Raw genomic sequence first — 144,179 nt, 5'->3', positions numbered from 1 at the left:
TGACTGACCCTGACTGGTGCTGACTGACACTGCCTGGTGCTGACTGACACTGACTGGTGCTGACTGACACTGCCTGGTGCTGACTGACACTGCCTGGTGCTGACTGACACTGCCTGATGCTGACTGACACTGCCTGGTGCTGACTGACACTGCCTGGTGCTGGCTGACACTAACTGGTCTGACTGACACTGCCTGGTGCTGACTGACACTGCCTGGTGCTGACTGACACTACCTGTTGCTGACTGACGCTGACTAGTGCTGACTGACACTGCCTGGTGCTGACTGACACTGCTTGGTGCTGACTGACACTGCCTGGTGCTGGCTGACACTGCCTGGTGCTGACTGACACTGTCTGGTGCTGACTGACACTGACTGGCGCTGAATGACACTGCCTGGTGCTGACTGACACTGCCTGGTCCTTGCTGACACTGTCTGGTGTCACTCCACTGAGTGACCACATTTAAGTCTACGCTCCAAGGATAAGGAATGGAATGGCTGGAACAATTAAAAAAAACTCTCGTTGTGGAGGTCTGTAAAAGAATTACCGATTTATTTTCCATGGCAAGTTGACGAGAAGAATGTTCATGATTACCGAGTGTGACTGTGTGAGTTAGTGATTAAAACTGACAGGTGGCGATCTTGTAGAGGGAGAGAGAGAGAGAGAGAGAGAGAGAGAGAGAGAGAGAGAGAGAGAGAGAGAGAGAGAGAGAGAGAGAGAGAGAGAGAGAGAGAGAGAGAGAGAGAGAGAGAGAGAGAGAGAGAGAGAGAGAGAGAGAGAGAGAGAGAGAGAGAGAGAGAGAGAGAGAGAGAGAGAGAGAGACAGAGAGACAGACAGACAGACAGACAGAGTAGAGCAGTGAACTAAGCTAATTGAGATTTATCGATTGATGAATTAATTTAGACAGTCAAAGGATGGACGTGGGATGGGCAGACTGAATATTTTTAGACTATCAGAAGGCATCTGACATAGTTTCCAAGAGGAACTGTCAGAAAAGTGAAAAAAAAAAATCATGGAATGACTAAAGTGGAATACTTGTCAAACTTGCATGAATTATCCAGCAAGTGGCTTCTAGAATTCACTTCCAGAAAATGCAAGATGTTGAGACTGGTGACACTTGTGTGTGTGTGTGTGTGTGTGTGTGTGTGTGTGTGTGTGTGTGTGTGTGTGTGTGTGTGTGTGTGTGTGTGTGTGTGTGTGTGTTTGTGTGTGTGTGTGTGTACTCACCTAGTTGAGGTTGCGGGGGTCGAGTCCGAGCTCCTGGCCCCGCCACACAGGCAGTGATTAAGTGGAATATACAAGGAAGAAATGTGGATACCAATTCTTCATGTGGATACATAGGTACAGATCAAGTCTGTAAAATTTTATATCAGCTTCATCAGTTTGTTCTTGTTCAAAGTAGAGGACTGCTATTAAGCTTTTCGACCTGAGCGACCTGGGTGAGTAAAACACGGTAAATATACACGAACTTTCCCATTCTTGCCTATTCCTTATTCCCATCATACCGCTTCCCTCTTCCCCCGACGAAGAACATACCAGTGCCTCTGCTTACCCGTTTCCTCCAACCTGGAGGCGGTCAAGGTAGGGACAGTAGCTTTAGAGTGGCTCTCGAGGTAATCCCTCCTCAAGGGCCTCCCGCACACACAACAACCAATTCGCATGTTGATTCTGATCAAAACTCTGGCGCACTGCGGGAGCCACCACAGATAAACGAAGATTGTTCTTGTTGTTTTAAGGGGAACTTCATCTTATTCCTGGACTCTATATACCTTCATCGTTTGTTTACTTGGCCTGATTTGAGTGAGATGCGCTGGTAGGTTATTTGTGTTATGAAGCGTGCTGGAAGTGGGAGGGGGGATGGAGAGAGAGATGATAGTTGTGAGAGGCGTGCTGGAAGTGGGAGGGGGGGATGGAGAGAGAGAGGATAGTTGTGAGAGGCGTGCTGGAAAAATGGAGCAACACAATAAGTGAGGGGAAGAGAGGGGTAAATATAATGTCTGTCAGAGAGAGACGTAGGCAGCATCATCCAATGTTTAGCGTTTTAACAGAATTTCCTCGACCATTCTGTTCACACATCCACACAGACACTCTTGAAGACGATCATTAACCTGGTTACAAAGTGTGACTAACACTGGAGGATTTAACACGCAGATAACCCAAGAAAGCCTTGCAAGGTGCCTCAATTCCATTGGAGATCTTGTATCCTTTTCCAGGATGCCACTCACAATTGTTGGTGCCTGTTGACTGCTAGGTGAACATGTGCACCAAGTGTATGCAGCCTTTGCTAGTATGAATCGACTTGCTCAACGACTGAACCCAGATCCCTTCATTTGTGATCTAACTGCTACATAAATTGGCTTTAAGTCATTGGACAGATAATCGGAAAAGCCACCAAACAGATCACGGGACAGGTTACCCAACAGGCCATCGGGGAGGTCATCGAACAGGTCACCGGAGAGGTCAGCAGAAGGTTCTAAAAAGGATAAGCAAAAGAGGGGTCTTCTTTTGGACCGATCTCTGCCCACACCTGCTCCTCTACCCACACCTGCTGATCTGCCTACACCTGCTGCTCTACCCACACTTGCTTTCTAGCCTCACTTGTTCTCTATCCACAGATACTCTTTTTTTTAACAAGTCGGCCGTATCCCACCAAGGCAGGGTGACCCAAAAAGAAAGAAAATCCCCAAAAAGAAAATACTTTCATCATCATTCAACACTTTCACCTCACTCGCACATAATCACTGTTTTTGCAGAGGTGCCCAGAATACAACAGTTTAGAAGTATATACGTATAAAGATACACAACATATCCCTTCAAACTGCCAATATCCCGAACCCCTTCTTTAAAGTGCAGGCATTGTACTTCCCATTTCCAGGACTCAAGTCCGGCTATATAAAAATAACCGGTTTCCCTGAATCCCTTCACTAAATATTACCCTGCTTACACTCCAACAGATCGTCAGGTCCCAAATGCCATTTGTCTCAACTCCTATTGAATACGCTAACGCATGCTTGCTGTAAGTCCAAGCCACTCGCCCACAAAACCTCCTTTATCCCTTCCAACCTTTTCGAGGACGACCTCTACCCCACCATCCTTCCCATAAGAACATAAGAACATAAGAAAGGAGGAACACTGCAGCAGGCCTGTTGGCCCATACTAGGCAGGTCCTTTACAATTCATCCCACTAACAAACATTTGACCTACCCAATTTTCAATGCTACCCAAGAAATAAGCTCTGATGTGCAAGTCCCACTCAAATCCAACCCATCCCACTCATGTATTTATCCAACCTAAATTTGAAACTACCCAAAGTCCTAGCCTCAATAACCCAACTAGGTAGACTGTTCCACTCATCTACTACCCTATTTCCAAACCAATACTTTCCTATGTCCTTTCTAAATCTAAACTTATCTAATTTAAATCCATTACTGCGGGTTCTCTCTTGGAGAGATATTCTCAAGACCTTGTTAATATCCCCTTTATTAATACCTATCTTCCACTTATACACTTCGATCAGGTCTCCCCTCATTCTTCGTCTAACAAGTGAATGTAACTTAAGAGTCTTCAATCTTTCTTCATAAGGAAGATTTCTAATGCTATGTATTAATTTAGTCATCCTACGCTGAATGTTTTCTAACGAATTTATGTCCATTCTGTAATATGGAGACCAGAATTGAACTGCATAATCTAGGTGAGGCCTTACTAATGATGTATAAAGCTGCAGTATGACCTCTGGACTTCTGTTGCTTACACTTCTTGATATAAATCCCAGTAATCTATTTGCCTTATTACGTACGCTTAGGCATTGCTGCCTTGGTTTAAGGTTGCTGCTTACCATAACCCCCAAGTCCTTTTCGCAATCTGTATGGTTAAGTTCTACATTATTTAACTTATAAGTGCTAGGGTTATGGACACTCCCGAGCTTCAGAACCTTGCATTTATCTACATTGAACTGCATCTGCCACTTTTCTGACCAAGAGTAGAGTTTGTCTAAATCCTCCTGAAGTTCCCTAACATCTACGTTTGAATCAATTATCCTACCTATCTTCGTGTCATCGGCGAATTTGCTCATATCACTAGTAATTCCTTCATCAAGATCATTGATATATATTATAAACAACAACGGGCCCAAGACTGATCCCTGTGGAACGCCACTTGTTACTGATCCCCACTCGGATTTAACCCCATTTATGGACACTCTTTGCTTCCTGTCTGTTAGCCATGATTCGATCCACGAGAGCACCCTTCCCCCAATGCCATGAGCTGCTACTTTCTTCAACAGTCTTTGGTGCGGAACTCTATCAAATGCCTTACTAAAATCTAAGTACGCTCTGCATGTCATTCTACTTTGATCCATTCTCTCTAAATGACCAAACCACCTCAACAACCCCTCTTCAGCCCTCTGACTAATAGTTTTATTAGCTCCACACCTTCTCCTAATTTCCACACTCCGTATTTTCTGCATAATATTCACACCACACATTGCCATTAGACAGGACATCTCCACTGCCTCCAACCGCCTCCTCGCTGCAGCATTTACAACCCAAGCTTCACACCCATTTAGAGTGTTGGTACTACTATACTTTCATAAATTCCCTTCTTTGCCTCCATAGATAACGTTTTTTGTCTCCACATATACCTCAATGCACAACTCACCTTTTTTTCCTCATCAATTCTATGATTAACCTCATCCTTCATAAATCCATCAGCCGACACGTCAACTCCCAAATACCCGAATTTGATAACCAATATTTCTTTATCTAAATCATTTGATACCCTCATCACCTTACTCTTTTCTATGTTCACTTTCAAAGTTCGACCTTTACACATACTCGCAAATTCGTCCACTAACCTTTGTAATTTTTCTTTAGAATCTCCCTTAAGCACAGTATCATCAGCAAAAAGTAACTGTGTCACTTCCCATTTTGTATTTGGTTCCCCATAACTTAATCCTACCCCTCTCTCGAATACCCTAGCATTTACTTCTTTTACAGCCCCATCTATAAATATATTATACAACCATGGTGATATTACACATCCCTGTCTAAGACCTACTTTTACCGGGAAGTAGTCTCCCTCTCTTCTACACACCCTAACCTGAGCCTCACTATCCTCATAAAAACTCTTTACAGCATTTAGTAACTTACCACCTATTCCATACCCTTGCAACATCTGCCACATTGCTCCCCTATCCACTCTATCATATGCCTTTTCTAAATCCATAAATGCAATAAAAACTTCCCTACATTTATCTGAATACTGTTCACACATATGCTTCAATGTAAACACTTGATCTACACATCCCCTACCCACTCTAAAACCTACTTGCTCATCAGCAATTCTACATTCTGTCTTACCTCTAATTCTTACAATAATAACCCTACCGGACACTTTTCCTGGTATACTCAGTAAACTTATTCCTCTATAATTTTTACAGTCTCTTTTGCCCCACTTCCCTTTATGTAAAGGGACTATACATGCTCTCCACCAATCCCTAGGTACCTTCCCCTCTTTCATACATTTATTAAACAAACATACCAACCACTCCGACACTATATTTCTCCCTGCTTTTAACATTTCTGTCATGATCCCGTCAGTTCCAGCTGCTTTGCCCCCTTTCATTCTACGTAATGCCTCACGCACCTCCCCCCACACTCACATTCTGCTCTTCTTCACTCCTACAAGATGGTATACCTCCCTGGCCAGTGTATGAAATTACCGCCTCTCTTTCTTCGACGACATTCAAAAGTTCCTCAAAATATTCTCGCCATCTACCCAATACCTCCATCTCCCCATCTACTAACTCCCCTACTCTGTGTTTAACTGACAAATCTATTTGTTCCCTAGGCTTTCTTAACTTGTTCAACTCACTCCAAATTTTTTTCTTATTTTCATTAAAATTTCTTGACAGTGCCTCTCAAACTCTATCATCTGTTCTCCTTTTGCACTCTCTCACCACTCTCTTCACCTTTCTCTTACTCTCCATATATTCTACTCTTCTTATAACACTTCTGCTTTGTAAACACCTCTCATAAGCTACCTTTTCCTCTTTTACCACACCCTTTTACTTCATCATTCCACCAATCACTCCTCTTTCCTCCTGCACCCACCCTCCTATAACCACAAACTTCTGCCCCACATTCTAATACTGCATTTTTAAAACTATTCCAACCCTCTTCAACCCCCCCACTACTCATACCTGCACCAGCCCACCTTTCTGCCAATAGTTACTTATATCTCACTCGAACTTCCTCCTCCCTTAGTTTATACACTTTCACCTCCCTCTTACTTATTGTTGCTATTTTCCTCTTTTCCCATCTACGTCTTACTCTAACTGTAGCTACAACTAAGTAATGATCCGATATATAAGTTGTCCCTCTATAAATGTGTACATCCTGGAGCCTACCCATCAACCTTTTATCCACCAATACATAATCTAACAAACTACTTTCATTGCATGCTATATCATACTTTGTATATTTATTTATGCTCTTCGTCATAAAATATGTATTACTTATTACCAAACCTCTTTCTACACATAGCTCAATTAAAGGCTCCCCATTTACATTTACCCCAGGCACCCTAAATTTACCTACTACTCCCTCCACAACATTTTTACCCACTTTAGCATTGAAATCCCCAACCACCATTACTCTCACACTTGGTTCAAAACTCCCCACGCATCCACTCAACATTCCCCAAAATCTATCTCTCTCCTCTACACTTATCTCTTCTCCAGGTACATACACGCTTACTATAACCTACTTTTCACATCCAACCTTTATTTTACTCCACATAATCCTTGAATTAAAGCATTTATAGTTCCTCTTTTCCTACCATATCTTATCCTTCAACATTATTGCTAGTCCTACTTTAGCTCTAACTCTATTTGAAACCCCTGACCTAATCCGATTTATTCCTTTCCACTGAAACTCACTCACCCCCTTCAGCTTTGTTTCACTTAAAGCCAGGACATACAGCTTCTTCTCATTCATAACATCCACAATCATCTCTTTCTGATCATTTGTACAACATCCACGCACATTCAGACTTCCACTTTCACAATTTTCTTCTTCCTATTCTTTTTAGTAATCTTTACAGGAAAAGGGGTTACTAGCCCATTGTTCCCGGCATTTTAGTTGACTTTTACAACACGCATGGCTTACGGAGGAAAGATTCTTATTCCACTTCCCCATGGATATAAAAGGAAAAGTAATAAGACCAAGAACTATTAAGATAAAATCAAGGAAAACACAGATGATTATGTAAATAGCCATGAACATATATGTGTAGTGTGACCTAAGTGTAAGTAGAAGTAGCAAGACGTACCTGTAATCTTGCATGTTTATGAAACAGACAAAACACACCAGCAATCCTACCATCATGTAAAACAATTACAGGCTTTCTTTTTACACTCACTTGGCAGGACGGTAGTACCTCCCTGGGTGGTTGCTGTCTACCAACCTACCCACACTAATTCTCTATTCATATCTGTTCCCATCCCACACCTGTTCTCTTCTCACGCTTGTCCTGTCCTACACCTGCCTGGAAATTTCACGAAAGAACTGAAATAGTTTATGATTCCCTATCTCGTGCTGGGCTGTATAAGACTGTACCCTCAAATGCCATCTTAGATTTTTAAACAACACTATTTGCATGAGGATTTATAAACAACACTGATTGCATGAGGATTTGTAAACAACACTGGTTGCATGAGGATTTGTAAATACTGGTTGCATGAGGATTTGTAAACAACAGTAGTTGCATGATAATCTAGCCTCTACCACTTGGCACTGCATGACCCAAGCTTGTTCATCGCTTTATGAAGAATCCTCAATTTAATGATTATATTAGGTCCGAATATAGGACCATGGAGAAAATTATTAAATAAATCCCGTGCCGGATTCAAGACCTGTCATACATGGTGCTGAGAAAATTTGACAGACTTAACACTGAACACTAGACGTCAAAATATATATTTTATTAATTCATTCTTTAATTTTTAATATAATGAAACATGACCATTATATTTTGAGATATGTCAAAGCCCCTCTAATTTTTTCATGAAATATTTTGGGTTTATTGGGCTTATTATTGAGGCCTGGTGATGGACCGGGCCGAGGGGGTGTTGATCCCCAGAATTCCCTCCAGGTATTGTGGTGATGGACCAAGAGCTTCGGCTCCCTCAGTTCCCTCCTTAATAGTATTGTGATAATGATCCTGAAGCTTCAGGTCTTTTTGTTCCCACTGCAACAGTAGCCTGAAAGAGCAAGCTTGTTAATGATCCCGAAGCTTCAGCTCCATCAGTATCCTTAATAGTGCTTCAGTTTCCTGAAGATTGAAAATCGGTAGCCTCGTCTCTAGTGTGAGTGGTCCTCTTGTTCTTTATTGATGATCCAGGGCTGAGATGATTTAGTACCCGCCTTAATAGAACCCTAGTGATTGTCCCGAGGCTTCGCCTTCCTCAGTAACCACCTTAATAAAAATACTCTGATGATGGTACTGGAGCCTCAGCACCCTCCTTCCCCACCGGTTCATAGTCCTTGAGTCTCAGCTCTTTCAGTGCTCTTCTGAATAGTGCCCTGGTGATGGTCCTGTAGCTTAGGGTCTCTCAGTCCCTTACTTAGTTGTGCCCTGGTGGGGGTCCTAAAGATTCAAATTCCCCATTTCCTTCCTTAATAGCGTCCTCAATAGAGCTATATCTTACGTTAATGAGTCGGCCATATGCCATGTGAATTTTAGTACGATTTTTTATTAATGTTGTTTTTCCTGGTGCTGTTGTTGTTGCTGTTGTTCATTTGTTAGTCTTATTATTATCACTACTACTACATTTACCGTTGTCGGTCACTGGGTACAATGAGTAGTGAAGGCTCTATCTCTTATGCATCAATAAGAACGTGCCAGAGAGGGTACTCACTCCAGCAGTTTTCATGCAGGATGTTTTCTTGTTGTCTGTTGTGCACCACAGAAGAACACCAATCAGAATGCTGGCCAAAGTGAAATATTGAGGGAGACACTGTGACTCAGTCCGATTGAAACAAGGCTACAGTGGACCACAATCTCTTCATCCATGAGCCACAATCCCTTCACCGTGCGCTACAATTCCTCCAGCGTGGTCATTGGTAGGAAATTATATGGCTTTGAAACCCAGACAACAAAATTAAAAAATATCAACAACACTTTGGTCTCTATCATGATAAAATAGACACATGTGCAACATTTAGGTATCTTTAATGAGGAAACGTTTCGCCACACATTGGCTTCATCAGTCTCCATACAAAGAAGAATGGTAAAGAACAGGAAGAGTTTGAGGTAATCAGTCCCTCAGCCTTGAATCGATGTAATCAGTCCATCAATCTTGAAAAGAATACAGCATTAGTACGAGGAAGTGATTAATATACTGTAGGCAGGAGAGGTGCAGCAGTCGTAGGTGGTATCACATTTGATGAATGTGGAAGTAGGTCGTGCCCAAGGGTTAGGCAAATGAAGAATTCATTGTATTAAGATCCCAAGATGTTGCTGTGTCAGACAGGAATGTAGAAGAATGGTTCAGAGAACCGACAAGTTGATAAATATTAGACACAGCAACATCTTGGGAACTTAATACAGTGAATTCTTCAACTTGCCTAACTCTTGAGCACGACCTACTTGACACCACCTACGACTGCTGCACCTCTCCTGCCTACAGTATATTAGTCACTTCCTCGTACTAATGCTGAATTCTTTTCAAGATTGATGGACTGATCACATCGACTCAAGGCTGAGTGACTGATTACCTCAAACTCCTCCTGTTCTTTACCCATGCGAAGCAGGTCCATGTTCCCCCCCAATTAGCCCAATGATCCACTTAGTCAGGTCACTTCCACTTAAGGAAGGAGCAAGGCATCAGACCTCGTAGCACAAGCTAGTCGGGTCCAATTCACACCCACCCACACCCACTCATGTATTTATCTAACCTATTTTTAAAACTACACAACGTTTTAGCTTCTATTACTGTACTCGGGAGTTTGTTCCACTCATCTACAACTCTATTACCAAACCAGTGCTTTCCTATATCCTTCCTGAATCTGATTTTTTCCAATTTAAAGCCATAGCTGCGAGTCCTGTCTATGTTAGATATTTTTAGCACGCTATTTACATCCCCTTTATTAATTCCTGTTTTCCATTTATACACCTCGATCATATCCCTCCTAATTCTATGCCTTTCTAGAGAGTGCCGATTCAGGGCCCTCAGTCTATCCTCATAGGGAAGATTTCTGATACATGGGATCAACTTTGTCATTCTCCTCTGTACGTTTCCAGTCCATTTAAATCCATTCTGTAATACGGTGACCAAAACTGTGCAGCAAAATTTAAATGAGGCCTAACCAAGGATATATAGAGTTGAAGAACAACCTGAGGATAGCAATGAAAGAGATGATAGCAAGTGTTGCACATGTGTATTAATTATCTATGGTGGGAAAGACGATTTGATGTGGAAGGAATTGGAACTGGAGGACATTTGAATACAAGGTGCTCAAAGAAGCCAAAGAAATCTAAGAAATATTAACAAAACAACTCCAGCGCCGAGAAGCTAAACTGAACCTTCCCTGAGTAGAGGAATAAGACACATGTGCAACTCCTGGGTTTCTTTATTCTGAAGAGGTTTTACTAACCACTAAGCGGCTTCATCAGTTCTTATTTGACATAATAAAGAAGAAGCACTTCGGAAGGTCTACTGGCCCAAGCTAGACAGATGCAAATCACACCCGCTTAAGAAGGAAAAACACTGCTACAGGCCTGTTGGCTCAAGTTAGGCAAGTCCAATATGTCATATCCGCTCACGTACTTATCTAACCTATTTTCAATGCTACTCAAGGTTTTAACTTCAATGATGCTACTCAAGAGTTTGTTCCCCTCATCCACAACTCTATTACCAAACCATTGTTTTCCTATATTCCTTTTAAATCTATTTTTTTCCACTTTGAACCTATTGCTGCGAGTCCTGTAATGGTTAGAAATTTTCAGCACGTTATTTATTTTCCCTTTATTTATTTCTGTTTTCTATTATTACACCTCAGTCATATTCCCCTAACTTCTATGCCTTTTTAAAGAGGGCAGATTCAGTGCCTTCAGTTCATCCTCGTATGAAAGATTTCTGATGCATGGGATCAACTTTTCTGTAAGTTTTCCAGCTTAGAACATAAGAACATAAGAAAGGAGGAACACTGCAGCAGGCCTGTTGGCCCATACTAGGCAGGTCCTTTACAATTCATCCCACTAACAAAACATTTGACCAACCCAATTTTCAATATTGTAATACGGTAACGAGAACTGTGCAGCGTAATCTAAAATTTTAAGGTGTTGAAAATGGAGATTAATAATCCCTCTGCGTAGATGATGGTGTTCGCCACCGTAGTCTTGATGAATCTGAAGCCAATGCACATGTGCCTTATTCATCACCTTGTCATCATTGCCAACCAACCACGAATACCACGATGCCTCTCTTACCAGCACAAAAGTCCTGTCGCCACCTGATGGAATGCATTTCGGGGCATAAGCAATGTCCTCATCGGCTGTAAAGATGATCGACTTTCATTTCTCACTTCATATGGATAGTTAAGGCTCCAGGTTAATACAACGGGGAGTGAATATACACATTCGTATTTCCAATATAAAAATCACAGCATGAGAGGAAGCGGAGGATGTTTGGTGAGAGAAGTTGTATAACTGGTGAGAGAGAGATAATAGAGGAGAAGAAATAGGAATAAGAGAGATATGAGAAGGAGGAAGAAAATGCAGAAGACGCGAAGCACGAGAAACAGTAAGAAGAGAAAGAGGGGAGACGAAATTGGAAAAGGAAGCAGGCAAGGAGGAGAATTAAGAGGGAGGGAAAAGAAGGAGGAGGAGAAGAGAGAAGCATGAAAATAGGAAAAACAGCAGGAGGCCTTGATCACCATCATAATATTGAACTTTTTTAGACACCAGGATGAACTTCCGTCACCAGACACAAGACATCATCAAGACACCAGCCATCATCCAGACACCAGCCATCATCCAGACACCAGCCATCATCCAGACACCAGCCATCATCCAGACACCAGCCATCATCCAGACACCAGCCATCATCCAGACACCAGCCATCAAGACACCAGATATCACCCAGACACCAACCGTCACCCAGACACCAGCCATCATCCAGATACCAGCCATCATCCAGACACCAGCCATCATCCAGACACCAGCCATCATCAAGACATCAGATATCGCCCAGACACCAGCCATCATCCAGAAACCAGGCATCATCCAGACACCAGCCATCACCCAGACACCAGCCATCATCCAGACACCAGCCATCACCCAAACACAAGCCATCATCCAGACACTAGCCATCATCCAGACACCAGCCATCACCCAGACACAAGCCATCATCCAGACACCAGCCATCACCCGGACAATAACCATCATCCAGACATCAGCCATCACACAGACACCAGCCATCATCCAGACACCAGCCATCATCCAGACACCAGCTATAACCAGGACACCAGATATCATCAAGACACCAGCCATCACCCAGACACCAGCAATCATCCAGACACCAGCCATCATCCAGACACCAGCTATAACCAGGACACCAGATATCATCAAGACAACAGCCATCACCCAGACACCAGCAATCATCCAGACATCAGCCATCATCCAGACACCAGCAATAACCAGGGCACCAGATGTCATCCAGACACCAGCCATCATCCAGATACCAGCCATCACCCGGACACCAGCCATCATCCAGACACCAGCCGTCATCCAGACACTATCCATCATTAAATAACAAAAAAAGGCACAATACCGTGAGAGTGTGACTTTGTAAATGGTCCAAGTCGGACCGAAACGTCGTCGTAAGCTCCTCTCTTCTATGTGCGGGTTATTTGTGTAACTAGCCATCATCCAGACACCAGCCATCATCCAGACACCAGCCATCACCCAGACACCAGCCATCACCCGGACACCAACCATCATCCAGACACCAGCCATCATCCAGATATTAGCCATCACCCAGACACTAGCCATAACCCAAACACTAGCAATCATCCAGACACCAGCCATCACCTGGACACCAGCCATCATCCAGACACCAGCCATCAACTAGACACCAGCCATCATCCACACACCACCCATCATCTAAACACCAGCCATCACTCAAACACCAGCCATCACCCAGACACCAACCATCATCCAGACAAGAGCCATCATCTAAACACCAGCCATCACTCGGACACCAGCCATCACTCAAACACCAGCCATCACTCAAACACCAGCCGTCACTCAAACACTAGCCATCACTCAAACACCAGCCATCACTCTAACACCAGCTATCACTCAAACACCAGCCATCACCCAAACACAAGCTATCACTCAAACACCAGCCATCATTCAAACATCAGCCATCACTCAAACACCACCCATCACTCAAACACCACCCATCACTCAAACACCAGCCATCACCCAAACACCAGCCATTACCCAAACACCAGCCATCATCAAAACACCAGCCATCACTCAAACACCAGCCATCACTCAAACACCAGCCATTACTCAAACACCAGCGATCACCCAAACACCAGCCATCACTCAAACACCAGCCATCACCCAGACACAGCCATCACCCAGATACCAACCATCAACCAGACACCAGCCATCACTCAGACACCAACCATCACTCAGACACCAACCATCACTCAGACACCAACCATCACTCAGACACCAGCCATCACTCAGACACCAACCATCACTCAGACACCAGCCATCACTCAGACACCAACCATCACTAAGACACCAGCCATCACTCAGACACCAGCCATCGCTCAGACACCAGCCATCACCCAGACGCCAGCCATCACCAAGACACCAGCCATCTCTTAGACACCAGCCATCACCCAGACACCAGCCATCACCCAGATACCAACCATTACTCATACACCAACCATCACTCAGAAACCAGCCATCGCTCAGACACCAGCCATCACTCAGACACCAACCACCACTAAGACACCAGCCATCACTCAGACACCAACCATCACTCAGACACCAGCCATCCCTCAGACACCAGCCATCATTCAGACACCAGCCATCACCCAGACGCTAGCCATCACCAAGACACCAGCCATCTCTTAGACGCCAGCCATCACCCAGACACCAGCCATCACCCAGACACCAACCATTACTCAGACACCAACCATCACTCAGACACCAACCATCACTCAGACACCAGCCATCACCCAGACACCAGCCATCACCCAGACACCAGCCATCACCCGGACACCAGCCATCATCCAGGCACCAACCATCACTCAGACACCAGCCATCACCCAGACACCAAGCATTACTCAGGCACAAACCATCACTCAGACACCAGCCATCACTCAGACACCAACCATCACTCAGACACCAGCCATCACCCAGACACCAGCCATCACCCGGACACCAGCCATCATCCAGGCACCAACCATCACTCAGACACCAGCCATCACTCAGACACCAACCATTACCCGGACACCAGCCATCACTCAGACACCAACCATCACTCAGACACGAACCATCACCAGGACACCAGCCGTCACCCGGACACCAGCCATCACTCAGACACTAGCCATCATCCAGACACCAACCATCACTCAGACACCAGCCATCACTCAAACACCACCCGTCACTCAAACACCAGCCGTCACTCAAACACCAGCTGTCACTTAAACACCAGCCATCACTCAGACAGCAGCCATCACTCAAACACCAGCAGTCATCCGGACACCAACCATCATTCAGAAACCAGCCATCACCCAGACATCAGCCATCACTCAGACATCGGCCATTCCTCAGACACCAGCCATCATCCAGACACCAGCCATCACTCAGACACCAGCCATCACCCAGACACCAGCCATCACCCAGACATCAGCCATCACAAAGACATCGGCTATCCCTCAGACACCAGCCGTCATCCAGACACCAGCCATCACCCAGACACCAGCTATCACCCAGACACCAGCCATCACTCAGACACTAGCCATCACCCAGATACCAGCCATCATCCAGTCACCAGGCATCACTCAAATACCAGCCATTACTCAGACACCAGCTATCACCCAGACAGCAGCTATAACCCGAACACCAGACATAACCCAGACACCAGCCATCATCCAGACACCAGCCATCATCCAGACACCAGCCATCATCCAGACACCAGCCATCATCCAGACACAAGCCATCATCCAGACACCAGCTATCACTCAGACACCAAGCCACAACCAGGCACCACTAATCATTCAGACACGAGTCATCACTCAAACAGCAGTCATCACTCAGAAACCAGCCATCACCCAGATACCAGCCATCAATCAGACACCAGCCATCACCCAGACACCAAATATCACCCAGACACCAGCCATCACACTGACGCCAGCAATCACCCAGACACCAGCTGTCACTCAGACACCAGCCATCATCCAAACAACAGCCATCACTCAAACACAAGCCATCACCCTGACACCAGCAATCACCCAGACACCAGCCGTCACCCAGACACCAGCCATCATCCAGACACCAGCCATCACCCAGGCACCAGCCATTCACCCAGACACCAGCCATTACAAAGACACCAGGCATCATCCAGACACCAGCCATCACCCAGGTTCCAGCTATTAACTAGACACCAGCTATCACCCAGACACCAGCCATCACTCAGACACCAGCTATCACAACGACACCACCTATCATCAAGACACCAGCTATCACCCAAACACCAGCTCTCACCCAGACACCAGTTATCATCCAGACACCAGCTATCACCCAAACACCAGCCATCAACCAGACATCAGATATCACCCAGACACCAGCCATCACCCAGACACCAGCCATTACCAAGGTTCCAGCTATCATCCAGTCATAAGCTATCACCCAGACACCAGCCATCACCCAGACACCAGCTATCACCCAGACACCAGCTATCACCAAGACACCAGGCAACACTAAAACACCAGCTATCACTCAAACACCAGCCATCACTCAAACACCGGCCATCACTCAAACACCAGCCATCACTCAAACACCAGCAATCACTCAAACACCGGCCATCACTCAAACACCAGCCATCACTCAAACACCAGCCATCAGTCAAACACCAGCCACCACTCGAACACCAATATAACTCACACACCAGCCATCACCCAGACATCACCTATCACTCAAACACCAGCCATCACTCAAACACCAGCCATCACTCAAACACCAGTCATCACTCAGAAACCAGCCATTACCCAGACACCAGCCATCACTCAGACATCAGCCATCACCCAGACACCAGCCATCATTTAAACACCTGACATCACTCAGGCACCAGCCAGAACTCAAACACGAGCCATCACTCACACATCAGTTATCACCCAGACACCAGACATAACCCAGACACCAGCCATCACCCAGACACCAGCCATCACCCAGACAGCAGCTATTACCCAGACACCAGCCATCACTCAGACACCAGCTATTACCCAGACAGCAGCCATCACCCAGACACCAGCCATCACTCAAACACCAGCTATCACTCAAACACCAGCCATCACTCAAACACCAGCCATCACTCAAACACCAGCTATCACTCAAACACCAGCCATCACTCAAACACCAGCCATCACTCAAACACCAGCCATCACTCAAACACCAGCTATCACTCAAACACCAGCCATCACTGAAGCACCAGCTGTCACTCAAACACCAGCCATCACTCAAACTCCAGCCACCATTCAAACACCAGCTATCACTCAAACACCAGCCATCACTCAAACACCAGCCATCACTCAAACACCAGCTATCACTCAAACACCAGCCATCACTCAAACACCAGCCATCACTCAAACACCAGCCATCACTGAAGCACCAGCTGTCACTCAAACACCAGCCATCACTCAAACACCAGCCATCACTCAAACACCAGCTATCACTCAAACACCAGTCATCACTCAAACACCAGCCATCACTCAAACACCAGCTATCACTCATACACAAGCCATCACTCAAACACTAGTCATCACTCAAACACCAGCTATCACTCAAACACCAGCCATCACTCAAACACCAGCCATCACTCAAATACCAGCTATCACTCAAACACCAGCCATCACTCAAACACCAGCCATCACTCAAACACCAGTCATCAGCCAAACACCAGCCATCACTCTCACACCATCCATCACTAAAACACCAGCCATAACTCAAACACCAGCAATCACTCAAACACCCGAAATTTCTCAAACACCAATATCACCTAGACACCAGCCATTACTCAAACACTCGCTGTCACTCAAACACCAGCCATATCCCAAACACCAGCCATATCCCAAACACCAGCCATATCCCAAACACCAGCCATATCCCAAACACCAGCCATCACTCAAACACCAGCCATCACCCAAACACCAGCTATCACTCAAACACCAGCCATCACCCAAACACCAGCTATCACTCAAACACCATCTATCACCCAAACACCAGTCATCCCTCAAACACCAGCTATCACTCAAACACCAGCCATATCGCAAACACCAACCATATCCCAAACACCAGCCATATCCCAAACACCAGCCATATCCCAAACACCAGCCATATCCCAAACACCAGCCATATCCCAAACACCAGCCATATCCCAAACACCAGCCATATCCCAAACACCAGCCATATCCCAAACACCAGCCATATCCCAAACACCAGCCATATCCCAAACACCAGCCATATCCCAAACACCAGCCATATCCCAAACACCAGCCATCACTCAAACACCAGCCATATCGCAAACACCAGCCATATCCCAAACACCAGCCATATCCCAAACACCAGCCATATCCCAAACACCAGCTATATCCCAAACACCAGCCATATCCCAAGCACCAGCCATATCCCAAACACCAGCCATATCCCAAACACCAGCCATATCCCAAACACCAGCCATATCCCAAACACCAGCCATATCCCAAACACCAGCCATATCCCAAACACCAGCCATATCCCAAACACCAGCCATATCCCAAACACCAGCCATATCCCAAACACCAGCCATATCCCAAACACCAGCCATATCCCAAACACCAGCCATATCCCAAACACCAGCCATATCCCAAACACCAGCAATATCCCAAACACCAGCCGTCATTCAAATACCAGCCATCACTCAAACACCAACTATCACTTAAACACCAGCCATTACTCAAACACCAACTATCACTCAAACACCAGCCATCGCTCAGACACCAGCCATCACTCAGACACCGGCCATCTCCTTGACACCAGCCATCACTCAGACACCAGCCATCACCCTGACACCAGGCATCACCCTGATAACAGCCATCATCTTGACACCAGTCATCTCTCACTCACCAGCCATCACTCACACACCTACCAGTATTCACACACCTCCCATCACTCACACCTACTAGTACTCACACATACCTGTACTCACACACCTACCATCACACACACCTACCAGTACTCACACACCTACCATCACACTCACCTACAATCACTCACATACCTACAATCACTCACACACCTACAATCACTCACACACCTACAATCACTCACCTTCCATCATTCTCACGTAGCATTACTCTTACACCCTCCGTCACTCACACGCTTACAATTACTCACACACCTACCATGACACACATTCGACCCTTGCAACAACATATAGATGAGCACACCTTCCATTACTCACACACCTACCACACACACACACACACACACACACACACACACACACACACACACACACACACACACACACACACACACACACACACACACACACACACACAGGGATATGCAGTGGGAGAATGAAAGGGTGAGGTCAGTCTTTGTGTATGGGCTCCAGGAAGTCGAAGGGGAAACATATGAAGCAAGAAAACAAGGGGAAAAAAAAGCAATTGAGAGCATCATGAAAGCAATAGGAGAAGACGATATGACCCAGCTGGAAAATTTTCGAAGAATAGGGGGGTTTGTAAAAAAAAGAACCCGGCCAGTGAGAGTGACCTTCAAGGCAGAAGCGACTCGGACCAGGATACTGCAGGAGAAAGCACGATTAAGGGACATGACGGCATACAGGAGGGTGTATCTCGACCGCGACAGAACACAAGAAGAAAGGAAGAAACTGAGAGAGATGGTACAAAGGCGAAAGGAGGAAAGAGAGGGGATGGAGAAGACAGACAGGAGATCCCAGACCCAGGAAGAAGATCTAATACAGCCTCCCTCAAAACTTTCTATAGAAGCCTCCCAACCAGGTCAACCCCAGTGCAACCAAACACTCTAAATCAAAACACCCATGCCACATCCAATGCCCCCACCCACTACATTACAAACTTCACCCCCACAGCAACAACCCATAGTTCCTTACCAGGTCTCCCACTTCCCCAACCCCAATATACTTCCCAGACCACAGTCTTAGAAAAGAAGTTGAAGGTGTGGTATACAAATGCAGATGGAATAACAAACAAGTATGAGGAGTGGCACGAAAGAATCAAAGAGACATCCCCAGACATAATAGCACTCACAGAAACAAAACTCACCAGAATAATAACAGATTCAATCTTTCCATCCGGATATCAAATCTTCAGGAAAGACAGAGGGAGGAGAGGGGGAGGAGGAGTTGCACTGCTCATTAAAAACCAGTGGGGTTTTGAGAAAATGGAAGGAATGGATGGCATGGGCGAAAGGGACTACTTAGTAGGAACAATCCAGTCTGAGGGACATAAGGTGATAATTGCAGTAATGTACAACCCACCACAGAACTGCAGGAGGCCAAGAGAAGAATACGATGAGAGCAACAGAGCAATGATCAACACACTAGCCGAGGTGGCCAGGAGAGCACACATGGGGGGAGCAAAGTTACTAGTTATGGGTGATTTCAATCACAAGGAGATTGACTGGGAAAACCTGGAGCCCCATGGGGGTCCCGAAACATGGAGAGCCAAGATGATGGATGTGGTACTGGAGAACCTCATGCATCAACATGTTAGAGACACTACCAGAGAGAGAGGAGAGGATGAACCAGCAAGGTTGGACCTTGTATTCACCATGAGTAGTTCGGACATCGAGGGTATCATGTATGAAAGGCCCCTGGGAGCTAGTGATCATGTGGTTCTGTGCTTCGACTACATAGTTGAGCTCCAAGTGGAGAGAGTAGCAGGAATAGGCTGGGAAAAACCAAACTACAAAAGGGGGAACTACTCAGGCATGAGGAACTTCCTTCAAGACATTCAGTGGGAGAGGGAACTGACAGGAAAACCAGTACAAGAAATGATGGACTATGTAGCAACAAAATGCAAGGAGGCAGAGGAGAGGTTTGTTCCCAAGGGAAACAGAAATAATGGGAAGAACAGAACGAGTCCTTGGTTCACCCAAAGGTGTAGGGAGGCAAAAACTAGGTGTACTAGAGAATGGAAAAGGTACAGAAGACAGAGAACTCAGGAAAATAAAGAAATCAGCCGAAGAGCCAGAAACGAATATGCACAGATAAGAAGGGAGGCTCAGAGACAATATGAAAATGACATAGCATCAAAAGTAAAGACTGACCCGAAGCTGTTGTACAGCCACATCAGGAGGAAAACAACAGTCAAGGACCAGGTAATCAGACTGAGGAAGGGTGATGGGGAATTCACAAGAAACGACCGAGAGGTATGTCAGGAGCTCAACACAAGATTTAAAGAGGTAGTTACAGTGGAAACCAGTAGGACTCCAAGAAATCAGAACAGGGGGGCACACCAGCAAGTGCTGGATGAGGTACATATAACCAAGGAGGAGGTGAAGAAGCTGCTATGCGAACTTGACACCTCAAAGGCGGTGGGACCAGACAACATCTCTCCATGGGTCCTTAAAGAGGGAGCAGAGATATTGTGTGAGCCATTAACAAAGATCTTCAACACATCATTTGAAACTGGGCAACTCCCTGAGGTATGGAAAATGGCAAATGTAGTCCCAATTTTTAAAAAGGGAGACAGACATGAGGCACTAAACTACAGACCTGTATCTCTAACGTGTATAGTATGCAAGGTCATGGAGAAGATCATCAGGAGGAGAGTGGTGGGGCACCTGGAAAGAAACAAGTGTATAATTGACAACCAGCACGGTTTCAGGGAAGGAAAATCCTGTGTCACAAACCTACTAGAGTTTTATGACAAGGTGACAGAAGTAAGACAAGAGAGAGAGGGGTGGATCGACTGCGTATTTTTGGACTGCAAGAAGGCTTCCTCACAAGAGGTTACTGCAAAAGCTAGAGGACCAGGCACACATAACAGGAAAGGCACTGCAATGGATCAGAGAATATCTGACAGGGAGGAAACAACGAGTCATGGTACGCGACGAGGTATCAGAGTGGACGCCTGTGACAAGCGGGGTTCCACAGGGGTCAGTCCTAGGACCTGTGCTGTTCTTGGTATACGTGAACGACATAACGGAAGGGATAGACTCAGAAGTGTCCTTGTTTGCAGACGATGTGAAGTTAATGAGAAGAATCGAATCGGACGAGGATCAGGCAGGACTACAAAGAGATCTGGACAGGCTACAAGCCTGGTCCAGCAACTGGCTCCTTGAATTTAACCCTGCCAAATGCAAAGTCATGAAGATTGGGGAAGGGCAAAGAAGACCGCAGACACAATATAGTTTAGATGGCCAAAGACTGCAAACCTCACTCAAGGAAAAAGATCTGGCGGTGAGTATAACACCGAGCATATCTCCTGAGGCGCACATCAATCAGATAACTGCTGCAGCATACGGGCGCCTGGCAAACCTACGGATAGCGTTCCGATACCTCAGTAAGGATTCGTTTAAGACTCTGTACACCATCTACGTCAGGCCCATACTGGAGTATGCAGCACCAGTTTGGAATCCACACCTAGTCAAGCACGTCAAGAAATTAGAGAAAGTGCAAAGGTTTGCAACAAGACTAGTCCCAGAGCTACGGGGATTGTCCTATGAAGAAAGGTTGAGGGAAATCGGCCTGACGACACTGGAGGCCAGGAGGGTCAGGGGAGACATGATAACGACATATAAAATACTGCGCGGAATAGACGAGGTGGACAAAGACGGGATGTTCCAGAGATGGGACACAGACACAAGAGGTCACAATTGGAAGTTGAAGACTCAGATGAATCAAAGGGATGTTAGGAAGTATTTCTTCAGTCATAGAGTAGTCAGGCCATGGAATAGCCTAGAAAGTGATGTGGTGGAGGCAGGAACCATACATAGTTTTAAGGCGAGGTATGATAGAGCTCATGGGGCAGGGAGAGAGAGGACCTAGTAGCAATCAGCGAAGAGGCGGGGCCAGGAGCTGTGACTCGACCCCTGCAACCACAAATAGGTGAGTACAAATAGGTGAGTACACACACAGGACTCGACCCCTGCAACCACAAATAGGTGAGTACAAATAGGTGAGTACACACACAAGCACACACACACAGACACACGCACACACAGACACACACACATACCATCACACACACACATACACACCTACCGTCACTCACACGCCTCCCCACCACTTCCCACACCTTCTTTCACTCACACCTACCATCAATCACACCTTCTTTCACTCACACCTTCCATCACTCAGACGAGGCTTAGGCAACAATACAGTCAGCTACAATCCCCACAAACGTCAGTCGTAATGACCACAATGATCTATAGTCAAACAAACAGTCAGCTGCCATCATTTGAATGATCATCAATCAACCAAACTGCGACAATCACTCAAATGCGCCTCAATCAACGAAACAGCAATAATCAATATGCTTCAGTTAACCATACTGCTACCATCAATAACCCAAAGGGGAATCAGTCAAGTAACTACCAAAAGTCACCCAAATAAACCCAAGTTAGTTAAAAAACAACAGCCCAAATATTTTTTAGTTAAGCAAACTACCAGCAGCAATCACCCAAAATGGCTTAAGTCAACCCAACAGCTTCAGTCTCCCAAATGAACTTCTGTGCAACAACCAGCAACATCAACTTCTCGCGCCTCAGTCAGTTAAGTAGCCAGCAATGATCACCCACAGTGTCTTCAGTCGGCCAAACAACCAGCAACAATCAACTTCACGAGCCTCGGTCAACCAAATAGCCATCATCCTTCACCCACATGAGCCTCAGTCAACCAAACAGCCAGCACCAATCAACCAAATGAGCCTCAGTCCACCAAACACCCAACATCAATCATCCACATGAGGCTCAGTCAACCACACAGCCGAAAACAGTCACTAACACGATCTTCATTCAACCAGTCAGCCAGCAATAACCATCCTCATGAGCTTAAGTCAACTGAACAGCCCACAACAATCACCCACATGAGATACAGTCAACCAAACAGTAAGCTACTATCACCAAGGTGAGCGTTAGTCACCCAGACAATCAGACGAGCTACAATCACCCACATATCCTCTCTCCCGTCATTCAGTCACTCGGAGATGATAGAGTAAATTCCTTGTAAAATTTCTCTGGAGGTGATCTCTCGGCAACAAGGAACGACCTGGGATGCAAGGGGATGATGGAAAATGAATTAATGGAGTGAAATCAAATGCGTTTTTCTCTATAAAATTTGTGCTAAAGCCCTGGATCAGTTATAGAGTCGTCGACGAGTGTAACAATCTGAAAAAGAAGGTCATTGAAGCTGCAAGTTAGACATATACATGAGCAAGAAGAGATAGATTGGAATGGGACTTGTATAGTATTGGAGAGTTGGGTAGCTGAATCTTAGACTTTGATAGGAATTGAGAAGGGATGTTAGATTTGTGAAGGACCTAACTAGTTTGGAACAGCAGACCTCTCGCAGTGTTCCTCCATTCTAATGTTATCATATCCTGTACCAGGAAAGCTGTTGAGAGATGGAACAAGGAATGGGGAAGATAGGAAAGGAAAAAGAAATAATGCGAAGAAATGAAGGATGGTGGGATGAAGGGAAGGATATAAATGAGAAATTATTTCCATTTCTTCTTGTATATTATAAAAGATAGTATTGGCCTCTCCTCTGTTTGGTAAGCTCTGAAGTGGTTCACTGTGATATGAAACTCACCATATGACGAAGAGGACTACAGAGGTCCACTGTGGAATGAACCTGGTACAGCAGTGATTAGCTGCGTAATGATCACTACTCCAAGATGCATGGTGCAGTATGCGTTCACTGGTGATGTAATCATGGACTGTGGTATGAACTTTAAGCTATGATGTCTGGTAGAGTAACTGTTCACTCTGGTATGTACCCTGCTCTGTGATGCCTGGCACTGGTATGGTCCACTGTGGTGTGAGTCCTACCCCAATGATTATTGATTGGCACTGTTATGATCAACTATCGTAAAGTCCCCGTGCTGAGATGGCTGGTACTGTTAATGCCTGGTACAGAAGTGGTCCATTGTGTTATTAACCATACCCACGTGATGCCTTGCACAGTAATGGTGCACTGTGGGATATATCTGACTCTTCCAATAAAGCCTGGGACTGTACAGGTTCACTGTGAAGTGAGACCAACCCCCGTGATGGTTCTTACTGTAGTGTTCATTGATGTATGAATATTACTGCATTATGCCTTGGACTGGTGCATTCCCTGTGGTGTGAACAATAACTCCGTGAACAGTTTTGTCCACTGAGATATGAACACTAACACCCTCGGAGATGTTCTGTACAGAACACTGAAGTGGGCCACTCTTGTATGAACCCTTTCCGTGATGCCTGTAGTGGTCCATTACTGAATGAACACTTTCCTCATGATAGTTGATACTGTAATAGTCCACAGAGGTACGAGCCCTACCTAATGATGCCTGGTATGGAAGTGGTCCTCTCTGGTATGAACCCTTCCCTGGGATACCTAGTACTGTAGTAGTCTACTTTGGTATGAATCCTAACCGTGTAAATTCTAGAATGTGGTTGTCCACAGTGATAAGAGTCCAGCCAATAAAGTCTGGAACTGTAGCGTGTAAAAACATGCGATTTCTGGCTTGTTATTGGTTTTGTAACAGTTAGTTAATGGAGGACTACAAACAGCCAAGTAAAATTAAGAACTTTAATAATGGTGTTTAGGAGGAGATATGCTCCTACACAACTTTTAGTGTAAAGCTTTGTACTTTTATACTTAATACTTATTATGTACCTATTGGTACTTATGAAATCTACAAGAGTATTATAGATGTACAAGTATATATGTGTGTATGTGCTCGGTAGACCTGACTCAACAAGTGAAGAACTAACAAGTCCCTAGATCACACGAACATCAGAGAATAACATTCTTCCAGGCAGAGCAGAGAGGAGTTGTTGCCTCAGTGGGTAGGTGTGTGAGCCCTACACATTGATGCTTGATATTATAATGGTCCACTGTTTAAAGCACCCTACCCTGTCATACCTGTAACTGTAATGGTTGTCTGTGGGATGAATCCTACCTTGTGATACCTGGCACGGCAGTGAAATGCTGTAAAACGAAGTCTACCCTGTGAAGCCTTGTACAGTATTGTCCATCGTGGTATTAGCCGTATCTTGTGATGGCTGGTACTGTAATGTTCCACTGTAGAACGACCATTACCCTGTGATTCATGGTACTGTAGAGGCCCACTGTGGTATGAGCCCTACTATTTCGCTTGGTTTTGTTATCATCCACTGTTGTATGAATCAAACACCGTCTTAACTGGTACTGTAATGGTCCGCCGAGGTATGTATGAACTTGACCTTGTAATCTCTGGTACTGTGGAAATAAATGGTATAAAATGCCGACACAGTGGAAAAATAAACACAGAAGCAATATAATGTGATCCTTTATTGACAACGTTTCGCCCACAGAGTGGGTTTTATCAAGTCACAAACAGATCTGTTTGTGTGAGCGAAACGTTGTCAATAGAGGATCACATTACACTGCTTCTGTGTTTATTTTTCCAATCTCTGGTACTGTAAAGGTTCACTGTGGTATGAACTTTACACTGAGATGTCTGGTATTGTAGTGGCTCACTGAGGAAGGAATCCTACCCTCAGATGCCTGTACTGCAATGGGTCACTGTTGTTTGAAACCTTCCACGTGATGCCAGTTACTGTAGGGATCAACAATGGAAGGAACAGCACTCCATGAAGCCTTGTACGGTAATAGTTCAATGAGGTACGTACGTTACATGCCATGTATGTACTGTTGTGATCCAGTGTGGTATGATCCCCAAACCCGTGATGCTTTGGTAAAATTTTGGTCCTGTATGAAATGAATGCTTCTTCCCCTTGGTTATGTTTGGTACTGTGGATTTCCATTGTGATATGAACCTACCATAGTGATGCTTGGTACTGTACTGGTCCATTGTGGCACGAACCCTATCCTTGTGATGCTTGGTACTGTAATGGTCCCCTGTGATAAGTTCCCTTCCCCGTGATGCCCGAGATTGAAGTTGCACACTGTGGAATGAACAATACCCTGTAATGTCTTATACTATAATGATCCAAAATGGCATGAACCCTACCTCGTAATGCCTGACGCTTAAATGGTCCAATTTAGCATGTAACTGCGTTGTGATACTTGGAACTATATTTGTCTTCTGTTATACGATCCCTATTATGTGATGCCTTATGCCCTCAAAGTTCACTATGATACGAGTCTACTCCCAGTAATGTCTAGAATTGTAGTGGTCTATTGAGGAAAGAATCTTAACAGGAAAGAACCCTTCTCTGCATTCCTTGGAACGGTAATGGTCCACTGTTGTATGATCACAACCCTGTGATCCCTGGTACTGTAATGGTCCACTGTAGTATGAACCCTGTCCTATGAATGTCTGTTATGTTAATGGTCCAGTACCATTAACATAACACCATGATGCCTTGAACTCTAAAGTTCTATTGTGGTATGAGCTTGGTTGTGCCGCCTGAGCTGCTAATTTATTGTGCGCGCCCAGCTCATCCTGTGAGGGACAGCGCAAAAAAAAGAAAACAGGATTACGAAGGTCACAATGGGACTTTGTCAAGCCCCAGTGAGCATTGTTACATTGCTAGAAATGAATATTGGTCATTTCGTATTTTACAATTACTTCATTTAGTTGTTGTACACAGTACAGTAAGGAATGCAATCTCAAAAAATTATTTCTTATTACCACTACAAGAATATTAAAAACATTGGTTATAGCTGTGTTACAGTGTCTATAAAGACTGTTTATCTAGTTGACGCAAAATGTGGATACAATCTCAAGATTTCAAATATCTTATCATTAATGAGGTGTTTTGCCATATCCTGTAAGGTTTACATGGAGGCATCTCTGAAAGGTTGGACGACTGGACACTAAGATATAATGCTGCAGTATATGGCCCGTCTCTGCCCACACGCTTTATATTTTGTCTTTGACATCTCATACAAACAGTACTGCCAGAGATACGGCATAGCCTTAGTCCAGCAGTAACATCTTGCAATCTACTAACTTTGTTATTGTATTCATAGATATGGTTTGACTTGACACATTTCATTACGACGGAGAATGGATCTGTTAGTTTTCTATCTGTACTGTTCTACTTTCTTTGAGTCACTTCATCACCCCATCTAGGTATCAGACTGCCAGCGTGTTATATAGTTGTCGCATCTGCAAATCACAGCGTTGAAACTTGGTTATATTCAGGACTTATGTCCATACACGCATAATTTGCATGAGAAATCTTCGAGATGTCATTTGAGTCCTCCCACTGTGTATTGTACTCACGTGTTCAACGTCATCTGATACTTACCCAGCATCGTATTCAACGTCATCTGATATTTGTTCAGCATCGTGTTCAGAGTAATCTGGTATGTGCTTAACATCGTCACTACTTACAGACACAGCGTTATCCAGCTTCATCCCGGCCAATTATAGCACGCCAAAGGTGATTTTAAAGGTTTTTCGTCCATGGAGGGTGCACTGTGGTCAGGTCCGCCCTGGTCACATGTGCAAGGAGTGAAGGTGCAGCATCTCGCTTAGCCACACCAGCTCGCACAGCCTCCCACACCATTCACACTCTGTCTCTGTGATGTCTCCATGAATTCCTTATAAATTTCTGGTATAAGCCGTTTATTCATTATTGTCCTGTAATCTTCGCTTGTGGTGTAGTTTTTCTGAGTCCCTAAGCCACGGAAAGCCATAAAGCAAGCCGTGGACAATCAAGCCTCGAACGCACCTTGCCAAGGCACGTGTATCATCCTACAACAGCTTAAATTCTACAAGCTACAGCAGCCAGAGATGAAGTTTTAGTGTGATTTCTACGTGTTCCTATATCTCACATGTTCTGTTATTAGGCACAGACCGAAATCCCCAGACACATACTTTTTAGCGCAGTCTACCCGCTCCTAGCTCCACACCCACACCCACACTCCACACACAATATCTGCATCCTCACTCTCCTAAGCTCTGTTCAGGTATTTTTGTGGTTAATTTCTCTTTGTCAGTGTTTTTAGTTGTGTCCTGGGAGTGGGTAGATTATTGTACACCCCATGTTCATCCTTTGAGTGGTAGCGCAAAAAACAGTATTACAGAAGCCACAATGGGTCTTTGTTAGACCCCACTGGACATTGTTTTACTGCTAGAAAGAAATATTAGCCATTTCACACTTTACAATTGCTTCATATAGTGCAGTAAAGAATACCATCTCTACCATGACATACCTGGTATTATAATGCATGGCATTATAATGGTCCACACGTATGAACCTTGCCCAATTATGACTTATAAAGTTACTCTGTGATCTGAAAACCACGCCGTGATGCTGTTACTATAGTAGTCAACTATGGTATGATGTTTAGTACTGTAGTAAACTGTGGAATGAACTCTAACCCACGGTACCTACTACTGTAGTGGTACACTGAAGTAGGTACATTACCTGCTATTCCTTGTACTGTTGTGATCCCGTGTGGTATAATGCTTGAAGCAATTGTGGTCCACTGTAGTATTAACCTTAGCCCTTCCTTTCCCCGGTAATGCTTGGTACTGTGCAGCTTCATTGTGATATAATCCTACCCCCTTGCGATACCTGGTACTATACTGGTCGATGGCAGCATGAACCTTATCCTGTGATGCCTGGAATTGTAATGGTTCATTGGGGAAAGAACCCTACCTTGTTATTCTTGGTTTTGTAATGAGCCACTGTGGTATGCTTGGTACAGTAATGCTACACTAGGGAGCACTGAAATTTTGGTAAAAGCTGCACCCTTCAGGCATTGTTCCTTATATACATCTTAGATTCAGTGCCAAATATGAAGTTGATTGGTTGAGATTTAGCACACTGTTTTTTGTACTATATCTATGTACTCTGTAGTAATTATAAACATTAATTAACTTCCTCAGTGATTATGCTGGAGCTGCCATTGCTACCGTCACATTAATGGACTATGGCATTATCATCAAGGAAGACAAAAGTCAAGTTATTGGTTCACAGAAGTTACGAGATGCCAGACATAAATACCGAATGGAGAGGCAAGAAAATGAGCTAGCAAACTTGGAAAATATCACATCACTGTATTTTGATGGTAAAAAGACCACCACTTGTGTAATGACAAAGAATGAGAAGACCAAGAAATAGAATCCAAAGATAGTGACTCCAAAGCCAGTCCATGGAAAGGAGATTGCCAAGACTATCTATACATTTCTGGTGGAACAGAAACTAACTCGGCAGCCTGTTGTATGTGTTAGTAGTGACGGAACCAACGCAAAAGTCAGAGCTGACAATGGAGCCATTCATCATCTTGAAATGTTGCTTGGTCATCCACTCCATTATTTCATGTCAGCTTCATGGAAATGAGCTGCCATTCCGTGCTATTTTCTACTACTATGACGGTAAGCCAAGTGATCCTGAGCATTGGAGAGGTCCAAGTGGCAAGCAAATCAAGAATCCTCTGTCCGAGTTGCCAGTTGTTGCTTTCCAGCCAGCTGATTTCCCTGCTCTGAATGACAAGGTGGTAGAGGATCTGTCCTGAGACCAGAAATACTTGTATAGGATTTGCAAAGGAGTTATCACAGGTGTGGTTGATGATGACTTGGCTGCTCTTGAACCAGGTCCACCGTGTGTGTCAAGGTGGAATGCTTTATGGAGTAGGATCCGTAGGCTGTATGTGGCAACATCAACACCCAGTTAGAAGCTGAAAAGAGTCGTCATTAAAAATTTAAAGTTCAGTGCTCCAATGTGGTTACACATGAAGCTGCTCCCTTATGTTAGACACGGTCCAAAGAACGTCTTCCAGTCACTGCAATTTATGAGACATCTAAACTGTGAAGAAAAGTAGACAGTAAAGAAGACTGTTTAAAGAAATTTCTACTTTGCTCACACAGATCAGCTGCTTCTTGGTATGTGCGATGATGAAGACATGACTGAGAGAGACAAAGTTGTCTCAATGATAAGAGAAATTAGAGAAGAGAATCAGCAAACAGAAGAATGTACTGAGAGCTCTGATGAGGATGGAGAAGATTCCGCTGATGCTGTTGACGAGGACTTGTTAAACTACACTGATGATGAAGATGACAGTGATGATGAAGAGAATAACAATGTGGCTCCTATTGTCAACTAAAGTGGCAAGCAAAGAACTATCATTCCATGATTGACTGGAAGACTGATCTCACAACTGAGCCTCCTTCCATTGCTTCTCTATCAGCTCAACAGGTTCCGAAAATTATTGAGACTCCACCGGAGGTGCCCAAGTGGCAGAACAACACTCAAGCTGTTGATAGAGGGATAAAACTGATGTCTGAAGCTTGCACTAAAGTGACTGGACAGAAGGCAAGAGATGGATATTTTCCAGGAAAGTGATGCCCAAGTTCCGCACCAAGAAAGACTTCACTTATAACTTGTAAGAGTTTAAAATTAAATAGTTGATGATTGATATAACCCACGTACATTTGATTATACAATCTTCACAACCAAAAATGATAGAAACCATGTTCACTTGATTATTATCCTGGCAACCAATAATTTATAACTAATTGTTTTCACTGGTGTATAATTTGACGAAAAGTTGATCTTGATGGTGCAGGGTAAATGGCCATGAAATTGTCTGAACTTTTGCACATAAGTTTGTTGTGACCATACAAATAATGTCTGAAAAGTGCAGCTTGTATCTCTAAAATTTGCATTTTTTTAATGCTCCCTATGATACACTGTATTATAAACTCTGCCCAATGATCCCTGGTACTGTAATGGTCCGCCGAGGTTTAAGACTTACCCTGTGGTTTCTATTACTGCAGTAGTCAGTCATGGTACGAACCGTAGTACACTGTGGTATGAATCCTAGCTTATGATACCTTACAGTGTAATGAACGAATGTGGATAGAATCCTTCCATGTGATTCCTGGGACAGTTACTATTCACTGTGGCATGAACTCTATCCTGACATTCTTGGTACTATTGTCGTCCATTTTGCCAGGAATCCTACCCCGTGATCCTTTTAAAAAAAGGTCCACAGCTTGTTTCCTATGATTGTAGTCTCATTGTTAAAGTCTAAAGTTCTCATTGAGAGAGAGGAGCCGTATGTGGCGTCATGTACTGAGGGAATTCTTTTTTTTTCTGTTGCATAATCTGCTGTCTTTCCTCTTTACTCTTAGGGTATTTTCTTTTGTTCTTATCATCCATTCTTTCATCAGGGAAGGCGACGTTTCTCTCTTCACGTCATCCACTCCATGTCAGTAGTCCACGTTAGCATTAGTGTTCTTTGGTGCTGGGATTAACTTATATTTTCAAGGCTCCAAATAGAGTTCTTTACTTATGTAAGCATGGTCTAAAACCTTAGCCTTCAAAACTATTATTTTTAATGTTTAGCTTTCTGGCAGTCCTTAGTTCATTTCTTTGTCGTTCATGGAGACTGCTGGATGATAACAGGATTATTTGCAACTTGACGTCGGCACATGATTGGTCTTAGAAAATTTTGTACGGACTTCGTACGTAGTTGCGTGATCTAGGCCGATGTTTACGAAGCTGCCTGAGGCGACCAAGTAGTGTCAACCTTTTTGCTGTCTTCTCTTGGTCATCCTTGACTTAACTCATCATTCTCCCTACATGTAACATCGTGGCACTCCTGGCACTCCAGCTACATGTATAGTCCACAAACTCATCACAGTGTAGAAAACTTTAAATATTTTCAGGTTTAACAGGATTAATTGTGTTATTTTATACTTAAGTTTGCTTACTCCGTACACTTGTTTAATCTAGGTTAATTTTATTTAACTAAGATGCTGAAAATAGAGAAAAAATTATGACCCTTCTTCCTTTTTTTTCCTTGACAAATGACGATCTTATATTTATTAAGTAACGAATTCCTTGGAGTCAAAAATCTGATGACGATAGACAGACTTTATCAGGCAATCATTCATGCTGGTGTGTAGACTGTACTTAACAATTATTGACGGGAAGTCTACTGGAGTCTTTCTTCAGTATATTTGCTTAATGTATCATTAAGTTTAGAGGATTACTCTTTATATTGAGGACCAGAGGAGGATAACTCAAGTCATCATGAGCTTTGGATGACTACGGGGAAGGAGATAAGACTTTCAGAAGGTGATTGAACTAGTTTCATAGGAAAAGAAACAAAGAGAGTAGAGCGCGAAGAGCACATAAAAGGGAGAAATTAAAGCGTGAAGAGAAGATAAAAAGAGGAAATTTTTTGACTGAAGAGAAGAGAAAAAAGAAGAAATTAACTCTGGAAGAAACAAGAGAATGGGTAAAATGGGGTGGTTATGAAACAGCCGGAAAGCGGAAACACTTCATTAAATTGAAAGAATTATGATTCAGGTGTTGAGGGGCAGCATGAACAACCATGGTTATGGTTGTCTAACAAAAGATGGATTAAGGGATTATTGATCATTCGTTAACTACAAATAATATGCGTCTACAGCAAAGTCCACCATACACTGATGAACATATAGCGTGAAAAAAGTACCACAGTGAAAACAGGAAATAAAACCTGAAAGTTTACGCGTCCTTACACACACATCTTTCTTTGAAGACATGTGTGTAAACACATGACAGCAGTCAGGTTTAATTTCATATTTTCACTGTGATATTTTTTTCATATTTGTAATCACACACTTTATCGCGATTTCTTAAATATTACAGCATATGTCATGCGGATGGAGACAAGTGTTACTTTGTGAGTCGCCTGGGGAGTCCTGCTTAACTCGCTTACCTTCATTACTTTATTGTTCATTAAAAATTTATTCAACTTTATTAGCAGAAACTGTTGCAGATTATGGAATGTTAAAGAAGCCTGTTCTAGATGCATTTATGAAAACTTTATTATAGCACTTTATTTATATTCACTATAATTTATCTAAAGGAGAACTTAACTCATTTCTTAATTTTTTCAATATGTTTGATTACTGAACTCACTAACTGGGCACTGAAAAACAAATTCCTTATATGACTTCAAGACTCGACCAGTTTGACACATCAATTTATAATGATATCCACATCTTTATTAAGGAGGATAACCTTACAACAGATGCAGAGATGGTGGGGGAAGTGTTTCTAAGTTCCCTAAATTTGAGAGCAGTAAAGCACTGGTCTTTTTTTTATACTGTGGTGACTCGGGTCACAGGTGGCCTTTGTTGTCTCAAGAAACACTGTGACAATGTAGGTAGATGTTTTGCTAACATTAATTCGGAAAGTCTATTCAGTAACTGGTATCCACTTTTCTAAGAGGCTCAATATGTTTGTGTGGTTCTATTATATTATTTTCTAATTTAAACTTGAATCCAGTTTACATCGGATCGAACTGATGAAGTATATTACCTCAGAGTGTAGGTGTTAAGCCAGTGTTTCCAACGCTGTACCATCCTAGTGGTAATGAAAGAATTTACCGATAACATTCTGTCCTCAGATCTATCCTTCAGAAACTGTGTTAACCAAAACCATCTGTATAGTCTTCATTCTGAGCGATTTTTTAGGATTTTCACCATTTGAGCTCCAGTACGAACGTCAGGCTAGAGGTCCAGTACGGACGTCAGGCTAGAGGTCCAGTACGAACGTCAGGCTAGAGGTCCAGTAAGAACGTCAGGCTACAGATCCAGTACGGACGTCAGGCTAGAGGTCCAGTACGAACGTCAGGCAAGAGATCCAGTACGAACGTCAGGCTAGAGGTCCAGTACGGACGTCAGGCTAGAGGTCCAGTACGAAAGTCAGGTTAGAGGTCCAGTACGGACGCCAGGCTAGAGGTCCAGTACGGACTTCAGGTTAGAGGTTCAGTACGGACGTCAGGTTAGAGGTCCAGTACGGACGCCAGGCTAGAGGTCCAGTACGGACACCAGGCTAGAGGTCCAGTACGGACGTCAGGCTAGACGTCCAGTACGGACGTCAGGCTAGAGGTTCAGTACGCACGCCAGGCTAGAGGTCCAGTACGGACGCCAGGCTAGACGTCCCTTATATATCCTTAACCAACTTTGGATTAATGCAAACCACTTATCAATTTCTTTCATATTTGATGAAAGGTAAAAAGGCATTGCTGAACTTGTAACACAAAATTTAAATGTCTTTATGAACATTTACAAAACTTAATTGATATGAAGAGTCAGAAACGTAACTTTAAGACAGTAAAGTGCTAGTGTTGTTACCCGACAAAGTTAGTAAGTTATTAGTTTCTTGGGCGAAGACCTTATGGACAAGGTATGTAAAAGTGTGGATTATATAATTGCTGTAAATAGTACATGTAAAACCTACCATATCAATATACTTAAGAAATATCACTGTGATCTTAATATTTTTGTCGAACACTTATGACGAAGATTTTATTTTGTTTCAGTAGTATATCAATGGGGTTATATCTATGTAGTATATCCATGAGGTTAATACAAGTGTATAAAACTCAATGACCAGCAATAGATGATATTTTTTTATATAATCGCCTTAGATCCAACCGATAAGACGTCAGAGGTGAAAACTAATCCAGAGTTATCTGAAGACGAGAAGGTCCAGGTGATGCAGTTTGTCTCGGAGCTTTCTAAGGCATTTCTAGAAATCCAGGTAAAACTAGTTCTGCTGGACTAATGATCGAACCGACCACTAGAGATCATTAAATGGAAACAGTAGCCAGTACCTGACCACGTTAAGGTCGGTCTTTGATAAAGAAGTTGACAATCTTCTGAAACTGCCGTAACCCCCTGGAATTAAAAGTCCTGGCAGTGACGCAGTTTAAAAAAGAAAAATCTTGAAAAAAGAACTTATTTTGGTGGTTGTAATGAGACTAACACAAGAATATTCTCAGCAGTATTTACCAATATATTAATGACTACAATTTGAAAGTCGTTGACCCGTTGATTGCAGCACCAGCGATTGTCGCACACTTCGTAAATTTATTTATTTACTTTTTTTTTAGTTTCCTATTTTTTGTTACCTTTTCCAGTAACTGTTGTGGCTTATAACACCAAAATCATGTTTGATATACCTTGGCTAGTCATTGTATGCAGCACAATACCCACACTAACAATATCAATAATATATTGTTGGCAAAACAATGATTCAGAACAAGGTAAATACATACACGTCCGACTGCTGCATTTTTCACCCATTCTAACATTATGTACAATTATATACAATCACTGGTCATGTTCCTGGAACTGTTGCAGTCTGTGGTAGTTCCTGAAACACGGCTCCATACATAGTTGTGTTTTACACTTCCTCTACATAGAATGCGTGTCCATGAACTTTACTGGACGCCATTTCTACTGGACGCATTTCTACTGGACGCATTTCTACTGGTCGCATTTCTACTGGTCGCATTTCTACTGGTCGCATTTCTACTGGTCGCATTTCTACTGGTCGCATTTCTACATGCCTGCAGCAGGAATTATAGCTAGAAAGTGATCATACTTCAGCGAGAGGGTGTTTGCTGATCACTACGGTGGCACATGTGATATGGAGGTGTTGTGACCTAATATTTCTGTATTATATGGGTATATGTCGGTTTGTTGCCAGTCTTGATCAGGTACATGTTGTTTGCACTGAGCATTGCAATGTTACAACGGAATGTTTCATATAGCACTTGTAGTTCTTTTGGAATATAATCGACAAACCCAATATGCATGAAACATTTGCCCACTAAATGTATGTTTATCGAGTAATCAGTGACATCAGCTGGTATCATAGTCGATTCACTGGTGTCGCTATTGACCTTTCTTGTGTCTTTTTTTTTTCATTTCGTGCTGGTGAGTCGATGTCAACAGTGTCACATTACGTTTGTCACGTCACCGAAATGCCATGATGTGACACGTGAAACACATGCAACTCAACTGTACCAATGCCTGTATTGAACTTGAACATTTGTTTACGTGTTCCACGCACAGTATCACACACACATCTGTCATTTTCACTCTCAGTTTGCAATGATATGTTTCCATCATTTTTCTCACCACATCACCAGATATTCCCAATTACTTCCTGGTATCCTTTAATGTTTTATTTCCTATGTACACAGTGAGATCCAACACCAGGCAGCTCTCACAATCACACAAAACAAACAGCTTAATACAAAGCGTATTCTCGTATATACTGCTTGAACGACAGTCTACGTTTGAGCAGGATCAAAGGCTCGTCGGTGACAAACTTCTGCATTGGGTAAAAATATTCTTTGATCTTCTGTTTGAGATTCATCCCTGATCTTGTAAAACATATCACTTCTGTCGTACCTCGTCTTGTCTGAAAAGACTAGCATACGTAGCAACAACATAGACTGCAATCCCATAAGTTAACTGCGAAGCAGCACATGTGGTTTTTAGGATGATGATAAATAAGAAACCTAATTTTCATTATTTCTAACACCAATTTATCATCATTGCCTGATTAAAATAAAGCTCTGGTTTAGTGTATGTTTGCTGAAATCAGGAAGTTTATGAAAAGTTTTGAAGGAACTGCCAACCATTATTGTAAGTCAGTATCCAACTTCTCGACGGTACTGAAACATTTTGTTGCTGAGTGAACTCTGCCCTGGGAGGCCTGGTAGTGTGGTAGTCCACAGTGGCATGAGCTCTACCTCCCTTTGTGATGCCTGGTAGTGTGGTAGTCCACAGTGGCATGAGCTCTACCTCTCTTTGTGAAGCCTGGTAGTGTGGTAGTTCACTGTGGTATGAGCTCTACCTCCCTTTGTGATGCCTTGTAGTGTGGCAGTCCACAGTGGCATGAGCTCTACCTCCTTTTGTGATGCCTAGTTTTATAGTGATTACTATTTGGCACTCTACCCTGTGATGCCTGGTACTGTGATTATCCACTGTGGCATGGACCCTGTCCTGTGACACCTGGTAGTGTAATGGTCCACAGAGGAATGAAACCTGACTCGTGATGCCTGGTATTGTAATGGTCCCTTGGGGTATGACTCTTCCCAGTGATGCCTGGTAGTGTAGTGGTCCACAGAAGAATGAAACCTACCTCGTGATGCCTGGTATTACAATGGTCCACTGGGGTATGACTCTTCCTGTGATGCTGAGCACTATAGTGTCTTGTATTGTAGTGGTCCACTGTGGTATAAACCATGCTCTACGTTCCGTGGTATTGTAGTGGTCCACTGTGGTATAAACCATGTTCTACTTTCCGTGGTATTGTAGTGGTCCACTGTGGTATAAACCATGCTCTGTTCCGTGGTATTGTAGTGGTCCACTGTGGTATAAACCATGTTCTATCTTCAGTGGTATTGCAGTGGTCCACTGTGGTATAAACCGTGTTCTATCTTCAGTGGTATTGTAGTGGTCCACTGTGGTATAAACCGTGCACTATGTTCCGTGGTATTGTAGTGGTCCACTGTGGTATAAACCGTGTTCTATCTTCAGTGGTATTGCAGTGGTCCACTGTGGTATAAACCATGTTCTATCTTCCGTGGTATTGTAGTGGTCCATTGTGGTATAAACCGTGCACTATGTTCCGTGGTATTGTAGTGGTCCATTGTGGTATAAACCGTGCACTATATTCCGTGGTATTGTAGTTGTCCACTGTGGTATAAACCATGTTCTATGTTCCGTGGTATTGTAGTGGTCCACTGTGGTATAAACCATGTTCTATCTTCCGTGGTATTGTAGTGGTCCACTGTGGTATAAACCATGTTCTATCTTCCGTGGTATTGTAGTGGTCCACTGTGGTATAAACCATGTTCTATCTTCCGTGGTATTGTAGTGGTCCATTGTGGTATAAACCATGTTCTATCTTCCGTGGTATTGTAGTGGCCCACTGTGGTATAAACCATGTTCTATCTTCCGTGGTATTGTAGTGGTCCACTGTGGTATAAACCATGTTCTATCTTCCGTGGTATTGTAGTGGTCCACTGTGGTATAAACCATGTTCTATCTTCCGTGGTATTGTAGTGGTCCACTGTGGTATAAACCATGTTCTATCTTCCGTGGTATTGTAGTGGTCCACTGTGGTATAAACCGTGCACTATGTTTCGTGGTATTGTAGTGGTTCACTGTGGTATAAACCATGCTCTACGTTTCGTGGAATTGTAGTGGTCCACTGTGGTATAAACCGTGCACTACGTTTCGTGGTATTGTAGTGGTTCACTGTGGTATAAACCGTGCACTACGTTTCGTGGTATTGTAGTGGTTCACTGTGGTATAAACCGTGCACTACGTTTCGTGGTATTGTAGTGGTCCACTGTGGTATAAACCGTGCACTACGTTTCGTGGTATTGTAGTGGTCTACTGTGACATAAACTCTTCTCTTCCCATCTTTTCAGAATGTTTGGTAGTGAATTGGTCCACTTTGATATAAACCGTATTCCCGCTATTCCTGGTAAAGTGGTGGTCCACACTCTTTGGAAACCTACTCTGTTTTACCTAGTATTTTAATAGTCCACTGTGGTATTATCCCAACCCCGTCATGCTTGGTACTCTGTTACGAACGCTGCCCCATGATACGTGGCACATTAGTGGTGGAATGAGTCCTACCCCCCTTTCGTTTGTGTCTCATAGTGTAGTGGTCTAGTGAGGTACTAACCGTACCACTGTGACACCAGGTACTCTTGTTCACTCAGTAAAGAACCTTAGATCATGATTCCTGGTAATGTAGTGGTTCACTGTTATGAACCCTACCGCGTGTTGTCTGGTTCTACAACAATCCATTATACTTGGAACCCTACCTAGTGATGCATGTTACTTTAATAAGTTTATTTAGGTGTAGTTGCACATAAATACTGTTAACGTAAATTGTCCTACATAGTGACATATATGTAAATTGTCTAGGAGAAACCAAAAAATGTCAAAGTGGTTTATTTCTGCTGGGATCCTTCAGTGGAAATACCACTACAGTACCACGATGCGGTAAGGGTCTTTTGAACAGTACGTCTCACTGTGATGCCTGGCACTGTTGTGAATTAACCCCTAACCTGTGATGTTTGGTACTGTAAGGGTCCATTTTGGCATGACCCTTTCCTGTGATGACTGGTACTGTAATGATTCACAGTGGCATGATCCCTACCAGTGATGCCTTGTGCTGTAGTTATTTAATGTGTTATCAACCTTATCCTATTCTTTCTGTTGTAGTGGTTCACTGTTTTATAAAATCCTGTTTCATCATGACTGGTATTGTAGTGGTATTGTTTGGTACTGAATTAGTCTACTGTGGCATGATCATCTTTCCCCGCTATTGCTGTCAGAGCAGCGGTTCACGGTGTTTTGAAACCTGTTTTATGATGCCTGGTACGGTAGTAATGGCTAACTGAAATCAACCCTCCACTTCTGGTTCACTAAGGTATGTAGCTTACGTCGTGATGGCTCGTTCTCGGGTGTTCCACTGTTGTAAAAGCCTTAACCCACTCCGTGAGGTATATTGTTTTAGAGATCCACTTTGATATGAACCCTCCCTCCCTCCAGGGTGCCTGTTACTTCAGTGTTCCACCCGGTAAGAACCCTACCCCGTGACGCCTGGTAATGTTCTAATCTATTGTGTTATGAGTCCTGTCCTCGTAATGCCTGTTGCTGTAGCGGTCCTCTGTGATATTAACTCTACCTCCCTTAATGATGCCTGGTGCTGTAGTGGTCCTCTGTGATATTAACTCTACCTCCCTTAATGATGCCTGGTGCTGTAGTGGTCCTCTGTGATATTAACTCTACCTCCCTTAATAATGCCTGGTGCTGTAGTGGTCCTCTGTGATATTAACTCTACCTCCCTTAATGATGCCTGGTGCTGTAGTGGTCCACTGTGGTATGAACCCTACCTCCCTTTGTGATGCCTGTTGTAGTGGTCCGCTGTGGTATGAACCCTACCTCCCTTCATGATGCCTGGTGCTGTAGTGGTCCACTGTGGTATGAACCCTACCTCCCTTCATGATGCCTGGTGCTGTAGTGGTTCACTGTGGTATGAACCCTACCTCCCTTCATGATGCCTGGTGCTGTAGTGGTTCACTGTGGTATGAACCCTACCTCCCTTCATGATGCCTGGTGCTGTAGTGGTCCACTGTGGTATGAACCCTACCTCCCTTCATGATGCCTGGTGCTGTAGTGGTCCACTGTGGTATGAACCCTACCTCCCTTCATGATGCCTGGTGCTGTAGTGGTCCACTGTGGTATGAACCCTACCTCCCTTCATGATGCCTGGTGCTGTAGTGGTTCACTGTGGTATGAACCCTACCTCCCTTCATGATGCCTGGTGTTGTAGTGGTCCACTGTGGTATGAACCCTACCTCCCTTCATGATGCCTGGTGTTGTAGTGGTCCACGGTGGTATGAACCCTACCTCCCTTCATGATGCCTGGTGCTGTAGTGGTCCACTGTGGTATGAACCCTACCTCCCTTCATGATGCCTGGTGCTGTAGTGGTACACTTAGACATCTGCGAGTACTTGCAGTAGTTACTCCTAAGATTCAGTCAGCATTCGTGGTAGTAAGGGTATTTGCGTCCTAGACGAATGTGTCCCGATCAAATGCGTCCCAGTCTTTGGCCTCCCTGGACATTTGCGGCCCGGTCTTTGGCGTCCTATTATATGTAACTCCATGTTAAATATGACAAGCCTCTTATCTCAGGTCAAAAATCAACCGTTTAATTATTTAGGATAAGTGTAAGCAAATGAGGGTTGCCTCGTTTACGACTGATTCACCGGAGTAGTTCAGTGTTATCTTCTGGTTGTCCACATCATGCATACTTTTTAAGTTTGGACTTATAAACTAATTATTTTAATCAATAAAATCCTTGCTACAATCTCTTGTTTAATAAAAATATTTTTGATAAAATCACATGAATATTTAAAATTATATTTTTTATGAAATATACATATAATGGTATGAAAATAATCAGGACACAAAGATGTAATATAACAAATTAAATCTGTATGAAGTATACATATATTGGGACACCAATGTCCGGGGCGCAAAAAAAAAAAAAAAAAAAAAAAAAAAAAAAAAAAAAAAAAAGCTGACACAAATTTCTTGGGACGGCAATGACCGGGACGCAGTTGTCCAATTGCTCTATCACCAGCCCCCTCAAGGAAGGTTCCTTGATGTTGGTGAGGGGCTCTTGATTTAGGGAATTGGATCTGTGCTCCAGTTCCCCGAATTAAGCCTGAATGCCTTCCACATCCCCCCCCCCAGGCGCTGTATAATCCTCCGGGTTTAGCGCTTCCCCTTGATTATAATAATAATAATAATCTATCACCAGCACTCGTTATTAGCATCTATACACCAGTAGTTTGCAGGGAAGCATCTATACACCAGCTGTAATTAACTGAGTGCGTCTATACATAAGCATTCGTTGTCTAGGAGTAATTATTCACCAACTGTCGTTATCTGTGGGTATCTAAGTACAAGCAATCGTTTCTTAAGAGTCTCTGTACTGGAGCAGTTGTTACTTGGGAGAATTTATACGTTTATAATCGTTACTTGAGTGTAACTTTGCATTATTAATTATTTCCAGCAATTGTTATGTGGGAGCATCTATATAGCAGCACTCTCGTTACTTTGGAGCATCTATATAGCAGCAGTCCTTACCTTGGAGCATCTATGTAGCAGCAGTCGTTAACTTGGAGCATCTCTATAGCAGCAATCCTTACCTTGGAGCATCAACATAGCAGGAGTCGTTACCTTGGAGCATCTATATAGCAGCAGTCGTTACCTTGGAGCATCTACATAGCAGCAGTCGTTACCTTGGAGCATCTATATAGCAGCAGTCGTTACCTAGGAGCATCTATATAGCAGCCGTCGTTATCTTGGAGCATCTATATAGCAGCTGTCGTTGCATTGGAGCATCTATATAGCAGCAGTCGTTAACTTGGAGCATCTATACACCAGCAGTCGTTACCTTGGAGCATCTATATAGCAGTCGTTACCTTGGAGCGTCTATATAGCAGCAGTCGTCGCCTTGGAGCATCTATATAGCAGGAGCCGTTACCTTGGAGCATCTATATAGCAGCAGTCGTTACATTGGAGCATCTATATAGCAGGAGTCGTTACCTTGGAGCATCTATATAGCAGCAGTCGATACCTTGGAGCATCTACATAGCAGCAGTTGTTGCCTTGGAGGATCTATTTAGCAGGAGTCGTTACCTTGGAGCATCTATATAGTAGCAGTTGTTACCTTCTAGCATCTATACAGCAGCAGTCGTTGCCTTGGAGCATCTATACAGCAGCAGTCGTTACCTCGCAGCATCTATATAGCAGCAGTCGTTATCTTGGAGCATCTGTATAGCAGCAGTCGTTACCTTGGAGCATCTATATAGCAGCAGTCGTTACCTTGGAGCATCTACATAGCAGCAGTCGTTACCTCGGAGCATCTGTATAGCAGCAGTCATTACCTTGGAACATCTATATAGCAGCAGTCGTTACCTTGGAGCATCTATATAGCAGCAGTCGTTAACTTGGAGCATCTATATAGCAGCAGTCGTTACCTTGGAACATCTATATAGCAGCAGTCGTTACCTTGGAGCTTCTATACAGCAGCAGTCGTTACCTTGAAGCATCTATATAGCAGCAGTCGTTACCTTGGAGCATCTATATAGCAGCAGTCGTTACCCTGGAGCATCTATACAGCAGCAGTCGTTACTTGGAGATATCTACATATAAGGAGGTATTACCTCGGAGTATCTATGCAACAGCAGATGTTACCTGGGAGTATCTATACTCTAACAGTCGTTAGTTGGGAGTATCTATTCTCAAACTGTCTTTACCTGGGAGTATCCATATATCAGATACCGTTAACTGGGAGTAACGCTAAAGCAACAGTCGTTTCCTGGGAGTAATTGTACAACGCAGGCAATACCACTAACATTCGTTGCCTGGGATTATCTGTATACCAGTAGTCGTTGCCTGGAAGTGTCTATTAATCGTTACTTTGGAGTATGTAAACACCTTCAGTCACTGTCTTGTAGTAATCTAAATACCAGAAGTCATGCTGTCTTACACTCACCTGTTTGTTGGTGAAGTTAATATTAGTCCGTATGGTGCGGTGGTGGGCAGTTTGCACGGGTCTGAAGTTGTTGGAGAGTGGTGCGTTGGCCAGTGTGGAATTACCTTGTCTTAGGGCACGCAGCTGTCGCATCTGTACACACGAAGGAAAATAATATTCAGGTGGGTAGAATGAGACTTGGGGAGGGTAGAAGGTTGGGTTGTGAGAAGGTAGGATAGCTGGAAAAGTATAAAGGTTGGAAAGGGGGCAAAAAAATAGGCTAACCCTAAATGGGTAATAACAGATCTGTGAAAAATTTGGAAAATGGCTATTTATGAAATGCTTAATACTTTCTCCACAGTATACCTGATGCTGTAGGGATAAATATATATATATATATATATATATATATATATATATATACATATATATATATATAAATATATATATATATATATATATATATATATATATATATATATATATAAATATATATATATATATATAAATATATATATATATATGAACATGCAAGATTTCAGGTACGTCTTGCTACTTCTACTTACACTTAGGTCACACTACACATACATGTACAAGCACATATATACGCACCCCTCTGGGTTTTCTTCTATTTTCTTTCTAGTTCTTATTCTTGTTTATTTCCTCTTATCTCCATGGGGAAGTGGAACAGAATTCTTCCTCCGTAAGCCATGCGTGTTGTAAGAGGCGACTAAAATGCCGGGAGCAAGGGGCTAGTAACCTCTTCTCCTGTATATATTACTAAATGTAAAAGGAGAAACTTTTGTTTTTCCTTTTGGGCCACCCCACCTCGGTGGGATCCGGCCGGGGTGTTGAACGAAAAGATATATATATATATATATATATATATATATATATATATATATATATATATATATATAATGCCGTGCCGAATAGGTAAAACTGTGGCCACTTACCAAGAACTCATTTAAAATTAAGTTCTTTCAAAAAATGTTCTCTTATACGTTTGAAGGTATATTTTTTTTATATTTATGTTAATGTAAAAACTAATAATTTTGTACCAAAAGAACCTTAGAAGACTTACCTAACCTTATTATAACAAGCTCAATTTAATTTAGCCTAATCCAACTAAATATATTTCAGATAAGTTTACAGTTTTTTAATAATAAACAAATACAATGAAATATATTTTTCTCGTTAGGTTCAGAATGATTTTTGCGATATTACTGTATACACAAATTTTCGCTTGTCGTATTCAGCAAGAAGAGCGTTGCTATTACGTCAGGTATATCTGAGATAATCATCCTTAAGGAGGGAGTAGCAATAACATTATATGAATAATTAGGGATAGAAGAGAGGGAACACAAGTGTAAAGATTCAAGAATTATATGGATTAAAATAAGGATGGTATGTCAGAAGTGGGTAGTGGTGTTTATCCTTTAAACTATATCCAACGTACTAATATACGAGTGATGTCTGTGTTCAACGTGTTACTAAGCACAATTTTTCTAGCTCCCAGTTATTTTTAACCTCAGCTATGTTGTTTGGATCACTAGCTACCTCCTGCATGCTGGGGAAAAAATCCAGGTCGCATGAGTATGCGTGGTGCATTTTAATTATTTTTAGGTAATATCACCCCGTAAACATGACTCACAACTGCTGACCGTCACTCAAGCCATTATATAACGCAGTGAAATCTGGATGATGATAATAGAGAATCATTTTCTAATTTTTAAGGTAACAGAAATGGACGTACTACCAGGAATGAAGGAAGTGTCATTTCAACGTGTAATACATGAGTGACTTCCACCTCTGGTCTTCCCACACACAGCTAACCTGGACGGTTTTTTTACCCCTGAAATTGAGGACTATATGATGTTAGAAACTAACACCATTGTGGAGTCGCAGTATTTCTGGCTCTCACCTGTGGTGTTTCATTTTGTATGGTAAAGTATTTTGGATGAATGATACTGTTGCTGGAGATAGGGATTGTGACAGTGATAGTGCTTTCGTTGGTATCAGAAAACGATATGCAGCACCAAGACCAGCCGTGACAACAGCCTTGACAGCACCAAACCAGAATTGACAGCACCAAAACCAGCCGTGAGAGCACCAAGACCAGCCGTGACAACAGCCGTGACAGCACCAACACCAGTGACAGCAACATAACACGGGCACCAATATGAAGTTATTTTTTCCATCAGCTGGATGTTCCAAATAAAAACAGGACTCAAACCCAAATAAGCTGATTTCCATCTATCATTAGATGGATAATAGAAAAATGCGAGATGAAGGTTCAGGCAATACGTCGCCACCATGGCAGTGTAAGTGATCTTTGGTGTAAGTGAACCTGGTGCACACTTCCCTGATACTATTCCTGCTACAGAAAATCAGAGCACAGAAACAATATTATGTATGTGAGCACACAGTCAGGAAATCTCTCAAGCCAGCAGATACACGATATATCTGTAAGTTGAGTGACATTCTATTGTGCCTCGAGACATGTTTGAGGAATATAGTAACTGGAAACCGATATAATATAATAAAGCACGCATTTAGTGTTACGTGACAGAAACAATCATTATATATAAGATTAACCATGTGCAACACAGGTATGCAATACCGACAACATGAAAGTTAAGACACATGTGCAATATCTGGTTACCTTTATTGTAGACGTTTCGCCATCCAGTGGCTTTATCAATACAGATTCTAGGACATAACTAGAAGACAGTAGAACTATATACAAAAGTTGAGGTAATCAGTCCCTCAGCCTTGGAGTTGGTGTGGAGAGCACCGTGATCGTAGAGATTCTGGAGCGCAGGCAAGGAGACTGGCGCTTATATAGGCGTCAGCGGATAAGGACGTGTCTTCTAGTTATGTCCTAGAATTTGTATTGATAAAGCCACTGGATGGCGAAACGTTTACAATACAGATATCCAGATGTTGCACATGTGTCTTAAGATAAATCATGTTTTTGTACAAATATTTGATGAATATTATTCTTATGGTACATTGTGCTTGCTGAGCTATTTATAGTAATAGAGTTTGCTTGAAATCAGGATATTTTCACTGCAAAATGTGGTAATTAACGTTAACCAGTGCATACTAAAAAATTCTAAATAGCATTTAGTTCGGCTTAGAAAAATCAGAAACCTGAAAATCTAATTGACGTTTTAGCGCCGATGTTGACAAGAGCGCCGCAATTTTGGTCAGTTTCAATACAACATAAAAAGGTAATTTTTTTTCAGATTTCACTCATTTAAGTCTTATTCGAGTCAAAAAATGTTTGCTTCCAAACTGTAAGTTTTTTTTTTTAATTCGCCCCAAACACACATAAATTTTATTTTCTGGGTACACCTGGGAGGAGGTGAGTGTACAGGAGAGAGATTTGGGGAGATATTAAGAGTGTTAGTGGAATTATATATCACGCAAAAAAAATAATTTTTGTTGGGTTTAAATACTAAAGTAGGAGAAGCTTTTGTAGTGGATATAGTAGGCAAGTTTGGGTGCCAGGAGTACCCATGGCAGGCGAGTCATGAAACTAGCCAGTCAGTGTGCTTAAATCTTGGGTATGCCGTCCTAAAAGATTCAGCCAGATCAGTGTACTTCTAAACATTATAGCAATGTTAGTATGAGCCTCACTATGGTATATAGAAAAATACATAGCTGGATGAATGTTGTAAGGCCGCCATGGACCAGTGGTGAAGCACCGACCTCTGAATTTTAAGACTCGCCTTCCATGGGTTCGAGGGGATCTCTTTCTGTGATTTGTTTCCAATCGTGTTATTACGATTTCGTGAGTCAGGTAATGCACATAAATAAGCACTCGAGAAATGATATAGGGTGTATTGATAACAGTTTATTGAACTATGTATTGGAAGAGATTGATGGGAAGTGATGTTTATACACGGACGACACATGTATCGGATGATTTTTTTATGGTAGTTACAATGAGAGTAAGAGGTAAAAGTGGTACAAGAAGAATGTCATCAGTGAGTAAGAGAAAAGTGAAAAAGTTATAAAGTAAATGAGATATTTAGGGTAATATATAAGTAACTATTAGGAGAAAAGTGGTCTAGAGAGAGTACAGATAATGAAAGAGGGAGATCTATAGGAGGTTCTAGGCGGATTAAAGTATGTAATATTATACTACGAAGAAATCTGAGGGTATAGGATAATGGGTGCAGAAGGGAAGAGGAGCGATTGGTGGAATGATGAGAAAAAGAGGATGGTAAGGGAGAAAAACGTGGCAAATGAGTATACGGAGAATAAAAGAGATATGTAAAAAAAGGAAAGTTATCGCAAGAGAACAGCTGTGAGAGTATAGGTGAGAGTATAAATTTTAGTGAGAATAAAAAAAAAGTTTTGAAGTGAGATCAATTACCTGAGAAAGTCTAGGAAACTGTGGCGTACAATGAGAATGTTACAATTTATTTGAGATTCATCACACACACATTGACATGCCCTCTTGACCAACAAACTGGCAGTTCAATATACAGCAGTTCTGGGGCCCCACTGGTATATTAAATGTACAATTCAACCAGTAGCATGAGAGCCAGCTCGTCAGCCAACGTGATGATGTGTCTGTGTGCCTGGCTGTGAATCACATTCAGTTAAACTGGTCTAGACCACTCATCCTCTCGTATTCTGAAGCGTAACCTGCTATTATGAAGAGTTGTTTGCTCTCTGTCTTATTGTTATACTGCTGATTTAACTTTGTAAAACCTGTACATAGTGGTGAAGGAATATACGGGTAAGGAAAAAACTACTAATCTTTAAATTGTTGGCATTATTTATGGACAGGTGCAGCAGGCCTTGAATTTGCTGCCTCTGTAAGTAATAGGAACAAACGACTTTAAAAGCTGAAAGCAGAAGAGGGGAGTCATCAGAGGGGAAAGTGAAGGTACTGGGTAGATGGAAAGTTTGTTTTGATGAGTTACTTAATGTTAATGAATTTTCTGCATTGGACAGCGAGGAATAACATATTTTAGGAATGAGAAAGAGTCCGATTTGAGTGTGAGAAAGATGTATGAGGTAATGTGTAGAATGAAAAGTGGTAAATCAGTATGGTGCGAATTTTATTCAAAGAATTCAGAGTATAAATTAGGAGGAGGTGGGGGGGAAGGCTACTATATTATTCATAGGGCTCAGAAGGGGTCGTTCAGAAGGTTTTGACATTTACAGAGGATGAAGGAAAATAGGATTACTTGGATAGCTTATAAATCTGGGATGAAGGGAAGGAAGGTTGTAAGTCTTCAAGGAAAGGTTAAAGAGAGATGATAATGGAGGTTTTTAGTGCTTCTGTGAGCGTCTTAGGGGTGAGTAGAGGAAAGTTCATTTCAAGATTTGATCTGCTATTGGGATATGAGTATGGAATTCAAGGAAATCAGTTGGCTGGACTTAAGTTGTGCAGGAGGAAAGTACAATACCTGTATGAAACATTGAATGATGATAATAATAGGTATCATATAGCGACTGGAGAATGAGTAATAATCATGATATACATAAAGAATAAAGAGACACAATACCGCGACTGGAACAATACGCAGATAACCCGCATTCAGGAGGTTGAACCTTATGACGATATTTCGTTTCGAAACCTAAAACACTACAATAATAATGGTTTTTCGATACATCCCAGACCTGAATTACACTAAATCCAAAATTTCTTTGAAGGCTGAATGTGCATTCTTCTTTCTAGACTGAAAAACACTAAAAAAAAATCCTTGGTAAGAATCTACTGCTCTTTTTCTCTCTGTTTCTCCATCTCTTTTTCTTCCCTCTCCCCTCTCTGTCCCTTCCTTCCCTGTATGCAAGACTCACCATAGCCACATTGATGTAAAGAGGCTTGTTAGGTATGATCCAGGTGACTGTCTCATGACAGGCAGGCTCAGTCAGGGAACCTTCATAGGTAAGGTAATGTTCTGTTGTTGGCAGCAGCCCATTCACCACCAACGACGCTGCCGTCACTGAGGAACCTGCAACACACACACACACACAACACGATGAAAAAGAACATCGAAGTAGAACTACTGGATTATAAGCAAGAAATCATCGGCAAATGTAAAAAAAAACTCGAATTGAGAGCACTGCAGCAGGCCTACGGGCGCTAAGAAATGAAAAGCGCATTACAGTAGACCTACTGCGGTATATAAAAAAAATATGAAAGTAACACGATAAGGAAACAGTGCAGTAGGCATTCCTTATGGCTTACTGGATTAGAAAGAAAATCTCTCAAGAAATAAGAAAATATCACGGAAAGGAACTAGTCCTACTGGTCTGGGACGATTTAAGAATGAGTGAAGACTGACTAAGAATGAAGAATGACTTAGGATGACTGGGAACTGGCCTGGTAATGGTTGAGGAAAGACTAACATTTATTGAAAAATGAAACTGGAATGACTGAGATCTTGCCTAAGAATGACTGAGGAACGACCTAAGAATGACTAAAGGCTTTCATAGAAACATTTTAAGCCTGGCGTAGAAATGACTGGTGAATATAACAAAGGAGAGCTGCAAGTGAGTTTGGGTAGACATTTCTCCCCCTCTCCCTTTCCTCTCCCTCTCCTCTACGACTCCTCGCTACCTCTATTCTCTCTCTTTCCCCCTCCCTTTTCCTCCCATTTGTGCTGCCACTCACACTAATGAGCTCACGACTGCCATTTGTGGTGGTTCTCACGATATCTGACTGAACGTTCACGGCATAGGAAGGAGGTGACATTCAAGGCAGAGGGAAGAGAAGGGGACGAGGGGAAAGTTTGGATGGGCTTATTACCCCAGGACTCACTACCCCAGGACTCACTACCCCAGAACTCACTACTCCAGGACTCACTACTCCAGGACTCACTACCCCAGGATCCTCCACCCCAGGATCCTTCACCCTAGGAGTCACTACCCCAGGATTCTCCATCCCAGGACTCACTACCCCAGGATCCTCTACCTCAGGAACCTCCGTCCCAGGACTCACCACCCCAAGATCCTCCTACATGGCTAACCCAGGATCCACCACCACAGGACTCACTACTCCAGGATCCTCCTCCATGACTACCCCAAGACTCACTTCCCCAGGATCCTCTACCCCAGGACTCACTGCCCAAATAACCTCCACCCAAGGATTCACTTCCCCAGGAACCTCTACCCCAGGGCTCACTACCCCACGGGCCTCTACTCCAGAACTCACTACTCCAGGATCTTCTACCCCAGGACTTACTACCCCAGGATCCTTTACCCCTGGACTCACTACCCCAGGATCCTCCACCCCAGGACTAGTTATCCCAGGACTCACTGTCCCTGGACTCACTACCCCAGGATCCTCTACCTTAGGACTCACTACCCCAGTACTTACTTCCCCAAGACCAGCTACCCCAACACTCACTGCTCCAGAATCCCCTACCTCAGAACTCGTCCTCCCCTTATCCAGAACCAACTACTTCAGACATACTGATAAAGGAGCCTCAGAACTTCCCAGAACTTACAAAGTTTCATAGGTTTGCTTACTGTCCCACAGTACTCTGCACAACTCTTCAGAAACCACGTAGAACGCCAGAGTCTCTGGATTCTTATAGTCTCCAGGACAGTGCAAGAGCCCCTTCAGGATCCCCTCCTGAGGCTCATTAGAACTTGCAAATTATTCCATGAATCCAAAGGAGTCCTACTGTTCCTCAGGATTCCCCAAAGCACTCAGGGCCTTCCAGAATTTGCCAGGACCCTCATGATCCTTAAAGCCACAGGGACTTTTCACGACTTTCTAGAACTCTCCAAGGCTGAGAGGATCACCTAAGACTCCTACGGCCATCCAGATCCTCCAGAAATTCCCGGAACTTACTTAACACCACCCAGAACTTTCCAAGTATCCCTGAACACTGCTGGAAACCCCAGTACTATCCGGGACCGTATTGTATTCTTTCAGGACTCTCCAGAACCCCTTCTCTATCCTGGAACAACAAGGATTTTCCAGGACCCCAGGACAACCTAGGACTTACCTCCATATGTGATGATGTCAATTCCTTCCAGCAACACCCGAAGTTCTGGTGTCATCCGCTCACCCACCTGCAGGGAGAAAACTGTAAATACTGTACTCATCCAACAGAGAGAGACAGAGAGAGACAGACAGAGACAGGGACAGACAGACAGACAGAAACAGACAGAGAGGGAGAGAGAGAGACAGAGAGTAATTAATTAATTCTGGGGATGCGTTTGATGCTCAAGTTCAAGACATTTCAGGGGTTCTGCGGCTGGGTCCTTCATCCCTGTAATATCCATCTTTCTTCCTTGTCTCCTTCTATTTCTCCCTCCCTCCCTCCCACCCTCCCAACCTTCTTTCATGTAATCCTCCCCAACCCCCCTCCTTCCCTCCTCTCCTCGGACCTTCCCTCCCCCATCCTCGCCTCTCTTTCAGCCCCTCTATTTATTGAAGAATGTAATTTTTCGAATAAACGTAGAACTTTCCCATATATTAATCTCATTCCCTCGATCAATATCCGGTAATCACTACCCTAACAACTTATTTCTCTCCCCTGTTTCTCTTTATACTCTAAATTACCCCGACTGGTTCAGTACTTCCTTAAATTAATAATAATAATAATAATAATAATAATAATAATAATAATAATAATAATAATATAATTAATTTACTAGTAATATTACAATAATAGTGGAGCGTGGGTAGGTAATAACAAAGTTCTCTCTCTCTGTTTATTTCATATTAAACTGTTAAAGCAGAAATTTGCAATAATTTTAACTGACAGACCAGTCAAAATTATTGATAAGCTAAATATCCCTTTGTTGATGTAATATTGTATATGGTTAAATATAGCTCAAATTCATATCTTCCATTTTTACAATAGAAAAGTTGATGAAAAAGTGAGGTGTATCTGCGTTGATGAGTAAGAAACATGTGCAACGGTGAGGCATCTTTATTCCGTAACGTTTTGCCTACACTCTTCAAGGGTGATGGACTGATAACATCATCTTTACATATCTACTGCTACTGCTCACTCTTCTGTACTCGACTGAAGAAGCCTACTGTGTAGGCGAAACATTTCGGAATAAAGATGCCTAAGTGTTGCACATGTGTCTTATTTATCAACTTGTCGGTATTGTGCAGCATTTTAATATTCATTGTATCAGTGTTGAAATCCAGCTTTGTCTTCGTTGTTGCTAAGCACCTTCCTAAGGTGGTTGTCTTCGTTGTTGCTAAGTACCTTCCTAAGGTGGTTGTCTTCGTTGTTGCTAAGTACCTTCCTAAGGTGGTTGTCTTCGTTGTTGCTAAGTACCTTCTTAAGGTGGTTGTCTTCGTTGTTGCTAAGTACCTTCCTAAGGTGGTTGTCTTCGTTGTTGCTAACTACCTTCCCAAGGTGGTTGTCTTCGTTGTTGCTAAGTACCTTCCTAAGGTGGTTGTCTTCGTTGTTGCTAAGTACCTTCCTAAGGTGGTTGTCTTCGTTGTTGCTAAGTACCTTCCTAAGGTGGTTGTCTTCGTTGTTGCTAAGTACCTTCCCAAGGTGGTTGTCTTCGTTGTTGCTAAGTACCTTCCTAAGGTGGTTGTCTTCGTTGTTGCTAAGTACCTTCCTAAGGTGGTTGTCTTCGTTGTTGCTAAGTACCTTCCTAAGGTGGTTGTCTTCGTTGTTGCTAAGTACCTTCCTAAGGTGGTTGTCTTCGTTGTTGCTAACTACCTTCCCAAGGTGGTTGTCTTCGTTGTTGCTAAGTACCTTCCCAAGGTGGTTGTCTTCGTTGTTGCTAAGTACCTTCCTAAGGTGGTTGTCTTCATTGTTGCTAAGTACCTTCCTAAGGTGGTTGTCTTCGTTGTTGCTAAGTACCTTCCTAAGGTGGTTGTCTTCGTTGTTGCTAAGTATCTTCCTAAGGTGGTTGTCTTCGTTGTTGCTAAGTACCTTCCTAAGGTGGTTGTCTTCGTTGTTGCTAAGTACCTTCCTAAGGTGGTTGTCTTCGTTTTTGCTAAGTACCTTCCTACGGTGGTTGTCTTCGTTGTTGCTAAGTACCTTCCTAAGGTGGTTGTCTTCGTTGTTGCTAAGTACCTTCCTAAGGTGGTTGTCTTCGTTGTTGCTAAGTACCTTCCTAAGGTGGTTGTCTTCGTTGTTGCTAAGTACCTTCCTAAGGTGGTTGTCTTCGTTGTTGCTAAGTACCTTCCTAAGGTGGTTGTCTTCGTTGTTGCTAAGTACCTTCCTAAGGTGGTTGTCTTCGTTGTTGCTAAGTACCTTCCCAAGGTGGTTGTCTTCGTTGTTGCTAAGTACCTTCCTAAGGTGGTTGTCTTCGTTGTTGCTAAGTACCTTCCTAAGGTGGTTGTCTTCGTTGTTGCTAAGTACCTTCCTAAGGTGGTTGTCTTCGTTGTTGCTAAGTACCTTCCTAAGGTGGTTGTCTTCGTTGTTGCTAAGTACCTTCCTAAGGTGGTTGTCTTCGTTGTTGCTAAGTACCTTCCTAAGGTGGTTGTCTTCGTTGTTGCTAAGTACCTTCCCAAGGTGGTTGTCTTCATTGTTGCTAAGTACCTTCCTAAGGTGGTTGTCTTCGTTGTTGCTAAGTACCTTCCTAAGGTGGTTGTCTTCGTTGTTGCTAAGTACCTTCCTAAGGTGGTTGTCTTCGTTGTTGCTAAGTACCTTCCTAAGGTGGTTGTCTTCGTTGTTGCTAAGTACCTTCCTAAGGTGGTTATTACAAAAACACCAAATGGTGTTTTACATTAGGTGTTAGTAATATAAATGTTCGGGATATATACATACACATTAAAATAAATTAATCTTTAATATAATATAAAAATCAATCTTTGGTCTAGAGGTATTTAAAATATATATATACATGTTACAATAATAAATTATAATTAGCATTTTACTAAAATAATAAATAATAATTCGTGACCTTACACAGGGTACAACTCTCTTGACACTACTGTGTCACTATATATATATATATATATATATATATATATATATATATATATATATATATATATATATATATATATATATATATATATATATATATATATATATATATATATATATATATATATATATATATATATATGCTAAAATAATAAATTATACGTAACATACGTAGATTTTACGAAAGTCAAGTAGAAACAAAAAAAAAACATTTTTAAATTTCGTTACAAACAGTAAAGTCGAAAAGAGAGCTAAATGTTTTTTTGTTTTACCTGGTCAGATAAACGATTTTGTAATATTATTGTTATATAAATCATGGACAAGGAATCTTCTTCCTTGCAGTTGCAGAGTTCATTCATGTGGTCAACACGACGGATACAAAATCACATCCACATCACATCATTCAGCTGTGAATATCCAGCTAAACTGCATGTTTAAATTTAAATGGCAATATTAAGTGCGTTAAGCGTTGCCTAGTCTTGCAATTTTTACCATCAAATTAGAGACATTATGAGAGTTATGACACTGACTGACAGTGGCAGGCGCAGTGGTAGGCACAGTGGCAGGCATAGTGGCAGGCACAGTGGCAGCCACAGTGGCAGGCACAGTGGCGGGCACAGTGGCAGGCACAGTGGCAGGCACAGTGGCAGGCACAGTGGTAGGCACAGTGGCAGGCACAGTGGCAGGCACAGTGGCGGGCACAGTGGCAGGCACAGTGGCAGGCACAGTGGCAGGCACAGTGGCAGGCACAGTGGTAGGCACAATGGCAGGCACAGTGGCAGGCACAGTGGCAGGCACAGTGGCAGGCACAGCGGCAAGCACAGTGGCAGGCACAGTGGCAGGCACAGTGGCAGGCACAGTGGTAGGCACAGTGGCAGGCACAGTGGTAGGCTCAGTGGCAGGCACAGTGGCAGGCACAGTGGCAGGCACAGTGGCAGGCACAGTGGCAAGCACAGTGGCAGGCACAGTGGCAGGCACAGTGGCAAGCACAGTGGCAGGCACAGTGGCAGGCACAGTGGCAGGCACAGTGGCAGGCACAGTGGCAAGCATAGTGGCAGGCACAGTGGCAGGCACAGTGGCAGGCACAGTGGCAGGCACAGTGGCAGGCACAGTGGCAAGCATAGTGGCAGGCACAGTGGCAGCCACAGTGGCAGGCACAGTGGCAGGCACAGTGGCAGGCACAGTGGCAAGCATAGTGGCAGGCACAGTGGCAGGCACAGTGGCAGGCACAGTGGCAGGCACAGTGGCAGGCACAGTGGCAGGCACAGTGGCAGGCACAGTGGCAGGCACAGTGGCAGCCACAGTGGCAGGCACAGTGGCAGCCACAGTGGCAGGCACAATGGCAGGCCAGATACAGTTACTTGGTTATAAAGAGAATTACTTATCAGGAAGAATATCGCATGCTGGCAATATTTTTTCTTACCTCAGCATTAATGGGTTGACGTTAATATTTTATTCATAAAAAACATTCAAGACATATAGGTCCTTTAGCGCCTTTAAAAACTGTCATCGTCGCAATAGTGACAACCATCAGTGAATATTCCGATATTTTGTTCACTCAGATATATGCTTCAGATCCTAATGAATAAATAAGCCTCCCTATTAGGAATTAAATAAATATTTTTAACAATATTATATCCGGACAGAATGAATGACATATCTGGAAATGTTATAAATGTTATTTATATCTGTCAAGTGATGTTCAGACAGATAATTCCTTCCTATTTATTATTTTTAGTTACATACTCCGTTTCCCACGAAGGTACGGTGCTCCGAAGAAGGAAACATGACCTTAACATCTCCATTTCTATACTCGTGTTGATGCTTTTACCGCATAGTCACGCGTAGAACACAGCAATGTTGCTGGGGTCGTATTGATGTTCTTACCGCATAGTCACGCGTAGAACAGTAATGTTGTTGCTGGGGTCGTATTGATGTTCTTACCGCATAGTCACGCGTAGAACAGTAATGTTGCTGGGGTCGTATTGATGTTCTTACAGTGTAGTCACGCGTCGAACACTGTAATGTTTCTGGGGTCGTATTGATGTTCTTACCGCGTAGTCACGTTAAAACACAGTAATGTTGCTGTGGTGGTGGTGAGAGAGAATGTAGAGTGAACCATCGTTAGAGAGTATTTGTGATCTGGGTAAAACGTAGTGTAGGATGGCAATACCTGCCATCCTACACTACGATACTTATCAGCAATACCTGCCATCCAACACTACGATACTTGTCAGCAATACCAGTCATCCTACACTACAATACTTATCAACAATACCTGCCATCCAACACTACAATATTTGTCAGCAATACCTGCCATCCTACACTACGATATTTGTCAGCAATACCAGTCATCCTACAGTACGATACTTGTCAGCAATACCAATTATCTTACACTACGATACTTGTCAGCAATACCAGTTATCTTACACTACGATACTTGTCAGCAATACCAGTCATTCTACACTATGATACTTGTCAGCAATACCAGTCATCTTACACTACGATACTTGTCAGCAATACCACTCATTCTGCACTACGATGCTTGTCAGCAATACCAGTCATCCTACACTACGATACTTGTCAAAAATATCTGCCATCCTACAGTGCCATATTTGCATGCAATATCTCTCATCCTACACTACTAAACTTGTCAGCAATACCTCCAATACTACGCTACCATACTTGTGGGAAATACTACACTACCTTTCTTGTCAGCCTGTCAGCCTACACGTCCACAGTAATGGGCAATATCTGCCATCCTAAACTCCTATATTTATGACTAATATCTGCCATCCTACATTACTATATTTGTCAGCAATTACTGCCATCTTACACTTCCATGCTAGTGGGTAATATATGCCATCCTAAACTTTTTACTTATGAGTAATATCTTCCGTCCTATTCTACCATACTTGTAGGCAATACTTGCCGTGAAACACTACCATACTTATGCCAATGCGTGTTAACCTACACTGCCATATTTGTCAGCAAATACCTGCCATCCTACTCTACCATATTTTTGAAGCAATATTTGCCATCATGCACTACGATACTTATGATCAGTGCCTGCCATCCTAAACTATCAAACTTGTCAGCAATGCCTGCCATCCTTTAATGAATATGCAGTACACACCTTACGGGGTGTACCATGGACACTGCCTTCATTCAAACCATTGATACCATAGAACAGTTCCAGGGCGCTTTCACTCTGGCTAAACAACTCCCTCATAGTCTCTACGTCACCAGCCCTCCGAGCCCATGGTACGTCAATCACCGTTTTTTATAAACACCGCAGGAACCAATCACTTCACGTAACCAGCCGGCCAATGAGAATTCTTATGATGACGTCAATCAAGGAGGGAACCTATTGCTGTCTTACACATGCCATTCCCAGCCTGGTATCAGTATGATATTCACTCTTATTAATAGGGAGTTTGCGTGTCTGAACTGCCGTTTCTCATCCCCACAGACACATTATCTCACAATCAAACATAAACATGGTGATGGTCTTTATTGTGATGCAACTACCGTGAACAACTACGTTGTACTGGTGCCCTTACTGGGAGATTACCAGTCGTAGAGGAAATATAAACACATATGCAGTATAAGGTGATCCTTTATTGACAACGTTTCGCCCACACAGCGGGCTTTTTCAAGTTACAAACAGATCTACCTGGGGTGGAAGGTACGCGAGTATTTATAGTCAGGTTCAGAATGTTGAGGTGAGGTGGAGAATACTGCATACTGAATACTGATGATGTACCGAGTGGGGTTATAGAGTCTAAAATCTTGGGTAGCTTGGAAGGGAGACTGGATAAGTTTGTGAGCAGATCTGCAGTGTTCTTCCATTCCTATGCTCTTATGTGGGATAGCGATGAAGAAGTTTCTTGGCAAGTGGTTCAGGTATGTTATAGAAGCCATTGTTCTGGTTGAAGTTGTCGGATATAGAGATAAGCGATGATTCCAGGATTCTTCGGTATTGAGTGTTGTCTTCTCTGGCGATAAGTCTTGAGTTTCTGTAGTTTATTAAATGGTTGTGTGAATTACGGTGTTGTACACAGGCATTTCTTGTATCGTCAGACCTGCTTGCGTATTGGTGTTCTGAAATACGTGTTTGGAGGTCCCTTGATGTTTCGCCCACGTATAATTTGCTGCAGTCATTACAAGGGATTATGTATACCCCTGCAGAGGGTGGAAGCTTGTCCTGTCTATCACTGGTAATGTCCTTGATGGTCGTGGTTGTGGAGGTAGATACTTGGAATGAGGTAATGGAAAAGATGTTGGAAACGTGTTTGACAATGGAGTTGGTGGGGAGGACTATGTATCTCTTCTCGGCAGTGTCTTCTCTGGGTGTGTTGAAGATGTTTAATGCTCGTCGTCGGCAGTATCTAATGAAGTGACGAGGATAGTGGAGTTTAGAAAATACTTGTGAACTTCGTTTTAAAGTCTATCGAAAACCCACCAACCAAAACGATCTTCTCCACGTCTACTCTCACCACGACACCAAAACTAAACGTGGTGTAATTATAGGCTTTTTCCTGCGCGCACTCAGAATCTGCAGCAATGAATTTCTTGAGGAAGAATGCACTTCAATTGTACAAGTATTTTCTAAACTCCACTATCCTCGTCACTTCATCAGAGACTGCAGACGACGGGCATTAAACATCTTCAACACGCCCAGAGAAGACACTGCCGAGAAGAGATACATAGTCCTCCCCACCAACTCCATTGCCAAACACGTTTCCAACATCTTTTCCAATACCTCATTCCAAGTATCTACCTTCACAACCACGACCATCAAGGACATTACCAGTAACAGACAGGACAAGCTTCCATCCTCTGCAGGGGTATACATAATCCCTTGTGATGACTGCAGCAAATTATATGTGGGCGAAACATCAAGGGACCTGCAAACACGTATTTCAGAACACCAATACGCAAGCAGGTCTGACGATTTCTATTGTGTCGGTATTTTATACCATTCATTTCCAGCCGTACAGGAGAGGGTGTTGTTGTTGTTGTTGTTGGTGGTGGTGGTGGCGGTAGTGGTGGTGATGGTGGTAGTGGTGTTGGTGGTGATGGAGTAGGGGGGAAAGACGAGAAGGAAGAGGAGGCGGTGGAGGTGCTGGTGGTGGTGTTGGTGGTGGTGTTGTTGCTGTTGTTGTTGTTGGTGGTGGTGGTGCTGGTGTTGTTGTTGGTAGTGGTGATGGAGGAGGAGGTAGTGGTTGTGGTGGTGGTGGTGGTGTGATGCTGGTGATGGTGGTGATGGAGGAGGAGGTGGTGGTTGTGGTGGTGGTGGTGGTAGTGGTGATGGTGGTGTTAAGAACATAAGAACATAAGAATGGAGGAACACTGCAGAAGGCCTACTGGCCCATGCAAGGCAAGTCCTTATCAAAACGATCTCTGCCCAAAGCTACCCAAGAATTTACTCTCTTACCCAATGACACCAATCAAACCCAGCCCCTCCCACTCATATGCCTGTCCAATCTCTTTTTAAAGCTACCCAAGGTCCTAGCCTCGATCACCCTACTGGGAAGATTGTTCCACGCATCCACAACTCTGTTAGAAAACCAGTACTTACCTATGTCCTTTCTAATACAATTTTTTCCAACTTAAATTCATTATTTCTGGTTCTTACCTGGTTCGACACCCTCAGTACTTTATTAATATCTCATTTATTTATGCCCATCATCCACTTATACACTTCAATGATATCTCCCCTCATTCTACGTCTCTCCAGAGAGTGGAGATTTAAGGCTTTAAGTCTATCTTCATACGGGAGATTTCTTAAACAGTAAATAATTTTAGTCATTCTTCTCTGTATGTTCTCTAATGAGTCTATATCCATCCTGTAGTAAGGGGACCAAAACTGAGCGGCATAATCTAAATAAGGTCTAACTAGTGAGGTATAGAGGTGTAAAATAACTTTTGGACTTCTGTTACTTATCCTTCTAGAGATAAATCCAAGTAATCTGTTGGCCTTGTTGCGCACACTAAGGCGCTGCTGTCTTGGCTTTAGATTTCTGCTTACCATGACTCCAAGTCATTTTCACATTCTGTATGATCAAGCTCTACTTCACCTAGTTTATAGCTTCGAGGGTTATTTTCATTACCAAGGACTAGCACCTTACACTTATCCACATTGAACTTTATCTGCCATTTTTAAGACCAAGACATTAATTTGTCGAAATCCTCCTGGAGTCCATTGGTATCCTCCTCAGAATGAATTATACGGCCTATCTTTGTATCATCAGCAAATTTGCTCATGTCACTCGTAATCCCTTCATCAAGGTCATTAATGTAAATTATGAACAAGAGAGGGCCTAAAACTGATCCTTGTGGAACGCCACTAGTGACTGATCCCCATTCTGATTTGACCCCATTAATGGAAACTCTCTGTTTTCTATTGGTAAGCCATGACTCTATCCATGTTAGAACTTTGCCTCCTATACCATGAGCTGCCACTTTTCTTAAGAGTCTCTTGTGAGTTACTCTATCGAAGGCTTTACTAAAATCCAAATAAACAGTATCATATTCTTTATCACTGTCTACTGCCTCAAATGTTCTATTGAAGAACGTCAGTAAATTTGTCAGAACGACCTCTCGTGAATCCATGCTGAGATTCATTAATCAAATTATGCTCTTCAAGGTGACTTCTAATAATCTCAGCTATATTTGATTCTAATAACTTGCCCACTATAGATGTCAGGCTTATTGGACGATAATTTGAAGGAGTGGACTTATCCCCTGATTTGAATATAGGAACCACATTAGCCATCTTCCACAACTCTGGCACAACACCAGTAAGGATGGACGCATTAAACACACTCGTTAATGGCTGACTAAGCTCCATCTTGCATTCCTTAAGTACCCTCTAAAACAACTCATCGGGTCCCGGGGACTTATTCTGCTTCAATTTGTCTATCTGTTTGATAACCGTGTCCCTCGTGACAGTAATATTAGTTAATTTAAATTCATCAGGAACTGAAAAATTTTTAATTTCTGGAATCTCGTTTATGTCTTCCTGTATAAAAACTGACAAAAAATAGTCATTAAATATGGAACACATTTCCAGTTCATTATCCGTCAGCTGTCCATTCCCAATTTTCAGAGGTTCTACTTTTTCCTTCACCTTCGTCCTATACACTTGAAAGAACCCCTTTGGAATGGTCTTTGATTCATTAGCAACTCTAATTTCATAATCACGTTTAGCCTTTCTAATCCCGTTTCACTTTTCTTTTAAGCTAAACATATTGGTCAGTAAGGTTAACCTCTCCTCTCCTGATGCGCCTATAAATTCCCCTTTTCTTCCCTAATAGATGTTTCAGCCTCCTGTTAACCCATTTGGGATCGTTATTATTAGACCTAATTTCTCTTTGGGGAATGTATATACTCTGAGCACGGTGTACATTGTTAAGAAAAAATCATAGAGATCCCTTCGTAATCATAAGTATGATCATCGTCAATAAAATCATTAGCTAGATAACCCCTAGTCGAGATTAGACAGATGTTCCCTAAGTCCATTGTAATTGAGAACGAAAATCAGGGATTTTTACCGTATTATCATTATTCTTGAATTCCTACTTAATGCTAAAAGTGATGGATTTGTGATCACTTGCGCCAAGCTCTTCAGTGATCTCCAGATTATTTACGAGTGTTTCCTTATTTGACAAGACTAGGTCGAGCAAATTATTACCCCTGGTAAGCTCTGTTACACACTGCTTCAGAAAACAGTCCTGAACTGTTTCCATAAAGTCACTGGACTCCAGATTACCGGTCAAAGAAGTCCAGTCAGTTTGACTAAAGTTAAAGTCCCCTAGAAGCCCTAACAATTTCGTCCCAAAGAAGTCTCCCTCTATCGTGATCCAAGCTGGGAGGTCCGTACATTACACCTAGAATTAGTTTTTCTTGACCTTCTACAAACTCTACCCAAACAGATTCTGTTACTATTCCATCTATTTTTATACCTGTTTTTATGCAACAATTAATATTTTCTCTAACATATAACGCAACTCCTCCCCCCTTCCCATTACATCTATCCACACGGAACAACTTAATTAAACCCTTGAATATTACACTCAACAATCATATCCCGACTCTTTAGAACATACCACTTTTCAGTTAATGCAATGACATCAAAGTTCCCAGTACATGCTACCAAACGTAGTTCATTAATCTTATTTCTTACACTTCGACTGTTAGCATAAAATACTATTATATGTTTTTTCTTGTGCACATTTTTCCTATTCACCTTTCTTTTTACACAATTTCTGAAATTATCATTACCCAGAGTTGCTCCATGACAGTTACTATTAAGATTCTTAATATCAGAGCATAAGTCAATATATCCATACTCATTATTTATCATTACTAAACCCATACCTCTAACTAATCCTAGTTTAAAGTCCTAACAACCCCCTCAACTGAGCTAGCAAGAAAACCCACACCTTCCCTGGATAAGTGAACCCCATCCCTGGCATACATGTCATTTCGGCCATAGAAGTGGTCCCAGTTGTCAAAGAATAGTACTGCATTATCTTACAGTGTTTGTCCAGCCAACAATTAATACCAATTATTCTGGACAACCATTCATTTCCAACACCCCTTCTTGGCAAAATGCCACATATAACAGGGTGCACCCCCTTCTTCCTAATTATGTCTATTGCTGCCCTGAGCCTTCTAAGTCCTCACTTCTACGCTTGCCTACATCATTGCCTCCAGCACTGAGGAAGATAATAGGACTGATCCCATTACCGTTCATGATGTTGTCAAGCCGGCTAACAATATCCTCCATCCCAGCCCCAGGAAAGCAAACCCTTTGTCTCCTACTCCTGTCCTTCAAGCAGAAGGCCCTATCCATGTTCCTAACCTGGCTATCACCAACAACAACAATATTACTCACGAAATCGTAATGACACAAATGCAAACAAACCATACCACGGGCGATATTTGAACCCGCGATCAGAGTCTCAAAACTCCAGACCGTCGCGTTAGCCACTGCGCCAGCTAGCTTTAATAAGATTCGTCCAACTAGGTGTATTTCTACACCATTGGAAGGTTAGCATAGGCACCACTGTGTCCACAAATGCAAGTTTTTACAGACGAATCTCCCGTTAGCATGGCCGTGACGAACTCTAGCTCAAGTCCCCTCAAAGCCGTCAACATGACTCACGAAATCGTAATGATCCCGCCCGTGGTATGGTTTGTTTGCAATCGTGTCATTACGATTTCGTGAGTCATGTTGACGGCTTTGAGGGGACTTGAGCTAGAGTTCGTCACGGCCACGCTAGCGGGAGATTCGTCTGTAAAAACTTGCATTTGTGGACACAGTGGTGCCTATGTAAGCTTCCTATGGTGTAGAAATACACCTAGTTGGACGAATCTTATTGAAGCTAGCTGGCCCAGTGGCTAACGCGACGGTCTGGAGATTTGAGACTCTCTGACCGCGGGTTCAAATCCCGCCCGTGGTATGGTTTGGTTTTTTAATAACAATATTCTTACCTTCCTTGGTGTCCTTCGTCGTGACGTTCCCAGTAGTCGACTCACATTCGTCGGGTAGCACTGAGAATTCATTAGATGTTTCCACAACAGTTTCTGCAGCAATCTCTTTCTTCTTCATTGTTTCTACCTTTCCATTCGTCTTCTTGATCGTCAACTTCGTTCCATGTTGTCCAGCCACTGACCAGGTTCCTTTCTTGACCTGAGGACTCAAAACAGGAGGACTACTACGAATCCTCTTGTTTTCCTCAGTCAGTCGCCGTATCTTCATCTTCGCTGTCCTCAATTCCTCCTTAAGCTGCTGGTAAAGTTGCTCGATGGAGGGCATCTTGGCTCAGTCCAAGGAGAGTACACTAACGTCCTCACTGAGCTAAGTACATGTCACGTTGGTTGTGGTGTTGGTGTTGGTGGTGTTGATATTGTTGTTGTTGTTGGTTGTGGTGGTGGTGATGGAGGAGGAGGAGGAGGAGGAGGAGGAGGTAGTGGATGTGGTGGTGTTGGTGTTGGTGGAGGTGGTGGTGGTGGTGGTGGTGGTGGTGGTGGTGGTGGTGGTGGAGGTAGTGGCGGCGGCGGCGGCGGCGGAAGCGGAGGAGGGGGAGGTGAAGACCCTGCCGTCCCCCACACTTCCTATCTGCTGTTTATTGAGTCAGAAATCTTGTGCAGATTATGAATGTTGTGGTGGAAGCAGACAGTTGGTGGAGCGGCCCAGGACACGCAATTTCCTCTCTTAGATGGAATCTCACTCTCTTCAGGTGCGCATGAAAGATGTGGTGGTGGTTAGCTGTCTCCCTTCCCTTACAGTTGTCTCTCTCTGTCTAGTTACAGTACACTGTCTCTCTCTTTCTGTCTAGTTACAGTACATTGTCTCTGTCTAGCTAAGGTATGCTCTCTGTCTAGCTACGGTACACTGTCTCTCTCTGTCTAGCTACGGTACACTGTCTCTGTCTAGCTACGGTACACTGTCTCTGTCTAGCTACGGTACACTGTCTCTGTCTAGCTACAGTTCACTGTCTCTTTCTAGCTAAGGTACACTATCTCTGTCTAGCTACTGTACACTCTCTGTCTATCTACGGTACACTGCCTCTGTCTAGCTACGGTACGCTGTCTCTCTGTCTACCTACGGTACACTGTCTCTGTCTAGCTACGGTACACTGTTTCTGTCTAGCTACGGTACACTGTATCTGTCTATCTACGGTACACTGTCTCTGTCTAGCTGCGGTACACTGTCTCTCTGTCAAGCTACGGTATGCTGTCTCTTTCTAGCTAAGGTACACTATTTCTCTCTAGCTACGGTACACTGTCTCTTTGTCTAGCTACGGTACACTGTCTCTCTGTTTAGCTACGGTACACTGTCTCTCTGTGTATCTCCCGGCTTGTAATCTCAGTCTCTTAGTCTGAGTGTCTGTGCTTACAAACAATACTGGGTCTACATTTTTCTCCGTTTATTTTCCTTACAGTATACTTTTCTGTCTCTTTGTCTCGTTCTCTCTTGGTATGTCTCTCTGTCTGTCTATCTGTGTGTGTGTATGTGTCTGTCTGTCTGTCTCTCTCTCTCTCTCTCTTTCTCTCTCTCTCTCTCTCTCTCTCTCTCTCTCTCTCTCTCTCTCTCTCTCTCTCTCTCTCTCTCTCTCTCTCTCTCTCTCTCTCTCTCTCTCTCTCCCTCTCTCCCTCTCTGTCTTCTGTCTTTCCCTACATACATTATAGAATATTCCCAAGTTGTGTCTGTAAGGGTTGAAATATAGTTCTTGGTCCAAGTAGGACCGGAACGTCGTCATAAGTTTCTTTCTCCTGTATGTGAGTTCTCTGTGTGTTGTTCCAGTTAGGGTACTGAGTTTTTTATTCATTATAGTTTTGGGATCACGTCATTAAGTTTCGAGTATCTAGTAAAGCTTATTTACTGCCCTAACAGGAAAAAAATCTCAACTATTGAATGATTGTTTAGAGGTGTCTTTCAGAACACACCTTAAATGGATGTATTGAATTTGAACTGATCTACAGAACTTGAGTGGGTGTATTGATTTCAGTTACACTACATTACTTGTGTGGGTGAATTTGGTTTACTTTCAGTACTCTACATGACACGAGTGAGTGTACTGAGCTGACGTATACTACATCCATTCAGTCAGGGTATTGGTTAGCATTCAGTACATCCATTCAGTGGGTATATTGAGTTGTCCTACTCCTTCCCTGTGTGTGGTATTTTGAGTCGTCCTACTCCTTCCCTGTGTGTGGTATTTTGAGTCGTCCTACTCCTTCCCTGTGTGTGGTATTTTGAGTCGTCCTACTCCTTCCCTGTGTGTGGTATTTTGAGTCGTCCTACTCCTTCCCTGTGTGTGGTATTTTGAGTCGTCCTACACTACACGATTTGACTGAGTGTAATGAGCTGACCTACACTAAATAATTTAAGTGGTATATAGAGTTGGCCTACACTACATGACAACAATGAGTGACTCTAGTTGACCTGCAATACATGGCTTTAGTGGGTTTTATTGATTTGACATACAGTACTTGACAAGAGTCGGTGTACTGAGCTGAGTTATAGTAAGCTACATGCCCTGAGCCCCTCAAGGGAGGTTCCTTGATACTGGTGAGGGGTTCTTGATCTAGGAAATTGGATCTGTGCTCCAGTTCCCTGGATTAAGCCTGAATACCTTCCATTTCCCCTCTCCCCCATAAGTGTTGTATAATCCTACGGGTTTAGCGCTTCTCCATTATTATAATAATAATAATACATACCCTGATTGAGTGTACACCCCATGAGAGAGTATACTGAGTGAATCTACACTGCATGACGTGTGGGTATACAAAGGGACGTTCACAACATGGCTTGAGAATGTGTATTGACTTGTCTGAAATGTCTTGACTTAAGTATTTTGAGTTAACGGGCAGTTCATGGCTTAAGTGTATATAGTGTTGACCTTCGCTACATAATTTGAATGTGTATAGCGAACTGCCCTTCGATACACTATATGACTTGAGTGTATCGAGATGTTTTTCACTTTATTCTATGAAAGAGCATATTGAGTTGGAGTTCAGTTCATCCCTATAGCTGGTGTACTGACGTGACCTACACTACATTCCTTCAGTGGGTGTGTTGAGTTGAATTACACTACATTACATGAGTGGATGTATTTGAGACGACCTTCACTACATCCCTTTACTGAGTGAATTTAGTGAACCTACACTACATCGAACAAGTTGGTACCGTGAGATGAGGTACATAGCTTCTCTTGAGTGAGAATAGTCATTTGACATTCACTACTTCAGAAACGGGTCGTGAACTACTTCCAGGAAGTCACTGGACTCCAGATTACCGGTCAAGAGAGTCCAATCAATTTAACTAAAGTTAAAATTCCTTAATATTACTGCGTTATCGAGTCTATGAGCTCTAACAGTTTCATCCCCAAAAAAGTATCTCTTTTTGTCGCTTTCTAATCTTATGGGTGGATATATTACACCTATAATTAATTTTATTGACTTCCTAGATTATTATTATTATAATCGTGGGGAGCGCTAAACCCGTGGGATTATATAGCGCCTGTGGGGGGGAATGGAAGGTATTCAGGCTTAATTCAAGGAACTGGGCCACAGATCCAATTCCCTAGATCAAGAGCCCTTCACCAGCGTCATGGAGCCTCCCTTGAGGGGCTGACTTTCTAGAAATTCTACTCAAACAGATCCTGTCACTAATCCATCAAATTTTATATTTGCCTTTATGCAGAAATTTATATTTTATCGTACATATAACGCTACTCCACCTCCTTTCCCGTCAGATCTATCTACATGGAACAACTTAAACCTTTGAATGTTCCACTCGGCAATCATGTCTCGACTTTTCAAATTAAGCCAAATCTCAATTGCTGCAATAACAATGGCTCCAGCCCATGCAGCCAGATGTAATTCTTTTATCTGATTTCTGGCGATTCTAATATTTGCATAAAATATTTTAAGATTTTTTTGTTTGTACCTTTCCTCTTTTTATCTTTTCCTTTTGCTTTCTTTAATTGTAATCATAATAATTAACAATTAACACCAGTTGCTCTGAACAACTATTTACTTCCAACATCCTTTCCTCGGCAAAATGCCACATATTACGAGACTCCCTCCCTTCCCAATTATGTCTATTGCTGACCTTTACCTGCTCAAGTTAATGTCTGCCATTATCGCTGCCTCCAGTACTGAGATCACTAACAATATCCTGCGTCCCAGCCTCAGGAAAACACACCCTTTGCCTCCTTTTCCTATCTCTAAGACAAAATGCTCTATCCATTAATTTACTCTGACTGTATCTAACTAAAGCAATGTTCTTTCCTTTGCTGGTGGTGTTTGTCGTGATGTTCTCGATGGTCTTGGTTGGGATGTTCTGAACTGTCGATTCACACTCGTCTGTTAACACAGAGAAGGAACTGTTGCACGCCACAGCAGTCTTGTGGACCTTCCTTAGTTTCATCTTCGTCCTATTCATTCTAACCAACATCCAATCATTAATTCGATCATCGTCACGGCTGTTCTCGACAACCTTATTTTGAACAGTTATTGATTACTGGGATATACCTGCAGACCCCTCTAAGCCGCTGAATCTCTCTTCTGCTTTCCTTTAACTCTGCAATAACCTTAAAGATACTGTTGCTCAAAGTTGAGGGAAGCCATAGTGTGCCCTCTGAATGGGACCCAATGTATATAATGTAAATATATATATATATATATATATATATATATATATATATATATATATATATATATATATATATATATATATATATATATATATATATATATATATATATATATGCAAAACAACCACTCTGAAAGAATAGAGAAATTCCAAGCGCTTTCGTGACTACTCACATTATCAAGGAACTATATATATATGTCGTGCCGAATAGGCAGAACTTGCGATCTTGGGTTAAATAGTAACGCTCATCTTGCCATATAGGACAAGCGAAAATTTGTGTATGCAATAATTTCGCCAAAATCATTCTGAACCTAACGAAAAAAATATATTTCACTGTGTTTGTTTAGTATTAAATTATTGTAAACAAATCTAAAATATATTTAGTTGGGTTAGGCTAAAATAAATTTTTCTTGTTATAAGTAAGTTTTCTAAGATTCTTTTGGTGCAAAATTATAAATTTTTACATTAACATTAATGAAAAAAATATATCTTTGAACGTATAAGAGAAAATTTTAGAAATGACTTAATTTTAAATGAGTTCTTGCTAATTGACCCGTTTTACATATTCGGCACGACATATATATATATATATATATATATATATATATATATATATATATATATATATATATATATATATATATATATATATATATATATATATTACCTTTTTCATACAATTTTATTTTGCCGATATTTTCATTAATATCTATAATGAAAATAGCTTGCTTTATATTATTATTTGACATATTATATTAGCTTATGTCGGTAGGCAGGATGTTACAATTTACACATCTCACTGTGCTCGCTGTTGGAGAGTTGTGATTGGCTGTCTGCTCTCACAAACTGCCTTGCTAACTACCGGCTCGCTTGTTTACCTGCCATGGTCGCCGGAGTATCTCTGGCTTCTCACCTCTGATTGGAGACTGCCCTCTCTACCTCACTCTCGCTCTAGATCTGCTTCTTGTCTTAGAAGCATCTCTCTTGTCTCTAGTGTCTCTGGCTGTTTGTTCGTGATTTACACTGTTTTTGGCAGGGTATGATTTCGTTGGAGACCCGAAACTTACTTCTTGTAACTGTTCACAGAGCACTGTTTAGACTTACGGATTTTTGACGTTTTGCAGAGGTGTGTCGAGTGGAGAAAGTTCAGTCCTGGTCCCAAGCTAAAGCATCGGACCTATCTTGTTTTGGCACATACGCACCGTCGTAGTCGGGGATTTGATTTTGCTGAACTTAGATTAGGTATTAAGGGAGTTTTATGCCTTTCATGGAGGATCTGCTCATGGTCCCCAGTTAGTGTCATTATTTTGTCTTCTTGTTTCTGACGTTGTGAGACTGTTTACTGCTGCTTTGTACATTATTGCTGTTTGGCGATTGGTTTGTCATATTGTTCAAGTAAGCTGTTTTGATTGCCTTGATGGCCGAGAAGATAGGTTATTTGAAGACTTGTTGTCAGTCACTATTTAAGTTTAAGTCGAGTCTAGTCTTACTGAGACATAACGAGCACTGAGCACGTCCACACATTCTCATACACACCTGTATTTATCATCTGAGTGTAACTCGTCATGGCTACGTACTACATCCCCTCAAGGGAGGTTCCTTGATGCTGGTGAGGGGCTCTTCATCTAGGGAATTGGATTTGTGCTCCGGTGCTCTGAATTGAGCCTGAATACCTTCCACCCCCCCCCACATACGCTGTATTATCCTACGGGTTTAGCGCTCCTCCATGATTATAATTATAATACGTACCAGATGGTACTTAAGAATCATACTGTTACGAAATGTGCCCTGAGCTTTTATACTATTATATGTTTAATTTAACAATGCATTACAAGAGAAGTGTAGGAGCTTATATCCTAAATTATATCAAACTTTCTTACTTTGATATTGTCCACCTAGACACCTTTGTTATTGAAGATCTCAAATTTTATTTCGTTGGGTTATTGTCATCCAGTTGGGATCCCAAAACGCTATTAATAATTCTCTCAAATTCAAGGGATAACTGGACTTGATCTTATTCTGACAAACTGTTACAAAACCAGAAACAGTCTAGATGCTAGAGGTTGATCAATAAGTTAACCTAGTATTTTCTGGAGATGTCTATGCTTTATGGATATCGCATTTTGCAACAAGCCATCATCACAGTCTCAGCCATGAACGGAGAACACAGTAGGCACGTCAACACAGTAGGCACGTCTTCACACGATACAGATCATCTTACCTTTGCTTACCATGATTCAAGGTCTACATCACCGAGTTTATAACTACGAGGATTATTGTCGGTACCAAGGACTATCACTTTACACTTGTCCACATTGAAATGTATCTGCCACTTTTCACACCATGACATTAATTTGTCTAAATCCTGCTGAAGTTCATTGGCATCCTCCTCAGAATATATTATTCTGCCTATGTTGTGCCGTCAGCGAATTTACTTGTGTTACTCGTTATTCCGTCATCAAGGTCATTAATGTAAATTATGAGCAACAATGGACCCAAAACTGATCATTGTGGAATGCCACTAGTGACCGGTCCCCATTCAGACTTGACCCCACTAATGCAAACTGTCTACCTCCTATTAGTCAGCCATGCCTCGATCCATGTTGTAACTTTACCTCCTATATCACGAGCTGCCACTTTTCTTAACAGTCTTTAGTGAGGTACCCCTCGGAAGGTTCCTTGACGCTGGTGGTGAGCTCTTGTTCTAGGGAATTGGATCTGTGCTCTAGTTCCCTGAATTGAGCCTGAATACCTTTCATCCGCCCCCTCCCCCAACAGGCTCTGTATAATCCCTACGAATTTAGCGCTCCCCCGTGATTATAGTAGTAATCGTTAGCGGCTGACTAAGTTCCCACTTACATTCCTTAAGTTTTCTTGTTTACAGTTTCCTCGGGGCTCCGGGACTTATTTAGTTTGGGTTTATCTAATTGTTTAATAAGTATATCCCTCGTGACTGTAATATTACTTGATTTGTTTTCCTCAGGGCCCGATTAATTACTGATAACTGTTATATCATTTATGTCTTCTTGTGTGAAAATTGACAAGAAATAACTATTAAAAGTAGAGCATATTTGCTGGTCGTTATCAGTAAGCTTTCCAGACTTAGTTTTTAGTGGTCCTAATTTTTCCCTGATCATTGTTCTATACATCTGAAAGAACCCTTTTGAATTTGTCTTTGATTTTCTAGCTACTTTAATTTCATAGTTGCGTTTAGCCTTCCTGATCCCCTTTTTTACCTCTCTTTAAAATGAACATATTGATCAATAAGGCTAACCTCTCCTCTTTTGATGCGCCTATAAATTCCTCTTTCCTCTCTTAACAGATGCATTAGTCAACTATTCATCCATTTGAGATCATTCTTATTTGACCTAATTTCTCTCTGAGAAATATACTTTGAGGATGTTGTACATTAAATAAAATTATATTCGCAGTTCCTATCGTTATTTACAATAATGATAGGAATTAGAATCATTAGACAGATATTCTCAGTCAAGACTAGACATGTATTCCCTAAGTCCATTGTAATCGGCAGAACGAAAATCGAGGATTTTGCCGTATTATCCTCTGTTTTCGTATTCCTCCAAGGTCCTCAGTGATCTCCAGATTATTAACGAGGGTTTCCTTATTTAACAAAATTTCACCTACACTACAACAATCAGTGGGTGAATTGAGATGATCTTCACTACCTGACTTGAATGGGTGTATTGGCTTCACCTTCAGTATACTACATGACTTCAGTTAGTATATAGAGTCTATCTAAGCTACATCTATTTGGTTAGTGCAATGAACTGACCTACTCACCATTAATTGGTCATATTTGAATGGCATTCATTTTATCTTTTCATTAAATAAATTAAGTAGACGTACACTACATCACGTGAGTAGGTGTATTGAGCTGACCTATACCATGTAATTTGAGTTAGAATTTTGAGTTATTATTCACCGCATCCCTTGAATGAGTGTACTGAGTTTGCATTTAATACATCCCTTAAGTTGAAGTACTGAGTACTTCTGCACTATATATCTCTCTTATCCCTCACTAAGTGTATGGAGTTCAAATATAATTCATGAGTTAATTGTGGTTATTGAATTTGCTGTGTTGACTTACATTACATTCCTTAAGTGAAAGTTGATAAATAAGACACATTTGCAACACTTGGGTATCTCTACTAGCGAAACATTACGCCTGCACGACAGGCTTCTTAAGTCAGGCAAGGGTGGATACAACACTGGAAGCAGTAGTAGGTTTAGCGTCTCATTTTAGATTATAATAATAATACTGGAAGCAGTAGACATAATGACGTGATCAGTCCGTCACCCTAGGTTTGAGGTGGTCAGTCCCTCTAGCCTAAAGCATAGGCAAACGACCAGACCTTATGTACTGCAGCAGAGGAGAGATAAAGCAGCTGGAGTTGACGTCATACGTGAGCGTGGCCCACCAGCACAATAGATCCTGTCAAACTATTGTTTAGTTATGAAGTTGCAGAAGTCATCCCATGGACCACGATACCACGGTGTTGCTATGTCAGATCGCTTCAAGACTACTTCTACTGCTTCCAGTGCTTTATTCACCTGTAACTTGCTGAAAGAGCCTGGTGTACGGTGAAGCGTTTCGGCAGTAAACATACCCGTTGATCTATACTACATGACTTGAACATGCCATGTATACCTAAACTACATATTTGGAGCGGATGTACTGAGCAGACCTGCACTATCTGACTTGATTATATATCCTAGTGCTTAACTGCCCTCACACTGAAGGAATCGTTTATGTCTCTTGGAGGTATGATAAACTTCTGCCGCGAGTTTTGTTGCCCTTTTCTGTTGTAAGTTGTGCAGCTTCGTTATTTTCCAAGTACTTTCAACCAGTCTCTCTTTAGTTTGTTCCTATCAACTGTGCCTTGTGTATCGTAAGTGATGTGATCATATATCCTGTAACTTTTCCTTTTTCTAGTGATATGAGATTGAGCTCTCTTCACTTAACTTCGTTTCCCAGTCCATGTGGATCTGTACTCTCCTATTACGGGTTGCGGATTCGAATCATGTTTTCAATACCGATGATAAATTAGAAATATGTTCAACACTTGGGTGTGTTTATTGAGGAAACGTTTCGTCATAGAATGGCTTCATCAGTCCTATAAACAGAAGAACTGTAAAGATCAGAAGGAGTTTGAGGCAATCAGTCTCTCAGCCTGGAGTCGATTACATTGACTCCAAATTGAGGGACTGATTACCTCAAACTCCTATTCATCACCATTCTCCATCGTGTGGACTGATGAAGCCACTGTGTGGCTAAACGTTTCCTCAATAAAGACACCCAAGTGTTGCACATGTGTCTAATTTATCAACTTGTAGGTTCTCTGAACCATTTTCCTACATTCCTAACACCGCCTCATATCTGGTCATATACGAGTCCTAACGTCTGATCTTCAAGGTGTGTATAAAATTTGCCTCGATAGAGTTTCAAGCATCCCTGAGGCTATGTGAATATTTCCTGACATCTCTGGGATTCATCCGAATCTTTAACTTCAATCTACGTCGCCTTGTACCAATTTCTCCGCCTCACCTGCAGTTATTTTAACCTTTCTCTCAAATCCTCTATTCTGAAATATCATCAAGATTAGTTATTTTAGGCTCTTCTCTTATCAGTTTTTTTTTTCAAATCCCCGAGTATTTCCGCGAGAATTACCTCGAATAAAGGGAGGAGGATCGAGCCTCCACTAGCTTGTCTACTGAATAGCCCACAAGAGTTTACCGCTAACCATGATAATGTAATAATATATCTTTATTTCTACAAATACATTATAAGGTATACAGTCCTAGCTGACATGAATTACCTCCTACAACACAGAAAGCCGCTTGTTACGCAGAGCATTTCGGACATATTAGGTCAATTTTGTCCCAGGATGCAACCCACACCAGTCCACTAACACCCAGGTATCCCTTATTACTGATGGGTGAACATGGACAACCGGTGTAAGGAAACACGACCAATGTTTCCAATCTTTGCCGGGAATCGAACCCGGACCATCAGCGTGTGAAGCGAGAGCTTTCCCTACCAGGCCACGGGCCACCGTGACCTAGAAGTATCCTCATGATATACGCTCTCACATAAACATTTTGTTTAAAACTAGACGAAACTCTACGAAAGAGTGAAATATGACTTGATAAAGCTCCACCCAGTACCAAACATGATAAAGCTCCACCCAGTGCCAAACATGATAAAGCTCCACCCAGTGCCAAACATGATAAAGCTCCACCCAGTGCCAAACATGATAAAGCTTTACAGAGAAGGATGCCTACTCACCTGGAGTCTCCGAGCCTACTCACCTAGACATCTTCTAGCGCACTCATCTGGGTATCGACGACCCTACTCATCTAGACATCTTCTAGCCTACTTACCTGGGCATCTCTCAGCCTACTCACTTGGGCGTTTTCGAGCCTACTCGGGCCTCTCCGAGCCTACTCACCTGGATGAGCAAAGCGATACCCACCACACCGTATACTTGAGCTGAGGCCTGGCTGAAGTTTCTGTAGAGCTGAGAGTTGTATCCATAGAGCTGGAGCTGTGGGAAGAAGATGTATTAGTAGAGCTGTGGGAAAAGGTGGTATTAACAGAACTCTGGAAAAAGGTGGTATTAGCAAAGCTGTGGGCAAAGGCAGTATTAACAGAGGGGTGGGATATGAAGAGAAGTCTTTGGGAAGATATGGGATATAGAAGAGAGAGCTGTGGGGAGAAATGGGATAAGAAGAGAAAGGTGTGGGGAAATAGGATGTGAAGATAGAGCTGTGGGGAGAAATAAGATAAGCAGAGAGAGCTTTGGGGAGAAATAATGTAAGAAGAGAGAACTGTGGGGGGAAATAAGATGAGAGAGAGCTGTGGGGTGAGGCAAGATTAGTAATTATCGAGAGGAGTGAGATTAGCAGAGAGATTTGTGGGGAGAAGTGAGTTTGGTGAAAAGCTCTGGCACAGTGAGTGAGGGGAAATTGTGCAATAAGAAATTATTAATAGAAGATACCTACACCCCATCAATACACCATCTGCACCTATCTACACCACATCTACACCCCATCTACACACCATCTACAACCATCTACATCCCATCTATACCCAATCTATACACCATCTACACCCATCTACACCCACATACGCCTCATCGACACCCCAACTACACACCCATCTAACTCCCTTTCTAATCAAGGTAAGCACATTCTGGTTGTAGGTGACCCACAGGTAAGATATATGGACTGTGCTTTCTGTAACCGAGATAGGAGTGTTGGAAAGAGAGTGTGCTTCCCTAGAGCTGGTGTTGATGACATAGTCAACAGGCTGGATAATATTATGTCAGGTAATGAGAATAAGACCATCATCTGTCTTAGTGCTGGTGGAAATGATATCAGGAAGGGCAGGAGACAAGAGCTGCTGGATAAGTAAAAGTCAGTCATAGATGTAATTAGGTCTAAGGGAAGGGTCCCAATCATATGTAGCATCTTGGCAAGAAGGGAAGTGGGCAATGAATGGATGTCTAGGGCAACTGGTGTAAATTGTTGGCTAGACAGGTACTACAAGGAATTTGCAATCCCATTCATTGATAACTGCGACAAATATTATGGCAAACGTGGTGGGGTACGTCTTTCAGTAGACGGAGTGGTTGCATTAGCCAACTCGATTCAGGGGGCCATTGCTGACTTGTCTAGGACTTTAAACTGATAGATTATAGAGATATAATCTATCAGCTGCATTACAAGGGTTGAAAACAACATATATTATCAGGATACGTCAGGAATATGTTTAATAGACAATATTCAAAATAAAGTTGCTAGTAAAGGCAAATAAAATGACAAACAGAGACAGTAAAGGGTAGAGAGTGACTAGCTCCCTTAATTAAGGTTTACTGTACTAACAGAAGGAGTCTAAGAAATAAGATAAATGAGTTAAGATTACTTGCATGTGCAGGTAATGTAGATATTATTTCTATACCAGAAACCTGGTACAAGGCTATAAACTATTCCACACTGATAGGGTCAACAGGAAGGGTGGTGGAGTGGCAATGTATGTCAGAGATAATTTAAATTGTTGTGTTAGACAAGATATAAGATTAGAAGCATCGCACACAGAATCTGTTTGGCTACAGTTTCTAGAAGGTCGTGACAAATTAATTTTGGGTGTGATTTATAGGCCCCCAAATCTTCATAGGGAGTGCAGTAAGCTGCTATGGGACGAAATTCAAAAAGGCGTCTAGATGTGATAATGTTGTGTTGATGGGAGATTTTCAAACTGATTGGAACAATATGACAAGAAGTCTTGAGTCTAATCACTTTCTTGATACGATTCAGGATTGGCTTTTAAAACAGTTTGTGACAGAACCAACTAGAGGAAACAACCTGCTTGATTCGGTTCTTGCCAACAAGGAATCACTAATAAATAATCTTGAGGCTAATGATAAGCTTGGGGAAAGTGATTACAAATCACTCAGTTTCAATATATCATGGAATTACCTTAAAAACTGATATCAAATCTCTGTCCCAGACTTCCGCTTGGCCGATTTCATGGGAATGAGAAATTACCTGGGTGGGCTATATATATATATATATATATATATATATATATATATATATATATATATATATATATATATATATATATATATATATATATATATATATAAACATGCAAGATTTTAGGTACGTCTTGCTACTTCTACTTGCACTTAGGTCACACTACACATACATGTACAAGCATATATATACACACCCCTCTGGGTTTTCTTCTATTTTCTTTCTAGTTCTTGTTCTAGTTTATTTCCTCTTATCTCCATGGGGAAGTGGAACAGAATTCTTTCTCTGTAAGCCATGCGTGTTGTAAGAGGCGACTAAAATGCCGGGAGCAAGGGGCTAGTAACCCCTTCTCCCGTATAAATTACTAAATTTAAAAAGTGAAACTTTCGTTTTTCTTTCTGGGCCACCCTGCCTTGGTAGGATACGGCCGGTTTGTTGAATATATATATATATATATATATATATATATATATATATATATATATATATATATATATATATCTATATATACATATATGTCGTGCCGAATAGGCAGAACTTGCGATCTTGGCTTAAATAGCAACGTTCATCTTGCCATATAGGACAAGTGAAAATTTGTGTATGCAATAATTTCGCCAAAATCATTCTGAACCTAACGAAAAATATATATTTCACTGTGTTTGTTTAGTATTAAATTATTGTAAATAAATCTAAAATATATTTAGTTAGGTTAGGCTAAAATAAATTGTTCTTGTTACAATAAGGTTTGGTAAGTTTTCTAAGATTTTTTTGACGCAAAATTAAATTTTTTTACATTAGCATTAATGAAAAAAATATATCTTTAAACGTATAAGAGAAAATTTCAGAAAGGACTTAATTTTAAATGAGCTGTTGCTAATTGACCAGTTTTACATATTCGGCACGACATACATATATATATATATATATATATATATATATATATATATATATATATATAATATATATATATATATAATATGTAATTCGCAGAACAGGAGAAATATTCACAAACACTAATCTCTGGTCGAAGGAGACTCGAACCTAGGAACCAAGGGACAAGGTACACAGTGCTCTAACCAACCAGCCACACTGGTCCAATACCTTGGCGCCCAGCTAGATTAGTGTTTATGAATATTTTGCCTGTTCTGGTTGCCTTGGATCAAAACGTCTAGCGTTCGCTGGGCGCCAAGGTATTGGACCAGTGTGGCTGGGTGGTTAGAGCATTGCGTACCTTGTCCCTTGGTTCGTAGGTTCGAGTCTCCTTCGACAAAAGATTTGTGTTTATATATATATATATATATATATATATATATATATATATATATATATATATATATATATATATGTCGTGCCGAACAGGCAGAATTTGCTCTCTTGGCTTAAGTAGCAACGTTCATCTTGCCATATAGGGCAAGTGAAAATTTGTGTATGCAATAATTTCGCCAAAATCATTCTGAACCTAACGAAAAAAAATATATTTCACTGTGTTTGTTTAGTATTAAATTATTGTAAACAAATCTAAAATATATTTAGTTGGGTTAGGCTAAAATAAATTGTTCTTGTTATAATAAGGTTAGGTAAGTTTTCTAAGATTCTTTTGGTGCAAAATTAAATTTTTTTACATTAACATTAATGAAAAAAAATATCTTTAAACGTATAAGAGAAAATTTTAGAAAGGACTTAATTGTAAATGAGTTCTTGCTAATTGACCAGTTTTACATATTCGGCACGAATGTGTGTGTGTGTGTGTGTGTGTGTGTGTGTGTGTGTGTGTGTGTGTGTGTGTGTGTGTGTGTTTGTGTGTGTGTGTGTGTGTGTGTGTGTGTGTGTGTGTAATTGTACTGTATACCAACAGTGTACAGTATGGAAAATGATAAACCCACTTGGAGACAGACAATACAAGTAATTAAGAAGGAAGTGTATATTTTGGCCTCTAACTAAGGTCCTGGTGAGCAGAGGGCTCAGCTGAAGGACAAAATATGCAGCTTCCAGTATTAATACTTTTATTTCTCTCTCCAGTTGGGTTGCACTCTATCTACTGATTAATGTTCATGTATTACCAACTTTGCAGTGCACAGCATATACAGTATAAACTAGAAAATACACATCAGTGTACAGTGTATACACACAAAATGGATGTCCACAAACTAGGCATGTGCTTATGTATACTGTTCCCTGTTGCTGATCTCTGTTGAAGCATGATGTTCCAGATAAAATTGTTAAAATTAAATAAATTTAATGAATGATATAAAATATCAGTGAAAATTTGATATGCACACATGAATATGCAAGTTTTCATTAAATGAATTGGTCTGACAATTATGTTAAAACTTTTAAAGTAAACACTATTCAATGCAAAAAAAAATGCTTAATTTTTTTTTTAACAAGTCGGCCGTCTCCCACCGAGGCAGGGTGACCAAAAAGAAAGAAAATCCCCAAGAAGAAAATACTTTCATCATCAGTCAGCACTTCCACCTGACTCACACATAATCACTGCATATACATATAAAGATACACAACATATCCCTCCAAACTGCCAATATCCCGAACTCATCCTTTAAAGTGCAGGCATTGTACTTCCCATTTCCAGGACTCAAGTCCGACTATATAAAAATAACCGGTTTCCCTGAATCCCTTCACTAAATATTACCCTGCTCACACTCCAACAGATCGTCAGGTCGCAAATACCATTTGTCTCCATTCACTCCTATCTAACACGCTCACGCACGCCTGCTGGAAGTCCAAGCCCCTCGCTCACAACACCGCCTTTACCCCCTTCCTCCAACCTTTACGAGGACGACCCCTACCCCGTCTTCCTTCCCTTACAGATTCATACGCTCTCAATGTCATTCTACTTTGATCCATTCTCTCTAAATGATCAAACTACCTCAACAAACCCTCTTCAGCCCTCTGACTAATACTTTTATTAACTCCACACCTTCTCCTAATTTCCACACTCCGAATTTTCTGCATAATATTTACACCACACATTGCCCTTAGACAGGACATCTCCACCGCCTCCAACCGCCTCCTCGCTGCAGCATTCACAACCCAAGCTTTACACCCATATAAGAGTGTTGGTACTTCTATACTGTCATACATTTCCTTCTTTGCCTCCATAGACAACATTTTTTGCCACCACATATACCTCAATGCACCACTCACCTTTTTTCCTTCAATTCTCTGATTAACCTCACCCTTCATAAATCCATCCGCTGACACGTCAACTCACAAATATCTGAAAACATTCATTTCTTCCATACTCCTCCTCACCAATTTGATATCCAATTTTTCTTTATCTAAATCATTTGATTCTCTCATCACCTTACTCTTTTCTATGCTCACTTTCAACTTTCTACCTTTACGCACACTCCCAAATTAGTCCACTAACCTTTGCAATTTTTCTTTAGAATCTCCCATAAGCAAAAAGCAACTGTGTCACTTCCCATTTTGTATTTAATTCCCCATAATTTAATCCCACCCCTCTCCCGAACACCCTAGTATTTACTTCTTTTACAACCCCATCTATAAATATATTAAACAACCATGGTGACATTACAGATCTCTGTCTAAGACCTAATTTTACCGGGAAGTAGTCTCCCTCTCTTCTACACACCCTAACCTGAGCCTCACTATCCTCATATAAACTCTTTACAGCATTTAGTAACTTACTACCTATTCCATATGTACTTGCAACATCTGCCACATTGCTCCCCTATCCACTCTATCATATGCCTTTTCTAAATTCATAAATGCAATAAAAACTTCTCTACCTTTATTTAATACTGTTCACATATATGCTTCAATGTAAACACTTGATCTACACATCCCCTACCCACTCTAAAACCTCCTTCCTCATCTGCAATTCTACATTCTGTCTTACCTCTAATTCTTTCAATAATAACCCTACAGTATACTTTTCCTGGTATACTCAGTAAACTTATTCCTCTCTTTTGTCCCCCTTCCCTTTATATAAAGGGACTATACACGCTCTCCGCTAATCCATAGGTACCTTCCCCTCTTTCATACATTTACTAAACAAAAATACCAATCACTTCAACGTTATGTCTCCCCCTGCTTTTAACATTTCTGTCATGATCCCGTCAGTTTCAGCTGCTTTACCCCCTTTCATTCTACGTAATACCTCACGCACCTCCCAACACTCACATCCTGCTCTTCTTCACTCCTAAAAGATGATATACCTCCCTGGCCAGTGCATAAAATTACCGCCTCCTTTCTTCGTCGACATTTAAAAGTTCCTCAAAATATTCTCTCCATCTACCCAATACCTCCATCTCCCCATCTACTAACTCCCATACTCTGTTTTTAACTGACAAATTCATTTGTTCCCTAGTTTTTCTTGACAGTGCCTCTCCTACTCTATCATCTGTTCTCCTTTTGCACTCTCTCACCACTCTCTTCACCTTTCTTTTACTCTCAATATACTCTACTCTTCTTATAACACTTCTGCTTTCTAGATACCTCTCATAAGCTACCTTTTTCTCTTTTATCACACCCTTTACTTCATCATTCCACCAATCACTCCTCTTTCCTCCTGCACCCACCCTCCTATAACCACAAACTTCTACCCCACATATTAATGTTACATTTTTAAAACTGTTCCAACCCTCTTCAACCCCCCCCCCCACTATTCATACCTGCACCAGCCCACCTTTCTGCCAATATTTGCTTATATTTCACCCGATCTTCCTCCTCCCTTAGTTTATACACTTTCCCTTCCCTCTTACTTGTTGTTGCCATTATCCTCCTGTTCCATCTACCTCTTTCTCTAACTGTAGCTACAACTACATAATGATCCGATATATCAGTTGCCCCTCTATAAACATGTACATCCTGGAGCCTACCCATCAACCTTTTATCCACCAATACTTAATCTAACAAACTACTTTCATTACGTGCTATATCATACCTTGTATATTTATTTATCCTCTTTTTCATAAAATATGTATTACTTGTTACCAAACATCTTTCTACACATAGCTCAATTAAAGGCTCACCATTTACATTTACCCCTGGCACCCCAAATTTACCTACTACTCCATCAACAACATTTTTACCCACTTTAGCATTAAAGTACTCTCACACTTGGTTCAAAACTCCCCACGCATTCACTCAACATTTCCCAAAATCTCTCTCTCTCTCTCTTCTATACTTCTCTCTTCCCCAGGTGCATATACGCTTACTATAACCCACTTCTCACATCCAACCTTTATTTTACTCCACATAATACTTGAATTAATACATACCGGCATGGCTTAACCTTCAACATTATCGCTACTCCTTCCTTAGCTCTAACTCTATTTGAAACCCCTGACCTAATCCCATTCATTCTTCTCCACTGAAACTCTCCAACCCCCTTTAGCATTGTTTCACTTAAAGCCAGGACATCCAGCTTCTTCTCATTCATAACATCCACAATCATCTCTTTCTTATCATTCGCACAACATCCACGCACATTCAGGCTTCCCACTTTGACAATTTTCTTCTTATTCTTTTCAGTAATTACAGGAAAAGGGGTTACTAGCTCATTGTTCCCTGCAAATGACATGGAGAGCGTTTAAATCTGTAGGGGAAGGAATGCTGGGTAGGGGTCGTTCTCGAAAAGGTTGGAAGAAAGGTGTAAGGGAGGTTTTGTGGGCGAGGAGCTTGGACTTCCAGCAGGCGTGCGTGAGCGTTTTAGATCGGAGTGAATGGAGACGAATGGTATTTGGGACCTGACGAGCTGATGGAGTGTGAGCAGGGTAATATTTAGAGAAGGGATTCAGGGAAAACCGGTTATTTTTATATAGCCGGACTTGAGTCCTGGAAATGGGAAGTACAATGTCTTCACTTTAAAGGAGGGGTTTGGGATATTGGCAGTTTGGAGGGATATGTTGTATATTTTTATACGTATATGCTTCTAAACTGTTGCGTTCTGAGCAGCTCTGCAAAAACAGTGATTATGTGTGAGTGAGGTGAAAGTGTTGATGGATGATGAAAGTATTTTCTTTTAGGGGATTTTCTTTCTTTTTGAGTCACCCTGCCTCGGTGGGAGACGGCTGGCTTGTTAATATATATATATATATATATATTATATATATATATATTATATATTATATATATATGTCGTGCCGAATAGGCAGAACTTGCGATCTTGGCTTATATAGTAATGCTCATCTTGCCATATACGACAAGTGAAAATTTGTGTATGCAATAATTTCGCCAAAATCATTCTGAATCTAACGGAAAAAATATATTTCACTGTGTTTGTTTAGTATTAAATTGCTGTAAACAAATCTAAAATATATTTAGTTGGGTTAGACTAAAATAAATTGTTCTTGTTATAATAAGGTTAGGTAAGTTTTCTAAGAATCTTTTGGTGCAAAATTAAAATTTTTTACATTAACATGAGCTTTATCAAACCTCGTCTAAAAACTATGTGTGGTTCCTGCCTCCACTACATCACTTTCCAGGCTATTCCACTGCCTGACAACTCTATGACTGAAGAAATACTTCCTAATATCTCTCTGACTCATCTGTGTCTTCAACTTCCAATTGTGACCTCTTGTTTCTGTGTCTCCTCCCTGGAACATCCTGTCTTTGTCCACCTTGTCTATTCCGCGCAGTATTTTATATGTCGTTATCATGTCTCCCCTAACCCTCCTGTCCTCTAGTGTCGTCAGGCCGATTTCCCTTAACCTTTCTTCATAGGACATTTCCTTCAGCTCTGGAACTAACCTTGTCGCAAACCTTTGCACTTTCTCTAGTTTCTTGACGTGCTTGATCAAGTGCGGGTTCCAAACAGGTGCTGCATACTCCAGTATGGGCCTGACGTACACGGTGTACAGTGTCTTGAACGATTCCTTATTAAGGTATCGGAACGCTGTTCTGAGGTTTGCCAGGCACCCATATGCTGCAGCAGTTACCTGGTTGATGTGTGCTTCCGGTGTTACTCTCACTCCAAGATCTTTCTCCTTGAGTGAGGTTTGCAGTCTTTGGCCACATAGCCTATACTCTGTCTGTGATCTTCTGTGCCCTTCCCCGATCTTCATGACTTTGCATTTGGCGGGATTAAATTCGAGAAGCCATTTGCTGGACCAGGTGTCCAGTTTCTCCATGTCTCTTTGAAGTTCTGCTCGATCCTCATCTGATTTAATTCTCCTCTTTAACTTCACATGGTCTGTGAACAGGGACACTTCTGAGTCTGAACTTTCCATCATGTCGTTCACATATACCAAAAATAGCACTGGTCTTAGGACTGACCCCTGTGGGACCCCGCTCGTCACAGGTGCCCACTGTGATACATCATTACGTACCATGACTCATTGTTGCCTCTTTGTCAGGTATTCTCTGAACCATTGCAGTGCCCTTCCTGTTATATGCGCCTGATCCTCTAGCTTCTGCACTAATCTCTTGTGAGGAACTGTGTCAAAGGCTTTCTTGCAGTCCAAGAAGATGCAATCAACCCACCCCTCTCTCTCGTGTCTTACTTCTGTTATTTTATCATAAAACTCCAGAAAGTTTGTGACACAGGATTTTCCTTCCATGAATCCATGCTGGTTGGCATTTATACTCTTGTTCCGTTCCAGGTGATCCACCACTCTCCTCATGATAATCTTCTCCATAACTTTGCATACTATACACGTCAGTGACACAGGTCTATAGTTATTGCCTCTTTTCTGTCTCCTTTTTTAAAAATGGGAACTACATTTGCCGTCTTCCAGATCTCAGGTAGTTGCCCAGTTTCCAGGGACGTGTTGAAGATTGTGGTAAGTGGCACACACAACATATCTGCTCCCTCTCTGAGGACCCACGGGGAGATGTTGTCCGGTCCCATTGCCTTTGAGGTATCGATGTCCCTTAGCAGTTTCTTCACCTCCTCCTCATCTGTATGTATGTCATCCAACACTTGTTGGCATATTCCTTGCTGGTGTCCCCATCTGGTCTGTCCCCCGAGAGGCCTTCCTGTCTCCACTGTAAATACTTCCTTAAATCTCATGTTGAGCTTCTCACCTACCTCTTGATCGTTTCTTGTGAGTTCTCCACCTTTTTTCCTCAGCCTTATCACCTGGTCTTTGATTGTTGTTTTCCTCCTAATGTGGCTATACATCAGTTTCGGGTCAGACTTGACTTTCGATGCTATGTCGTTTTCGTACTGTCGCTGGGCCTCCCTCCTTATCTGTGCGTACTCGTTTCTGGCTCTTCTACTAATCTCCTTATTTTCCTGGGTCCTTTGCCTCCTTTACCTTTTCCATTCGGCTTATTAGGCCCGACATATTTATTTATATATTTTCATGTATACGTGTATATTTATTTATATAATAATATTGTCAAGTATAATCTCTCTTGCTAATTGGGGACCCTCGTCCTCCGAAAAGAGAATAAATGCACATCAAGGAGAAATACTGAGATTCTTCTTATAGTTTTTAACACATTGGCATATAACACTGAGCTAGGGCAGTGGAAAGACACATATATCATTGTCTCAGTACCTGTTTAGGCAGATGTGCACGGACGCCATAATTCATATGACCGTCTTTACTGTAACATCTCCAGTCCCCAACATCCTGGACTAAAGCAAACTAATATTTCCTCAATCTTTTCATAAATATTACCTTTCTCTCATTCCAACAACACCTCAACTCTGAAACACTACCTGTCACCTCTCACTTCAATCTAACAGATTCACACAAGCTTCCAGGATGTCCAAACCCTTTAAACCCTATTAACCCATTACTTCCACTCCGTCCTGGGACGATCCCTGCCCCTCTTTCTTTCACCCAAGATTTATACACCCTCTTGGTCATAATATTTTACTCCATCCTTTGTAATGTCTAAAACTGCCTCAAGATCCTCTCCGAAGCCTTGTGAATTATACCTTTCGTAACTCCACACAGTACGTTTATTTCTACGCTGCGAATTCTCTACATAATCTTCACTCCACCAATTACTCTCGGATATGGCATCTCCACTGCCTCCAGTCTTACCTCTGCAGGGAAGGCTTTGTTGTCTAGAAGGTGTTCAGAGCCTTGTTGGTCCCTCTCACCAAAATGCAGACGGGCGTGTGTGATGGTGTAGGCGTAGCTCAGTGGTCCGCCCGTGACGTTGATGGCTTGGGCGTTGTGGGCGGCTCTCCACTCCACGCTATGGCCCGTATTGAGCAGCTCCCCGCCCCCCTGAGCTAAGGACAGGCACAGTCACTGGCCACGGTACTGTAGGTGGGTGATGGTGATGGTGGTTCATGTTGATGGTAGATGGAGCAGTGGTAGTGATACATGGAGGGTGATGTTGGTTGGTCATATTCCCGTGTTGATAGATATGTGATGATAATAGATTTTGATAATTGGATGGTAATGGTGGTGGTAATGGATGGGAGTGATAGTGGATGGTCATGGTGGGTAGTGATAGATGGGTGGTCATAGTTGAATATTGGTAGATAAGTAGTGATAGATGGTTTTTGGTGATACACGAAACTTAGAGTTTTTAAACCTACTTTTATATTTCTGTTTATCAATCAAAAATTTTTATTAGAGATTTTATTAAAAGCTTAATTTCCTCATCTGACCTATATTTTTTTAATTTCCTTCATATTTTTCCTTCCTCATTTAAGAAAGTGAAGGCTCAAGGACAAGGACCTGAACTTGAGCTGTCTTAATATCGTTTTAAAAAACTAAATTTTCCACTCTATCATAAGATAAGAGAATATTGCTTTGTTTATGTGTGCTACCAGCTAAATACAGAACTTTGCTGATAATTTCGACATACATGAAATATTTAGAATCAGACACTGCGGTATGCAGTAAGAAGCTACCCATAACTTGTATCTTTAGATAAATGTAGGAGTTCTTCATAGAACTTCCTAGGACCCAGATAACACCATGCAGTAGGCCATCTACGACTCACCGTGACCTTGTCGAGGGTGAAGGGAGAGAGGTTGGGGTCGAACAAAAGCGTCTTGGGGTCTATGTTTATGGGTGACTGGCGACGACCTTCTCTGCACATACCCCACGCTGGGTTGATCACCCCCCAGAACCGTGGCCCGGAGATACCACCATAAGTCCACCACTGACTCCAGTCTATCCCAGGGGGGCTACTGGACGACGGCCCTGTGGGTGGAAAGAACAATGATATATAGTCATATATATAGTTTTACAGTTTTACAGCAAACACCCAGGGAGGTACTACCGTCCTGCCAAGTGAATGTAAAACAAAAGCCTGTAATTGTTTTACATGATGGTAGGATTGTTGGTGTCTTTTGTCTGTTTCATAAACATGCAAAATTACAGGTACGTCTTGCTACTTCTACTTACACTTAGGTCACACTACACATACATGTACACGTTTATTTATACACACTCATCTGAGTTTTCGTTGATTTTATCTTAATAGTTCTTGGTCTTATTACTTTTCCTTTTATATCCATGGGGAAGTGGAATAAGAATCTTTCCTCCGTAAGCCATGCGTGTTGTAAAAGTCAACTAAAATGCCGGGAACAATGGGCTAGTAACCCCTTTTCCTGTAAAGATTACTAAAAAGAATAAGAAGAAGAAAATTGTCAAAGTGGGAAGTCTGAATGTGTGTGGATGTTGTGCAGATGATAAGAAAGAGATGATTGTGGATGTTATGAATGAGAAGAAGCTGGATGTCCTGGCTTTAAGTGAAACAAAGCTGAAGGGGGTGGGAGAGTTTCAGTGGAGAGGAATAAATGGGATTAGGTCAGAGGTTTCAAATAGAGTTAGAGCTAAAGAAGGAGTAGCAATAATGCTGAAGGATAAAATATGGCAGGAAAAGAGGGACTATAAATGTATTAATTCAAGGATTATGTGGAGTAAAATAAAGGATGGATGTGAAAAGTGGGTTATAGTAAGTGTATATGCACCTGGAGAAGAGAGAAGTGTAGAGGAGAGAGAGAGAGATTTTGGGAAATGTTGAGTGAATACGTGGGGAGTTTTGAACCAAGTGTGAGAGTACTTGTGGTTGGGGATTTCAATGCTAAAGTGGGTAAAAATGTTGTGGAGGGAGTAGTAGGTAAATTTGGGGTGCCAGGGGTAAATGTAAATGGGGAGCCTTTAATTGAGCTATGTGTAGAAAGAGATTTGGTAATAAGTAATACATATTTTATGAAAAAAGGATAAATAAATATACAAGGTATGATGTAGCACGTAATGAAAGTAGTTTGTTAGATTATGTATTGGTGGGTAAAAGGTTAATGGGTAGGCTCCAGGATGTACATGTTTATAGAGGGGCAACTGATATATCGGATCATTATTTAGTTGTAGCTACAGTTAGAGTAAGAGGTAGATGGGACAAGAAGAAGGTGACAACAACAAGTAGGAGGGAAGTGAAGGTGTATAAACTAAGGGAGGGGGAAGTTCGGGTGATGTATAAGCGACTATCGGCAGAAAGCTAGTGCAATGACGAGTAGTGGGGGGCTTGAAGAGGTTTGGATGAGTTTTAAAAATGCAGTATTAGAATGTGGGGCAGAAGTTTGTGGTTATAGGAGGGTTGGGGCAGGAGGAAAGAGGAGTGATTGGTGGAATGATGAAGTAAAGGGTGTGATAAAAGAGAATAAGTTAGCTCATGAGAGGTTTTTACAAAGCAGAAGTGTTATAAGAAGAGCAGAGTATATGGAGAGTAAAAGAAAGGTAAAGAGAGTGCAAAAGGAGAGCAGATGATAGAGTGGGAGAGGCACTGTCAAGAAATCTTAATGAAAATAAGAAAAAAATTCGGAGTGAGTTAAACAAGTTAAGAAAACCTAGGGAACGTATGGATTTGTCAGTTAAAAGCAGAGTAGGGGAGTTAGTAGATGGGGAGAGGGAGGTATTAGGTAGAACTTTTAAATGTTGAGGAAGAAAGGGAGGTGGTAATTTCATGCACTGGCCAGGGAGGTATACCATCTTTTAGCAGTGAAGAAGAGCAGGATGTGAGTGTGGGGGGAGGTACGTGAGGCATTACGTAGAATGAAAGGGGGTAAAGCAGCTGAAACTGATGGGATCATGACAGAAATGTTAAAAGCAGGGAGGATATAGTGTTGGAGTGGTTGGTACTTTTGTTTAATAAATGTATGAAAGAAGAGGGGAAGGTACCTAGGGATTGGCGGAGAGCATGTATAGTCCCTTTATATAAAGGGAAGGGGGACAAAAGAGATTGTAAAAAATTGTAGAGGAGTAAGTTTACTGAGCATACCAGGAAAAGTGTACGGTAGGGTTATTATTGAAAGAATTAGAGGTAAGACAGAATGTAGGATTGCGGATGAGCAAGGAGGTTTCAGAGTGGGTAGGGGATGTGTAGATCAAGTGTTTACATTGAAGCAAATATGTGAACAGTATTTAGATAAAGGTAGGGAAGTTTTTATTGCATTTATGGATTTAGAAAAGGCATATGATAGAGTGGATAGGGGAGCGATGTGGCAGATGTTGCAAGTATATGGAATAGGTGGTAAGTTACTAAATGCTGTAAAGAGTTTTTATGAGGATAGTGAGGCTCAGGTTAGGGTGTATAGAAGAGAGGGAGACTACTTCCCGGTAAAAGTAGGTCTTAGACAGGGATGTGTAATGCCACCATGGTTATTTAATATATTTATAGATGGGGTTGTAAAAGAAGTAAATGCTAGGGTGTTTGGGAGTGGGGTGGTATTAAATTATGGGGAATCAAATACAAAATAGAAATTGACACAGTTACTTTTTGCTGATGATACTCTGCTTATGGGAGATTCTAAAGAAAAATTGCGAAGGTTAGTGGATGAGTTTGGGAGTGTGTGTAAATGTAGAAAGTTGAAAGTGAACATAGAAAAGACTAAGGTGATGAGGGTATCAAATGATTTAGATAAAGAAAAATTGGATATCAAATTGGGGAGGAGGAGTATGGAAGAAGTGAATGTTTTCAGATACTTGGGTGTTGACGTGTCGGCGGATGGATTTATGAAGGAATCATAGAATTGATGAAGAAAAAAAGGCGAGTGGTGCATTGAGGTATATGTGTAGTAAAAAAACGTTATCTCTGGGTGTGAAGCTTGGGTTGTGAATGGAGCAGCGAGGAGGCGGTTGGAGGCAGTGGAGATGTTCTGTCTAAGAGCAATGTGTGGTGTAAATATTATGCAGAAAATTCGGAGTGCGGAAATTAGGAGAAGGTGTGGAGTTAATAAAAGTATTAGTCATAGGGCTGAAGAGGGGTTGTTGAGGTGGTTTGGTCATTTAGAGAGAACGGACCAAAGTAGAATGACATGGAGAGCATTTAAATCTGTAGAAGGAAGGCGGGATAGGTGTCGTCGTCGAAAAGGTTGGAAGGAAGGGGTAAGGGAGGTTTTGTGGGCGAGGGGCTTGGACTTTCAGCAGGCGTGCATGAGCGTGTTCGATAGGAGTGAATGGAGACGAATGGTATTTGCGACCTGACGATCTGTTGGAGTGTGAGCAGGGTAATATTTAGTGAAGGGATTCAGGGAAACCGGTTATTTTTATATAGCCGGACTTGAACCCTGGAAATGGGAAGTACAATGCCTGCACTCTAAAGAAGGGGTTCGGGATATTAGCAGTTTGGAGGGATGTGTTGTGTATCTTTATACGTATATGCTTCTAAACTGTTGTGTTCTGAGCACCTTTGCAAAAACAGCGATTATGTGTGAGTGAGGTAAAAGCGTTGAATGATGATGAAAGTATTTTCTTTTATGAGGATTTTCTTTCTTTTTGGATCACCCTGCCTCGGTGGGAGACGGCTGACTTGTTGAAAAAAAAACAAAAAAAAAACAAAAAAAATATATATATATATATATATATATATATATATATATATATATATATATATATATATATATATATATATATATATATATATATATATATATATATATATGCAATAAGATCACAGTAAACAGGTGATTTCAAAATATGCAAAACAACAACTCTGAAAGAATAGAGAAATTCCAAGCGCTTTCGTGACTACTCACATTATCAAGGAACTATGAAAGTGAAGCATCCAAGGAAGCTATATAAGGGGTCGGCCAACACCTCACTATCAGATCCCACAACGGTTAAACACGTGACGCGCGGCGAGCCAACTTGGATAGGTCCTTTGCAAAACTCACCCCCTAGCTATTTATTTGTCCAGGGTATTATTAAATTCTTCCCAAATTCTATTAATTATAAATGGATCTAATTTATATAAACCAAAGGAAATATTCATATTATTGTCAAAACTGCTTTTTATGAAACAAGATTCAATTATATTCCTGTCGACCATGGACTTGCTTGATACTACTTTCTCAACTTTTTGAAAATCAATTGGATGGTTAAAATCTCTTACATGAATAAATAGAGCATTGGAATCTTGTCCAGTTCTAATGCTATATTTATGTTGTTTTAATCTTAGTTCGAGATTTTTACCAGTTTGACCGTAATAAACTTTATCGCAAATTTTACAAGGAATCTTATAGACACATCCATCAGCATTTTGGGGGGAATTCTTAATCAAAAGTTTTTTTTACTGTATCAAGATTTTTGAATACAACTTTAATATTAATAAGTTTTACACTCAGAAGTTTGGTATGGCAATGGGAAATCCTCTTTCACCTGTTCTTAGTAACCTATACATGGAATTTTTTGAAACAAGGTTGCTTAACACAATCCTCCCTAATAGAGCTAAATGGTTCAGATATGTTGATGATATTTTGTGTCTTATGCCCAAAAATGTAGATATACACCATTTTCTTGGAAAATTAAATAGCTTAGCCCATTCTATAAAATATACTGTTGAGTTTGAAGAAAATAACTCATTGCCTTTTCTAGATGTTTTAATTATTAAGGGTAATAATGAATTCAAATTTAAAATTTACAGAAAACCTACAAATAACTGTTCCTATGTCCACTATTATTCCTCGCATCAAGATAGAGTCAAACTGTCTGTTTTCTCATCAATGTTTTTGAGAGCTTTACGAATTTGTAGTCCTGAGTTCATAGATGAGGAAATATCCAAAATGTATGAAATAGGTAATGATTTAAAATACCCAAGAAATGTAATTGATAAATCTTTTAAAGTTGCTAGGAACACTTTTTATAATCCAAAAAAGGGCAACCAGCCTTATTCAACTAAAAATATGTTGGTTCTCCCTTACCATGAAAACTTGGTTGATATGCCTTCTCTTCTTAAGACTTTTAATATTAAAGTTGTATTCAAAAATCTTGATACAGTAAAAAAAACTTTTGATTAAGAATTCCCCCCAAAATGCTGATGGATGTGTCTATAAGATTCCTTGTAAAATTTGCGATAAAGTTTATTACGGTCAAACTGGTAAAAATCTCGAACTAAGATTAAAACAACATAAATATAGCATTAGAACTGGACAAGATTCCAATGCTCTATTTATTCATGTAAGAGATTTTAACCATCCAATTGATTTTCAAAAAGTTGAGAAAGTAGTATCAAGCAAGTCCATGGTCGACAGGAATATAATTGAATCTTGTTTCATAAAAAACAGTTTTGACAATAATATGAATATTTCCTTTGGTTTATATAAATTAGATCCATTTATAATTAATAGAATTTGGGAAGAATTTAATAATACACTGGACAAGTAAATAGCTTGGGGGTGAGTTTTGCAAAGGACCTATCCAAGTTGGCTCGCCGCGCGTCACGTGTTTAACCGTTGTGGGATCTGATAGTGAGGTGTTGGCCGACCCCTTATATAGCTTCCTTGGATGCTTCACTTTCATAGTTCCTTGATAATGTGAGTAGTCACGAAAGCGCTTGGAATTTCTCTATTCTTTCAGAGTGGTTGTTCTGCATATATATATATATATATATATATATATATATATATATATATATATATATATATATATATATATATATATATATATATACTTCCAGCAAGCGTGCATGATCGTGCTAGATAGGAGTGAATGGAGACGAATGGTACTTGGGACCTGACGATCTGTTGGAGTGTGAGCAGGGTAATATTTAGTGAAGGGATTCAGGGAAACCGGTTATTTTCATATAGTCGGACTTGAGTCCTGGAAATGGGAAGTACAATGCCTGCACTTTAAAGGAGGGGTTTGGGATTTTGGCAGTTTGGAGGGATGTGTTGTGTATCTTTATATGTGTATGCTTCTAAACTGTTGTATTCTGAGCACCTCTGCAAAAACAGTGATAATGTGTGAGTGTGGTGAAAGTGTTGAATGATGATGAAAGTATTTTCTTTTTGGGGAATTTCTTTCTTTTTTGGGTCACCCTGCCTCGGTGGGAGACGGCCGACTTGTTGAAATATATATATATATATATATATATATATATATATATATATATATATATATATATATATATACATATATATATATATATATATATATATATATATATATATATATATATATATATATATATATATATATATATATATATATATATATATATATATATATATATATATATATATATAATATGTCATGCCGAAGAGGTAAAATGGGTCATTTAGCAAGAACTCATTTAAAATTAAGTCCTTTCTAATATTCTCTCTTATACGGTTAAAGATATATTTTTTTCATTTATGTCAATGTAAACATTAATAATTTTGTGCCAAACGAACCTTAGAAAACTTACCTAACCTTATTATAAAAAGAGCAATTTAATTTAGTCTATCCCAGAAAAATATATTTTAGATAAGCTTACAATAATTTAACAATAAACAGGCACAATGAAATATTTTTTTTCTTTAGGCTCAGAATGATTTTTGCGAAATTATTTCATATACAAATTTTCGCTTGCCTTATATATATATATATATATATATATATATATATATATATATATATATATATATATATATATATATATATATATATATATATATATATATATATATATATAAGTATATATATATATATATATATATATATATATATATATATATATATATATATATATATATATATATATATATATATATATATAAAACACGTCGGCCGTTTCCCACCGAGGCAGGGTTTCCCAAAAAGAAAGAAAAAAAGTTTTCATCATCATTCAACACTTTCACCGTCACTCATACATAATCACTGTCTTTGCAGAGGCGTTGAGATGTCCCTCCACGCTGCCGGTATCCCAAACCCCTCATTTAAAGTGCAGGATTGTACTTCCTATTTCGAAGACTCAAGTCTAGCTAACCAGTTTCCCTGAATCCCTTGACAAAATGTTTCCCTGCTCACACTCCAACAGTTCGTCAGGACCCAAAAACCTTTCGTCTCCATTCACTTCTCTCTAACACGCTCACACACGCTTGCTGGAAGTCCAAGCCCCTCGCCCACAAAACCATTTTTACCTTCTTCCTCCAACCTTTTCGAGGACGACCCGCTACCCAGCCTTCCTTTCCCTTCAGATTTATATGCTCTCCAAGTCATTTTACATAGCATTCTTACTAATTTTTTTAATAACTCTACACCTCCTCCTTATTTCCACACTCCGAATTCTCTGCATAATATTTACATCACACATTGCCCTTAGACACGACATCTCCACTGCATCCAGCTGCCTCCTCGCTGCAGCATTTACAACCCAAGCTTCACACCCATATAAGAGTGTTGGTACCACTATGCTTTCATACATTCCCTTCTTTACCTCCATGGATAACGTTCTTTGTCTCCACAGATATCTCAATGCACTACTCACCTTTTTTCCTTCATCAGTTCTTTGGTTAATCTCATCCTTCATAAACCAATCCACTGACAAGTCAACTACCAAATACTTGAAAACATTCACTTCTTCAATACTCTCTCTCTCCAATGTGATAACCAATTTTTCTTTAAATTTTTTGATACCCTCATCACCTTACTCTTATCTATGTTCACTTTTAACTTTCTACCTTTGCACACCCTCCCAAACATGTTCACTAACCTTAGCAACTTTTCTTGAAAATCTCCCATAAGCACAGTATCATCAGCAAAAAAGTAACTGTGTCAACTCCCATTCTGTATTTGATTCCCAATAATTTAATCCTACCTCTCTTCTCTCTCCTACATACCCTAACCTGAGCCTCACTATCCTCATAAAAATTTTACAGCATTTAGTAACTTTCTACCTATTCCATACGCTCGCAACATCTGCCACATCCTTATCTATCCTATCATATTCCTTTCCTAAATTCATAAACGCAATGAAAACTTCCCTACCTTTACCTAAATACTGTTCAGGTATATGCTTCAATGTAGAGACTTGATCTACACCTCCCCTACCCATTCTAACGCCTCCTTGCTCATCTGCAATCCTGCTCCCTGTCTTACCTCTAATTCTTTCAATGATAACCCTACCATCCACTTTGCCTGGTATGATCAGTAAATTTATTCCTCTATCATATTTACAATCTCTTTTGTCCCCCTTTCCTTTATGTAAAGGAACTATACACACTCGACTCGACTCTCTGCCAATCCCTAGGTGCCTTTCCCTCTTTCATACATTTATTAAACAAAAGTACCAACCACTCCAACACTATATCCCCCCCCCCCAGTTTTTAATATTTCTGTCATGATCCCGTCAGTTCCAACTGCTTTACCCCCTTTCATTCTACATAATACCTCACGTACCTCCCCCACACTCACATCCTGCTCTTCTTCATTCCTAAAACATGTTATACCTCCCTTGAAAGTTCATGAAATTACTTACATTCTTCATCAACATTTAAAAGATCCTCAAAATATTCCCACCATCTATGCAACACCTCTAGCTCCCGATCTACTAACTCCCTGACTTTGTTTTTAACTGACAAATTCATTCATTCCCTAGGCTTTCTTAACCTGTTTATCTCACTCCAATTTTTTTTCTTATTCTCATCAAAATTTCTTGACAGTGCCTCTCCCACTCTATCATCCGCTCTCCTTTTGCACTCTCTCACCACTCTCTTCACCTTTCTTTTACTCTCCATATAATCTGCCCTTCTTATATCACTTCTGCTTTATGAAAACCTCTCATAAGCTATCTTTTTCTCTTTTATCACACCCTTTACCTCATCATTCCACCAATCACTCGTCTTTCCTCCTGCACCCACCCTCCTAAAACCACAAACTTCTGTCCCACACTCTAATACTACATTTTTAAAACTATTCCAACCCTCTTCATCCCCCCCCCCACTACTCATACTTGCACCCCCACCTTTCTGCCAATAGTTGCTTATATCTCACCCTAACTTCCTCCTCCCTTAGTTTATAAACTTTCACCTCTCTCTTACTTGCCCCTCTATAAACATGCACATCCTGAAGCCTACCCATCAACCTTTTATCCACCAATACATAATCTAACAAAATACTTCCATTACGTGCTATATCATATTTGTATACTTATTTGTCCTCTTCTTCATAAAATATGTATTACTTATTACCAAACCTCTTTCTACACATAGCTCAATTAAAGGCTCCCCATTTACATTTACCCCTGGCACCCCAGATTTACCTACTACTCCCTCCACAACATTTTTACCCACTTTAGCATTGAAATCTCCAACCATAAGTACTCTCACACTTGGTTCAAAACTCCCCACACACTCACTCAACATTTCCCAAAATCTTTCTCTCTCCTCTACACCTCTCTCTTCTCCAGATGCATAAACAATAACTATAACCCATTTTTCACATCCATCCATTATTTTGCTCCACATAATCCTTGAATTTATGTATTTATATCCCCTCTTCTCCTATCATCACTTATCCTTCAACATTATTGCTACTCCTTTCTTAGCTTCAACTCTATTAGAAATCCTTGACCTAACCCCATTTATTTCACCCCACTGAAACTCTTCTACCCTCTCCTTCTTTGTTACACCTAGAGCCAGAACATCCAGATTTTTCTCATTCATAAGATCCACAATCTTCTCTTTCTTGTCATTCGCACAACATCCACGTACATTCAAACATCCCACTTTGACGGGTTTCTTCTTTTTCTTTTAAGTAAGCTATACAGGAAAAAGGGTTACTAGCCTGTTGTTCCGGGCATTTTAGTTGACTTTTACAACAGTTTTCCTTTCATATCTCCATAGAAAAGTAATAAGAACAAGAACTATTAATATAAAATCAAAGAAAACTCAGATGAGTGTGTAAACACAAACGTGTACATGTATGTGCTGTGTGACCTATTTGTAAGTAGACGTAACAAGACGTGCCTGTAATCTTGCATATTTATGAGACAGACAAAAGACACCAGCAATCCTACCATCATGTAAAACAATTACAGGCTTTCGTTTTACACTCACTTGGCAGGATGGTAGTACCTCCCTGGGTGGTTGCTGTCTACCAACCTACTACTTATTTTGTATTAAAGTCCGGGGTTTATTCCCTGGACCTCAGCAGTGAGAGTTGCTTCTCTCACCACTAGGCAACGTGTGTGTGTGTGTGTGCAATAGAAACCATTGTTGAAAAATAATGAAATTCGAAGCGCTTTCGGGATTTCTCACATTATCAAGGACCTGTAAAAAAAATAGAACAGCAGATGAGTATTAAGGTTGAGACACCACCTAACACGCGGATAGGATCGTCCAGAAATTGTCAAAAATAGCCTAAATTCTTCCCAAAATTGTATTCATTGCAAATTTATTTAATTTTTTAACACTAAACTAATATTCATATTAAAATCAAACGTATTTTTCATAAAGTTAGATTCAGTTATTTTCTCAACAACAAACCTACTTGATGCAACTTTTTTGGCCTTTTGAAAATCAGTTGGATGGTTAAAATCTCTCTCATTAGACTCTTTTCCATTTCTAACGCTATATTTATGTTGTTGTAACGCTATATTTATGTTGTTGTAACGCTATATTTATGTTGTTGTAACGCTATATTTATGTTGTTGTAACGCTATATTTATGTTGTTGTAATGCTATATTTATGTTGTTGTAACGCTATATTTATGTTGTTGTAACGCTATATTTATGTTGTTGTAACGCTATATTTATGCTGTTGTAACGCTATATTTATGCTGTTGTAACGCTATATTTATGTTGTTGTAACGCTATATTTATGTTGTTGTAACGCTATATTTATGTTGTTGTAATGCTATATTTATGTTGTTGTAACGCTATATTTATGTTGTTGTAACGCTATATTTATGTTGTAATAATCATTATTACATTTTTACAGAAATCTTTCAGACTAAGTTGTACAGATATGTTGATGTTTTGTGTCTTATGCCTAAGAATATATATATAAACCATTTCCTTGTTAAATTAGTCTCGCTGCCTTTTTTGGATGTCTTAATTATTAAGAGGACCCATGATTTTGAATTTAAAATGCACAGAAAACCAACAAATAACTGTTCTTACATGTACTGTTATACTTCCCATCAAAATAGAGTTAAATTTTCTGTATTATCATTCATATCTTTGAAAGCTTTGAGAGTTTGCAGCTCAGAGTTCATAGATGAAGAAATCTTGAAGATCTGTTAAATAGCTAATGATCTAAAATACTCAAAATACTTAATTGCTAGAAATACATTTTACAAGTCAAAAAAAAAGGACAAACAATCTAATTCAAACCTTCTATACTTAAGAATTTTAAAACCAAAGATGTATTTAAAAATCTCGATACAGTAAAAAAAAACTTCTAGTTAAAAATTCCCCCCAAAAAATGCTGATGGCTGTGACTACAAGTTTACTAGTAAAAAATGTGATAAAGTTTATTATTGTCAAACTGGGAAAAGTCTTGAACTAAGTTTACTACAACATAAATATAGCATTTGAACTATTAATTCATGTTCCAGCTGGAGCTAGGGCCAGTAGGCCTGCGGCAGTGTTCATTCTTTATTATGTTCTTCTTATGTTCTTGGGTTATTTAGTCCACAGTAAAGAAATATGTGAATAAAAATTTAAACTCCATAAATTAGCATACTTAGTAGCTTGAAATTAAGTATTTTGGACGCTCGTTCACCAGGTGATGTGTGGCAGTATAGAGGGTGTGTGACGCTCGTTCACCAGGTGATGTGTGGCAGTATAGAGGGTGTGTGTGACTCTCGTTCACCAGGTGATGTGTGGGAGTATAGAGGGTGCGTGTGACTCTCGTTCACCAGGTGATGTGTGGCAGTATAGAGGGTATATGTGACGCTCGCTAACCTGTTGATGTGTGGCAGTATAGAGGGTGTGTATATAGGGTGTGTGTGACTCTCGTTCACCAGGTGATGTGTGGCGGTATAGAGGGTGTGTGTGACGTTCGTTCACCAGGTGATGTGTGGCAGTATAGAGGGTGTGTGTGTGACGCTCGTTCACCAGGTGATGTGTGGCAGTATAGAGGGCGTGTGTGACGTTCGTTCACCTGGTGATGTGTGGTAGTACAGAGGGTGTGCGTGACGCTCGTTCACCTGGTGATGTGTGGTAGTACAGAGGGTGTGTGTGACGCTCGTTCACCTGGTGATGTGTAGTAGTACAGAGGGTGTGTGTGACGCTCGTTCATCTGGTGATGTGTGGTAGTACAGTGGGTGTGTGTGACGCTCATTCACCTGGTGATGTGTGGTAGTACAGAGGGTGTGTGTGACGCTCGGTCACCTGGTGATGTGTGGCAGTACAGAGGGTGTATTTAATGCTCGTTCACGTGGTGATGTGTAGCAGTTTGGAAGGTATGTCGGTCGGTCGTTCAGTGGCAGTATGGAGGGTATATCTGTGTGGCAATGTGGAGAGTGTGTTGATCGCTCGTTATGCCCGACAATGTGTGGCAGTTTTAGTGTGTGTTGGTTGCTCTGCCACCTGGTTGAGAGTTCAGCTGGTGAAGTGTTTCAGTGTGAAGGCTGTGTCGGCCACCTGTTCTCTAGGTCATATATGGCAATGTGAATGGTGTGTCAATTTCTCGTTCTCCTGGTGTTGTGCCGCAGTGTGGAAGGTGTATTCTTCGTTCGTTCACCTGGCGATGTGTTGCAATTTTTAAAGGTGTCGGATTAATCGTCTCCTACAAGAATGTGTCAGATTAGCTTTCTACATACACAATATTAGAGTAGTCATCTCCTAAACCGATATTGTCAGAGTAATTAACACCTCTAACAGACTTGTCAGTTAGTCGTCTCCTACACTGTATTAGATTAGTCGTCTCCTATAACAGACTATCAGAGAAGGCGTTTCCTATACAGACTGTAACTGAGCAGTCTTCTACACAAACTGTCAAATTACTCATCTCCTACACAGACTGCGTCTGGATAGTCGTCTCTCCTACACAGACTGTGTCAGAGTAGACGTCTCCTACACAGATTCTGTGGAGTGTTTGGCTCACAGCCTAATGTACTTGTAATCGATTTCCGAACAAGGCAAGGCTTAAAGGCAAGCTTACTTTCACCTGCTGCTCGTCTTCACCTAGCAGTAAATAAGTATCTGGGTCATAATCGTTTGTTGTGGATGGCAGTCTACCTCAGATTGGGTTGGACGTTCCTAAAATAAGCTTTGAAATGTCGCTGTTCAGTGGTAGGGCAACGAACGGTGGGATAATAATAATAATAATAATAATAATAATAATAATAATAATAATAACACGCTCGTTTGAGATCTTCCTCAACACAACTTTTCTAACTTGAGTTACTACAAACACCTGTAACTATCTAGGAACTGATGTACAACTCCAGGGAGCTATCCGTGGAATTCACGGGTGATTCATAACGATTTTGAAGGGACTTGAGCTAGAGCTTGCCACAACCATTGTGGCATGCAAAGAGTACATTACATTTTATTGAACGTTCGTCACACCTCCACCTAGGCATGCCACCCGACCAGCGACCCAGGTGTTCAACCAGTCAATGGCAAGCAAGCCCCCAAGGTTTTGAAGCGATGTTGTACACTAATGAATCAACTTTGACAAATTTACCTCCCAGTCTACTCGCTACAGTTCTTACCTTGTCTCATGCTTACATTTGCCTTATTGTACATATTCGCTATATATATATTGTACATACCTGCTTACTGTTCGGTGAAGGAAATATAAGTATTTTTTCTGCTTCCTCTTTACTCCTTCCCACCGTGGTTATCGTGCAACAACCAGGTGTGCAGGCCACTAGACTGCACCTGAGTTCTTAATAACCATGAGACATGTCTACAAAAGTCTGTATCTGTGGTCACATGTTATTTCACTGAGTTATAGAAGTACACCTAATTGGCTGAATCTTATTTATCTAGTGTGGGTGGATTATTATTAGACCCCTGGCTGTCTTCAAGAAGGCGTTGGATAGGCACCTAAAATCAGTACCTGACCAGCCAGGCTGTGGTCCGTACGTCGGCTTGCGTGCGGCCAGCAGTAACAGTTAATCAGGTCCTGATCCACCGCGAGACCTGGTCACAGACCGGGCCGCGGAAGCGTTGACCCCCGAAACCCTTTCTAGGCATGCTCCAGGTATGGTACATCAGACAGCGCGCTGGCAAGTTAGTTTCAAGACCGGCTTGCCATGGATTCCAACTCCATTCGGTGAATCGTTTCTGAGTTGTCATGGTGTTTGTGGTCTCTGAACCTGCACATTTTTACCATCAATTTCACTCGGGTAAAAAATTTATAGACTTAAGAAGAACAAGAGATAGAGCTGCTGATGCTATAGACAAGTTCGTGGTGATTTAAGAATCGAAATTTTCAATTCAATGCGTGAAAATTGAGTCGAGGAGGTGAGACTCTCTCTGGTGTACTGAAGACTGCCTCAGCGTGAAGACGAAATATTCAGTGTTCTTAAGAAATAAGTCACAATACCGTGTATGAAACAACTCACATATAACCTAAAAAATAGGGAAGACAATTCAGACGATGCTTCGTTCTGTCCAGGACTATTATAATGCAGCAACTAAGAAACGGGTAGAGAGCTAGTAGTCCTCTCTGTAACTAGGGTCTTTTTGCTAGCTCAGATGTGACTGGATAAAGGTTCAGTAAGGACCGAAACGTCGCGTAACGTTCTAATACCCCTGTCCAGTGATGAATTACGCTTCACCGCTAAAAATAAACGACGATATAAACCACATCTGAATCACCTGTACTGAAATACTGCTTCCCTCGGGCACAAAGGAACTACAACGCTACAACTCTCGTTCAGGCTCCATGATACAGGATCAGAGCTTCTTTCATGCGTGTCAGGGAAAGGGCTTTCTCCAGGTATATCCTCTTGGATCCTCCTTCTCTCTATCTTATCCCTGGCAATCCAATCCCGTCTCCACTGATCGTGTTCAACTCTGGTTCATCAGGTATCACTGGGAGATAAATATGGCTTCTTGCATTGATCCTCGAGAATTTTCACCTATAGATTTACCACGAGTTTCTGAAAATGCTTTAGAATATTTTCGAATATATGAACACAATCTTAAATATAAATGTTTACGTATTGCTAATAATAATAATAATAATAATAATAATAATAATAATAATAATAATAATATTAATAATAATAATAATAATAATAATAATAATAATAATAATAATAATAATAATATTAATATTAATAATAATAATAATAATAATAATAATATTATTATTATTATTATTATTATTATTATTATTATTATTATTATTAGTAGTAGTAGTAGTAGTAGTAGTAGTAGTAGTAGTAGTAGTAGTAGTAGTAGTAGTAGCAGCAGCATTTACGTTGAAAGCTCATTTTGGGTGTTTGTAAGTTTATACCCAACTCTTACTTCCTTCCTTCTCTTCCGTTTACTCAACTCTCTCCTCCCCTCCTCCTTCCCTCCCTCCCTCCCTACCTAACTACCTACCTACCTACCTACCTACCTACCTACCTACCTACCTACCTACCTACCTACCTACCTACCTACCTACCTACCTACCTACTTACCTACCTACCTACCTACCTTCCTACCTACCTACCTACCTACCTACCTACCTACCTACCTACCTACCTACCTTCCTACCTACCTACCTACCTACCTACCTACCTACCTACCTACCTACCTTCCTACCTACCTACCTACCTACCTACCTACCTACCTACCTACCTACCTACCTACCTACCTACCTACCTACCTACCTACCTACCTACCTACCTACCTACCTACCTTCCTACCTACCTACCTACATACCTACCTACCTTCCTACCTACCTACCTACCTACCTTCCTACCTACCTACCTACCTACCTACCTACCTACCTACCTACCTACCTACCTACCTACCTCCCTTCCTCCCGTGCTGAGGACAACAACGGGGTAGAGCTATCTTCATTAAAGATGCCTTAATTAATCTCTGTTAATGAAGAATGTCCCAGGAGGTGATAATGAATTGAGTATAATACCAGGTGTAGCTGGTGCAGGATCCAGCTGGTGCAGATGTTGCAAGTTCCCGGGCGTGCAGGTGTTGCAGGTTCCAGGGTGTGCAGGAGCTGCAGGATTCAGGTGAGGTAGGTGTTGCAGGATGTAGGTGTTTCAGGTGAAGAAGGTTCCAGGTGGTGCAGATGTTTCAGGTTCCAGATGGTGCAGGTGTTGTAGGTGGATTCAGGTGGTTCTAGCCAAAACCACCTATACGAACTTCAGGAACCACCATCCTCTAGTAAAAGACGGGAGAGAGGAAGAGGGAAAGAATGAAGAGTGAAAGAAGGAAGAGAGAAACAAGGAAGAAAGAGGGAAGAGTAAAAGAAAGAAGAGTGAAAGGAGGAAGGGAGAAAGGAGGGAGAGTGAAAGAAGGAAGATGGAAAGAAGGAAGAGTGAAAGAAGGAAGAGAAAAAGAAGGAGAAAAGAAGGAAGAGTGAAAGAAAGAAGGAAGAGTGAAAGAAGGAAGAGAGAAAGAAGGAAGAGAGAATGAGGGAAGGAAGAAAGAAGGAAGAGAGAAAAAAGGAATGAAGGAAGAAAGAAGGAAGAGAAGGTTGTATAACGAAGGCAGCAAACTCTGGGTATCACCTGCCAGCAGCGACATAACTTACGTACGGCCAGTGAGAGAATTAACTTACGAAAACCACTGGCTGAGACATGAAGTGAGGTGCACATAAAGTGCACATGCATTGAAGTGAATGTGACGTGAAGTGCACATACATAGAAGTGCACATACAAAGAAATGCACATGCAGTGAAGTGCACATACAATGAAGGGCACACGCATTGAAGTGCACATGAAGTGAAGCGCACATGAAGTGAAGTGCACAAGCACTGAGGTGCACATGTAGTAATCTATGCATGCAGTGGAATGCACTTCTAGGGAAGTGCACGCGCAATGGAGTGCACATGCATGGAGGTGCACACACATGAGCACAATGGTGAGGTGCACAGTGGTGGAAGTACACATACAGCGACGTACATTAGGGAGCACTGAAAAAATGCAAATTTTAGAGATACAAGCTGCACTTTTCAGACATTATTTGTATGGTCACAACAAACTTCAGTGGAAAATTTCAGACAATTTCAGGCCATTTACCCTGCACCATCAAGATCAACTTTTCATCAAATTATACACCAATGAAAGCAATTAGTTATAAATTATTGGTTGCCAGGATAATAATCAAGTGAACATGGTTTCTATCACTTTTGGTTGTGAAGATTGTATAATCAAATGTACGTGGGTTATATCAATCATCAACTATTTAATTTTAAACTCTTACAAGTTATAAGTGAAGTCTTTCTTGGTGCGGAACTTGGGCATCACTTTCCTGGAAAATATCCATCTCTTGCCTTCTGTCCAGTCACTTTAGTGCAAGCTTCAGACATCAGTTTTATCCCTCTCTCAACAGCTTGAGTGTTGTTCTGCCACTTGGGCACCTCCGGTGGAGTCTCAATAATTTTCGGAACCTGTTGAGCTGATAGAGAAGCAATGGAAGGAGGCTCAGTTGTGAGATCAGTCTTCCAGTCAATCATGGAATGATAGTTCTTTGCTTGCCACTTTAGTTGACAATAGGAGCCATATTGTTATTCTCTTCATCATCACTGTCATCTTCATCATCAGTGTAGTTTAACAAGTCCTCGTCAACAGCATCAGCGGAATCTTCTCCATCCTCATCAGAGCTCTCAGTACATTCTTCTGTCTGCTGGTTCTCTTCTCTAATTTCTCTTATCATTGAGACAACTTTGTCTCTCTCAGTCATGTCTTCATCATCGCACATACCAAGAAGCAGCTGATCTGTGTGAGCAAAGTAGAAATTTCTTTAGACAGTCTTCTTTACTGTCTACTTTTCTTCACAGTTTAGATGTCTCATAAATTGCAGTGACTGGAAGACGTTCTTTGGACCGTGTCTAACATAAGGGAGCAGCTTGATGTGTAACCACATTGGAGCACTGAACTTTAAATTTATAATGACGACTCTTTTCAGCTCCTGACTGGGTGTTGATGTTGCCACATACAGCCTAAGGATCCTACTCCATAAAGCATTCCACCTTGACACACACGGTGGACCTGGTTCAAGAGCAGCCAAGTCATCATCAACCACACCTGTGATCACTCCTTTGTAAATCCTATACAAGTATTTCTGGTCCCAGGACAGATCCTCTGCCACCTTGTCATTCAGAGCAGGGAAATCAGTGAAATTGACTGACTTGAAAGCAACAACTGGCAACTCAGAGGATCCTTGATTTGCTTGCCACTGGGGCCTCTCCAATACTCAGGACCACTTGGCTTACCGTCATAGTGGTAGAAAACAGCACGGAATGGCAGTTCATTTCCATGATGCTGACAGATGAAATAATGGACCGGATGACCAAGTAACATTTCAAGATGATGAATGGTTACCATGTCAGCTTTGACATTTATGTTGGTTCCGTCACTACCAACACGTACAACAGGCTGCCGAGTTAGTTTCTGCTCCACCAGAAATGTATAGATAGTCTTGGCAATCTCCTTTCCGTAGCCTGACTTAAGAGTCACATGAGTGAGATATTCAGTGCCAGGCTCCATAATGATGATGTAGTGATCTTTTATCACTATCTTTAGACTCTATTTCTTGGTCTTCTCATTCTTTGTCATTACATGAGTGGAGGTCTCCTTACCATCAAAATACAGTGATGTGATATTTTCCGAGTTTGCTAGCTCATTTTCTTTCCTCTCCATTCTGTAATTGTGTCTGGCATCTCGTAACTTCTGTGGTCCAATAACCTGACTTTTGTCTTTCTTGATGATAATGTCATAGTCCATTAAGGTTGCGGTAGCAATGGCAGCTCCAGCATAATTACTGAGAAAGTTAATGTCTATAAATACTGCAGAGTACAGATATACAGCACATAAAACACTACGCTGCGCTACTCAGTGATACAGACATATTCAAAATTTTCACTCGCAAATGCTGTTGGCTGAACCTCAACCAATCATCTTGATATTTGGCACTGAATTTAAGATGTATATAAGGAACAATGCCTGAAGAGAGCAGCTTTGATCAGAATTTCAATGCTCCCTAACGTACATATACAATGAGGTGCACATGCAAAGAGGTGCACATACAGTGAGATTCACGTACAGTGAGGTGCTCATACAGCGAGGTATACATATAGTGAGGTACACATACAGTGAGGTGCACATGCAGTGAGGTACACATGCAGTGAGGTGCACAGTGAAGTGCACATACAGTGAGGTGCACAGTGAGGTGCACATACAGTGAGGTGCACAGTGAGGTGCACAGTGAGGTGCACATACAGTGAGGTGCACAGTGAGGTGCACAGTGAGGTGCACATCTGAATGCCACAATAATAAATAACTCATTTTGTCCTTTTTTATTTTATTTTTCATTTTATTGTACATGTTACGAGCTGCTGATCTCCCTCAGCTTATTTACTTGTGACGTAATGTTATCTCCCTCAGCTTATTTACTTGTGACGTAATGTTATCTCCCTCAGCTTATTTACTTGTGACGTAATGTTATCTCCCTCAGCTTATTTACTTGTGACGTAATGTTATCTCCCTCAGCTTATTTACTTGTGGCGTAATGTTATCTCCCTCAGCTTATTTACTTGTGCCGTAATGTTATCTCCCTCAGCTTATTTACTTGTGGCGTAATGTTATCTCCCTCAGCTTATTTACTGGTGACGTAATGCTATCTCCCTCTGCTTATTTACTTGTGGCGTAATGTTATCTCCCTCAGCTTATTTACTTGTGACGTAATGCTATCTCCCTCAGCTTATTTACTTGTGACGTAATGTTATCTCCCTCAGCTTATTTACTTGTGACGTAATGCTATCTCCCTCAGCTTATTTACTTGTGACGTAATGTTATCTTTCTCAGCTTATTTACTTGTGACGTAATGCTATCTCCCTCAGCTTATTTACTTGTGACGTAATGTTATCTCCCTCAGCTTATTTAGTTTTGACGTAATGTTATCTCCCTCAGCTTATTTACTTGTGACGTAATGTTATCTCCCTCAGCTTATTTACTTGTGACGTAATGTTATCTCCCTCAGCTTATTTACTTGTGACGTAATGTTATCTCCCTCAGCTTATTTACCTGTGACGTAATGTTATCTCCCTCAGCTTATTTAATTGTGACGTAATGTTATCTCCCTCAGCTTATTTACTTGTGACGTAATGTTATCTCTCTCAGCTTATTTACTTGTGACGTAATGTTATCTCCCTCAGCTTATTTACTTGTGACGTAATGTTATCTCCCTCAGCTTATTTACTTGTGACGTAATGTTATCTCCCTCAGCTTATTTACTTGTGACGTAATGTTATCTCCCTCAGCTTATTTACTTGTGACGTAATGTTATCTCCCTCAGCTTATTTACTTGTGACGTAATGTTATCTCCCTCAGCTTATTTACTTGTGACGTAATGTTATCTCCCTCAGCTTATTTACTTGTGACGTAATGTTATCTCCCTCAGCTTATTTACTTGTGACGTAATGTTATCTCCCTCAGCTTATTTACTTGTGACGTAATGTTATCTCCCTCAGCTTATTTACTTGTGATGTAATGTTATCTCCCTCAGCTTATTTACTTGTGACGTAATGTTATCTTTCTCAGCTTATTTACTTGTGACGTAATGTTATCTTTCTCAGCTTATTTACTTGTGATGTAATGTTATCTCCCTCAGCTTATTTACTTGTGACGTAATGTTATCTTTCTCAGCTTATTTACTTGTGACGTAATGTTATCTTTCTCAGCTTATTTACTTGTGATGTAATGTTATCTCCCTCAGCTTATTTACTTGTGACGTAATGTTATCTTTCTCAGCTTATTTACTTGTGACGTAATGTTATCTCCCTCAGCTTATTTACTTGTGACGTAATGTTATCTCTCTCAGCTTATTTACTTGTGACGTAATGTTATCTCTCTCAGCTTATTTACTTGTGACGTAATGTTATCTCTCTCAGCTTATTTACTGGTGACGTAGTGTTATCTCCCTCAGCTTATTTTCTGGTGACGTAACGTTATCTCCCTTAACTTATTTACTGGTTAAAAAATGCTATCTACTTCAACTTATTTAGAAGCCATTAGCTGCTATCCTACATCAGTTCATTTACTAGGTAAAATCTGTTATTCTTTCTCATTTCATTTACACATTAAAAGCTGTTATCCTGCCCAAAAAGCATTTGGCATGGATAAAGGTGTGTGAAAAATGGTGTAAGTGGAACAAAATTCCGAGTAGCGTCATTGAAGATAAAATCTTGATTACTTGATTAACTTTAAAAACAGGATATACAAGTACATGAGAGGATGTAGGTGGATGTGAATTGGATGCGCCTAGTTTGTGCCAGTAGACTGGTCGTTCATAAAGTGTGTGTGTGTACTCACCTAATTGTGGTTGCAGAGGCCGATTCATAGCTCCTGGCCCCGCCTCTTCACTGGTCGCTAATAGATCACTCGCTCACTGCTCCATGAACCTTATCATACCTCTTCTTAAGGCTATGTATGGATCCTGCCTCCACCACCTCCCTCTCCAGACTATTCCACTTCCTAACAACGCTGTGACTGAAGAAATACTTCCTAACGTCCCTGTGACTCATCTTAGTCTTCACCTTCCAATTGTGACCTCTTGTTGCTGTGTCTCATCTCTGAAACATCCTGTCTCTGTCCACCTTGCCGATTCCTCTCAATATTTTACGTGTTGTTATCATGTCCTCCCTTGTCCCTCCTGTCCTCCAGTGTCATCATATAGTTTTCCCTTAACCTCTCCTCGTAGGTTATGCCCCTTAACTCCGGGTCTAGTCTCGCTGCAAACCTTTGCATTGTCTCTAATTTCCTGACGTGCATGGCCAGGTGTGGGGTTCCATACTGGTGTGTGTGTGTGTGTGTGTGTGTGTGTGTGTGTGTGTGTGTGTGTGTGTGTGTGTGTGTGTGTGTGTGTGTGTGTGTGTGTGTGTGTGTGTGTGTGTGTGTGTGTGTGTGTGTGTGTGTGTGTGTGTGTGTGTTAGTGTGGTAGTGTGTGTGTGTGTGTGTGTGTGTGTGTGTGTGTGTTTGTGTGTGTGTGTGTGTGTGTGTGTGTGTGTGTGTATGTGTGTTTCAACCTCCATGTAGTCGTTTCTGTACTTTCTTCAATTTCTTGTCATGCTTGACCAGGTGCGGGTTCCAAACTGGTGCTGCATACTCCAGTATGGGCTTGGGTTTTCATATCTCCAAATTGCGACATTTATAATATCTGTTTTTAAAATCATGTGTAGTTTCTGTCTCTTCACGTTGCTGTCTAGGAATTTCTGTTCCTGACCACTCAAAGCCTGAAGAGGTATTTCCTAACATCCCTGTGAATCATCTCCTATTTTTTAACTTCCAGCTGTTTCTTCGTGTACCTGATTCCCAACCCTGGAAAAGATTTACCCTGTCCACTCTCTCAATTTATGTCAGTATTTTACACATAACTATGTCAACTATGTTCCTTTCGTTCCATAATGTTGTCAGGTTTAGCTCCTCTTGCCTCTTTTCACAGCTCATATCCATCATCTTTTGGACTAGTCTCGTTGCAAACCTTATTACTTTTTTTCTTTTCTTTGCCTGCTCTGTCAGATGTGGGTTTCATAGTGGCGCTGCATACTCCAAGACGGTCCTGATATTTGCTGCATATAGTGTTGTGAAAGATCCCTTGTTGAGGTTCTTGAAAGCCGCCCATCAATTTGCCACTCAAGGGTTTTGTTGCAGCGGCTGTTCAGTTGGTATGTGTTGGAGGCAATATGCCAGGAACTACGCTCACCCGAGGTCTATCTCTATTAGGGAGCTTTACGGCCATTGTCCCCCGAGCCTATACTCTGTTTATGGTTTTCTTGGCCTTTCCCCAATTTTCAAAACTTAGCATTTGTTTTTTTTTTTCATTCTGCAGCTTGTGTGTGTGTGTGTGTGTGTGTGTGTGTGTGTGTGTGTGTGTGTGTGTGTGTGTGTGTGTGTGTGTGTTTGTGTGTGTGTGTGTGTGTGTGTGTGTGTGTGTGTGTGTGTGTGTGTGTGTGTGTGCGTGCGTGTGTATACTCACCTAATTGTGGTTGCAGGTGTCGATTCAAAGCTCCTGACCCGTGTGTGTGTGCGTGTTTGTGTTAGGGCGAGTGTGTGTATGAATGTGTACTCATCTAGCTGTACACACCGAGATGAATTTGCGGATATTGAGACTCAAATCCTGAAAGTATGTGAATACCTCATTTACCTCTCCCCGTGTTTGTGGTGATTGTCGTGTTTGTGGTGATTGACGAGATTGGTTGTTTACCTTTTCTCTTTGATCACATAGTGCCTCTGCTCCTTATTTCAGAACCTGTGAAGATATGTTATTTTGTCTCACTTCTTTTCCCACAAGCTCTTTTCGAGAGGTAGTTATAGCAGTCCAAATGTCTTCTGTAACCAAAACTGTCAGATGAGAAATCTTCCATAATTGGTGTTGGCAGCCAACAGGTCTTCAAAAGCTAATGCTGACAGCCTAAATATCTTCCAGTAATAGCCTAAAATTTTTCAGTAACAGTCTTTCAGAACTTGTGATTTCAGCCCAGCTGACTTCTATGATTAATACTAGCAGCCCAGCTGTCTTCTGTGATTAGTGCTAGTAGCCCAGATGATTTCCAGATCTTGTTTGGCAGCCCAAACGCCTTTCAGAGTAAGTACTGACAGCCAATAAGTCCTTTAAAATAGTATTAGCTGCACATAAGTCTTCCATAACAAGCACGGGAAATCCATATGTTTTCAATAACTAATGCAAGCAGCCAAGATAACTTGCAAAAATAGTGCTGGCAGCCTAGATGTCTTCCTGAAATTTTGCTGGCAGTTCATGTTTCGCAGGCATTGTGCTGGCTGCCCAGATATCTTTCAGGACTAGTACCGGCAGCCAAGGTATCCTTAAAAAATTATGCTAGTAGCTTAGATATTTTCAAGAACTAGTTTCGGCAGCCTAAATTCCTACGAAGACTAGAACTGATAGCCTAGATATCTTCAACAATCAGTGCTGTCATTTCATGTTTTCAAAAACTCGTTCTGGCATCTTATATATCTTCCAGAACTGATGCTGGCAGTTCAGATGTCTTCAGAAGAAATGCTGGCAGTCCAGGTGTCTTCCAGGACAAGTGCTGACCTCCCAATTATCTTCTGCGACAGGTGCTGACAGCTAAGTTGTCTTCTGTGACTATTGCTAGCAGCCTATTTGTCTTCCAGGAAAAGTCCTGGCAGCCCAATTTTTTCAGGGCAAGACCTGTCAGCCCAGTAGCCTTCCAGAATGAATTCTGGAATAGTAACTGACATAAATATCTTTACAAGGGGATCTTTTCATTTTAAACTCATCTTTCCTTAAAACACCATTCCTACCCTTGAAAGCAATCTCTCCAACCCTTCAAGGACTTCTACAACCCTAAGAGCAACTTTCGCACAACCCTCACGCTCCTGGAACCAAGTAATCATTTTCCTTACTTCCCAATTCTCTCGTCTTTAACCCTGGACGACGGCAGGATATTGCATCGTAGACGGATCCTTCATATATAGCTCCTTCCATCTCTACGATTGTCTCTCTCCAGCCGGGAGGAAATACTGATAAGACAGAGAAAGAGAGAGAAAGCGAGAGAGAAAGACAGCGAGAGAGAGAGAGAGATAGGGGCAGACGGACAGAGAAACAGAGAGAGAAACATGTATGAAGTAGACAAAGGCAAACCCAGTGCTACCAGTGTCTTCATTACCTAGAGATTGATGAGTTAGTAACATTAATGTGTGTGTGTGTACTCACCTAATTGTACTCACCTAATTGTGGTTGCAGGGATCGAGACAGCTCCTGGCCCCGCCTCTTCCCTGATCGCTACTAGGTCCTCTCTCTCTCTCTGCCTCCAGAGCTTTGTCATACCTCATCTTAAAGCTATGTATGGTTCCTGCCTTCACTACATCACTTGTTAGGCTATTCCACTTCCTGTCGACTCTATGACTGAAGAAATACTTCCTAACATCCCTATGACTCGTCTGAGTCTTCAGCTTCCAATTGTGACCCCTTGTTTCTGTGTCCCCTCTCTGGAACAACCTGTCTCTGTCTACCTTATCTATTCCACGCAGTATTTTGTATGTCGTTATCATGTCTCCCCTGACCCGCCTGTCCTCCAATGTCGTCAGTCCGATTTCCCTCAACCTTTCTTCGTAGGACATACCCTTGAGCTCCGGGACTAGCCTTGTTGCAAACCTTTTCACTTTCTCTAATTTATTGACGTGTTTTCCCAGGTGTGGGTTCCAAACTGGAGCTGCATACTCCAGTATGGGCCTCATATACACAGTGTACAGTGTCTTGAACGCTATTCTCAGGTTTGCCAAGCGCCCCTATTTGCAGCAGTTGTCTGGTTGATGTGTGCCTCCGGAGACATGCTCGGTGTTATGGTCACCCCAACATCTTTCTCATTGAGCGAGGTTTGCAGTCCTTGGCCACCAATTCTATACTCTGCGGTCTTCTTTGCTCTTCTCCGATCTTCATGACTTTGCACTTGGCAGGGTTGAATTCAAGAGGCCAGTTGGTGGACCACGTGTCCAGCCTGTCCAGGTCTCTTTGAAGTACTGCCTGGTCCTCATCTGATTTAATTCTCCTCATTATCTTCACATCATCTGCTAACAGGGACACCTCTGAGTCTATCCCTTCCATCATGTCATTCACATATACCAGAAATAGCACTGGTCCTAGGACCAGAGTGTGTGTGTGTGTGTGTGAGTACGCTGAGGCCAGTGGTAACCTGCGGTCATACCTGCCTAAGCTCTTGGGAGTTACTGTGGTCTGTTACCAAGCACCATAGCTTGTTGTAGTGTTTTAGAATCTCAGGTTCAAGTGTTGAAAAAGGAGATTCTACTTCTTCAGAAGGAAAATAGGAGGCTGAAGCTTCGCATAGATGAGTTTGGGAGCGAGTGTGAGAAGGATTTAGCTGGTAAGGAGGAAATGATCACCAGCAGTGATATTGGCAGCTGCTTTAAGTGGCAAGTGGTTCACAGTTCAGGAAGAAGGAAGATGAAGAGAGTTAATAGAGAAGATGTGAAGGTAGGAAATCGATTTTATCTGTTCTCCAAGACGAGTGTACTTCAGTGGTTAGTGAGATTAAAGGTACCACTGGCTCCCCTGCTTATCAAGGTAAGAATATTTTAATAGTAGTCGATTCTCAGATAAGATATATGGACCGTGCATTTTGTAACAGAGACAGAAAGATCAGACAGAGAGTGTGTCTTCCTGGAGCTGGTGTTGGTGACATAGTCAGCAGGTTGGATAATATTATGGCAGGTAATGGGAACAAGTCCATTATCTGTCTTAATGCTGGGGGTAATGACATTGGGAAGGGCAGGATAGAGGAGCTGCTGGATAAGTACAGGTCAGCCATAGAAGTAGTTAGGTCTAAGGGAGGGATCCCAGTCATACGTAGCATCTTGCCTAGAAAGTGAGTGGGCAGTGAATGGATGTCTAGAGCAATTGGTATAAACTACTGGCTAGACAGGTACTGCAAGGAACTTGCAATCCCATTCATTGATAACTGGGACCTATTCTTTGGCAAACGTGATATGTATGCAAGGGATGAAGTGGTTGCATTAGCCAATTCAATTGAGAGAGTAATTGATGACTTGTCTAGGAATTTAAACTGATAGATTATAGAGGTATGGGTGTTTGTGGGAAACAATCAGACTGCAGCATTAGGGTTAAAAACAGCAGTTATTACCGAGATACCTCAGGGATATGTTCAAAAGACAATATTCAAAATGAAGTTGCTAGTAGGTTTACTATGCAAATAGTAGGAGTCTTAGAAATAAGATAGATGAGCATCTGGGGATGCTCTGATCCACATACAGAGTCCCGGAGAGCGGCCTACGATGTCCTTTACGTGAAGGTTGTATCTCTGGAGGCTGCCTATCGGTTCCAGGAAGTGGAGGCCGAAGGAGGTATGCTTAGCAGCTGATTTTCAACCGCCCTCTCTTTTGTCCGCCTAGGTGCTTCGGTGAATGTGTAGTTGTTATTCTGGATCACTGGTTTACTGGCGTGAAGGGAAAAGTAGGGCACAGGATATGTCTTTTTAATCTAGTTTGCTTACAAGAGGTTCTTCCCCATCCCATCCAAAGAAAACTACTGTTGCTCTGTTTTTTCCTAAACTGGGTACTTCTGGCCTTTATGCCTCCCACTATCGACATATTGCTCTTAGTAGAGTAATAGTTTGGTAGTAAATAGACGTTTAGTATGGTATTTATAACACACAGTAATCTTTTCACTCACCAATTTGGCTTACGTAAGGGAAGGGCCGCTCCACTGCTGACCTCTTACTCCATTTAGATATCTATATTCGTAATGCCTTTGCTAGTAACCACTCGGTTATCACACTCTTAATTGGTCTTCAGAAAGCGTATGACAATACGTGGACATATAACATCTTGGTCCAAGCTCATACTTCAGGCGTGTGGGTCAATCTGCCACTTTTCCTTAAAAACTTCTTTTCTGAGAAAAATTTTCGTGTTCAGGTCAATAATTTGCTTTCCCCCTTACTTTATACAGGCTGAAGATTGTTGATGCAAAAATTGTATTTAATGATAAGTTTTACACTCAGAAGTTTGGCATTGCAATGGGAAATCCTCTTTCACCTGTTCTGAGTAACCTATGCATGGAATTTTTTTAAACAAGATTGCTTAACATAATCCTCCCTAATGAAGCTAAATGGTTCAGATATGTTGATGCAGTGTACTGAAGGTGCTAAAGTGATAAGAATGAATGATACATTGTAGTGAAGGTGCTAAGCTCATGAGAATGTTGCAGTGTAGTAAAGGTGCTTAAGACTTTTAATATCAAAGTTGTATTTAAAATCTTGATACAGTAAAAAAACTTTTGATAAAGAATTCCCCCCAAAATGCTGATGTATGTGTCTATAAGATTCCTTGTAAAATTTGCGATAAAGTTTATTACGGTCAAACTGGTAAAAGTCTCTAACATTAAAACAACATAAATATAGCATTAGAACTGGACAAGATTCTAATGCTCTATTTATTCATGTGAGAGATTTTAACCATCCAATTGATTTTCAAAAAGTTGAGAAAGTTGTATCAAGCAAGTCCATGGTCGACAGGAATATAATTCAATCTCGTTTCATAAAAAGCAGTTTTGACAATAATATTAATATTTCCTTTGGTTTATATAAATTAGATCCATTTATAATTAATAAAATTTGGGAAGAATTTAATAATACATTATACAAATAATAAATTTTAAAATTCTTAATTCTTGGATAGAATAGTTGTGGGTTGTGTGAAGGACCTGTCTAGTTGAGCCAGCAGACCTGCTGCAGTGTTCTCTTTCTTATGAGTCGCGCGTCAGGTGTTGCTTTGTTGTGGGATGTGATAGTTAATATCTCTAGAAAGGCTGATGCATGCAGGGGATGAGATGAAAAGCTGTAAGCCTTCTCCCTGAAAGCTGGCTGCCTTGGATCAAAGTCTAGCGCAAGCTGGACTCCAGTGTGGGTAGATTGGTAAAGCACTGTGTACCTTGTTCCAAGGTTCGTAGGCTCGAGTCTCCTTCAGCCAGAGATCAGTGTTTGCGTATATTTCGCCTGCTCTTGCGAATTCCTTGCATATATATATATATATATATATATATATATATATATATATATATATATATATATATATATATATATATATATATATATATATATATATATATATATATATATATATATATATATATATATATATGTCGTGCCGAATATGTAAAACTGGTCAATTAGCAAGAACTCATTTAAAATTAAGTCCTTTCTGAAATTTTCTCTTATATGTTTAAAGATATATTTTTTTCATTAATGTTAATGTAAAAAATTTTTATTTTGCACCAAAAGAATCTTAGAAAACTTACCTAACCTTATTATAAAAAGAGCAATTTATTTTAGCCTAACCCAACTAAATATATTTTAGATTTGTTTACAGTAATTTAATACTAAACAAACACAGTGAAATATATTTTTTTCGTTAGGTTCAGAATGATTTTGGCGAAACTATTACATACACAAATTTTCACTTGTCCTATATGGCAAGATGAGCGTTGCTATTTTAGCCAAGATCGCAAATTCTGCCTATTCGGCACGATATATATATATATATATATATATATATATATATATATATATATATATATATATATATATATATATATATATATATATGCAAAACAACCACTCTGAAAGAATAGAGAAATTCCAAGCGCTTTCATGACTACTCACATTATCAAGGAACTATGATAATGTGAGTAGTCACGAAAGCGCTTGGAATTTCTCTATTCTTTCAGAGTGGTTGTTTTGCATATATATATATATATATATATATATATATATATATATATATATATATATATATATATATATATATATATATATATATATATATATATATATATATATATATATTAAATCAGATCGGAAGGACGTTGTATGAAAGAAATGAACGTGTTGAGATATTAGGGACTGGAGTTGTCGGTGGCAAGGTCTTGGAAAGACATCGTGAATTGACGAGCAAAAATGGTGGATGGTACATTGAGGCATTTGTGAAGGTAATGAATGTTTTCCTTGGAAGCAAAAAGGGAGATGTATCAGAGTATAGTGTACCAGCTATCTTATACGAGTATGAAGTACATGTTTTAAAGATTGTAGTGGGAAGGATGCAGGAGGCAGTGGAGATGTGCCTGAGTTCAATGTGTGGCATGAATATCATCCAGAAGTTTCGTAAACTGGATAAAAGAAAGTGTAGGTTTAATAATAGGATTATCCATAAATCTGAGGAGGATTTGTTGAGGTGGTTTGAACATTCAGAAAGGATGGAGAAAAGCAGGATAACATGGAGGGTGTGTATATCAGTAATGGAGGGAAGGTGAGATACTGGTTAACCTAGGAAAGGATGGAGGGACGGGGTAAAGGAGGTTTCGCTTGTGAGGGGTTTGGATATGCAACAGGCTTGTGTGAAAGTTTTATATATGAATGAGTGGAGGCAATGATTTTCATGACTTGAGGTGCTGTTGGAGTGTAAGAAAGATAACTTTTATGAAGGAATTCAGTTAGTCTGCCTTGAGTCCTGGAGGTGGAAAGTAGAGTGCATGCACTCTTAAATGAGTGGTGAGGATATTTGCAGAAGCACGTCAGCATGCTTTTGGCAAGAGAGTAATAGTGACTGATGGTGACAGTGATTCTTCCTTTTCTGGCACTCTACCTTGGTGTGAGACGACAAGAGTGATATAAAAATATTATTGTCATTATTCTAACTTGTGAGTGAATGAAAATCACTCATTCTCTAGTCTGGAACTTCACAACTGCTCCTCTTATCTCTTCACTTCCCCTGGGGAGTTGTGGCTGTCTGAATGCTAACCTGAAGGTGATAATGAGTTCCTATAGCGATTGGAGGAAATTTCATTAATTTCATGCGCCCAGTTTGTGCTCTTTAATCCTTTTAGACAGGGGACCATAAACTACCCGATAAAGAATGTAACATTGGTAAGCTAGTGGTGGCTTAATGAACCATATGCAAATAGGGTTACTTAATTACTGACACCCAGAGCTGGTATATTATTAGTTGCATAATCACTCAGCAAGACATCATGTGACACAGTGGGAAATTCTTTGATGATTGTAATGCCTGTCCAATTAGAGCTGCCCTCTCATTTGTCAGCTATAACCAGAGTACCTCCCATACCCAAGGCGGTGCTTCATATCTATGGGCATAGCTCTTCCACATATATTAAAAAATACAAATACAAATTATCAACTGGAAAATTTGATTTACAATTTTCGGATAGCTGGAATTTGCTATGGATATTTCGGGAGCCAAAAATTCTCTTGGTTCTTCATGTATAATTCTGCCAGAGGTTCGAATCTGTAGTTTTAATTACGAAGGAATTTTTCTGGATGGCAGTGAAAGTGTGGTTAGTATAATAGCGGTCATTAACATAATAGATGTACACTCCGAGGAGTGTGGAGCCTCCCTGAAAATGTACCAACGACCCCTCCTTTACCTCCTCCTCTTTTACCTCTTCTTCTTCTTCCTCCACTACCTCCTCCTCCTCGTTTCCCTCTTCTTCGTCTTCCTTCACTACCTCCTCCTCCTTTCTCTCTTCTTCCTCTTTCTCCACCACATCCTCCTCCATCTACCACCATCGCTGTTATTCTTCCAACTGAATCCGAAATTCGCAATTTGCATTCTCCTGAGTCTGAAGATCTATTGTTCGAATTAATAATTTGTTTTAACCAAAAAACAACTACCTGGGTAGTTGAACAGTGGAATGCTGTGACTCCCAAGCTGCTGTTGCTATTGTTGTTGTTGCTGCTACTGTTTCTACTACTTAGATACTACTGCTAGTGCTGTACCTGTTGCTGCTGTGGCTATGGCTGCTGTTGCTGCTGTATTTGCTTATGTTGTTGCTACAGCTGATTCCGGTATTGCTATTGCTGAGCTGCTGTTACTGTTTCTATTGCTGCTGTTCGTGGTGCTGCTGCTGCTGTTAATGCTGAGCTCCTGCATCTGTTGTGCCTATTGTTGCTGGAGCTGCTGCTACTGTTGCTTCTGCTTTTGCTGTTGCTGATTTTGCTGCCGCTGCTGTTGCTGATTTTGCTGCCGTTGGTGAACTGTTGTGACTGTTGCTGTTGCTGATGGTGTTGTTGCTGCAGCTGTTGTGACTGTTGATGTTACTACTATTGTTGCTACTTCCTCTGTTACTACTGCCGTTGTTGCCGTTGATGAACTGATATAGCTGTTGCTCCTGCAATTATTGCTAAACTACTATTGCTGTTGCTTTTGCTGCTGTTTGTAATACTATTGCTGTTACTGCTATTGATGCTGCAGATGTTGGTGAACTGATATTACCGTCACTGTTACTCTTGTTATTGCTGCTGTTGATACTGCTGTTTCTGGTGAACTGTTGTGCTGAGTTGCTGTTTCTGCTTTACCTGTTGTTAGTGCTGCTGAACTACTGCCTAATTTGTACCTACTTTGCTGTTTATTTATTCTCTGCTGTTAGTGCTGCTTCTGTTATAGTTGCTGTTTGTGTTGCCTCTGTTGTCCTGATATTTTGCCTACTGTTGCTAGTATTGTTTTTCTAGTTTCTCCTATTGTTTCTGAGGTTGTTGCTACAACTGCTACTGTTGTTACTGTTGTTGTTTCTACTGTCGTTGCTGCTGTTGTTGTTTCTGATGTTGCTGCTGTTTCTGCTTTTGGTGTTGTTGCTGTTGCTGCTGTTGTTGCTGCAGTTGTTGATGGTGCTGCTGCTGTTGCTGCTGTTGCTGTTGCTGCTGTCGTTGCTGTTGATTCTGTTGTTGCTGTTCCTGCTGTTGTTCTTGATGTAGTTACTGCTGTTGCCGCTCTTATTGCTCTTCCTGCTACTCGTACTTGTCTTGGTGCTGTCACCTCTGTTATTGCTCCTGTTGATGCTGCTGCAGATGCTGTTGCAGCAGCATCTGCTGCAGCTTTAAATCAACCAGCAGGCATATGGTTCTACTGATGCCATATTGTTATGTGATTAATATAGGTTACTTTTTTTAAAAACTTTTACAAAGAAAGAAATCTAAGATATTAGACAACAACTTTCATTACAAATAATAATAATAATAATAATAATAATAATAATAATAATAATAATAATAATAATGAAATAATAAATATAAATTATTATTATTATTATTATTATTATTATTATTATTATTATTATTATTATTATTATTATTATTATTATTATTATTATTGATCGACACTATGCCCAGATCTTCTAGAGCAGGGTAGGTGCTTGAGCCAGAGCTTGCCGCTCACAAGACTGCCATTCCCATTAGCTCCCTTGGGGCGGGGATGGCAGAGCAAAGAGGCCTAGCTTCTCCCTACGATCCCCGTGAGGGCGGGGAATGTGGCTAGGCCTGGGGACACTTGGTCCCAACGATGAGGAGGTACTTGTACCTCCTCCCAGGGCAGACATTAGTCTGAGATACTCCCGAGACAGGGAGCCAAGGCCGGGCCACCACTTGGAAAGGGCCCGGGCCGGGAGAGTACCGGCGAATTAAGAATATTATTATTATTATTATTATTATTATTATTATTATTATTATTATTATTATTATTATTATTATTCGTAGTAATAGCAGTAGTAGTAGTATTACTACCTCAGAACTGAATGCTAATCTTAGAATAGGTAGTTACTAATCAGTGAATAGAACTCAGTTGGTAATCCTAGAAGAGATTTCTAGTGTCAATCCCACACTGTTATAGATCTAAACGCAAGATTACCTTAATTACACCAAGCCACACCAGTTCTTGAAATAAAATTGATTACTTTAATTATGTTCCATGAACAAAGTTTAATAAAGTGATAATTAATGTGATAACTATCTTAATGGATTATAAAATACCAGTTTTTGTTCAAGGAACATATCAGGTTTTGTTCACAGAACGTGAAATATCAGTTTTTGTTCATTGAAAATAAAATATCAAACTTTATTAATTGAAAATAAAATATAATTTTAATTAATAAACCTGTAAATAAGTATAATCAAAACTATACAGTCATCATTATATAATAGTTATACTTGTAATTAATTAAATCACGTGAAGAACTAAACTATTTAGTTATTATAGTTACACTTGTAAGACAGTTATAATAATAGTTACACCTGTAGTTAGCAGTGTCACATTAATTCGGAACTGCAGGTGCAAAAGCTTCATATTAATGGTGCAACTTTTAACAAATGGTGCCATTATTATGGCTAGTCTTGTAGCTGCAAGCTTGGCTCCCTGCCTGGCTCCCTGCCTGTCTCCTTGCCTGGCTCCCTGCTTGGCTCCCTGCCTGGCTCCCTGCTTGGCTCCCTGCCTGGCTCCCTGCTTGGCTCCCTGCCTGGCTCCCTGCCTGGCTCCCTGCCTGGCTCCCTGCTTGGCTCCCTGCTTGGCTCCCTGCCTGGCTCCCTGCCTGGCTCCCTGCCTGGCTCCCTGCCTGGCTCCCTGCCTGGCTCCCTGCTTGGCTCCCTGCCTGGCTCCCTGCCTGGCTCCCTGCCTGGCTCCCTGCCTGGCTCCCTGCCTGCCTGCCTGCCTGGCTGCCTGCCTGGCTCCCTGCTTGGCTCCCTTCCTGGCTCCCTGCTTGGCTTCCTGCCTGGCTCCCTGCCTGGCTCCCTGCTTGGCTCCCTGCCTGGCTCCCTGCCTGGCTCCCTGCCTGGCTCCCTGCCTGGCTCCCTGCCTGGCTCCCTGCTTGGCTCCCTGCCTGGCTCCCTGCTTGGCTCCCTGCCTGGCTCCCTGCCTGGCTCCCTGCCTGGCTCCCTGCCTGGCTCCCTGCCTGTCTCCCTGCCTGGCTCCCTGCCTGGCTCCCTGCCTGGCTCCCTGCCTGGCTCCCTGCTTGGCTCCCTGCCTGGCTCCCTGCTTGGCTCCCTGCCAGGCTCCCTGCCTGGCTCCCTGGTTCCCTGCCTGGCTCCCTGCCTGGCTCCCTGCCTGGCTCCCTGCCTGGCTCCCTGCCTGTCTCCCTGCCTGTCCCCCTGCCTGGCTCCCTGCATGTCTCCCTGCCTGGCTCCTTGCTTGGCTCCCTGCCTGTTCCCCTGCATGTCTCCCTGCCTGGCTCCCTGCCTCTCTCCCTGCCTGGCTCCCTGCCTGTCTCCCTACCTAGCTCCCTGCTTGCTCCCTGCCTGGCTCCCTGCCTGTCTCCATGCCTGGCTCCCTGCCTGTCTCCCTACCTAGCTCCCTGCTTGGTTCCCTGCCTGGCTCCCTGAGTGGCTCCCTGCTTGGCTCCCTGCTTAGCTCTCTGCCTGTCTCTCTGCCTAATTCCCTACCTGTCTCACTGCCTGGCTCTCTGCCTAGCTCCCTGCCTGTCTCCCTGCCTGGCTCCCTGCCTAGCTCCCTGCCTGGCTCCCTACCTGTCTTCCTGCCTGGCTCCCTGCCTGTCTCCCTGCCTGGCTCCCTGCCTAGCTCCCTGCCTGGCTCCCTACCTGTCTTCCTGCCTGGCTCCCTGCCTGTCTCCCTGCCTGTCTCCCTGCCTGGCTCCCTGCCTGTCTCCCTGCCTGGCTCCCTACCTGTCTCCCTGCCTGGCTCCCTGCCTGTCTCCCTGCCTAGCTCCCTACCTGTCTTTCTGCCTGGCTCCCTGCCTGGTTCCCTGCCTGGCTCCCTGCCTGTCTCCCTGCCTGTCTCCCTGCCTGTCTCCCTGTCTGGCTCCCTGCCTGTCTCCCTGCCTGGCTCCCTGCCTGGCTCCCTGCCTGTCTCCCTGCCTGTCTCCCTGCCTGTCTCCCTGCCTGTCTCCCTGTCTGGCTCCCTGCCTGTCTCCCTGCCTGGCTCCCTGCCTGGCTCCCTGCCTGTCTCCCTGTCTGGCTCCCTGCCTGTCTCCCTGTCTGGCTCCCTGCCTGTCTCCCTGCCTGGCTCCCTGCCTGGCTCCCTGCCTGGCTCCCTGCCTGCCTCCCTGCCTGCCTGCCTGCCTGCCTTCAACACTCCCTCCTTCCCTCCCCCCCTCTCTGCTTCCCGGCCTCTCTCTCTCTCTCTAACTTTCTCCTTCCATCGCACTTTCCCTTTCCTCTCTTCCTCCCTCCTTCACTCCATCTAACTCTCTCTCTCCCTTCCCTACCTTATTCGCTGCCCTCCATTTCTTCCTCCATCCCTAATCTCCCTCACTCCAGCACCCCCTCAATCCCTCTCCACCCTCCAGCCCTCCAGCCCTCCAGCCCTCCAGCCCCCTCTCCAGCCCTCCAGCCCCCTCTCCATCTACAGCATTTCTCTCACTTTCTTCTCCCCCTCTCTTTCCCCACGCTAACACCTCTCCCACCTCCCGCAAAAGTTGAGCTGCAGCTCACTTCCCCCACATTATCTATGTAACTGCACCTTTAACAACACTTCGTACCCACTTTAAGGAACAGCAGCCAAGTTTACCTAAAAATGTGCAATGTCAGAAAACTGTGTGTATGTGTGTGTGTGTGCGTGCGTGCGTGGTTGCGTGCGTGTGTGTGTGTGTGTCTCTGTGTGTGTGTGTGTGTGTGTGTGTGTGTGTGTGTGTGTGAGTGTGTGTGTGTGTGTGTGTGTGCATGTAGTTGCATGGGGCAGGTCTCGGTTCCTGGCCCTGCCTTCATGCTAGCCACTACTGGACTCTTGTCTTCGAGTGCCTCAACTCACCTCCGTAAAGCTATGTACGGATCCCATCTCTTCCTCTTCATTCTTTAGGTTGTTCCACTTCCTGACAATTCTAAGATTGAAGAAATGCTTCCAAACATCCATATGACTCATCTGTGTTTTCAACTTCCTGCTATGACCTCGTTTTTCTTTTTCTCGTTTTTCGAACAACCTGTCCCTGTCAACCCGTTCAATTTCTATCAGTATTTTTTACGTTATCATATCACCCCTAATCCTCTTTCCCTATGATGTCATCAGACTGAAGTCCCTTAATCTCTGCTCATCAAAGATAACCCTTAACTCCGTCACTAATCTCGTTGGGAACTTCAACACATTCTCCAGATTTCTGACATGCTTAACAAGGTGTGAGTTCAATACTGATGATGTATAATTTAGTACGGGCCCAACGTATAATGTATACTGTGTCCTTGATTACGTCTCTAGTCTTGTATTTGCCAGAAGCTCATTTGCTGCAGTATTTATTCTGCTGGTGTGCGCTTCTGACAATATGATCAGTATAATTATCTCCTCAAGGTCCTTTTCACTGAGTGAGATTTACAGTTTTGCCCCTGATAGACTGTTAAGCAGAGGCTCGTGACCCATCTCCTTCCTCTGCCTGTTAACGCTAAAGTACTGAATTTGAGGTTGAGTTTAATCTTCTGTTGGAAGTTGGCTGTAGTGACTGAGCTGAGAATGTGCACTTCCCTCTTCACTAAGGTACCCACCACACAAGCCTCTGACCTTCTCCGACGTAAAGTCAATCAGAACCTTAATCTTCCACTCCCTCCCGGAGATTTCGTTGTGCTGATTGAACTTTGCATTAACTACACCTTCATTTCTTTCAACAGGCTCTACACTAACATATGGTATGGGAGTGGGCTCTCCCATCAGCGTTATCTTAGCTAACTTGTATATAGAACACCTACAAGCTGAACACTTTACCAGTAACATCCGCACAAACGTCACATGGTTACGTTACGTGAATGACGAAGTCGTAACTCCCAAAGCGCTGTATGACCCTGGTGGTTTAGCGCTTAGTTTTGATGATGATGATAATAATAATAATAATAATAATAATAATAATAATAATAATAATAATAATAATAATAATAATAATAATAATAATAATAATAGCTCCCAAATGTCTCTAACATGTTGATGCATGAGGTTTTCCAGTACCACATCCATCATCTTGGCTCTCCATGTTTAGGGACCCCCATGGGGCTCCAGGTTTTCCCAGTCAATCTCCTTGTGATTGAAATCACCCATAACTAGTAACTTTGCTCCCCCCATGTGTGCTCTCCTGGCCACCTCGGCTAGTGTGTCGACCATTGCTCTGTTGCTCTCATCGTATTCTTCTCTTGGCCTCCTGCAGTTCTGTGGTGGGTTGTACATTACTGCAATTATCACCTTATGTCCCTCAGACTGGATTGTTCCTACTAAGAAGTCCCTTTCGCCCGTGCCATCCATTCCTTCCATTTTCTCAAACCCCCACTGGTTTTTAATGAGCAGTGCAACTCCTCCTCCCCCTCTCCTCCCTCTGTCTTTCCTGAGGATTTGATATCCGGATGGAAAGATTGAATCTGCTATTATTCTGGTGAGTTTTGTTTCTGTTAGTGCTATTATGTCTGGGGATGTCTCCTTGATTCTTTCGTGCCACTCCTCATACTTATTTGTTATTCCATCTGCATTTGTATACCACACCTTCAACTTCTTTTCTAAGATTTTGGTCTGGGAGGTGTATTGGGGTTGGGGAAGTGGGAGACCTGATAAGGAACTATGGGTGGTTGCTGTGGGGGTGGAGTTTGTAATGCAGTGGGTGGGGGCATTGGATATGGCAGGGGTGTTTTTGGTTTAGAATGTTTGGTTGCACTCGGGTTGACCTGGTTTAGGGGCTTCTATAGGAAGTTGTGAGGGAGGCTGTATTTGATCTTCTTCCTGGGACTGGGATCTCCTGTCTGTCTCCTCCATCCCCTCTCTTTCCTCCTTTCACCTTTGTACCATCTCTCTCAGTTTCTGCCTTTCTTCTTTTGTTCTGTCGCGGTCGAGATACACCTTCCTGTATGCCGGCATGTCCCTTAATCTTGCTTTCTCCTGCAGGATCCTGTTCCGAGTCGATTCTGCCTTGAAAGTCACTTTCACTGGCCGGGTTCTTCTTCTTGAAAACCCCCCTATTCTCTGAAAATTTTCCAGCTGGGTCATGTTATCTTCTCCTATTGCTTTTATGATGCTTTCAAATGCTTTTTTCCCCTTATTTTCTTGCTTCATATGTTTCCCCTTCAACTTCCTGGAGCCCATACACAAACACTGACCTCTCCCTTTCATTCTCCCACTGCGTATCCTTGTGTATCCACTCATTCAATTTAATTTCCTCCATTGCAGCTTTCCTTTCTTCAGTTTCACTATCTATTATACTTGGGCTCAGTGGCCTGTCATTTTCCCTTCTCGGCTTTCCCTGGGCTCTGTTGTGGTCTGTGTGTGTGTGTGTGTGTGTGTGTGTGTGTGTGTGTGTGTGTGTGTGTGTGTGTGTGTGTGTGTGTGTGCGTGTGCGTGTGTGTGTGTCTGTGTGAGTGTGTGTGTGTGTGTGTGTGTGTGTGTGTGTGTGTGTGTGTGAGTGTGTGTGTGTGTGTGTGTGTGTGTGTGTGTGTGTGTGTGTGTGTGTGTGTGTGTGTGTGTGTGTGTGAGAGAGAGAGAGAGAGAGAGAGTTCAGCTGAGTTTTTCTAATTCAGTTTAAATGTTCCTAATTCTATTTTATTAGACATTTTATTCACCTTAATTTCCCTTTTATTGTCTATTTTTACTATCTTACTGCTAACTTCTTTATTTCTCAGTATCTTTATTACTGTCGTGTTTTTGTCTTCTTTGTTACTGTCAATCTTGTTTATTGCTGTCTTATTTATTATTGTATATCCTCGTTATTTAAATCGTCTTTATTACTATCTGCTTTATTACTATCTTCTTTATTTCTATATCTTTATTTCTATCTAATTTCTTCTTTATTACTGTGCACCTTCTTTATTAACGTCACACTTCTTCATTACATCTTCTTTTATTACTCTGCAGGTTGTTTATGCCTAACATCTTTATTACCCTCCATCTTTAATATTATTTATCTTCTTTATTACCTTCTGATTTTAATATCTGCTTTATTATCTTTTATCAGTACTATCTTTATTACCTTATCTCTTCTTTACTGCCTTCAGTCTTCTTAGATATAATATTTTTCTTTATTTCTCTGGCTTTGTCTTTTTTCATTATTACCGTCTATCTTCTTTATTATATTTCATCTTTATTACCGTCTATCTTCATTAATATATTCTTTTTGGTTTCTATCTTCTTTAATACATTCTTGATTACATATTATCTTCTTTAATGCTATTATTCTTATTTATTACCTTCTATCTTCTTTACTATATTCTTCATTACCTTTATCTTCTTTAATAGTATCATTCATCTTTATTACCTCTATCTTTAATGCTCTCTTTCATCTGTATTACCTTCTGTCTTCTTTAATACTATCTTCTTAAATACTATCATTCATCTTTATTACCTTCTATCTTCTTTAATACTATCATTCTTCTTTATTACTCTCTATCTTCGTTATTATCATCCTGTCTTCTTTAATGTTATCATTCTTCTTTATTACCCCTCTGTCTTCTTTAATACTATATTTTTTTTAATATTATCATTCATCTTTATTACCTTCTATCTTCTTTAATGCTATCATTCATCTTTATTACCTTCTATCTTCTTTAATACTATCATTCATCTTTATTACCTTCTATCTTCTTTAATACTATCATTCATCTTTATTACCTTCTATCTTCTTTAATACTATCATTCATCTTTATTACCTTCTATCTTCTTTAATACTATCATTCATCTTTATTACCTTCTATCTTCTTAAATATAATCTTTCTCCTGTACAAGATTGCATCTTATTCAACTCAGGATTGATCCAATAATAGCGAGACCTTTGGTTCCTTGGATCAAGAGCCCTTCACCTCCGGTGATGGATTTATCCATAAGGAAAAAATCCAGTTTGGTCAATTATGCTGAGAGACGATAACTAACTTGCTGATCAAGCAGGTTGTTACTTCTAGTAACTTGTTGATCAAGTAGGTTGTTGCTTCTAGTAACTAGTTGATCAAGTAGGTTGTTGCTTCTAGTAACTAGATGATCAAGTGGGTTTTTGCCTCTATTAACTAGTTGATCAAGTAGGTTGTTGCTTCTAGTAACTGGTTGATCAAGTAGGTTGTTGGTTCTAGCAACTAGTTGATCAAGTAGGTTGTTGCTTCTGGTAACTAGTTGATCAAGCAGGTTGTTGTTGCTAGTAACTAGTTGATCAAGCAGGTTGTTGCTGCTAGTAACTAGTTGATCAAGCAGGTTGTTGCTGCTAGTAACTAGTTGATCAAGCAGGTTGTTGCTGCTAGTAACTAGTTGATCAAGTAGGTTATTGTTTCTAGTAACTAGTTGATGGAGTAGGTTGTTGCTTCTAGTAACTAGTTGATCGAGTAGGTTATTGGTTCTAGTAACTAGTTGATCGAGTAAGTTGCTGCTTCTAGTAACTAGTTCATCAAGTAGATTGTGGCTTCTAGTAACTAGCTGATCAAGTAGGTTGTTGGTTCTAGTTACTCGATGACCAAGTAGGTTGTTGCTTCTAGTAACTAGCTGATCGAGTAGGTTGTTGGTTCTAGTAACTAGTTGATCGAGTAGGTTCTTGGTTCTAGTAACTTGTTGTTCAAGAAGTTGTTGCTTTTGCATCTTATTCAAGGAGGATGTTGGTTCTAGTAACTAGATGATCAAGTAGGTTGTTGCTTATAGTAACTAGTTGATGAAGTAGATTGTCTCTTCTAATAACTAGATGAACAAATAGGTTGTTGGTTCCAGTAACTTCCTGTTCAAGAAGGTTGTTGCTGTTGTATCTTGTTCAAGGAGGATGTTGGTTCTAGTAACTAGTTGATGTAGCAGGCTAAGGCTAGGAAACACAGTGCTGAAACATGTGCAGAGACACGGTCAGGAAAGGGAACACAGAATAAAGATGCAAGACAGTGAAAAAAAATACAGAGGACGAGGAAGACACAATAATAGCAGTAAAAGAAGAAACAGAAGAATCTGAAGAAATATTCTCAAGGAAAGGTAAACAAGAGAAAGCAAACCACTTCTCAGAAAGCCAGAATGAAGCTTCAACAGTAAATATAGTCAGTCAGGACATCTGCAAATACTACGCTAAAAGGATGTGCATATAACCGAGAAAATACTTGTAGCAACACACAGAAAATGCTCAAATATGATAAGGAAAGGGAAGTGTTACTTTGAGAATGAATGCAGGAACTTCCATCCAGAGATATGTAAAGCCTGAGTGCAGCTCAGAGAATGTTATGACCTCAGCTGTCCAGACCAACGCGGGAACGGCGCCAGGCACTGCACAGAAAGCAGTGCTATGAAATATGAACAGCATTTCTTTTTAGACAAAAGAGAAACGAGCAGACTCAAAAAGAGAACAAACAAGGAAGAATAACAGGTAGTTCAGAGGTGAACAATAGTGGGACAAACCAATCCAGTCATACACTCAACAAGATCGAACGTACACTAAACAAGTATACAGTACACTCAATACTGGAGAAAGCAAGGATATGTATACTAGGTGCCATAAGAAGCAGTACACCAGTGGTACTAACAAAACTCACACCATACCAGAATATTTCAAAAGGTAAATCCTGCTTCGTTTTTCCAAACATTCAGGGTTTGAAATCAAATAAAAACATTTGCCTATATAGTGGGCTCCTAGCACAAGCGAATGCTGTGTCTGGAACATTTTCAGAAACGCATACAAGGGATGTTTTAGACGGTGAGATAACGATAAAAGTTATATGTATAGATGTGACAGAGTTAAAAGATCACGGGGAGGAGAAGGACTTGATGTGAATGACACAGGTAATAGAGTGGAAAACTGGAAATCCGGTACTTATCCTAGTATACAAACCACCGTCACCAACAGCTGAAGAATGCACAGGTTAGATATGAAAGATAAATGTCTAGATTGGCTAGAAAACCCCACACCATATATTATCCTCCTTGGAGATTTCAATCTCCCAGATGTGAACCTGAAGATAGTTTATCACAATATTGTAAAACAAATAATTCCTAGAAGCAACAACTACGTACCAGGGAACTAATAAAGCTTTGTGAAAAGTTTGAATTAGACCATCGAATAATGGATCTTAACAGATATGAAAATACGTTGAATCTGATCTTCACAAACAACGAGGAACAATCACATAAACAGTATTCGCTGACCACAATATCATATACACGAGCATAAACTCAGTCTGGGGAACTCCAGTGTGACATGAAATGTTCAGTAAATTGAACTTCAATACTAATAGAATTGACAGGACAAAATTAACGAAAAACTATCAGACATATCCTTGGAAACATGAACACCCTAAATTCTCACTAGTGACTCGACAAGCTAAACAAGGCCAGTTGTGACACTTTTCAAATCACAAGTGCTCTCTGGCTTACGATGTTGCTCAGTGTTGACTGCCCCTTTCAGAGCAGGAGAGATATCAGTGCTGAAACAGGTACACAGAGATCATTTACGGCTCTTATAGAGCCAATAAAGCATTTAAATTACTGGGAACACCTAAGAATCCTAAATATGTAACTACTGGAGTGAAGTAGAGAGAGAGAAATTATAACATATACCTGGAAAGTACTTGAAGTCTTCGTCCCAGATCTTCACACTGCCATAATAACTTGTTAGATTGAGAGATATGGGAGGAAGAGCAGATAAACTCATTGAAAAGCAGGAACTCCATAAGCATAATAAGAGAGCACTGTATCAACATTCGTGGTCCCATACTATTCAGCATTTTGCCAGAATATATCAGAACCATTGCCGAGACAATTGTAGAAGTTTCCAACAGGAATCTGGACATATATCTTTACCAGGTGCCAAATCAACTAGCAGGTCGCCAGAAGCAACAGCCTAGTTGATCAGGCAAGGACCAGACTAACCTGACCCATGGCCTGACTCCGAAACTAGAAAAAACTCTCGAAACTCATCAAATATCAAAAGCTTTCTCTAGTAACTAGTTAATCAAGCAGGCTGTTGCTTCTAGTAACTAGTCGATCAAGCAGGTTGTTGCTTCGAGTAACTAGTTGGGCAAGCTAGTTGTTGTTTCTAGTAACTAAATGATCAAGAAGGTTGCTTCTTTTAGCAACTACAGTAGCTGATCAAGCAGGTTGTTGCTTCTAGTAAATAGCTGATCAAGAAGGTTGTTGCTTCAAGTAACTAGCTGATCAAGCAGGTTGTTGCATCTACTAACTAGTTGATCAATCAGGTTGTTGCTTCTAGTAACCAGCTGATCAAGCAAGTTGTTGTTTCTAGTAAGCAGTTAATCAAGAAGGTTGTTCTTATTGGTGCCTGGGTAATCACGGAGAATTGTTCCATCATCCCCTCAAGGAAGGTTTCTTGACGTTGCTGAAGGGCTCTTGATCTAGGGAATTGGATATGTGCTCCAATTCCCTTCTATATCCCCCCCACAGGCGCTGAATAATCCTACGGGTTTAGCGCTCCCCCTTGATTATAATAATAACTGTTCCATCATAAATGTTAAGTTATTAATTTACGGTGAGAATCAGTGAAAAATATTTGTGAATGATTTACAAATAAATATTCTGCTTCATATTTTACTATGATAATTATCAGTAGTTGTAATAGAAGTAGTTATAGTAGTAATAGTAGTAATAGTAGTAATAGTAGTAATAGTAGTAATAGTAGTAATAGTATAGTAGTAATAGTAGTAATAGTAGTAATAGTAGTAATAGTAGTTATAGTAGTAATAGTAGTAATAGTAGTAATAGTAGTAATAGTAGTAATAGTAGTAATAGTAGTAATAGTATAGTAGTAATAGTAGTAACAGTATAGTAGTAATAGTAGTAACAGTATAGTAGTAATAATAGAGTAGTAATAGTATAGTAGTAATAGTAGTAATAGTACAGTAGTAATAGTATAGTAGTAATAGTAGTAATAGTATAGTAGTAATAGTAGTAACAGTATAGTAGTAATAGTAGTAATAGTATAGTAGTAATAGTATAGTAGTAATAGTAGTAATAGTATAGTAGTAATAGTAGTAATAGTACAGTAGTAATAGTATAGTAGTAATAGTAGTAATAGTATAGTAGTAATAGTAGTAACAGTATAGTAGTAATAGTAGTAACAGTATAGTAGTAATAGTAGTAACAGTATAGTAGTAATAGTAGTAACAGTATAGTAGTAATAGTAGTAACAGTATAGTAGTAATAGTAGTAGCAGTATAGTAGTAATAGTAGTAACAGTATAGTAGCAATAGTAGTAATAGTATAGTAGTAATAGTATAGTAGTAATAGTAGTAATAGTATAGTAGTAATAGTAGTAATAGTACAGTAGTAATAGTATAGTAGTAATAGTAGTAATAGTATAGTAGTAATAGTAGTAATAGTACAGTAGTAATAGTATAGTAGTAATAGTAGTAACAGTATAGTAGTAATAGTAGTAACAGTATAGTAGTAATAGTAGTAATAGTAGTAATAGTATAGTAGTAATAGTAGTAATAGTATAGTAGTAATAGTAGTAATAGTAGCAATAGTTGTAGTTATAGTAGTAATAGAAGTATAGTGGTAATAGTTGTACTTATAATAGTAATAGTTATAGTAGTAACAGTAGTAGTTAGAGTAGTAATAGTAGTGGTTATAGTAATAATAATTATAGTAGTAATAGTATTGGTACTAATATAAGTACAATTAGTAGTAATAGAAGTATTACTTCAGTAGCATTAGTAGTAACAACAGTAGTAGTAGTGGAAGTAGTAGTCGTAATACAGTAGTAGTATTAGTAGTGGCAGTAGTACTGGTAGTAGTAGCAGTGATAGCCGCATTATAGAAAACATTGAATCAATGCTAAAATTACTATTGCAATTAGTAGTAGAAGTACAATAATAAAAATAATTACATTGGTTGTAGTAGTAGTTTCTGTTGTAGTACTTGTAGCAGTAATAGTACTTGTAGCAGTAATAGTACTTGTAGCAGTAATAGTACTTGTAGCAGTAATAGTACTTGTAGCAGTAATAGTACTTGTAGCAGTAATAGTACTTGTAGCAGTAATAGTACTTGTAGCAGTAATAGTACTTGTAGCAGTAATAGTACTTGTAGCAGTAATAGTACTTGTAGCAGTAATAGTACTTGTAGCAGTAATAGTACTTGTAGCAGTAATAGTACTTGTAGCAGTAATAGTACATGTAGCAGTAATAGTACTTGTAGCAGTAATAGTACTTGTAGCAGTAATAGTACTTGTAGCAGTAATAGTACTTGTAGCAGTAATAGTACTTGTAGCAGTAATAGTACTTGTAGCAGTAATAGTACTTGTAGCAGTAATAGTACTTGTAGCAGTAATAGTACTTGTAGCAGTAATAGTACTTGTAGCAGTAATAGTACTTGTAGCAGTAATAGTACTTGTTGCAGTAATAGTACTTGTAGCAGTAATAGTACTTGTAGCAGTAATAGTACTTGTAGCAGTAATAGTACTTGTAGCAGTAATAGTACTTGTAGCAGTAATAGTACTTGTAGCAGTAATAGTACTTGTAGCAGTAATAGTACTTGTAGCAGTAATAGTACTTGTAGCAGTAATAGTACTTGTAGCAGTAATAGTACTTGTAGCAGTAATAGTACTTGTAGCAGTAATAGTACTTGTAGCAGTAATAGTACTTGTAGCAGTAATAGTACTTGTAGCAGTAATAGTACTTGTAGCAGTAATAGTACTTGTAGCAGTAATAGTACTTGTAGCAGTAATAGTACTTGTAGCAGTAATAGTACTTGTAGCAGTAATAGTACTTGTAGCAGTAATAGTACTTGTAGCAGTAATAGTACTTGTAGCAGTAATAGTACTTGTAGCAGTAATAGTACTTGTAGCAGTAATAGTACTTGTAGCAGTAATAGTACTTGTAGCAGTAATAGTACTTGTAGCAGTAATAGTACTTGTAGCAGTAATAGTACTTGTAGCAGTAATAGTACTTGTTGCAGTAATAGTACTTGTAGCAGTAATAGTACTTGTAGCAGTAATAGTACTTGTAGCAGTAATAGTACTTGTTGCATTAATAGTACTTGTAGCAGTAATAGTACTTGTAGCAGTAATAGTACTTGTAGCAGTAATAGTACTTGTAGCAGTAATAGTACTTGTAGCAGTAATAGTACTTGTAGCAGTAATAGTACTTGTAGCAGTAATAGTACTTGTAGCAGTAATAGTACTTGTAGCAGTAATAGTACTTGTAGCAGTAATAGTACTTGTAGCAGTAATAGTACTTGTAGCAGTAATAGTACTTGTAGCAGTAATAGTACTTGTTGCAGTAATAGTACTTGTAGCAGTAATAGTACTTGTAGCAGTAATAGTACTTGTAGCAGTAATAGTACTTGTAGCAGTAATAGTACTTGTAGCAGTAATAGTACTTGTAGCAGTAATAGTACTTGTAGCAGTAATAGTACTTGTAGCAGTAATAGTACTTGTAGCAGTAATAGTACTTGTAGCAGTAATAGTACTTGTAGCAGTAATAGTACTTGTAGCAGTAATAGTACTTGTAGCAGTAATAGTACTTGTAGCAGTAATAGTACTTGTAGCAGTAATAGTACTTGTAGCAGTAATAGTACTTGTAGCAGTAATAGTACTTGTAGCAGTAATAGTACTTGTAGCAGTAATAGTACTTGTAGCAGTAATAGTACTTGTAGCAGTAATAGTACTTGTAGCAGTAATAGTACTTGTAGCAGTAATAGTACTTGTAGCAGTAATAGTACTTGTAGCAGTAATAGTACTTGTAGCAGTAATAGTACTTGTAGCAGTAATAGTACTTGTAGCAGTAATAGTACTTGTAGCAGTAATAGTACTTGTAGCAGTAATAGTACTTGTAGCAGTAATAGTACTTGTAGCAGTAATAGTACTTGTAGCAGTAATAGTACTTGTAGCAGTAATAGTACTTGTAGCAGTAATAGTACTTGTAGCAGTAATAGTACTTGTAGCAGTAATAGTACTTGTAGCAGTAATAGTACTTGTAGCAGTAATAGTACTTGTAGCAGTAATAGTACTTGTAGCAGTAATAGTACTTGTAGCAGTAATAGTACTTGTAGCAGTAATAGTACTTGTAGCAGTAATAGTACTTGTAGCAGTAATAGTACTTGTAGCAGTAATAGTACTTGTAGCAGTAATAGTACTTGTAGCAGTAATAGTACTTGTAGCAGTAATAGTACTTGTAGCAGTAATAGTACTTGTAGCAGTAATAGTACAATTGTTCTTACTTGTAGCAGTAATAGTACTTGTTGCAGTAATAGTACTTGTAGCAGTAATAGTACTTGTAGCAGTAATAGTACTTGTAGCAGTAATAGTACTTGTAGCAGTAATAGCATCAGTAGCAGAAGTAAGCTTTTAAAAGTAACTTCCATACGAGGGTGACAGAGCAGAAGGCTTCACTCTCTTCCATCTGTGAAGCTTCTTTTCTGATTTTGTAAGTTATTTTTTATTGTTGTGTTCATGGTATTGTCACTGTTGTTCTTCACTAATTTGTAAGTTTTCTTGGAGTTCTCTCTATATCAGCGGGGTTCCGCCAGGGGTCGCTGGGGGTTTCAAGTTCTCTTCGACAAGCAGTCTGATTTCAGTTTTTCTTTTTTTTTGGCATGGTCAATAAACTTGAGAAAAAACGTAAGTTATTTTTTGCTTAAACCAGTTATCACAAAAAAAAATATGTTTTCCTTGCGAACTTTACGTTGATAAAAGAGAAAGATAATAATGATACATAATAAGTTTTATTTAGGGGTTCCCTGAGACATAAAAGTTATTTGAAAGGTTCTACGTGGGTATAAAGGTTGATAAACGCGGGTCTATATCGTTCACTAAATAAACTTCACTTATTTATAAAATCATGTGAAAAGTATTAAAAATTTGAAAATATTAGGTGTTTTGACTCTAAAATAATAGATTTTTAGTCGAAATATTTGAATTTTAATAGTAATCAGGAAATAGTCCGAAAAATCGTAAATTATATATATGCATTTGTAAACCTTGTGTAAATTACGGTGATGACTCAAGTGATGAAACAGGTAAATTAGCCAGATAAAAAAGCAAAAAAAAAAAAATCTGTTTAAAAATGACAGATTCTACTGATTCTAAAATATAAATTACTAAGAATGTCAAAGTTCTCTGAGAATCGAAATGATGGTTTTACGTGGAGGATGTCAAGCACACTGCTGATCCAGTCTCATCTTTCATCCTTCCTCAGGTTATTTCAACACCTGGTCTTGGTTATGCAGTCCATCCTTCAGTGCAGTGTAAAGTCTAGTCAGGGTAAGTCTTACTGGTTACCATTTAAGGTGTCCCGTAGCTCCATCGCTAAGGCACTCAGCTCACACATACAGCTCCAGAGTTGGAATCGCCTCCGGTACGCCTGGAAAACATTAGGGACGTGTTTCCATAAGACACCTGCTGTCCATGTTCACCCATTAGTTTAAAATGGATACCTGGGTGCTAGTAGACTGGTGTGGGTCGCATCCTGGAACAAAACTAACCTAATATGCTCGAAATGCTCAACAGGAGTAACGACACGTGTCAATATGTCTCTCGTTGACCTTGTGATTGCCTGAAAATATTCCCCAAAAATGTACTTATTAAGAGATTCATATAAATATCCCAGGGAAGAACACTGGATGACCTAGGAGACGTGGATCTGCCTTGCATGGGCCAGTAGGCCTGCTGCAGTGTTCCTTCTTATGATCTTATGTTAAGAGTCGAATGTTTGAGGAGGGAGTGGAGTGAGAGCAGGGGGTGAGAGGAGAACGTGAAGGGAGAGGGTGAGGGGGGGAGAGGTAAAGGTAGAGGGTGAGGGGTGAGGGGTGAGGTGATGAGAGAGGGTGAGGGGTGGAGAGGTGATGGGAGAGGGTGAGGGGAGAGGTGATGGGAGAGGGTGAGGGGAGAGGTAATGAGAAAGGGTGAGGGGGAGAGATGAAAGGAGAGGGTAAGGGGAGGGGGTGAGGGGGAGAGATGATGGGAGAGGGTGAGGGGAGGGGGTGAGGGGGTAGAGCCAGTCATGGAACAATATTCCACACCACCAGCAGCTGTATTAGTCAGCTGACGTGAGTGGGAAATGCTTCATGTAAATTAATACCGCCTGGCAACGTAATATACTGTAAACTGCTTGAAAATTGTGCTGATGGCTGAATGAACTGGCTGAGTTTAGTGCCAGCCAATAGGCTCTGCTGGTGGAGGTCATCTGGCTTAATTGGTAGCGGCTATCTGGCTCCGTAGGTGGCAGCCATCTAGTTTGGGTGGTGTCAGCCATCTAGTTTGGATGGTGGCAGCCATCTAGTCCGGATGGTGTCAGCCATCTAGCCTGGATGGTGGCAGCCATCTAGCTTGGATGGTGGCAGCTATCTAGCCGGGATGATGGCAGCCATCTAGCCTTGATGGTGGCAGCCATCTAGCTTGGATGGTGGCAGCCATCTAACCTGAATGGTGGCAGCCATCTAATCTGGATGGTGGCAGCCATTAAGCCTGGATGGTGGCAGCCATCAAGCCTGGATGGTGGCAGCCATCTAGCCTGGATGGTGGCAGCCATCTAGTTTGTATGGTGACAGTAATCTAGCCTGGATGGTGGCAGTCATCAAGCCTGGATGGTGAAGCCCTGTAACCTGGATGGTGACAGCCATCAAGCCTGGATGGTAACAGCCATCTAGCCTGGATGGTGGCAGCCATCTAGTTTGTATGGTGACAGCCATCTAGCCTGGATGGTGGCAGCCATCTAGCCTCGATGGACGCCGCCATCTAGCTTGCATGTAGACAGCCATCTAGCCTAGATGGTGGCAGCCATCTAGCTTGTATGGTGACAGTAATCTAGCCTGGATGGTGGCAGCCATCTAGCCTGGATGGTGGCAGCCATCTAACCTGGATGGTGTTAGCCATCTAGCTTGTATGGTGACAACCTTCTAGCTTGTATGGTTACAGTAATCTAACCTGGATGGTGGCAGTCATCTAGCCTGGATGGTGACTGCCATCTAACCTGGATGGTGGCAGCCATCTAGCTTGTATGGTGACAGCCATCTAGACTGGATGGTAAGAGCCATCTAGCATGGATGATGACAGCCATCTACCCTGGATGGTGGCAGCCATCTAGCTTGTATGGTGACAGCCATCTAGCCTGGATGGTTGCAGCCATCTAGCCTAGATGGTGGCTGCCATCTTGCTTGTACGGTGACAGCCATCTAGCCTGGATGGTGACAGCCATCAAGCCTGGATGGTGACAGCCATTTAGCCTGGATTGTGGCAGCCATCTATCCTGGATGGTGGCTGCCATCTAACTTGTATGGTGACAGCCATCTAGTCTGGATGGTGGCAGCCATCTAGCCTGGATGGTTGCAGCCATCTAGCCTCGATGGTTGCAGCTATCTAACCTGGATGGTGACAGCCATCAAGCCTGGATGGTGACAGCCATTTAGCCTGGATTGTGGCAGCCATCTATCCTGGATGGTGGCTGCCATCTAACTTGTATGGTGACAGCCATATAGTCTGGATGGTGGCAGCCATCTAGCCTGGATGGTTGCAGCCATCTAGCCTCGATAGTTGCAGCTATCTAACCTGGATGGTGACAGCCATCTAGCCTGGTTGGCGGCAGCCATCTAGCCTGGATAGTGGCAGCCATCTAGCCTGTATGGTGGCAGCCATCTAACCTGGATAGTGTTAGCCATCTAGCTTATATGGTGACAGCCTTCTAGCTTGTATGGTGACAGTAATCTAGCCTGGATGGTGGCAGTCATCTAGCCTGGATGGTGGCAGCCATCTAGCCTGGATGGTGGCAGCCATCTATCTTGTAGGGTGACAGTAATCTAGCCTGGATGGTGGCAGTCATCTAGCCTGGATGGTGACATCCATTTAGCCTAAATGGAGGCAGCCATCTAGCTTGTATGGTGACAGCCATCTAGCCTGGATGGTGGCAGCCATCAAGCCTAGATGGTTGCAGCCATCTATCCTGGAAGGTGGCTGCCATCTTGCTTGTATGGTGACAGCCATCTAGCCTGGATGGTGACAGCCATCTAACCTAGATGGTGACAGCCATCTAGCCTAGATGGTGACAGCCATCAAGCCTGGATGGTGACAACCATCTAGCCTGGATTGTGGCAGCCATCTAGCCTGGATGGTGGCAGCCATGTAACCTGAATGGTGGCAGCCATCTAGCTTGATTGGTGATAGCCATCTAGCTTGGATGGTGACAGCCATCTTGCCTTGATGGTGGCAGCCATCTAGCCTGGGTGGTGGCTGTCATCTATACCAAACATACATTGCACCACATATTATACCCCACATAAGAATGAGCACCCACACCCTGGAGCACCAGGACTGTGTTCCACTTGTCTGGTCTCATCCTACCATGCACATTGGTTCACCAGAGAATTTAGAATGTTAATTTTTTAACTAACGAAATTTTCTACAGAACTGTGCACTCTGCATGAGAGTTCACTTTACCATACCACACACAATATACCACTATATACTTATATGTATATATATGGGTGCACAGAAGATACTTGGCAGTGTTTCCCATACCTAGGAGAGAGAAGTTTGTGTTCAAGTCGCTGTGTATTATCCTGCCACTTGCACCGTCCCTTGAAAATTTTTTGTAATAATTAAGAATTCGCAAATGAACAAAATTATTTGCAAACTTAATCTCAGATAAGAACAGGACTCGAACGTACATACTCTGCATCAGACTACACAGTACTATATCACAGACACAGACCAAAACAGCAGTATGGGAACTAGTCATTGTTTTCAATACCAGGGAACAGCAGGCCTACATTCCATTTTTTTTCTTTCGTCTGATCCTCACATACTTTCCCACAAGGAATTTAGCAGTGTTTAATAATTCGCAAAAGCGCAAAATAATTAACAGGATTCACTTCCAGTCTTCTATGCTGTAGAATCTCACTTACAATTTATCTTAATATTATATTCTAGTTTTGTCACCAGTCAGTTTTTATTTTTTATACTGTTAAAGACATATATATCTTTGCTAAAGAACTGTGTAATGTTTAATTCCTTCGATGTTGAATCTTTGTTCACTAGTATTCCTGTCTTTGAAATGATAAATATGTACACAGACACGCTATTCCAGGACAGTGATAATATAAATAGATTGAACAAATTCCAGTTCCATAAATTATTGTCGATGGGATTAAATGATTGTTTATTCATGTTGAATATCTGTATGTATATATAGTTGGATGGTGTTGTTTTGGGTAATTGTCTTGGCCCAACTATGGTCGAAACTTTTTTTTTTTTTTTAATTTTTATGAGAGAATTTGGCTTAATAATTATCCAGCATATTTTAAACCACTGTTATATAGATTTAGATTTTGCCACCAAAGTGGCTAGTTTATTGTGCACCCCATATCCATCCTGTGGACGGTAGCGCAAGAGCATATGGATACACAATAGGCCTAGGAACTAGGCCCCAAAAGGGTTAATAGGGGTGAATTTGGATTTATATCTACAGTTCACTTATCTGTTACAAGCAAATTTAAGAAATTTGCTTAGTTTAAGCACATAGTGTTCAAGACAGTGACCATATGCCTGACCATATAATTTACATTTAGTTTGATCATCATTTGTGTGTCTCCCAAATTGCCAGAAGTACTTGTAACTAAGCGTAAGCCTGGCCACTACAAGTTGCTCCATAAACATATCTATGTTCATGTTATCATAGTGGGTTATAGATCTACTTAGGCTTCTAACTGCATTCCTATAACAATCATTTTCATTATTTACTTCTCTCCTAATATTATTCCTAATGCTAGACACAGATATACCAAAGTTATATTCTACATTCCCCTTCAGGGTACTCTTCTTGGCTAACATATCAACTTTATCATGAAGGAGTAATTCATTGTGTGATGGGATCCATAGCAATTATACATCAATTCCCTTTTTCCTGATTTTTGAGTATCTATATCTGGCTTCTCCAATGATACACAAATAACCCGCACATAAAAGAGAGAAGCTTACGACGACGTTTCGGTCCGACTTGGACCATTGACAAAGTCACACTGTGTGACTTGCGGGTTATTTGTGTACTGTTCCAGTCACGGTATTGTGCCTTTTTGTTATTTATTCTCCAATGAGCATGTTGTTGGAGTCATTATGTGAGTCAAGAGCCTTAAATGATGACATGGAATCAGTAATGATTATAGAGTCAAGCTCAGTGTCATAAGTTAGCTTTAGCGCCATTAGAAGTGGAAACAATTCAGTTTGCATTATTGACGTCCAGATGTTAATTGTAATGCCCAACTCAACAAATTTATTATGGTTCTTAACTAGGAAGGTGGCAACAAGAGCAGACGCAGCCCTGCCAGAAGACTCCTGTTTAGATCCAGAAGATATGTAGATGATATTTTTTCGGTTTTCACGTCTCCTGGTTACTCAGTTTAACAACTTCCTAACATAAAATTTATTTGTGAAAAAGAAAAGGATTGCAAAATACCTTTCTTGGATATTTTAACTGAAAGAACCGAGAGTATGTTCACATCAGTTCACAGAAAGACTTCACTTACAGGTTTGACAGATAAATTTTCATTTATTTGATGTACCTGATAAATGAATAATAATATTTTTGTGCAAAACCTGAATAATTTATTTTTTGTGACCTTGTTTTTCTGTCCTTTTATGATGGCGATAAATATTTTGTACGGAAGTAAGGGGGTAAATGTAGAAATATATCAAGCCGAGGGTGTTAATGATGGAGGAAAAGTTGAGAATCCCTGTCCTAGAAGGAAGGCGGATGAGGTTGTCATCTCTAGGGAATGCATTTATTGCCCTAATAACAGATGTTGCTATGGACTTGTCCCTCCTGGGTGGGACAGCCAGCCAGATCGGCATTGTCAAAGAGCAGTAGGCTGTGCCAGGATCCATTGATGGCAAGGGTGAATTTGCTAGCAGTTTGAGGGCGAGCTGCTTTTTTGTGTGTCAGCGTCCTGGTGGATGTTAATTTGAGTGCAGATTTTAGGTCCTCTGTAGAGGTGAAATCAGGGTGGCTGTCAGTTCTGTCTGCTAGGAAAGGTCGTTGGTTGTTCTCAGTTAGAGCCCTGCAGGAACCTGGGTATCAATTATATGCACAGGTGCTATCACTTGAGTACATACTCGGTGTTGCAAAACTGGCAGATGCCTCGCGGACGATTTCCGTCACGGTGGCTGTGTCGTGGGGATTCCTTGGATCCCGGCACGGCTGACATCGTAGACGTGGAGGAGCATCAGCTGGGGAAGGTGGTTAGAGGGAGGCATGGATGAGACGGCAGCTCAGAGAGCGGTAGTGGAGTTTTACGACACGCTCACCATGAGTTCATTCCCAGCCCGTACCGTGGTTTGGTGGTGGACGCAGCTGGTGGAGCAGTGAAGAGCAACAAACACCCTTGGTCAGGCAGCCACACAGTCTAGAGGGGGATGGGAGGCGAGGGAAGTGGCTTTGTTCCTTAACTAATCGTGCACCTTACGTCACCATCATAACATCTCAACATCAACATAGTAACATTTCAACATCATGATAACATCGTATCATGATAATATCCCAGCATCATTATCATAACATTTCATCATAATATTCTAATAAAAATGATAACATCCTAGCAGCACCATAACATCTTAACCTCATCATGATAACATTACATTAAATGATAACATCATATAATCATGATAACATCCCAACATCACCATCATAACATCTCGACATCACCATCATAACATCCCAGCATGACCATCGTAACATTTCAACATCACCTATAACATCCCAGCATCACCATGATAATATCTCAACATCATCATAACATCCCAACATTACCATCATAACATCCCAACATCACCATTGCTGCAGCCTCCTACCAAACTAATGGTTAGATTGTTAACCTGCCGGCCTGCAGTACCTCTGGGTACGTCATCAAACCCAATGTGGGGACTGCTAAGCCTGCCTTACAGCGAGTGTTCACCAGACTGCCTCAAGGAGTACACCGTGATACGTACTGACTCACTGTTGACTTTAGTCAATTCTGGGCCTCCTGGCTGCAGTTCTACTAGTCACTGAGATCCCTGCGGACTTCAGTTACCTGCGGGCCTCGCTTAGTCTGCTGGCTTCAGTTATCGTGGGCCTCAGGACTTGGTTGCCTGTTGGCCTTGCTGGACTCTATTACCTGTGGGCCTCTGGTTGTAGTTTTACTGGCCTCTGTTGCGGACTTCTACCTGCGGGCCTCAGTGGACCTTGCTGGCCTCCGCCTGATTCTACCGGCGTGCATTGCCAGGCTGGCCTCTGAGGAGAGAGACTATGCGGGTGATGCTGAGAGAAAGGAGTGTTAAAGTGCGGAGAGATGGTGTTTCGGGTGACACAGACGAGGAGTGTTATAACACAAAGACAAGGGTGTCATGTGGACACGGTAGAGGTGTAGATTTATACGGAGAAAAGGGTGTCATGAGTCGTGTGACACTGTAGAGGTGTTATAACCCTGAAAAGGGTGTCGTCTGTACCCTGTATGTCAGGTGACACGGTGTGTGAAATTATAATTATTGTAAGATATATATATCTATACTAAAGATTGTATTTTATATCAAATATTGTTATAGTGAAGATTATAAATTTTAATGTTTATTTTGTATCCCGAACTCTTGTGTTACTACACTGATATCAGACCAACGAAATTAAAATTTACTCCGCTTGTGTGGAGATGTTGTGATACGAAATCAGTTTGTAATAACCATCATAACTTCTCAACATCACCATCATAACATCACATCACAATAATTACATCACTACAATAACAATAATCAACAGTGTTTAAGTTCGCCAAATTTTAATTACAGCGTTTAATTCTGAATTGCCCGAAACAAGTGAGTTTCCGGCAGCCACCCTCACCAGCAGCCCACACTACCCACCCACAGTAACTGCCCACACCAGCCACCCACACCAGCCACCCACACCGCTATTCTCTGATAATTGCAAATTAATGTTTTGTGAATGAAACTGCATGAAGATAACTTGGTAATTATTGCAGATGCATTTTTTGTCATTAACAAAAGAAGAAAAAATGGTTAGCCAGCGAACTGGCAGTTAACCAGTCAATCAGCCAGTTAACCAGTCGGTTAACCAGTCGGTCTACCATTCAGTCAGCCAGTCAATCTCATGGTTACTAACAATCCTGGTTACTAACTCTCCTGGTTAATAATTCTCTTGGTTAACAACTTTCGTGGTTAATAATACTTCTGGCTATTAACTCTCATTGTTAATAACCCTTTTGGTTAATAGCCCTCCTGCTTAATAAACTTTCTGGTTAATAACGCTTCTGGCAAATAACCCACCCTGGTTAATTTCCCACGCTGGTTAATAACCTATAAAGTTCAATACACCCCGGAAAGCCCTGGTAGTCCATAAACTAGATAGATCTAACTTGGTACTAAATATCGATAACCAGGTCTACCACGAAACAGCTAAAGTGACAAATTATTTCAATTCATTTAACACAACTGTTGCATCAACACTGATTATTAAACTGCTGGCTGTATCAAATACCTTTAACACTGACTCCAGTCAGTTTAAAACTAATTACGGCAATAAAGGCGTCACCTCAAACAGTTGCCTGCCAGTAGGTGGATCTTATAACTTCGTGCGAAAATAACTAAGCAAGTTAAACCCAGCTAAAAGCACCGGTCCAGATAATATCTCAGCAAAGTTTCTACAAGATGGTGCCTCTGAATTGCCAGTCTCCATTGAGCATATAATAAATTTTTCCGTCACCACCAATATCGTTCCGGAGGGGCTCAGGAGGTCAGGGTTA

General features: G+C 41.3%; 1 protein-coding gene across 1 annotated transcript; it reads right to left on the bottom strand.

Annotated features, from left to right (window-relative positions):
* Positions 1-35,629: 35,629 nt before the first annotated feature.
* Positions 35,630-100,803, bottom strand: LOC128700601 (carbonic anhydrase-related protein 10-like). The gene is made up of 9 exons (XM_070098996.1): positions 100,770-100,803; positions 86,844-87,046; positions 85,928-86,116; positions 74,852-74,947; positions 51,299-51,365; positions 49,140-49,294; positions 43,335-43,466; positions 36,529-36,689; positions 35,630-35,795 (listed from the first exon to the last, which is right to left on the bottom strand). The coding sequence occupies exons 1-9, from the start codon at positions 100,801-100,803 to the stop codon at positions 35,630-35,632; spliced, it is 1,203 nt and encodes a 400-aa protein (XP_069955097.1).
* Between the last annotated feature and the right edge of the window lie 43,376 nt (positions 100,804-144,179).

The sequence above is a fragment of the Cherax quadricarinatus genome, chromosome 65, assembly GCF_038502225.1.
Source record: "Cherax quadricarinatus isolate ZL_2023a chromosome 65, ASM3850222v1, whole genome shotgun sequence".
NCBI lineage: Eukaryota > Metazoa > Arthropoda > Malacostraca > Decapoda > Parastacidae > Cherax > Cherax quadricarinatus.
The sequence above is the reverse complement of the archived record's forward strand: the minus strand, read 5'-3'. Positions and strand labels throughout refer to the sequence as shown.

Bases quoted from the DNA above. Each gene is read 5' to 3' on its own strand.
- LOC128700601 (XM_070098996.1), bottom strand. From the start codon at position 100,803: ATGTACAATAAGGCAAATGTAAGCATGAGACAAG. The intron at 86,117-86,843 runs GTGAGTCGTAGA...TCCTTAGCTCAG, and splicing joins TCACCCTCGACAAGGTCACG to GGGGGCGGGGAGCTGCTCAA. The intron at 49,295-51,298 runs GTAAGTCCTAGG...TGTGTGTTGCAG, and splicing joins TGACATCATCACATATGGAG to GTTCCTCAGTGACGGCAGCG.